General features: G+C 40.4%; 3 protein-coding genes across 8 annotated transcripts; all 3 read left to right on the forward strand.

Annotated features, from left to right (window-relative positions):
* The first annotated feature begins 306 nt into the window (after nucleotides 1-306).
* On the forward strand, nucleotides 307-4,833 carry tmem177 (transmembrane protein 177). Its single transcript, XM_086122912.1, has 3 exons — nucleotides 307-482; nucleotides 1,497-1,736; nucleotides 3,123-4,833. The coding sequence occupies exons 2-3, from the start codon at nucleotides 1,536-1,538 to the stop codon at nucleotides 3,852-3,854; spliced, it is 933 nt and encodes a 310-aa protein (XP_085979038.1). The 5' UTR covers nucleotides 307-482; nucleotides 1,497-1,535; the 3' UTR covers nucleotides 3,855-4,833.
* Nucleotides 4,834-5,602: 769 nt separating this feature from the next.
* Nucleotides 5,603-60,901, forward strand: ptpn4a (protein tyrosine phosphatase non-receptor type 4a). Of its 2 annotated transcripts, XR_015102236.1 has the most exons (28): nucleotides 5,603-6,116; nucleotides 23,625-23,779; nucleotides 31,054-31,161; nucleotides 32,089-32,131; nucleotides 33,335-33,413; nucleotides 34,162-34,206; nucleotides 34,526-34,578; nucleotides 37,941-38,061; nucleotides 38,508-38,595; nucleotides 40,967-41,055; nucleotides 45,868-45,931; nucleotides 47,081-47,253; nucleotides 47,644-47,712; nucleotides 47,824-47,958; nucleotides 48,556-48,717; nucleotides 49,898-50,057; nucleotides 50,708-50,791; nucleotides 50,973-51,029; nucleotides 51,150-51,306; nucleotides 53,353-53,519; nucleotides 53,634-53,724; nucleotides 53,868-53,929; nucleotides 54,140-54,286; nucleotides 54,631-54,759; nucleotides 56,543-56,691; nucleotides 56,991-57,126; nucleotides 57,200-57,834; nucleotides 58,137-60,901. XR_015102236.1 is itself a non-coding variant. In XM_086123488.1 (27 exons), exons 2-27 carry the CDS (start codon nucleotides 23,642-23,644, stop codon nucleotides 57,554-57,556), a joined length of 3,063 nt encoding a protein of 1,020 aa, XP_085979614.1. In that variant the 5' UTR covers nucleotides 5,603-6,116; nucleotides 23,625-23,641; the 3' UTR covers nucleotides 57,557-60,901. The 2 variants fall into 2 exon arrangements, 1 of the variants encoding a protein (XP_085979614.1); XM_086123488.1 differs by having other exon boundaries at nucleotides 57,200-60,901.
* Nucleotides 60,902-62,548: 1,647 nt separating this feature from the next.
* Nucleotides 62,549-91,708, forward strand: epb41l5 (erythrocyte membrane protein band 4.1 like 5). 5 transcript variants are annotated; one of them, XM_086123774.1, is made up of 26 exons: nucleotides 62,549-62,706; nucleotides 63,479-63,690; nucleotides 67,574-67,678; nucleotides 69,060-69,102; nucleotides 69,347-69,425; nucleotides 69,987-70,031; nucleotides 70,473-70,525; nucleotides 73,134-73,254; nucleotides 73,388-73,475; nucleotides 73,796-73,884; nucleotides 73,994-74,063; nucleotides 75,933-76,102; nucleotides 76,624-76,730; nucleotides 77,728-77,746; nucleotides 78,314-78,359; nucleotides 78,458-78,570; nucleotides 83,592-83,752; nucleotides 84,165-84,256; nucleotides 84,402-84,536; nucleotides 84,741-84,808; nucleotides 85,750-85,875; nucleotides 86,428-86,509; nucleotides 86,721-86,804; nucleotides 88,035-88,097; nucleotides 88,261-88,400; nucleotides 89,755-91,708. In XM_086123774.1, the coding sequence occupies exons 2-26, from the start codon at nucleotides 63,511-63,513 to the stop codon at nucleotides 89,822-89,824; spliced, it is 2,349 nt and encodes a 782-aa protein (XP_085979900.1). In that variant the 5' UTR covers nucleotides 62,549-62,706; nucleotides 63,479-63,510; the 3' UTR covers nucleotides 89,825-91,708. The 5 variants fall into 5 exon arrangements, with proteins under 5 accessions (XP_085979900.1, XP_085979901.1, XP_085979902.1 ...); XM_086123775.1 differs by having other exon boundaries at nucleotides 85,804-85,875; XM_086123776.1 differs by having other exon boundaries at nucleotides 85,807-85,875.
* The last annotated feature ends 34,110 nt before the right edge of the window (nucleotides 91,709-125,818 follow it).

Genomic DNA, 125,818 nt, shown 5'->3' on the forward strand with positions numbered 1-125,818 from the left:
GTTGATGGGCAATGCATCGTAACACTGAATTAGTGATACAGTGTATGCCTCTGTATTCGGACCAAGGTAACAGATAAGAAACGCTTTCCCATAGTAGGATGACGTTTAGCGCTACACAACACTACACAAAAACGCTGATTAACTTGTGCAAGACTATCTAAAGTTGTGGCTTGTCAATCCCGCGTAACTGCAAAGCACAAGGTACTATAAAAACGATATTTAGCACTTAGAAATGATGAAAGTTCTCGCTCACGCCAGACAACTGCTACTGTCGTCAAACTGTCGTGCCTCAGCCGTACGGCAGCGCTGTCGATTTACGACCAAGTTGTGTCGTGTTGTGTCATGGTTGTCATGTTACATGCGTACACACTGACAGCTGTCCTTGAAACGATCCGGGCAACACGATCGTTTTAAGGCGTCTCTAAACTCTAATTGCAGTAGTTTTTGCTGCTTGGTGTTCAATTTCTCCAGAGCGAAACAATGTAAGTAACAGCCCGTTAGCCACCGCTAACTATACAGTGCAGTGTTGTGTGTACAGTTTAAATCTTCATTGTTGCTGTCAGACGTTTTTCTTAATATCGTTATTGTGTAAAAGTGGACAAAATTAAGTAAGCTAAGTTTGTACGTAGGTCGAAATGTGGTGCAGCCCATCACTCGCTACACAGAGGCAGTGGTAAAGTCATAATTTCAGTCAATACTTGTATACAAAGACACTTCTAAGTCCATCCATCCGTCCATCAATTTTCCGATCCTTTTTATGCTCACAAGGGTCGTGGGGCACTAGGCGGGGGACACCCTGAACCGGTTGCCAGCCAATCGCAGGGCACACAGAGACGCACAACCATCCGCACGCACTCACACCTAGGAGCAATTTATAGTGTTCAATCAGCCTGTCATGCATGTTTTTAGAATGTGGGAGGAAACTCGAGTACCCGGAGAAATGAACAAGTCAAGTATGCTCCTCGCAAAAAGCCTTGACCAGGGTTCGAACCAGGATGGCTGCTGCCACAACGCGTGGCAATGACCACTATACAATCACGACTTCATTTCTACGTAATGAATATAAAATAAAATTAAAAGCCAAGTGTGGTGGTAACTGAGCGTGCATTATTGTGAATAACAACGCAGCCGCACAAAGGATCATTTTGCACCATTCGTAACCTTGAGATGTCAAACATTCATCCATCCATTATGCGGCCTTCAGGTGTGCAGTTTGCATGGCCTCAATGTGCCTGCATGGGTTTTTCTCCGGGTACTCTGGTTTCCTCCCACAGTCCAAAAACATGTGTGCCAGATTAATGGAACACTTTCAATTGTCCCAGGTGTGATTGTGAGCGCGGATGGTTGTTCGTCTCTGTGTGCCCTGCGAATTGCTGGCAACCAGTTCAGGGTGTACCTCATTTACTGCCCAAAGACAGCTGCAATAGGCTGCAGTCATATTAATGCTTTAATGATGTGCACAGTATGATTTCTATCCTTGCCATCTATCTTCTCAGATTGTTCCCCCGAAAGCGGACGTCAAAGAAAAGAAACACATGGCATCTAGCTTCCTCAAGTATGCGGTGCTTCTTCAGAAGTACAGAACTCCGTTGCTCGTGGCGAGCTGCGGTGGCGTCTTTGCGGCCAACATGTTCTACCACGTATTCCCTGACGTGTCGTACCGCCAGCTCTACCAGGCCTGGTACAAAGGGGAGCCAGTCACCCTTTCTGACAAGCTAGAGGACCTTTTCCAGCAGGTGCGTACTTAAATTACTCTTTTTTTGGGCATTTTCCAAGTTATACTTAATGTTGTCATACCGGCAGAAGGGGCAAATTTGCTGTATGCTGTGCTTAAGTTAGTGTGTTCTGAAATATGATATTAGACAAGATCTTAAAGGAATGTGCAAAAAAATACATGTTTTTAAGAGGACTTCAAATGCATTTATACTTGGTGCTGACTTCACTTCTGTTGGCAACTTCTTACATTGGCAAACAGCATAACGGCTACCGTAAATGCCATTTTGCCTTGCTTTGTTTTGAAACCTGGAATCCACTAATTGTAGATCGTGTAGAGGTCGTGTAGAGCTCTGTAATTTAATGTAATTAGTCCAAAGGTTATTTGTTTCATACAACCCCCCCATCTGTTTTCCCCAGCAGTGTGGAGTGACTAGCACAATTCCACTAGAGGACAAAATCTTCTTGTGAAACATTTCTTGGTTGTGAGCAGTGAGATTCTGCGAAATTTTGAACACGTTCAAAATGTGTTACCAACAAGAAAAACATCTAACGAACATCTTCACAACCCTTTGCAACCATTAATGAACCCTGACTAAAAACTACATTTTCTTCTACATTCGCTAAAACTTGCAGGCCTTCAAGGTGAACGGAATTATGAACATTTCAAAATACCTGTCAGTGGTCACATGAAATCTTTATGCTTCAGCTTGGAAGCAAAAAAAAAAAAAGTCAAGAAAAGCCTCCTAGAACAGCTCAAACGTATTTGTGCTTAATTAGAGGGACTTTGAATAGTGGCAGGCGTGCAGAGCCCCATTTAACATGGATTTGATATTGGACATGCATGACATTGGTTAATTCTGAACACAACGGCATCTAGACTTTTCCTCTAAAAATAAAATATCACTTGAGTTATACAGGATGTGCAGATTTTTATTTTATTTTATTTTTTTACTGTTTAGCGCTTTCTTTTAACTCATTCACTGCCAGCCCTCCCAGTTAAGATGCATCTTAATAGGATTGAGATCAAAAGATATTGGCCAGTATTTTTGGGCGGCATGGCTCAGTGGTAGAGTGACCTGTGACCCCCCCCCCCCCCTTCAATATCCAGAGCCGAAACAGCTTCGATGATATCTTTTGTATTGTGGGATTGTGTGAGAAATGATTTTACTGCAGAAGGCAGACAGTCAAGTTGTATCCAATCCAATCCAAAGGCACAGTTCTTCTTTTTATATCGTGACAGGAAATGGTCAGCCAGAAACTACGCATATTTTCCACAGGGCACTCTGACACTGTCAGACTCCCGAAATGAACTTCCCAAGATGTCATGAAGAGTGTACAATATAAGCAATAGAATAGATCCCAGTGACATTATACTAAAACCTGTGTGTTAATCTTGTCATTCATAGGTGCTAAAAGACTACAGCGGTAGCTCATCCAAGAACTTCTCTGCCTTCGCCTCCTTTGGTTTTCATCCAGTCAGTGCTGGTGTCCCATGGCTCCCTGCAGGGGCCCAAATTGGCATCCCAGCGAACTTTAACAGCACGGACGATGACCACAGTGGCATCACGAACCGGACTATTTTCATCAATGGCAAAACAGTCGAGTGGGACAGTGAGATGGGCACGGCTCTCAAGGACTCCCTGGTGTTCTCCCTCCAAGCACAGAAATTCGCCATAGCGCGAGAGGTGGCACGTTTGCAGTCAGGCGCACCCATTGTGAGTGCTGCAGTTGCCCCCTTTTGCCTGGGTGGGGTTTGGGTGTACAGCGTGGTGCTGAAGCAAGTGTTCAGCCTTCACGCTGGACCCGCTTTGTTGCGTGGAGCTGTGAATCTTGTGGCGCTGGGGCTTGGCGCTGTATCCTACTTCCTCACCTTGGACGCTGTCACCCAGTGGTCCGATTACAGGTCAGACCGGCAGGCCGCCGGGGTCTCCCGTGACTATGCGAACGGCGGGGTGGAGTTTTATGACAAGATTCTGTCCAGAAACAAAACCATGCGTGCACTCATGGGAAAAAAAGGAGAAGAGATGTATGCGCCCAGTGGGAACTTGTTTCCCGCCAACATCCTTCAACTGAAGCACACACCGTACACCTCAAGGAGAGAGGGCATCCTCGCGCTAATGAAAAGGGACAAGATTTAAAGTTACTGTACTTCTATAGTAGTGGCATTGGAAGCAACAACAAACCCCCCCCCCCCCCACACACATTTGACTTATTTTCTCATTTCATATTGTTTTAATAGGAATTATCTTATTAGGTTAACAAAAAGTGCATGAACCTACACAGATAATTTCCTTACAAATGTCAGCAATCAACTGAAAATGGCCAATTACTATACCTGCCGACTGCAGTGCTTATTTCCAATTTAAGGTTCGGCAGTGAAATGACAGCTTGTAAGTGCTGCAGTGCACACCACTCTCTTCAAACATGAATTAAACCTTGTACAAGAAAATAATAGGACTATGAGGAGCATATTTGCTGAAAGCAAGTGTGCCATACCTCATGGAAAAGAACACCAAGGCAATATATATGTTTTTTTTTCTTCACAGTGCAAGTCATTTATTTCCCCTGTGGTCTTTTTTCCCCCTCCAGCATGGTGTGTCTCCAGATGTTCTTTCCCCATCATAGCCCAGGAATACAGCCTTAACTGAGAAAAATGTGCTTAAGTATGCACACATTTGCATGACTGGCTAATTTGTTTGGCGATAATCATTTTAATATCCACCTCGGTGGGACCTTGGAACTCATCACACCACACTCCCTGAGGTCATCTGTCTGCATATTAACGAGGTTCCGATATGTGTTTTAATTACATTTCTAGTCAGGTACCCTGAGGATTCAACTAAATATAGCAGCTTGTCATGAATAATATTGCAGAATTGGCTGACTGGATAGCTTGTTTTTATTTGGATCTTGTCTTGGGTTTTTCTGAGCGGAATTTCACTGAAGCGAGTAAATTGTGTATAGGAGAATGTGAGCGTGAATGGTTGTTTGTCTAGATGTGCCCTCTGAGTGACTGGCAACCAGTTATTGCTGTAGCTACGAGTAAGGGGAACTGTGCATGGGAATCCCCAACATGTTGTCACTGAGGTCCCTAAAACAGTGCCTGTTCCAATGCCAGCTGTTATTTGGGATCCCTTTGTGCTCAGGTTGGAACATGGTTGGAGGAATTTAGGAGGCCAGAGACATTACTTAAAGTCACACTATTCTGTGTTTCATTATTGAGTGGAAATGCCACGTTATTAAGTATGAAACATGAAATGAGGCCTCAGCTTTGAATGCATGCAATGCAAAAATTAAGCAAAAGAACCCCCCCCCCCCCCCCCGAAAACTATCACTTCATTATTGTGGCTCAGTCCATCGTGTGTGAGTTGCTTTGGGATGTTCCCTTCAGCAACAGTGGGCTCACTGTCTCCTCTTGATCTTATACTTAATAGTGTGCCATTGATAGGGACAGTACAAAGGCCCATTGTCTTGCTGTTGTGCACTGGCTGCTATTACGCTGTACGCCACGTGAGGCCACTCCAGCCCACATCAGGACGTGTCCGCGTTACAAGAATTATGAATTACACGTCGGCTCGGGCAAAACATGCGAATGAATACACTTGAGGTATTTATTTATTCATAAAAATGTGTTTTAATGATATCCAATATTAAAAAAAACAAACAAAATAGACTCAACGGTCGAGGAAAATTATGTTACGCAGTAATGTAACGTCCCTTTGTAAAGAACAACAATGTAGTCTCAACATCCGGGTCTCGAGAGGAGCTCTACACATAAAAGGATAATGCCGATTTACCTGGGTGCGCTCCATAACTAATAGCGCACCTCCCGCTCGTGTTGCCCCGCCTCCGCGCGCTCCAATTGCGCCATTACGTCGCCACTCGCCGCTGTTGTGTCGCTCAGATGAGCAGCTGCAGTGAGACGGAGTGAGGCTGAAGTCAACTAGCGAGCGCCCGAAGTCAGAAACGCAACATTTTGGGGTTAAATTGACAAAGCCATTTACTTTTCATTTTTGTATGTGTTTTTTTTTTTTGCATTTGCATCCGTTTTATGTACTGAGCCTGAAGTGACTGATACTGGCCGCGTTTAGCCAATGCTTACCGCGGGGGCTCACAGCGCGTCTCGTGGATTATCATCCGTGGCTGCCGAGGCAGTGGTGGCATGGTCGCGGCCGGTGGAGGCCCCTCTCTGCCGGATGGATGTGTGTGAGGCAGCGGCAGACTGAGACCACTTGTGAAGACCGACCGTCCGTAGTAATGATGCCCAGGTCTCGTCGGCATCCGCGGGCGAACTCCTCTTGAATGTTCGGGCTTCGTCGCCCTACCCACAAAGACCATTTCCTCATACGGCGAATATTATATTCCTTGAAAACTGGACGCCCCCGGAGCAGTTTATGACGGTAAGAAAAAATCTATATAACTACATCTTTTTAAAAACATTTTAACCTTCTTTCCAGACAGCTGACGTTAGCTAGCGTAGCTGGCTAGCTCAGCGCTGTCACTTTACTCCAAGTTGCTTCACCAAGCGAAATAATTTCCATTGCGTTAACGATTCCTCGTATTGCCAAATGTAACATCAAATTGTTTTAATGAGTGGTATGTTTTAAATGTATATGGCGTCTTAATATACATCACTAGTATGTAGCACCCTTGTTTGCTAACGCTGCTTTGCCCATTCAACACATCGCAGTTACTTCTTATAGCCAACAAACACACCAAAATGATCAATTATCCGCATTGTTGTATCGCGTTTAGTGCCGTTTATGAAGCATTATATGCCTCAGCCTTCCGTGTGTCGACATAAATGTCCCACTTCGTTAATAGGTCATTCATTGTAACGTTACAAGTGTACAATAAGCCCCTTTAATGACAGCCCGGTTGGTGGTCAATAGAGCCAGTTCTATGGCGCACATTGATTTGAAGAGGAAGACAACGAATCAACAATTAACGAGAGCAACGTGCTTATTTGTGCGCTCTTCTAAAAGTACAATATGGCGAGGGAAGATCGTGACAATTAAACTATGCATTTTCCACCCCCATTCATGTCAACCATTGTCTTTGTCGTGCCTGTCATTAATTGCATAAAACAGTTGGTAATCAAACAGTGGTGCGGTGTTTAATAATGCCAGTGAAGCCTGCATGCGATTGAGGCGTCCTCCTTTCATTCTTTTTTTTTTTCTCGATGACGTAATCCTCCACCATCCGTGCCACATCTTTTGGGTCGCAGTCGGCCCCTCTGCTGCCTGCTGCGGCTCAGATATCATATTCACATTATATCTGCTCCTGTCCGTTTGTGTGCATACACAGCACTCGCTTTGTATTGCATTTGCGCAACCTTCAGTTTTTGGTCAGGGTTCATCCTTCAATGAAGGGTTGCTATATTATTGAGCAGTCATTTCTGGGATGTGTTTTCCTCCAAAGCAGCCACTGTGTGATTGGGGATCATCAGGGATCAGTAAAAGACTCCCATGCTGCTAAATACTTGATGAAATACTGTATAGACTAGAGCACACATTCCCAACCTTTTTCGCATCACAAACCAGTTTCACGTTCTGGTACATTTTGCTGACCCACCATAGAAACAAATACATAATCAAATATGCAACAGTTATACTGTTAGTTGTTATCAGTGGTGGTGCTGCTCATAGACTCATTATTTGTGACTCCAAGGGGAAATGTTGGCACCAATGGTTTGCGCTTGAACGTTTGGTGGCAAAATAGAAGAAGATGTGATTTGACAGAGTTAAACTAGGTTTCATCACAAGGTTAGGGTTAGGCATGTCGAAAGACATGCAGGCTGAATAAGAGCTCATACAGGATTGCCCCCTGGCTTCAGTGAAATGTTAACATTGCAGTTATAGTGACATTTTGGAAAATTTCACTGTTAAAAAAAATGTAAGGAGCTATTTGTTCAAGTTTTAAATTTCTAAGACAGACTGATGCACCTTTTGTTAAACTTTGAAAACAAAAATGTCTACTTCTCCAAGATAAAAAGAAAAAAAATTGTCAATGCCGTTATGCATGCTTGTTCAACAGCTTGGCATATTTGGAACTTGTTAATTTTTTTTTCTTTTTAGTGCTGAAGTTTGTATTCAAAATTTGTCCAGAAATATTTCCCTTTTTACTGTAAATGAATACTGGGTCCAAACATCGACCTGCTTAACTACTGCTAATCGGTATCGGCCGTGAGAAAAACATATCTGTTTCTCTCCATTGTCTGACTCATCGTTTGACCAATTCTCTTTTTCGAAGAAGCTGTCCAAGCTCTTTTTTTTGTAATCATTTTGCTTGCCTTCTCCCCCTCCCCCATCATGTGACAGAGATACACGTGTTGACAGAGGCACCAGCAGATGTATCTGATTTTCCAAATAACGTTTCTTTCAGACTCCAATTGTCAATAAAATATTATTTGTTCAGTCTGTTTGTGCGGAACAGTACCAAATGCCCCCTCCAATCGATTTGCCACTTGCAAATTTTTCTCTATAGAACCGAACAGCAACCACCATTCACTGAAAAACTCGCCTATTCGTGCTTTTTTTGCTCTTTTTGAAATGCTAAAAAAATGCCACTCAAAAATGTTAAAAGAGTAGTTGCTAGCATTGACCACCCGCTGATGGCCGACCGTCTTGACAGCAAAGATCCCATTAGCGGTCCGACAGGCAGACGAGGGTCCTTGTGGTGTTGACGACAGAGAGACCCGGGTGGTAAACTCGACAAGATGATTCAGAGAAAGGTCTGGATCACTGGTGGTAGTCGTGGAGGTTAACAATTGATCAGGAGGTAACTGCAAACTGCTCAATGTAAGGTCGAGTTAGTTTTCAATTAAAGATGAAGCATTGTTTTTAGCGTATTTATTCAAGAAATCTGCATATATGTATCACTGATTCAAAAATGGAATAAAACAACTAATAGGAAAGTAGTAATTGGTCCGTTTTGAGGTTGCAAAGCGGTGACACAAATCGGCATCCTTCAACTTCCAATGCATGTTTTAAAAAAAATCTGTGAGTCACTTAGTTTTTAAAGAGAATGGAAGATGAATTTGAATTCCACGATACAATTTACACACCTTGTTTCTTGTCTCGCTGAAAGTAGTCCTCATGCAAGTGAGTGACTGAACACCTTTCTGCATCCTGCTGGACAAATGGCAAGTCTGGCTTTTGTTACCATGACAACCAGGAAAGGAGCTTGTTCCTTGTGACTGGAGCACAGCCCACATTGTGTGACAGCAGCGATATAGTATACTCAATTAAACATCTTGACTACCTTTGACAGTGCATACTTACGAATATGGCAATAAGGCTTAGTCTTTAGTATTACACAAATTTAAGCCCCAAAGGGACCTTCAAGTTCCCAAGGGAAGAGTGTTTGCACATGAGGCATGTCTACAGTGCAGCACGTTTTAACGAGAATGGTGGTGTAAAAAAAGAAAAGGGGGGTTTGTTTGTTTCTTTTGGATTTTTAAAAAATGTCGCGTATAGAATTCAGTGTTATTAAAACAACCCCGTTTCTCACCCAGCTGCAGAAATGGCAAACACGCGATGTCCTGTGCTCTTTTGTTCATGAAAGGATGTTAGGTCCCGTTGCGCTGGAAGTCTCTCAGTGTCGCATCGGTTGGTTAACCCCCCCATTTTAGAGCAACTGGCCACTGTCATATGTGTCCTACGGGTGTGAGGATCTTCAAGGTGATTCATGTGAGATGACATACCTGCATTCTCACAGGTTCTGCCGCCTCACGTGCTTCGTATGACCCACATGCCTCAGATCAAATTTCCTGTGGTACTGACCCCACTTTTATTATCCTCGCATCCATGACCTTCACATGAGTAATGTGCATGTAGACATGTATTCGTAGTAAGATCTGGGAAGAAATGGATGATTTTTTTTTTCAATAGAGGGATGAAAAGATTCTTTGATTAAGTGGAAAAAAAGTCAATGTATTAAATTGTTGTAAACTGTTAATTGCAGCACTAATGAAATTCTTTATTCATTTTAATTTTGTAGTATTTATAAAATACAAACACTAAACTTACCGCCTGACATTGTTTGATTGACTGAAAAAACTAGATGGTACGTTGATGTGATAACCTTTTTCATATTTACTGATTAAGCCGTTCTTTCATTGTCCGTTTCTACTCATTCATACGTGTAACCTGCTTAGTTCGTAAGTCATACACTCCCAGGGTTGTGTATCTATTGAACACTTGATAATAAATGATCAGGTTCTGAATGATTCACTTTAGTTGGCCATCAGTGTCTTGCATCATAAACAATGGCCCTTTCTTTAAGTTTGCAGTAAGAGTTTAAAGCTAACCAACTAAGGCTTAGTTTGTTATTTGTTTCACAACTGGACTAATTTGAGATGGAGTGGTGTTTACCTTTTAGCGCCCTTCATTTATTTGACCGGGACCGGGCTTCTTTTGACTGTTGCCGTCTGCTGGTGACAGCCTTGTCAAAGAGGAGCCTGTTCATGTTTAACCAAGTGGACCAGCTGCCTGTCTATCCGACCGGAACCTCCTGGAAAGCTTGCAGTCCAGTCTGGAGTTGGGGGAGATCTTTGTTTGCAGACCCATCGATAGATCCGTTTTGCCAGATTTTCTCCGCAGTGGGCTGAACACCAATCGATCTTTTGGCAAGTTATTTGAACTTAGTTTCAGATTGATCCTTAAACACTGCACGTCTTACAACAGTAATGATATGAAACAGGGCTCGAGGCGGACACCAGTGTGGGTGCCCAGGCAACCTAAAATCGCAATGGAACAAGTGATTGCACCGGTTTAACCAGCCTATTGAGAGGTGGGGGGCGGGGGTAATATATATTTAATATTTGCTTAAGTGCAGTATTTGCGAACAGAGCCTGAGTCTGTTATACTTAAATTTGTTAACTGATCTAGGATACTTTTGTTGTTCCATTATTCAGTGGCAGTGTTCACTATTACTGTATACTATATACTAATTAAAAGTTATGCACACTTAAAAATGGATACACTTGATTTAAGATGCTCGATCATAATATTATCAGTGTAAAAAAAAACCCCATCAACAATATTATTTGTTATAATAGTTTTGGGGAGAATATATTGGTCCAAAAATGGCCATCAGATATAGACTGGAAATAATTGCCATTATTTGAAAAAATGATCAGAACGATTGCCAACTTCTTGAATCTTAAATGAAGTCCAAAGTAACACTGATGCAAATCAATTCATGCACCAATACTATTAAGTAAGTTTGCAGTCCTGTGGAGTTGTGATTCAAATAAACAACACAATACATGACCCTGATCAGTCAATATCCCCAAAAAAAGAAAGCTAGTAATCTTGTTTGAAAAGGAGTGAACCTATCCCAATTTCAGTGTTGAATGCTTTTGCACTGATGCACCCAGAATGAAAGTTGGGCACACCGGTGCAACCGGTGTAAAAAGTTAGTCTAGAGTCTTGTGAAATGTGGCCTTGCGTGGCAAACACCGATGGAGCTCTCGAGTCAATGCGCTTTCAATCTGGCCCACCAGCGCTGCTGAAATTAAACCAGACAAACAGCCATCACCAACTCATCAGCCAGATGCCTCAGAGAAAGTCGGTTGGTCTGTGGTCAGTCTTTCTGTTGGTCTGTTGATGAGGCCACACTGTGAAAATAGTATTTCAGTTGACACAACATGAGCACAATCTAAAACTGGCCCGTCACTTGAATGTTGTTTTGATTTACTCCATTTTTTTTCCTCCCCTGAAGAATGCATAAAACGTGTATATATAGCTAGACATGCTCGTGCTACATACGTTACATCATTTCACTGAGGTTTACCATATTCTGTTGTATAGCTTACAAAGGCAATAAATCTTTCCGGGTTTATAGTTACTTAAGGATCTTTTGCAGGGAACTTGATACGAATGCCTTTTTCCAGAGATTATATTAGGGCTGTAAACTGCCAGGTAGTACCAGAATCTCTGTAAAATTCTAACTACAGTGTATAGTCTTAAGGAAGTGTTCTTAAATTTCATATGCAAAATTTTGGACCGACTATCTGCGCAGTTGAGATTGCTGTCAAAAAGACTGCTGTACTGTCAGTTGAAATGAAAGTGAAACAAACATTTGTCATTTAATAATGGTCTGTTGATGACTAAGAAGGTGGCTGATGAAAAGGAATGGTGACACTGTGGACGGAGGAAGGCGGTGTACATGTATGTGTGGACTGTTTTGTCATAATATTTAAAGAAAATTACTATTGTACAACATCATGCAGCACTTGTACTCTGCTATTGTGCCAGATATGGATATATGTCTCTCCGTGTGTTTGTGGATTTGAATATTTTCTTATTTTGAATTGCACGTGCCACGTATGGTATGAACTATAATTGCTCTCTAAAACAAACCAATATTTGAAGTTGATCATGTTCCTCTCAGCTTAATGAATGTCTAGCAAGGTAAGGCAACATGCTTCCATATCCTTTATTTCCATGTTTTTATCGGTGGTAAACAATTGAATATACTGTACATACAGTATATATGAGACATCATATGAAGTCTTATGTGAAAAGACTTACAAACAGCGCAGAGTCACTAACAGCAGCCTTCTTTCTTCACGTTTGTCTCCCAGTCTGAGGGTGAAAATGGGGGTAGAGGTCAACCTTTTCTTGCTGAAACCCGTTCAGGAAAATATGTCCTCATATTAAAAACAACCACTGGATATACTGTAGTATCCCATGCAATTTATTATCCGGATGTTTAAAGCACAACCCCCACATGTGCACACCTCAGGTATGTAAGTACAGCCGGCTTCCAATTCTTTACTCAAGAGTTATACCCCAGTACTAGTTTTGACATGTCGTCTGCCAATTTTGCCCCGCAACATTTAGGAAGCGGAACACGGCAACATAGCTACGTTTAGGAGCACATGGATCAAGGCCCGCTTTCTCAGAAGTGTTGCACTTTGTCCAGCCCTATTTTGCTTCATTTACAAGCTGAGCTTAGTGTGTTCGGGTTTATTTATTTATTTATTTATTTATTTTGCTTTTGAAGCAGCTGTTATACTTGTAGTCGGAATACCAAGAGAGGTCAAAGCTCACAGTTGCTTCCGCACTGCTGGTCAGAGCCAGGAACAGTTTGCTATGTCCCCTTTTGAGGTTCACATGCTGCTACTCTTGGAGTTTGTGTTGACAGTCATATTTATTCGACATACGGTCAGACAGAATAAGATTTTGAGCAGGGACAGACAAAGAGAGAAGAGAGACCAGAGTGTGAGGACCAACAAAATAATGCCAGCATAAACCCACGTAACATTACTGCATAGGATTTTATTTTGTATCGATGTGGACGGGGAGGGTTGTGCTAAACAAACCCTGCAATGTGATCATGAGATAATAATCTTCTTTTGATGGTAAAGCCAATGAAACAAACAAAATAAATTGAGCGTGTCTGAATGACAAGAGCTTGTGTACATGGAACAGCCACCAGTTGTTAAGACAGTATTTTTATAAACTATGTACAGGTTTAGGCTTTCAGACATTTATGTTCTTTTTCAATTTTGTTCTTGTTGGAAAAAGTCAATTGTCCACAATGTTTCAAAAAATAGGGTACACACACATGCTGATAATTGGGCCAATTCCCTGTTGTGTGAACTGCGATTTTATTATTATTTTTTCCCCCTCTCCTACCTGTGGAGAAAATGGTCGGTGCCCACAACTTTAAATGTTAAATTTGTTCATTATTTACGATCACGTCACCATGTTTGTTAACCATATTTTTTCCAGTGCAGTCTCTTCAACTCTTCTTTAAAGGGATACTTTACTTATTTAGCATTTGTCACAGTAAAAAGTTCAATATTTCGTCTATAATGAAGTTGCAATTAATACCTTTAAGAAACTAATTTTGTTACTTGCCATCGACTGGAAATGACATCACATGTGACACCAAGTAGCTACATGTGTTTTTAAAGGTCTTAATTGAACATGAAAAGTAGTGACGTTATCAAATTCATTATAGATAAAATGTCAACTTTTTATTGCTGAAAATGGCTAAATTACTTAAGTATCCTTCTAAGTTAACAGACAGTAAAAGTTTGTGCTTTACAACCATAAATTAGAGAAACAGTTCCTCCTAAATGTTTACCCTTGTCTTGGCATTTTGGACCAGCTTTCAATTTGCAGCTGCATCTTGGCTCCGAACCTTTCTCCAGACACTTGCTATTGTCGGGACACATAACACAGTAAACCTATTCTTACTTGGCTCTATGTGTGGAATGAAGCAGAAAGAATTCCGCATCCAACTTGATTTACTGTCTAAAGAAACATAGGAGCTTCATCCATGCAGACCTCAATATAACACAGGCATCAGGGTCCAATATCAAGTCTTTTTGGATGGTGGCCCTACTGGGCCACCATGAGTCAGGTTATGGTGGTCCTGCAAGAACTAGCAGTTAACTTGATTTAAAACAACACTGATGATCATAATTCAAAATCACAAACATTAAGTAGACCTACCTGTGGATGAAATAGTGAAGCATTATTTTGCCAGTGGCCAAAATGCATGAAAGTGCAAGGAATCAAGGCAACCGCTTAAAAAAAAAATCACATTCTCCACTCTGCAATATGTGGATGTTTTGATTTGAAACAATACTTTCAAAACGTATAATTATACAGCATTTGTGTAGATGCAGTGGTCTAAATCCACACAAGTACGTGGCGCACAATGCGTCAGTGAATGAGGGCGATCAAATGTGCATAGTGAGGGTAAAAAGAGTACAGATGATTGATCAATTTAAGTGGATGAAACTCAAAATGTTGAATATTAGATTCGGGAAAAGACAGAATGTTTGTTATATTTTGTATTGGACAGTCTTGATGTTGGAGCCGCACACAATGGGAAATAAAATATGTGGCGTTGGTGTGATTCGGGTTGTATTTGTGTTTGTGTAAGCTGAGTGCTTGTGAATGTGTGAGAGAGAGATGAGAGTGAGTGAGAGAGAGAGCGATGTGAGTGAGAGAACAAGACAAGTAGGGGAAACAGGCAGCCTCACTGTGGGGCAAGCTATCAGGACTTGAGGCAGCAGGGAGGGATCATAACAGAAGCTGTTGCATTCTTGTGGTTTCTCTGATTTCAACGTGAGGCGGGGGGCTGTCTTTGGCTGACTCACGGCGGGTTCTGCCCGTTCGCGCTCAGCCTCAGTGCCATTAGAAAGCCGCTCAGGAAGAAGACAATGCATCACAGCTCTTGGGGCACATTTATACAGGACACATCATTGGGCCTGGGTCGTCTTTGCATATTTTAGCGCCACTTAAGCGTTAGCCTAGCAGCTGATTAACAGTGGCTAACCGATTTATAATTCTGCTTCGTAGTTTTGTAGGTCATGTCTTTTCCTAAGGCAGATTAAGGGACATTCTCAGATGTTGGAGAATGTTTTTCATCAGAATGTTTTTGTACAGTTGCACTCAGTTAGTTTTTGCTGGTGATAAATTGTACTAGCAGGAAGGAGATCAGCCTCATTGATATTAAATGGAACAGAAATCTTCTCGAAAGAAGATTCCCCATAATGTCAAATGTTAGACTTCAAATTATTATTTTGTGTCACATCAGCACATTTCACAGATGAAGGATTACCTCCAGATGTTTTGTTGTTGTTTTTTTTCTCTTAGAAGGATTACAGTGATGGGCAAAGGCCAAGGAGAAAAGTGTAATGACATAAAGCCAGAGATGAAACTGGCTGCCTGCACAGTACAATGTGAATAATACACCCCCCCCCCCCCCCCCCCCCCGCCCCACGAAGTACACTCTCAGCGTCAGGCATTTACAAAGAATGAATAGTTTTGCTTTTAGATTTACTTTCCAGTGGTGAACTTCAATTTATATTGTCAAGACTATGATTTGACTGCTTTTACGGAGTTTGGCAATGGTATCATTTCAGTATTGGAATTGAGGTATTTTATACATGTATAGTATGGAAGTCACAATATTGGTATCATGACAACCCAATTTGAATTCTTCATGATACATGCTAGTTAGGGATCATGATTTTCTGTCTGGCTTTTGGATCATGTCCTTGTGTCTGTTCTCAGCGTGTACGTTGGGCGTCTTTTTTCATCTTTGCATTATGTTGTCTATCAGTAGGTCTGGGTTTGCTTTGTTGGATTAAGATCACATTTTCTTGTGCAGTGTTTTTTTTTTTATCTGGAAGTGAATCCGTTTCGATGGTTCGCCGTCATTCAGGTCAGACGTTGCACTAATCTTGTGTAAAGTCAGATTAATCTGAAAGAGGCTCCTATACTTGACGATGTATAACGTATTTGTTATGGATGTGGAAGTATCTAATCTGTAATGCAGTTTTCTATGAATTACTGAACTGCATATATACCATGTGGACATCAGGTGCATATTAATTCCTGTAATGCCACGGGCTCGTCGAACTCAAACCTCAAGTATTTCGTAGCTCACATGACATATTTTGATGTTACGTCTCAATTCTGTCAACAAATCAATGAACATGAATTATCAACACGAGAATCAATGACAAAATGCCAGAATTTTACAATATTCTTGTGACCAGTCATTACTCTGGCCACAGTCAGACTATTGAGAATCAACGTTGGGTAAGCTCCTTAAATGCCACGCAGTATTTGATGTCAAAGCTGTGCCAGCTCTGATAAAATAAAGGCTGCACCTCTGAGTCAGGGTTTTCGGCCCGGTTGAATGATGCCAGCAGAAATAAAGCTTTGCTAAGAAAGCCCAATGCTGGGAGATTTGTATCAGTTGTTTTGAGTTTAACACGTTAAGATGTGCATGCACCTTTTAATTTGCATGCTGCAAGTCGTGGCCAAGAGTCAGGATTACTCCAGACACCATTTTATTTTGCATCTTTTCATCTTCAACTCTTCGTACAGCCAGTGGTACAAAGACAGGCCCTCCCACACAACTCTGTTTTATATGGGATAATACACGAACATAATGCTTAAAAAAATCCTCAGCCGAAATGTATACTGATTCTTTGTTTTGAATCCCACAAGCACAGTACAGAGTGGAACTAGTATAGCTAACAAAATGACTGCTATCCCCACTGACAGATACTCAAGAACCAAAATGCAATTTTTTTTCTGTCTGTAAAGCCCCTATGCCACTGAGCTGCGAACAATTGTGTTTTCAAAGGTAACGAATGTTGCATTCTCTTAGTTCAAGGTCGCAAGAGTTCCTCAAACGATCGCCAACAGTTTTAGTGTTTTTTTTTTTTTTTTTTTTTGTCGCAAAGAACTTTTGGGCATGTTAATTAAATCTCAATTGTGTAAACAAAACAATGAACATAAATGTCAACAACCAAAGTCCACTGAGAACACTATTGAGGAAATTGGTCCAAAAAATGGATGGATGAGTTTTCCTGTTTTGACAAAATAAACTGAACACACTCACAGAAGGCACTGAATGACCTGTGTGGCCTCAAAGGATAAGGCAGTTGATGAAAGCTGTTTCCTAGTATCCCCCACCCCCACCCATCTACTTTTTGAAGCTATGTCCGAACTTAATTCTCTTTCTCGGGAAAAAGCAAGATTAGACTATTCAGTTTCCAAGAAATAATGGGGGACAGTATAATGACTTTTGTCTCAGTCTGAAACAAAGTTTCATAACCACTGTAAGAGATGCACACAGGATGAAGAATATATGCATATGAGTATTGTTAAATTGTCTCTCTACATGTGTTGCTGCACTATTTATGTTCAAATATCCGTTGCTGAAAGCGTGATCAACACTACCACATTGATTCTATACATTATACTATGACTTGAAGGTAAAGGTATGGTTGTTGTTGTTTTAAATGTGCATTTCTCTTTGTTTTATGTTTAGTTTGACAGTAGCCATCAACTTGGAGTGGCAATAAACAGGTTGCAAACACCTCTTTTTGAAGAATTGTTCGCTATTTGTCGAAACATCGACTTTAAAGAGAGCTAAGTTGTCTGCCAACAAACAATGCTTACATTTCCAATTTTTGCCTGCAACGCAAAGTAAAAAAAAAAAAAAATCGTCCGATTGACAGCTCGTAATTTGTACCTGTATCTTGGGTCAGTCGTATCTCAAGGCACCGTTGACCATCCATGATGTGTTGTGGTCTTATTATTGAGCTGCAAATTTTGCTTAAAAGTCAAGTAGTTGGAGCTGTACCTTGAGGATTTAACTGTGACCATTAGAAGCATTAGTATAGCCATGTGACAAGGTGTAAATTTAGGTAAATGATGGTGGAAGCACAACCCCTGCTAACATTTGAATGTAAGAGTCAGCAGGAGAGAGAAAAAACAGGAGGAATGTGCTGCTTTCATCTACCCTGGATCTCTTTCTCTTATGTGTTTTGTGTTTCTACTTTACATACCATACGCATCTTGGTGTGCTTGCATGCTGTACTAGAAAGTAGTGATCTTGTTAATACATTGCAAGAAATGGTTTAATCTAGCCACATTGCTTGGCTTTTTGTCTGAACCATGTTGGCTGACCAATAAACAGCCAATAGTGGGTATACAGTATATCAGACCAAACAGCAATGGTATTTGCGGTATCTAGGGGCAACTTTACAAATGGCAGAAGCTTGACCCATATAATAGCATTCCTGTAAATGTTGGAGTAAGCTTGGTGAAAGCTGCAGCATCAGACGTGTGTTCTAATCAATGAATCCAGGTAGGCTGACGCATGCATTTCATTCAATGCATTTAGAGAGGGACATTCCATATGGGTGGCTGTTCAAGCTTGATGTTTTTGTAGCTGTGTAATGCATTTGAAACACAGAGCGGAAGCCCTAACATTACTTGTCTGCCTGCTTCCTTGCTTATCTTGCTTTTTTTCAACTTATGCACCAAAGGCCAAATGTGCGCTTGTGCACATTTATAATTATTTTGTACACATGCAAAGTTGCACACAAAGATTTTTAAGACCTTAACCAAAGAAGCTAGGCGAAGCTGTTATATTGTCCACTAACTGCATTGCAGTGCTTGTTGTGTAGCCTTAAGAAAAGCACTTGCCAGTGACAGGAACTAGAAAAGATTGTTGGCAAGAACCAAGAGTAGACGCTATCACACAATTATTATTTCATAAAACTACCAGTAAATATTTTTCCTCAAGGGTAAACTGTTGGCTTTGCCATGAAATTTGCTGACGCTGCAATAAACTTAAACAAAGGCAGAGGTGGTCAGCAGCGTCAGGTGAATGAGTTCAGTTGTCTGCAAGTGGATTGGCTGTCACAGTTTTGAATTAAACTCAACACAGAATCAAGGCAAAAAAAAAAAAAGATTGTTGATTGACAATGGGATAATCTTATTTAAGTCATAGCACTTTTAATGTAGTGTGACATTAAGTAGCTTACACATCGTGTAATATAGTCAAATCACATATGGGAATTTAGGAAAGTCCGCTAGCTTAACTCCCATGCAAAATTCTATAGATTGGCTAAGCAAGAGATAGCAGAACACAAATAGTGCAGCAACACAGGCAGACAGACAATAAAACAATACTCACATCAATACTGTATAGTCTGTGAAAAATTACTAACGGCCTACTTCTGTAGCTTACTGAGTCACTTAGTTGTGTATCATGTGTATCTGTACTATATTGCCTTGCGTTAGCCATAATTTGTTTTAGTTGTGAAAAAATGAATCCGTAATTTTATAAAATGAGAAAAATCGGCATTATTTCATATTTGTCTTCTGACTTTTAATCTGATCGTCAAGTGGCTTGAATCCCCACATATGCTATTGTTGTAGTCATTATGTATGTTGTTGGTTCAAGGCTTTAAAGCCCATATGCATACAAAAATGCAAACTATACAAATAATGCAAATCGAGCATCAAGAGTTAGGCGCAAACTCAGTTGAATATTATTGCTTCTATAATTATTGCTCGCACATTTGTTCTATCTTGGAATATTTCTAAAGCAAACTGCTGCCCCATCACATGATGTTTGAGTGAATCCCAACACGGTTCGTTTCACACATTTAGATTCAGTGGTTTGAGTTTTTGCACCTTTTTTGGTGAATTCTGAAGTGCTGACTACACTTAAATGATTTCACGTGCTTTTGCGATATTTTGGAGCACTGACGGCAGAGTCTATTCAGCTACGTGTTGGAGACCTCTGTACTCCAAGGTATACTGATCTCCATCACAACTTTTAGTGAGTTTTAGGGCCAGCTACCATGATTTTTGCTCGAGCTTTGAACAAAATCACTTAGTTTGGTGCACTTGGAATCTCTGCTTCTGCTTCCTGAGGAAATTATAAAAAGTATTATTGTTGGCTTCTGAGCTCCTCAGAGGAGTTATAGTCTTCCCACTAACCCTTCAAATTTTGACTGCTTGGCAGTTGCTTTTGGTGTGCGTGCCGGCGGCTTGTGTCATTGTCTATGTGGAAGTTTACAAGTTAAATGTGACTTTCTGGCGGATACAGACAAACCCACAATGCTGTGCCCAGACTGTCTGGAAAATCCAGAGAGGGAATTTTTCAGTCTGTATTTGGGTTGTTTTAATTAGATGTGTTGTTTAAAGAGCCTCATGGACATCTTTTTCATTTATTTATTGAGTAATTAAGAAAACTCAGTCATGTAAAAGGTCCCACACAAGTACTGTAGATGTGCAGTTAACCACCTGTTTGTCTGTGGCGTAGTTTGATTTCAATTGTTCCATAAACATTACAATTCATGGCTCATCTCTCGAATAAATTAGGATAAAAAAAACAAAACAAAACAAAAAAATGAATAGGGCAAATTCAGTTCAGCAATTGAAGGGAGTGTAACTTCTTTTGAAGATTGATTCTTCAGCAACGAGAGAATAGTTTGGTGCATCAGAGTTTGAGTCACACTCTTGCAATGTTCAGGTGTTTCACAGCGCTTCTGGGTTTGAATTGTTGGCACTAGGCCGTGGTTGATGTTTGTGTGAATGGTGATGTGTGACACTATGGGTGTTTTATGCATGTATTTAAATTAGTTTGTTCCCACAGACAGGAAAGGTTGCAGTTTGTGTTTACGATAAGCGGAGAGAGCGCTGGAGGAGCCCAGCAGAGAACAAGACTGTTGGGTCTTGTTACACACACACACAGTTTGTAAGCACTACTGCCTGCAGGAAGCAATAATGTTAGCGTGCTTCCGCAGCACCATATCCTTCTCTCAGGGGAGTGTGGATGTCCTGTCCAGCTCAGCAGGGCAAAGCCAAGACTACAGTACTGTACAAAGTTATAAAATGCTTTAAAACATTTGTGAATTAGTCTACATTACTCCAAAGCTTAGCGTGATTCAAGAGGTATATTTTTGTGGAAAATGTTCAAAATCTCAATTGTATGATGCTAAGACGCATTTAAATTTAGCACTGCCACTCTATTGAGTTTGTTCATTTTTTTTACAGCATACAGATTTGTTGTAGGAAAAGCAATGTAATTAAGTCCACACACTCTTCAGTTAATATCCTCCTCTCCTCTGTGTGTATGTGATGCATTTGTCTTCAGCTGGATGGCACAAAACTGTTCGGACACGAAGAGAGCAGTGGAAGGCAAGCCAGCCTGTGGGGATAGTCTGTGTGTCAGGCCTCATCATTTATGTATCCCACTGTGAGCCAATGATAGTAGAACGCTCGCTTGTCCCTTCCTTCAACATTCAGCAGTGTTTCAAACTCTTTCTTCCCTTCGTTTTGGTGTTTGGTGCTCTTGCAAGCTTTGTCTTTGTGTACATTGCATAACTGTCTGCGTGTGGCAACTTGATAGTATCGATCACTCAAAAAAGAATAATGTATGAAATAATTGCGGTTACATTGATTGATTCAGTATGTTAAGTCTTGGTGCCGCTTAATATGGGATTTTATTTCCTGTTCATCCGACTATCCTATTTGTATAGAACTTGTCCTCATAAGGTTTGTGGGTGAAGTGGTACCTCGACTGGTCACCAGCCAACTGCAGGGAGGTTATTGGCTTTTTTTGGATTCTCATGCTTCATGTACAGTGTTACCTTGACAAATGCCCCAAATTATTTTACGCCACCCCCCGCGCCGAGTAAAGGGCCGACTGTCACTTGATTGAATTTTGTTTTGCTTTGTGTTGAGCCAAAATTTCAGTTAATCGCAAGTTTCAGATATGCTGATCGGACAAGCAATTGTAAAACAAATACAAAATGAAAGCACTTGCAAGGAGCATGGAGCAGACATAAGATGGCCAACCCCCAGCTCCTGATGTCACTCATTGACCAGGCCTGAAAGGAACATCAATGAAAAGGTACTGCAGTGTGTGTGAGATTTAAATACAATGACAGGTACAATTACAAAACAGTTTGTTTGTTTACATTGTCTGAACATTGTGTACATGTCTTTATATCAGTACATATAATACAGCACAATTTTTCTACATTAACATGTTAGAAAAACATTGTGGGGGTGAAATTGTATTGCATTTCATATCAGTGGGGAAAATATGTTTAAAAATATAGAGTAAACACTAGTTATAAGCTCACTCCTGAAACAAACTCATAAGTCAAGATACCACTGTAACACCATCAATATTTTACTGCACTGTATTTTATTTTAGTTTTTTAAATGTAAGAAGGTGAGTTGTTGCTACTGGATACAGATTTATATAGTATAACATTTCTGCAAAGATGTTCACAACAAGCAACTCACACGATCAGAGAACCATTCAACATGCATAATTGCACACAAAACACAATGTGCTCACACAGCCCTTGAGACCAAAGAAAGCAGTGCCTGATGACAGGACCATAACTCTTAAGGGAATATCATACAATATGACTACCATTATGCTGGATCACGTGGGAGGAGACAAAAATAAATAAATAAATACAATTATATATAATGGAGGTGGCATGGTGGAGGACTGGTAAGCACGTCCGCCTCACAGTGCCAGAGGTCCAGGGTTTGATTCAGAGCTCAGTGCTTCCTATGTGGAGTTTGCATGTGTATATATATTGCATCCATTCAATATGGTGAATAACTGTTTTTTTTACATGTTTTCCAAAAATTCTTGACACAAAGGGAAGCTTAGAAATGGGGCAGTAGTTGCTAAGAGTCAAGCGGTCAAGATGGGCTTTTTTTGACACACGCACACACGCACACACTCACACACACACACATGCTGATTTATATAGCGCTTTCACAACAGCGGCAGCTGTAACAAAGCACTTAGCAAAACAGTTAACATAAAGTAAAATAATAAACACAACACGTAAGTGGTTGTACAATTGCTTGCTCGAAAGCAAATGTGACACAACCAGAAGCCAGTGAGTAATTGATCATCAAGAGCAAAAAAAAAGACAAATATAGCTGAATATAATTTTCAAAAGTTATCGGCAGGCTATCTATTGAAATGGAAGTGTTGTTGTCCGTGGCCCAAAGTCGGTTGGGATCGACTTTAAGGAAAGGGGATGGATGGCTCAATAGACTGCTATTCTGAGACAAGACTTGCTCAGTAAAGATGGTGTATTTATTGTTTTTTTTTTTTTTTTTTTTACATGGTTCTCTTGACTTAAACGTGCCTGAGATCATGAAGCAGAAGGAATAAAAAAAAAAAATTAAGTCAGCTTTGTTATTTAACTGTTTTTGGTTTTGTGGCATTCTGTCTGAAGTAGCCCTAAGTACTGTTGTCGCAATGTACTTTCCACGTTCGGTATCTGCTGCTTCTTTGGGACTTGTTGACATTCTTTCGACATGAAGCTTGTGCTGCAAGTCTTTGCTTGTACAATCTTTCTAGCCATGTTGCAGTGATGGGGGATGGAAGGCACATAATCATCATCCTTTGCTTTATCATAATGACGTGCTATCATGAACAATCATGTTTGTTCACAGATCACACACTGGCCCTGATAACGCTCCAATTTATAGTTCTACCTATTTTGCTGTGTTTTTCTTTCACGCATTACTGACATCCCGTTCCTGCTTTTTTTTTTTTTTTTTTTAACTTTACAGACCCTGGTAGGAGCGTGATGAGCGCGCGCTTCCGCTTGCCTGCTGGCAGATCCTACAATGTCCGGGCGACGGAGCTGGAGCGAGACAGGCACCACACACAGGTTGTGTGCAACGTACTGCTGCTGGACAACACCGTCCAGGCTTTTAAAGTCGGCGTAAGTACTTCAGTGGAGCTTGACTTTCAGCCTTGAGAAATAATACTCTGTGTTCTGCTCATCCCACATATACATGTTCCTTTTAAATGAAAGACAGAAACAGTAGGGATGTAACAACAAACAATTCCTAAAATCGGTTTTGAATTAGAAGATGCACGTTTAATGAATCGAGCCACATTCAATGAACTTTAAAATAGATCAAGTATCGAATGATCTTTTATTGAAGGGATATATCTTTGAAGGTATTCCCACATTAACAGTACTGATAAGTTCCTTCTCATGTATGTAAAATGGCAACTTACTGCATCAAAACTGAATCAAATCGTTCCACTTTAAAATCAAATCTGCCTTGAATTGCACCCCGTGTCAAGATACGTATTGAATTGTCTTTTAATGGTGAGATGCATGCCCCTAAAAACAGGCTTCATCCAAAATGTTTTGACAAGAAGCAAGAATAGATGCATCATGTAAAAATACCAACTCCAGTCAATTGAAGAACACAATGTCAAAAACACAAGTATTTTTCAGGAAGCCCATCGAAATACTAGATATACAAAAAGAATCCCCCCATTGAATTGTAAACATGTGCAATACAACCACTTCAGTTGAGTGAGTCTTCCAGACCCGTCGTCTATTTTGACTTGAGAAATGTACTGTGTGTTAGTACTTTAGGCGGCACTGATGCATCAAAGTGCTGATTTCTGTGGTTGATTAAAGACAGTCATCGAAGACAGTGACGATGTTGGGTCTTCTGCATGTCTCAGGGTGTTTTTCACATTTGCAGCCAGTGGAGCCTCACATAAAAGGAGGTGTCACGTTTGGTCCTGACTAATATTACAGCAGTCTGTTACCAGATGCGCAAACATATTCAATTCCCCCTTTGCATCTGTTTTAATACGCCTGCCGAGAATGACTTGCTCCTAAGTAAAATCCTCGTTGTGACTCACAAAACATGCACAATTCTTCCAACGACATTACTCCAGATACATCACTTCCTGTTGTAGACATTGTCCTGTGCATGTTTGAGTGCAGAACGCACACCTGCATGCTCATTGTAAAGCAAATATGCTCTGCTGAAGGGTGTGTCTTTGAATTTGACAATATAGAAGGATGTCCCCGCACTAGTTGTTGATGCAGGTGGTGCTTGGGTGTGTTGCTGAGACCAAGCCTACGCCTCTGGCTACTGAGCTACTTTCAGTGTCTTCAAAGCGGAATAGCTTGAGGAAGGGAATTTAAATATTTTTCAAAATGTCATGTCAAATGCCAAGCACATGAGATTTTTTATCCAAAAAATGCATCCAGCTTCATCCCACAATCACAAAGTAACGAAATGAAAATACATTATTTTGTCCACTCACCCTCTCTGCTTCCTGCTCACGATTCCCCACAATCCCCCTTTCCTGCGTGGAGCTGAATGAATGACTCGGTCTCTGTCAGCGTCATTGATCAGACCCCCGCAGCCGCAGTAACTTCCTGGAAAGACCAGCCATCCTGCGAGCCACAATACTTCTATTGATTCTAGCCTTGACCGGCCTTCATTCTAATGGCGAGTGAAAATCCAGAGGCACTTGTTTATTGTCATGGGAACAGAAACAATGCCGCACACGCATGTTGCTTACACGGAGTGATCTGTTGAACCTTGCATTAAGACGTAAAAGCTTCTTTCCACAATGGAGCCTCAAATTATGCCAGTTTGGAAGCACAGTCGGAACCAAAACCAAACCAATCTAAACGCCATGTTGTATCACATGAGCTTTCACAATAAAAAAATATGTTTCTGGGTTCCAAGTGAGATCTAGCTGGCCGTTGCCCAGCCATACCAGTACAGTATCTACAGCAGGGCTCACCAACCTTTTGAAGCTGAGAGCTACTTCTTGGCTGCTGAATAGTGCACTGCTATCAGTCTGAAATAATGTTAAACACGGCATTATTATGTGTTATTATTTGGGCTAGAAAAAAAGTCGGCAAATTTGACCACCAAAATGGGTTCATGCAATAATTTACAGACTATCCTTAAAAAAGTTGAATAATTGATAGGATAATCAATTTTAAAAAGATTAGTTAGTGGTAGCCCTATTAGTAATTGGCATTCATTTTTGCAGATCATGTTCATTAATTTTCACAATGATTATTTAGGAAACAGATAAGTACCCATATACAACACTATTTCTACAAATCTCTTCATTTGTTAACATTTTCAAGTGATCACTCATACAACATGCCTAGAAAATTGCAATTCCTCATCTTTGGTGAGCTACATTTGGAACAAGCTCATGGGCTACTTTTGGGGTCCTTGGAGACTACCTGGTGCCCGCATGCACTAACTTATCCGACAGTGTACATAGTTGAGTGCTAGGATTGTGATAGTGGTACATGCTGCCTTTCACACAGATTGTGTCGGGTTCCCGGATCAACTGCTGTTCCCAGGGACGGATAAAAATACGTGGGTTGCATCAGGAAGGGCATCTCGCATAAAAACTGCAAGTGACTTGTTGTGGCTACCCCTGAGAGGGAAAAGCCTAAAGTCACTTCTATAATACAGTATACATGGTGAGATCTAAAGCGTTTTCCATTAGTTGATTGTAATTGTAACTTAACATACAGTATCTATATAGTTTGCTTTGGGGGAAGGAGCAAAAGTTGAAGCATGGAGACTCTCTGTCACTGACATTGGAACCCCTAAAGTGTCAAAACTATGAAGTGGATGTGCTCACCTTTCCACTAAATTACAATGTTACACTATTTATATCACCTCACTGAAATAATTTGACTTTGGATAAATTCTATTTTCAGAAAGGAAGAGAAATCTGAACAAAATGATGACAAGAACAGTGATAGAATGGATTGTGTTTGATCTTAGTAGTTCCATTGTACGGTACTGAATAAGGTTCAGATTCAGAAAACTTTATTTAAGTAACTTAAAAGCGATTATAATGGAGGCATGCGGAGATTAATATTGACATTCAGAAGTTAAAGGAGGTTTCCAATGAATGAGGTGGTCACGTTTTCTTTAAAACTGTAAAAATACAGTTTGTGAACTTTTACACACATTTTATTTGGTTGAAATTCATCCATCCATGTATTCATCCATTCATTTTCTAATCCACTGCTCCTGACTAGGCTCCCAGGTGACCTTGAGCCCATCCTTTTGGTTGAAAGGTAGGGCCTAAACCGGGCACATTCTGGACAACTATTGACTCACATTGAAATCTACAGGAAGGACAATTTGTTACCTTCAATGAACATAACATACATGCTCGGTATGAACGTGAGGCGGATATGCTACCCGTTAGTTCACAGTTTGTGGAGATTATTTCTTGAGATTATCTAAATTCTCAAAAATGTGTATTTTTTTATGGTTAATGGAGGGGGGGGGCAGACTCTTTCTTCATCAGACAGTTGTAATCACCTCATCATGTGATGTCAATGGAAATTCCGGATTGGCTAATAAACAGATTTAGTGATTGAAGATTTTGCCCTGTTTTTTTTTTTTTTTTTGCCAAGAAGTGTGCGTGTGCGTGCTCGCATGTGTGTGTGTGTGTTTATTTCTTTTTAGTTCTGCGCAGAATAAAAAAGAAGCACTTGAAGCACAGCATTCAGTTGTTTTTATGAAGCATGTTATACAAATGTACTTGTATGTAAATTAATTCTCTCGCAAGTTGCATTTTGGCGTGGTTCAGTGAAGACGAGCCCTCTTGTGTCACAATCTTTTATTTCCCCTTGCAGTTCAGATGCCCTCTGTCACCGCGTATTTTGTCTGCGCCTCATCTCCTAACTTTCACGCACGGACACACTATTTGTGTCAGTGATTGTGGTAGGCCGATGAAGAGCACCACAAAAGAGCGTTTGTCTCATCCAGCAGAGTCGTCAGTCACTCCTTTTTTCTTGGCTGCTCTTTTTGTCTTTTTTTTTCTCTGTGACTCTCTGTCTTCATACTTTCTTCTTTCAGTCTATATGCTCCACACACACACACAAACTATCTTGCTTGTGTGTTTGTCTTGTGTTACTCTCGCCGTAGTTTCCGTTTGATATCATGCTTAGTTCCAGCCCGTCGTCCCTCCAGAACACCAAGTTTGCGCTCAAAGTTTGTTGTTAAAAAGAGCAGAAAGAATGCGCGGACATGCTCTCCCTTGTTCTTGCCTCGCTTTTCACAATGCACGACTGTTCGCTCCCTTTGCACATTTTCCTCTCATGCTTTTAAGAACTGCCACACTTGTTCCAACACACATACACTGAGCGGCAGAGGCTTCCCTGTGAAGAAAAAACAACAAGGAGCTCTGAGCGTGTGCACATCTGACTTTGTCAAGCTGCTTCAGACGATGTGGAAGCTGTAAGCACGCCTATGAATAGCCTTAAAAAGGGAAGGAAGCCCTTGTGGAAATATGTTTGATGCAAATAGTGTGCCATTTTATATCAGTATCTTTCAGTGTCAAATTGAAAGAGATTAAATACTTTGTATAAAAAATGCATTGAAAGAAAGTGTTATTCATGGCAAGTGTGTCAGTAGTTTGAATGGGTTCTGTGTGAATTCTCTGGTGAATCAAAATCTGAATCATACAAAATGTTAATAAGCACTATTTTAAGTAAAGTAAAGTAAACCCTATATTTTGCGTTGCTTTTTTAATATAGCGCCTGCCAATAGACCCGCACCTTGTGATGTCACACACAGCGCTTGCAGCATGAGGGCAAGCGGCCGAGTGAGATCAACGTCGAGAGGCAAAATAGTCGCGAGTTCCGTTGTGTGTTCATAAAAATCGGGAATACCTGTGCTGTTTATGGTCACTCTAATCGGACAACTAGAGATGAGAAATCTTATTTTGGGATAATGGCAGCGACTCTAAACCAGGGGTGTAAAAAGGAGGAAATTGTGTGTAAGACGACAAGCACGACGGCTATCAAATCTTTGACATGACCACGTTAGATCATCAAGGATATATGCTCTGATCACTTCATATCAGGTACTGATTTCTTTTTCATGTACAGTGAGTCGTCAGATTAACCTTTGGAACTTGCCTGTTTGCACACCCATTCAAGTTTTACTTTGCATTGTCATTCAACTTTAATCTGTTAACTCATTCAGTACCAGCCAATTCTAGACCAAGTCTGAAAAGACGTTTAAAAACGTATTTGGAAGTGAATGAGTTAATTATGTGGGATTGCAAATTTTGTATGTTGATGGAATATCATAGAACATCTTTCGTCAGTCTTGCACACATTTTCACTCGATAATCACCGCACTTTAAACACAGACTTGATGTCTACTCAGCGACAAATTTGATGAATGTCACACGAACGAAAAATCTGATGTATTACATTATATATATTCTGCCCCTTTTCAATTGCAGTCCCAGTGAAGTGATGCGACCTCTTTCCTAAATGATTCTTATCAGGTCCCACCGGTCATAATTTTCAATTGACCGAGAGCCGACTATCCTACATCAAACCAAGAACTTAATGCCTTTTTAATCATATTCTTTGGGACATGGCTATGAATCACATCAGTGCACGTTTGTGGATTACGGCTAACCATCACTCTGTAGTTTTGTTTTTTTTTGTTTTTTTTTTCTCCGGGTAACCTTGAATTACGTTAACTGCAACACATGATATCCTTTGGACACATACTTTTTGATGTGTTGTAAATTGGGAAGTGAAGTGAGCAGTCTGGAAAATATGAGCAGAACACAGACTGTGTTAGTCAGTGTCAGTTGACACACACACACACACACACACACACACACACACACACACACACACACACACACACACACACACACACACACACACACACACACACACACACACACACACACAGGGCTAATAGACGGCTGGGGATCCTTGAGGCCCGCCATAATCAACAAGCCAACTGTCAACTCTCCGCCCGCATGTGCCTTGCTTTGGCAAACTCGTGCATGTTCACGGTCACACACTGGGCTGCAAAAGTGTGTCACCAGGGAAGAGAGAGAGAGAGAGAGAGAGAGAGAGAGAGAGAGAGAGAGAGAGAGAGAGAGAGAGAGAGAGAGAGAGAGAGAGAGAGAGAGAGAGAGAGAGAGAGAGAGAGAGAGAGAGAGAGAGAGAGAGAGAGAGAGAGAGAGAGAGAGAGAGAGAGAGAGAGAGAGAGGTGGAAGAAAGCAGTAGGTTTGTGAACGTGTGCGTGTGTGTATTCTCCTGCGGGAGCTCTGATGGTGTAGTTGTTGTGACAGTGTGTAACTGTTACACACTCGCACCTGATTTGAGCAAATCAGATGTGAATTTTTGTTTCACATGTCGTTCCACAGTTTATCTCCTCAGTCTTACAACTCTTTCTTTGATTGTCAATCAATGAATACTGACAACTACATGGTGCCATAGTGACAAACAATGGGGTTGCATCTTATAATACAGATTTTTCTCCATATGAATGCCTCATTTTGCTTAACAAAAAAACCCAAAACAAAAAACTGTTACCTTTACTCTCGCTATGTACTTAAACACGCACATCTTGATTTGGTTCTGCCATTGATATTTAGCTGCTCATGACAAAAGACAGATGCATAAACAGTGTGGAATTAGACAGTGATGTACATTAATCTAAACAAATTGCCAAAAAGTGTCTTTAAATTTGTTATCCAAATAAACTGTGTTTTACTTTTAGCAATGTTTTGACGATAATGAATGTCTTGGCGGCTTACAATATTCATAACGTTTTGTCTTTAACCTCATAATGTTTCAACTCTCGTTCATATTCAAGTTTGATAAAAGACTGCCTTATAATTCATTACAATCTATCTCCAATTCTTGTCCAAAGTCTCAATAGATATGTTCAGAAAGCAGATTTCAAAGCACATTGCAATTAAGTGCAATTTTGACTGCACGCATCCGTTTACCCTCACCAGCTCTACAGTTACTATACTACAGCATCCCTCAGGCTGAGCTTCCCTCTTTGTACATTTCTCTTGCTAATTGTTGATGAATGAGTTTTTCCCCCTGAACTTTAATATCCCAGACAAGTATGGAGGGGAAATGCTCTTTCCAGCTCCATAGTTTGATACAACGTGGCACTTGCAGTGAAGTTCTACTGACTTAGATATGATTTAATTAGTTCCTCCCGCGTCTTCGTAGCCTCTTGTGATGTTTTACTTGAGGAATTCGGTAACGGCAACAGACAAGGGCATGCCTCAGAGATCTGCAAAGGAACGTGTGCCTTTTTTAAAAGGCAATTTTGTGTCCCAGTTGTACAAACAAGTTTTCAGATTCAGATTTTTAATGTATTTTCTGCATTGTGTCCCTATCTGCAGAAGTCTGATCATGGGCAGGTCTTGCAAGATGCTGTCTTCAAGCACCTGGAGCTGACTGAAAGAGACTACTTTGGCCTGCACTTGGCAGATGACTCTTCGGATGTTCCGGTCAGTATCATGTTTGGATAATCCAGGAGTGTGTGTTTATATGAACATGCGTGTGGTTCAGTTGGCTTGTTGGCCTTTTTTTTTTCTTTCAGAAATGCAGGCAGTGTTGAAATGAACATTCTTTAATTTCAGTGCACAATGCCTTAAGAAGTGTCTGTAAAACTCTTTCAGTTTGTATTCAAATTATTCTTATTAAGGTAGAGACAATAACTGCACTCAAAGAACATAACAAATAATAATTAATGTTTTTTACTAACGCATCGCAAATAAACCCTAATGAGGGAGCCCGAATGTGGCCCCTTAAGGGGCAAGTCAGAGAGCGCTTCCTTCAAGATGTGAGGTGGAACATGTTCGCAGAAGTGAGGCTGCATCGCTTGGCCCTCTGTGTTGCAAACATCTTCAAATTAAGTAAATCCAAATGACTTTTTTTTTTCTTTTCACTGTAACTTTTAGAATTAATTATATTCATCAGTGTAGTTTAAATGCTAAAACTCTCTTTACTTGGATAAGAATGGATGCTCTTTTTACTTATTATTTTTATCTACATGTTTTTTTATTATTGCGTTTTCAATTTCGGTTTGTCTTGTGTCATGACTCTGCAATAAATTAATAAAATTGTTACTATCCATTCACATGCCAACCTTATATCCATTCTGACCATACATGTCAAACATAAATTAATAAAATTGTTACTATCCATTCACATGCCAACCTTATATCCATTCTGACCATACATGTCAAACATTTATCAATTTCATTTATGCGGTATGCAAGTTTGTTTCTATCGTCGCTCACAGTGTTTGCATATTTCTAATTGTTGTGTAAGTGTGTGCATGTGTGGGGCCAGCGGTGAATAATTTAGGTGATGTAGTCATGCTGTGGAAGCGTTATGGTGTCTCTAAGTGTCTCTCAATCAATATTTTACAGCGCTGGCTGGATCCCAACAAGCCCATCAGGAAGCAGTTAAAAAGTAGGTGAAATCCACAACATAGCACTTTAACCAAGCACCTCAGACAGTTTTCCAAGCAGTCACTCATACCAGGTTCTCCCAAATTGCCCCGAAATTCAGACTTCATCAGCTGGTTGAAGCTGTAATCTGGCTAAAGGCGGACGCCTTTAGCCAGTGAATGTTGCAAATCTGCTCTTCACCTCCAGCAAAATTACCCAGTCCACATGATCTGTGTTTTCAAATCTTAAATCTGCCTTAAGCGATGATTAAACTCCATTTCAACTCTGCTCTTGTATTTGCTAGTGAGTAATTTAGATTTTGTAACGTCAAGCTTCGAAACAATCAAGCACACTTTTGATTTAGTACTATTTGAGATATGTAGTCCCGCAGCACTGCTTGAACTTTGTTTCAACTGTGGCTTTTTTATTGTCTCATCAAGGAGCGTTTTATTTGATACAGCACGTTGTCTGTAAGCACGCTTGTTTTATGCGTTTACCGATTTTGTCATCTTTTATCTTCATTATTGGATGGCAGCGTTGCGAAATTTAGAAATGTACAGTCCATAATGTCACTATTGCCCACTTACTCAGCATTAAGCCACTTTTACCATTTCTGCATTTCAAATTGTAAAAATAGATGCTACCATTTTTTCGAGTGTGGCTATTCTTGAATGAATTTTTACTATGTTCAATATAGCACGGTTTTGGCAGTGGTCCTATTTCGCAGCGAGGAAAAAAAAGCCAAATGCTATCATAGTACCATGCAGTCAAAAAAAAACAGTTTAGCATTGGCACTGGGCCCGAAATTATATCCAAATTGGATCAATTTAATGTTTTTTCACAAATTGTTAATTTTGGTCCTTGCGTGGGTACAGTCACGTTTGTTATTTTACAAATTATTGACTACTCTTTAAGTATTGATAATGGCCCAAGAAATATGCTTATTTTATGGGTAGGCTTCCTGAACAGTGATGGTTTTCGGAAGATGCGAAGATTCCGCCCAACGCCGGTGATACTGGCTTTTACTTCTCTTTGTCAGATTGAAACCTTGAATATTGCAGTACTGTGATATGTTAATTTGACCCCGCGATATAAATGTTCTACCCCGTGTCTTGTATTTAGCTGTTAGGTTAAATCAGTCAACTGCATTATACCATCTTAAGCATCTCTTTTAGTCTTTAAGATCAGCTCTCTCCTCCAACCCTTTTTTTCATGTTCTTCCCAGGAGGCTCACCTCACAACTTAAGCTTCAGAGTCAAATTTTTTGTGACTGATCCCAGCAAACTTCAGGAGGAATACACTCGGTAAGACCTTTTATTATTTTGTTCAGTTGTTATACAGACTAATGACATGGGTCCTTGGTTTATGGCTGAGTTAGATTCCAATGGCTCCGACATAACCTGTATTATTAAACTCACCAAAGGAATCATCAATCAAATATATTTTTTTGTCATATAAGTGCTGATTGTTTTAATAATTTGTGGCCCTATATGTCCTTGCTTCATGAATTTATACTCTCAATGTACAGTAAGTCCTAACAATTCCACACAAAGTCATATATTGCTTCTTTGGAACAATACAATGCGATATGATAAAGGTGATTTCAATACGATATTTTGATACGCTAACATAGCTTTTCTGTACATGAACAGACAAGAGCGAAGAATGAATGCAAGTTTATTTAAAAAAAAACATTCAAACTTAAAAAATAAACGGCCATTGGAAATTTTGTGTATTAAATTATTTCATGATTTATATTGATTAAATCATTCAATAACTTGTTTCCAGTGCTTATCAATGTAGTTCAATCGAGGCACAGACACATCATCAATACATCGATAAAATAGATATACCATTATTTCCATAGAAACTGATTTTATTCATCACAGCGAAGCAATCACATGAGATGGAGTGATATCACATCTGTGATTCAATTGTAGGCAGGAGGCTGTAGGTATTCTCGTGGTAATGATAATTTGATGAAACCTAGTGTCCTTCCTGTCGGGGCCATAATACTGTTCAATCAGTCATCTCAGGTCTTTTTGTCTTCAGGTACCAGTATTTTCTTCAGATCAAGCAGGACATATTAACTGGAAGGTGAGTTTGATGGCTTTGTGCAGGCTGATCAGTATGCTTCTGGTAAAAGTGCACATTGTGTGTGGTTGCATGTTCTAAAGCTAATTTCGGAACATTGGTATCATGAGCTCATCGTTTTTCGTTGCATCAATTTCTTTGAATGTTCACACCAGAATGATTTTTCTCACATTTCAATATCACGTTGAGAGGAATCTCCCTTGTGTAAAAATAAGTATGATCTTCTTTGGATGGCTCCAAAACTAAATTCTGGCTGTGAACAGTAACACGAGTGATTGTGTTTACGTGTACGCTTGGGTGCCTGTTCTCTTTCGTCCTCCAGATTGCCCTGTCCTCACAACACAGCTGCACTCTTGGCTTCCTATGCTGTTCAATGTAAGTAGTGCTCCCTGGATACACTCACTCTTCATTATGATTGAAATCCAATTCATTAAACCTCTCTTTATGTACACACAACATAATGGCTGTGGTTGGTCCAGTGCCCTTATGGCTGCTGCTCACAAGCCATTACTATTCAATTAAACTGCGGTCTGTTATTAATGGCACTGCACAGTTTTGAAATCCTCACTGATGCACATTTAACTCAGTGGCCATGAGAGGGAGGACTGACATTCACAGTCTGCTTATTATGTAATGAAATTGTGCCTTCTTTTTTTTTAAATCTGACTCTGCTTCAGTCAAAGTAGCAGTGTGTAAGTAGTGTAATTTTTGGTCTTCACCGGAGCTGCTTCGCTGTCCAACCGCGATGTAGTACATATTTCACAAAATAGTCCAAAGTATTAGGAATGGAGGACTACGTACTTACTTATCCTTGTAGTGGCGCTTTGTTTTTAAATTTTGCAATTAAGGAGACTCTTTGTTTTATGGCCATTACAAACAATTTTGCTCTTATATTTGAGTCTCACCTTGCATTTTATTGAACAACTTTATTTGGCTTCCAGGCAGACACCACTCTAAAGATACTATAAGCTTTCCCAATTTTTGTTTTCAAATAAATTAACTGCAAAAGGAAAATTTCTTTCCATGCTGACCGCAAAATGTATGTGCTTGCTGACAGGGTGGACAATGACAGTGTGGACATTTTTGGCTAATGTTAGAATGTTATGAGCACATAACGGACCTTCATTTTGCAACACAATTCAGAAACTAAGCTGACTTTGCCCTGTTTAACAAATACATTTGGAATTTCTCAAAGGTTTTTATATCAATTAATATTTCACTATGACAGGTCTGAAACTTTTTTTTATCAATTAAGATTTCACTATGACAGCGTGGACATATATGTAGGACTGGTTTCATGCTAAGTGTTCAGTATGATCTTAAAATAGAATACATCATTATACTGGTATGCATGCAAAATGTTTGACCATAGTTACACCTCAGTTTCATTATTCTTACAATTTCATAATGACTGATTGATTCTGATGAGAACGCCAAAGGCTCTTGATCGTGATATTTACCGATTTTCGATACACATTTTTTTTCAAAGCCAGCTACACTAATTTGTCAATCTTGCCTTATGCTTGGAAAGTACATAAATATTTCATTCTACAGTCATTAATCCGGCAGATACATGTATAATTAGATATTCTAGAAAAATATGTACGTAAGTATTGACTCCTGCATTTACAAACATTCACAGTAGACGTGTCTGTCTATTGAGTCATAATCTCAGATCAATCCTTATATACTACTTGCTTTTCTGTGGGCTGGTACAGATTGACATCTGTACACACATGCATTAAACTGGATTCAGGCAGATATGCTTATGCATTAGATACATAAGTAATGACACATTCATTTTGCTTGATCACCCAACATCTACAAATGAAAAAACTAAAGATTTCAATTTATACATATTTTCTCTTGTCTCTTTTTATTTGGCAATATACTGTACTTTTTCAGGTGAAAGCAAGATTTCATCCCCCCATTTATTGCGCAGCACCTATCACAGGGCACCTTAATTGCACTTTACTGCAGCATGTTTATCAGCCAGCTGTTTGTGATGCGCTGTAGCACAGGAAACTACCAGAGTCATCTGTTTGTGGCTCATACCCCCTCCCCACATGCTCTGATTTTGTGGGCTTTCACATTATATAGGTCAGAAAGGAGATTTGGCCTACTGCTCAGACATTGTGACACTACCGCTTTTTACACGGAACAACCCAAACACACTCCGTGGCTCAATTCTCACTTCACTCTGTGCCAGCCAGATTATGCAGATAAATGTTTGCCTTGGGAAGAAAAGGGCTGGAAGCAGCTGCATATGCTGCTAATTCAGCACGCTCAGTCCATGTGCCAGTCCTGATCAAGCTAAATCCCGCATTAAAGCCTCATTCTCATACGCTTGTTTACAATTTACAAAATGGTATCACAAATCCTGCGCATACCGTTAAAGCGGGGCATACTTGTTTTCATATTCAAAATCAGTAGCACGAGATTCGGACAACTGTGTAATATCCTTTGAATTTCTATTATCAACTGATATTTCACCATGATGAAATGTAAATCTCAACAACACCCAACTACACACGTAATATGATGAATATTACTTTTGCAGTGTAAATGCTGGGTTTATTCCATAGCTATATTATTTAACTGGAATAATTTAGTTCTAAAACTGGATAAATACAGTGTGTACATCCAGCACGTAAAGGCATCACGTGCCTGTAAAAGATGTTTGCAATATTTTGCTTTTTATCTTATTTTGCTACACAAAAAGCATGGTATCATTAGATTGGGTGCACCAAATGAAACATTGGTGGCATGAGTTTTGACAATAAAGGGGGAGTCAAAACATTGTCAGGATTTGTGTCAAAGGTGAACCGGGCACTAAATTACCATCAGCACATATAAATCCATCATCCGAAATGGAGAGCTTAACAGCTTGTTTACGCTTTGCTGCTCATTATTGAAAGCCTGAGCTGATGCTGGCTGAACTGAACCGTGTTGAAGTAATAAGTGCAACCAACACTGTTCCAAGACTTCAGCGATCGACTGTACATGGATTTCTCCCTGGAGTTATATGCACATCAATAAGCGGGAGGGCTGGAATGGATTTATTTGTCAATATGCTTAAGCTGCAGATGTGTAGGTTAGTCCAGGGACTACTTGAGCGAATTGATGCTTTTCAACTTCAAGTGTGAGCTATCGAGCTAATGGCTTTGGGAATTTGATCCAGGCCACCTTCCTCGGATGCCTATGAAAGAGAGAAAAGAGCGAGCAATTTCCCCCCTGACATTTCTCTTCCTGAAAAAATGAACACTTGGGTTCTTTATATTAAAAATTTCAATCGAAATCAAACAGTTAACATTGCTTTGTTGTTGGATAATATTAATTCAAAGACATTCACGATTGGACCTGCAGTCATTGTGCAGTCAGGATGATTATTACTATGTTTAGCTCAGTTAAAATTACACATGCAGGACCAAAAAAAAAGTGTCAACTGTTTTTGCCAAGTAAGATATGGTTTATTTTATGCCTGTATGTGATTAATGTATTATTTGCGGGCCGCTTATTTTGGGGGGTCTTTTTACAGGTCCATGATTGTCACTCGAACCATGCAGAGTTGAGCAGAATATACACTTCCAGTTAAATACAAGATGAATGCATCTGACATTATTATTGTTGGCCAAGGGAAAATAAAGTGTGGATGATGACATCATGCTATTTTTACAAAACATGCAAATTGCCGCTGAGAAATTGACATTGGATCCATGTCGCCCTCTGTGTTGTAGCTGAATTGGGGGACTACAATGAGACTGAGCATCCTCTGGGCTATCTGTCTGAGTATTGTTTCATCCCCAACCCACCTCAAGATTTCCATAAGGAGGTCGCCAAACATCACCATCAACACAGGTAAATGCAGAGGAGAGCAGTGGAAATTTGATTTGATTTTAGTCCTTGAAAATTCATCGTCGGAAGTGTTGTAATATACCTTTTCTTCTCCTTTCCTCATATTACAGTGTGTTATTCAATCTACAAGGCTATTTGTTACATTGTATTCATGAATTCTGCCATCAATTTGTGAACTACTTATGTGCGCACACGTTCACAGATGCTCTCGCTAGGCTAGCTCATGTTATACCACTGCTTTATGTGACGTTCCCCCAGCTACTTTTTTTGTTTTGTTTTCCTCTGGCTCTTCCTTTCCTTCACCATATGTCTTGTTCGTTAACACACCCACACACACACTTATCCTTCCTACAATGTCACCACGCCTCTCCCCTTGCTCCACCATCACTGATCCTTGCCTGTATTTTTACTCGACTTACTTTGCCCCCCCCCCCCTTTCTCTCTCCCAGTGGTCTATCTCCTGCCCAGTCGGAGTTTAATTATCTGAACACAGCACGCACGCTAGAGCTCTACGGGGTAGAGCTGCACTATGCAAGAGTAAGTAAAGTTTGATCTACTAATGCCTGTGTGTGTGCTTGTTTTTCTGTTTATCTAGGTCCCACCCCCTAAGCAAATGGCATATGGCCTGTGAGACAGTATGTCTGCACCTCATGCTCCGTTTCTTCATAAAGATCAGAGCAAGATAACTTTGCCTGCATGCTGTTGTGGTAATTTAGGTCTAAGTCTACTGGTTCGAGCAACATTACATATAACACGCCAGTTGCTGTATCAGCTGAGTAGTCAAGTGTCCAAGCAAAACTGAGGTTGGAGTTGCTGTTGGGATAGTCACGCAATACAGAATGTATTAACTCATTCACTGCCCTGGACGTTTATATTCAAGAGTCAACTTGAATCCAACCCGTTTATCTCTTCCATCCATCTTATCTGTGAAGTTGAGATTTGTAAACCACTGTCATGACTAACAAATTCTTATAAATTGTGACGTTGTATTACTTTAGATTTGAGATCAGCACAGGTTTTGAGTAGAAGAGAAAGACTAGTGGGTGAATTTCAATTGTGAGGGAGAGAAATGTCAACACGTTGGAAGTTGGATAAATCTAGGCCCCTCAGACTTAGAGTTCCTAAATGTATTCCATAAACATGAGTATAAATGTAACTGAATGTAACAAAATGTAATGTAAAATAAATAACTTTATTTTACATTTTATTTAAAATGAATGTTAAATGCTGTAGCTCTTACCTTATTACTTATTGAAGTTAATATCTATTTGCAGAGATGTACACAAAATGTTTGCTTTTTTTCCTATTGTATCGTAAATCTTTTTAATTTGTGAGGTTAAGACATTCACATTACTCCATAAATGAATGATCCAAGTGAATAAATAAAAATCATCAAACACCAGTTGTGACATTAACTTGAACGTGTTCAAAACTTATGTCACAGTTGAGAGGAACAGAATAATGATACAACCAACAATTGTGAGCTACTTGGAACATGAGACAGACGGAATATTTTACAAAAACAAATGGCTGCATACTGCATGTGTATGTTTTCGGGATGTACCTGTTCAAAGACCTTCAGTATGCACTGCTGAAAAAGACTGAGGTTTCGTGCAATCCCTTCAGCCACAATGCATTTAGCTTTCACTGCCTCATTGTTTTCAGTTGTGGCTTTTGTGAACACGTTCTGCTGCAATCGCAGGTTGCCTTTTAATTCGTAGACAATTGGTTGGTTTTCTTGAAGGCTTATTTTGGCTCAGTGTTTGGTGTCAAAATGCCAATGTCGATTGTACTCTGACAACTAATATTGCCTCATAACACAACAGCATACCTTTTAATTTTCTCGTTGAAGCACAAACATGTATGTTCATTCTTTCTTGAAACTGCCTTCCATCTGTATCCATTTTAGTCTTGTTGAACATTTTGCGATCATTGTTTGCATTTCTCAGTTCCACTTGTTTGGAAAATCGCATTGATGTGAATACCTACACTGCAATCTCATGGTGGCATGTTGCCACTTTGCAGGTATCAATTACCACGCTTTGTGTGAGATTTAGTTTTTGGTCAAAGCACGCTTGAGACTTACTTATTTGAAGACACTCAGGCCTTTTAAGCGATCACAGGCCACATTCAGTGACATGGCAGGGCAAATGTGGCCCTCGGGCCTTGAGTTTGACACCTGGCTTACATTGTCACAGGGCACTTGTCACAAGAAGGCATGCTCATTTATCACCATGTTTTTGTTTTACGGTTATTACGATTAGTGTTTTTCATCCACTCCGTTGTACATTGAGGAGCCCCAGTTTGTGCCTTGCGCTCGGCAAGCCACCAGTCCAACTTGTTCCATGTCTCTCGTCCAAAGTCAGCTGGAGTAGCCTCCAGCTCATCACCAACCCTGATGATGATGAGCACTGTAGTGAAAGGAGGGACGAATGGATGGATTCTGACTTAGACAAGTAATACTGCTCTATCCTTGGACTTACTTAGCTATGCAGCTGAACAGTGGTTGACTACAAGGATAAAATACTTTGTATCAAATGGAGGATCAGGACACAGCCTTTAAATTGTGGATAAGTTCTTCAGTGGGAAGATTAAAAAACGCCTCCATTTAGTTGTCAAAGAAGAGGCGATACTTGTCGGAGTAGCTTTCTCAGGGTTACTAAACCTGAACCCACTCAAGGTATCCGACTGTTTTCTCTCACAAGCATCCGCTCTTGTTTTGAGTCAGGTGTATTCACACAGAGGCGCCTCCGTTTCCACCACTGCATTGGTTGCTTTGAAACACTGCCCAAGAATGTCTCAAAAATGTATTTCCCTCCCATCCGCAGTCCTTCTCCGTATTTGTCTTTTCTGACGCTCGGTACTTGTGCCTCAAAATACAAACTTTGTTTTCCGTTTTTTTTTTCAGGATCAGAGTAACACAGAGATACTCATTGGGGTGATGTCTGCTGGCGTTATCATTTATAAGAACAGGGTACGGATCAACTATTTCCCATGGTAAGTGACACAAGCGCACGTACACACATGCAAACACACACAATTTATTTACCTAGGCAGCAACATTCTTTTTTCTGGTGACATCTGTGCTGAGCGTGGGGAGTAACTGTGTGACTGTTTGGCATGCCATATGTTCATATCCACAGATGATGGTCCAAGTCAAATTGAGTTTGAATCGTATAGATGCCAAACATGGACACTCACCATCGGCCTTGGACAGAAATTGCACTTTTTTGTAATCATGTCCCTTTGGAAAATCCTGAGGTATCGATCATATTGGAGAGCAGCTTCTCAAAGAGGCCCAAATGGGGCATGTTACTTAATTATTTTGTGTATGGTGATACAGTGTAAGACGTTGGGATATACCAAGGCGCAGGTTGTTATGAGCGTAAATATCCTGGAGAGATTTCGTTACCTTGGCAGTGACATTTATTCTTCTAGGGACTGTGATCATGAGGTAAGCAGACAACTGGGCTGGGCACAGGAGGAATAAAATCGCTAAACCGGATGGTTCGGCATTCCATATATTTTTATCCACGGCTGAAGTTCCAAGTCTTTAGAATTGTGTTCCTCCCACTACTTCTTTAAGAGTGTGAAATCAACTCTCTGAGAAAAATCCTCTGGTGTATATAGACGGTATGGGACGACAGCTTCTCACAAACCCACATGGGGCATGAACTTGAATAATTTGTGAATGTCAGCAAAGCCACGATGGACACACACTTTCCAGTGGCCAGTCTTGCTTGTCTGTGTCTGAGCCTCTCCGTTTATGACCCCGAGGACACACGGGGAACACTTGAGATGAGATGAGACACATTTGACCGGGGGCTGTAGCAACCTGTGTGTTAGCTGCGCTGTGAGTCACTTACGGTGTAATGGTTCAATTGCTTGACCGTCATGGCAGAATGAACGTGATTCCCTCAGTGACGGTATGAATATGAGTATGAAATGTTGTCCGTCTCTATTTGTTGCCCTGCGATTGAGAGGCACCCTGTCTTGTGGGTAGTCTGCCTTTTCCCCACTGTCAAGTGGGGTAGACACACTCAACAGAATAAATAAGTGCAATAGAAAAAGGATGGATGGGTGGTCACTAGGCAGGATTCCTTGATTGACACTTGTGCATGCTCCCGAACCTTACCTGGCCTAACCTGTCGGGACTTTGGCACTAGTTGTTGGTAGTCAGGCAAATAGATGTAGAACGTTGCACGTGGTAAGTGTTGTTTATACCAGAAGCTCCCTTATTTAGTGTGATAACTGCTCATATTCTTGCTTGATATACAGAAGAATTATGAACTGACGTCACAGCTGAAAGACATTCAAGCACGATGCTACGTGACTCAATGTGAAGCGTGATCAGCTAGCCAACAGATTCAATTACACTTTCTGGGTTAGTGGCTCTGCTCTGTTATACTCTGTGGCCAAGAGCAGAGAACCTGCCAACTCCAGAAGCGTGTGGATAAGGATCAGTACTTTGTTTGAAAAATCAAATTCCTTTGATTTATTCACACTGGGCACTCCTTATTGCCCAAGACCATTCCTGGCAACTCCTCCAGACCCGTTCACTCTTTTGTCTTTGCAATGTAGGCTTTTGTTTTAACGAGGGGGAAAAAAAAAATCATTTAACCCCCCCCCCCCCCCCCCCCCCCAGACAAAAATCTGCTAATTTGGGGAATCAAACGGTAGATATTGTTGCTACAACTCCACCTGAACTGCCTCCAAGAATCCTTGTTGCTAACAAATGTACTGTGGGATATTTTGATGACCTCTCACATAGTAGTTGAGGTCGCTGTTAGCATTTAACTCACCGTTACCACTTATTTTTTACCCCCTCCGAATTATGTTGCTGATTTTATCTGAGTTTTATCATCTTTCTGTGTTGTACCAAATTTCTTAGAAATATTGAAACATCTCACTGCCCTTCTCACTGTGTTCCATGTAGTATGTGTGTGCAGTTTCATAGCAAGTGACAAAAGCACAATCCGTCTACATTTAGAGTCCCTTTAGCCCTTTAGCATTCGCGGAGAGAAATTAGTCTCTCATTTCCATTGCATTTTTTGTTTTTGATTTGATCTCAATTGTGTTACAGAAGTTAGGGCTCCTTCGTTTGCCATGATCTTATCATTTCCTTTCCTCTTTGACAGATTGTTCAATTTCCTTATTCTGAATTGTATTAAAAAATTGGTTCAAAGATTTAGTCAGAAATTCAGAACTCTTTCAGTTTTTTACAATTTCTCTTAGAGAAAAGCCAAAGGCACACTTAGATGGGCATGACTCATGCTCAACCTCGGCATGCGTGTGTGCTTCTGCGTGTGCATGTGTGTGCATGTGATATATATTTAGCAGGGGGTGGTGAGTCAGAGTAGCAACAGAGCTCTAGGAAGGAATTATGTTACTCTGCTGCTTATCAGCGCACCTCCCATAGTGTGCACTCATCTGATTTGAACATAAGGTTATAACACATACATATTAATGTCACTGCATTGGGTTAATGTAATTATTCCTATTTTTACAAAGGCACCAAGTTAGCAAGAAGTTTCTAGTTGTAGTCTTGCTTCTTCTGAGAATGTCTTCTCCTGGAAAGTAAAATTGGTACTGCGCAAAATACTGAACTTAATTGAAAGTCAAAGTGAATTATGAATTGTAAATTGAATTGAATCGGGTCCAAGTGAATCGAATCAAATCAATTTTGGACAATTGAGTTGATACCCAGCCCTAAAAACGGTAGAATACGACGCTGGGCATTAGCTGTCCTCATTACAAGCTTCGCTGACACCAAGCTATCATATTCTGTTGTACAGCCAAACCAACAGAATAACACCCCAAAATTATGTTTACTCACCCATTCAGTATGTAAAAATCATTAAATTACCACCATAAATAATTGTTTGGTGGACCACCTCCTCTGAGACGCTGCAATGGAGATTTCCACATCGACTGAGCCAGGTTGCTGTCGCGCTTTCTTTATTTGAATGGCCTTTCACACGATTCTAACATTGCATAGCATCACATTATGTGTTAAATGTTGCCCACTCGACACACATTGCAGCCTGGTCATCCTGGAAGAGGGATTTCCCCATCTGCTGGCTCCCTCTCAAGCAGTGGTTCTTAACTTGGGTTTGATCGAACCCTAGGGGTTCGGTGAATCAGTCTCAGGGGTTCGACAGAGCCTCTGCCATGGAGGTTAAGACACACCCGACTCAACATGTCCATTAGTTATGACACACCCGCTTGGCCATCACCGTCACTGACTGGTTCATTTTGTGCACAATTACAAAAAACTATATACTTATACTAACTGTGCTTACTTTTTTCTGTTTTTAATATATATATTTTTATGTCTTGATTTTGTAAAAATTCATATTTTTATTTTTCATTAGTGAAAGGGTCAGTGAATGTACATATGAACTGGTTGGGTTCGCCACCTCTAACAAGGTTTGGAACCACTGCTCTCAAGGTTTCTTATTTTCCCCCATGTTTTTTTTTGTTGGTGGTGTTTTTCTTTTTTCTTCCCCATCTTGTGTATTCAGATCAGGCGGATGTCATATTAACATCAGTCAACTGTGGGCTTGTGAAGCCCTTTGAAATGCTTGTGTGATAGAAGGAGCCAGCTTACCACTCGAGCAGGGGTCGGCAACCCAAAATGTTGAAAGAGCCATATAGGACAAAAAAACAAAACAAAAAACAAATATGTCTGGAGCCGCAAAAAAATAAAAGCCTTCTATAAAACTTACAATGAAGGAAACACATGCTGTATGTATGTAGGAGACTTGACTGTCTCAGAATTGTTAGTTATATACTCCTTTGTTGTGTGTTCACAAACGCCCCCATAGTATTTCTTTTGTGATTTCCTCGCTTCATTTTCTGTTTTGGTGCATTATTTTCACTTTTCATAGTGTCAGTAAAGTGATCATTAATTTCCGTTTTTTGGAGGCCGTCTTTGAACGCCTCTCGAGTCGAACGAGAAGTGAGAAGGCACGCAGTCGGACGCAGACGTGTCTGTGTTTGTCGAGACTTAAAAGCATAAATATAGTGTACGTTTTTAAAAACTAACACCACAGCTCTCTTTTTTCGGAGCTGCAACGTGTATCTATAGCTATTTGAGCTATGTTAGCCTACTATCAAAATCTTTTTCCATTTTCAAACATTTTTTATAAAGCTTCAGGGAGCTCAGTGTGCGTGTGCGCCGCCTTAGTTAAAATTGCATTGCCTTTGCAAGGTGTTCTCTGTCTGATATGTATCAGACTGTAAAATAGATTGCTGAACTTTCCCTGGTAGACTACTAAGTGGTCTATGCCCCACCTGCTGTCTCTCATCTCTCATAGGCCTTGAATGTGCAACTGCAACGAACTGATGGCAATCCACACTACAGTATGATTCAGTCAGACAGTAGGACAAAAGGTCATTCAGCCATTGTGGCTTACAATGAAAGTTCTTATTTCTCTGCGGGATCTGTGCCCACTGTCATGCCCATTGGGGTCTCAGTCAGAACATTTAGTTTTTTTGCCCCTACCCCCTCCCAACCCCTCCTGCATTTTGCATTTAAAAAACAATCAGCTTGTGACTGTCTTATTTTAAGCGCTGTGAAACCTGATGTGGCGTGCCGTGTTGCACTGATCCAAATCTGCCACACTACTTAAATGCTTCTTCCTTGGCCCATGCTCCATTTTTTTTTCTGGGTAATCCTGCCCACAAATAAACAGTTCTTTTTGTATTTCAGTATAACCGACCTTAAAATAACAAATTCCAAAAGAAGTGTTTTCTTTTTACACTCAACAACAGAGACACTAAACTCTTGTCATTTCTTTCCTCCAGGTTAAAAATAGTGAAAATATCCTTCAAGTGCAAGCAGTTCTTCATACAGTTGAGGAGAGAGGCGGTAAGTGTTTAGAAACACTACACACAAAAATTGTTTCATTACTGATTTTGAATGTGGAATACAGGCTGCGGCCACCTTCTGGTATGGAACAGTATTGCATTGTACGTCATGAACGTTAGTCAATTTATGCTGCAGAGTAGTTTTGTAGAAAAACAATTACCGATTGTACTTGTTCTTTGCATCTGCGTAAAGTTCTCCAATGTTAACAAGTTACAGGTTGTCACAGCAACCTTGCTATGATTGTCTCATTATCAGAATTAATCTGCATTGTGCTATCTGTAAGCCACCTCCCCGTTTTATTCAAATTGTGACAAGCTTTCGCATGCCTCAATTCATGACTGTTGGGAACAGCCATGAATATGATAACCACATGCAAATGCAATTGCATAATATGATCAGGTGATTATTAGGATTCCCTCATAGAACATCTTAGGTAGGGGACAAGAAGTGTGACTACTTTTTGATCTAGCCACACATCTAGTCTGTAAATCAACATAATCTGTAATATACATAATTGCTATTATTATTATTATTCCATTGTGCAATTCAAATGTAACTTCCAGCTGCTTTTTAACAGTGTCTCCTAGGGTTTCAGATGTAAGTAAAAGTAATAACAAAGGCCATAGATGTTTTTTAATAGTTTTATATTTCTGACTGTTTGCCTTTTGTTCCCTTCATCTACTCAATGTCAACAGAATGTACTTAAAACCAGCGTATGTGATTTGTAATGTACCTTTGTCACCGCAGCGATTAAACATTTATGTGTTTTCACCATTCTAAGCTGCCCTCCGAGGGCAACAATTACTCTGATGTGGCCTGGATGAAAACAAGCTTTACACAAGTTGGAGCGGTTTCTTTTAGCTCATAGATTCTCTGTGACATCTAAGCAAGATGTCACATACTTCCCATTGTATCTTTCCAACAAAGGCATCTACACTCTCACACTGTACAGTATATTTCTTTTACCTTGAGAAACTGGCATTTTTCTTGTGCCAGAGACGTTAACTTCCTGTGTATCTGTTATGAAATGGTAACACTTTGTCTCTTTGTAATTGGCCAAATAGTGGGCATGGTCCTTTGTGTGAGTCAGCATCCGATATACTGTACATGTTATTCTTATGACTGTCTCCATCTTTTCCTTCCACTCAGATCGAGACCCGAGAGACGCTACTTGGTTTCAACATGGTGAACTACCGGGCCTGTAAGAACCTGTGGAAGGCCTGTGTGGAGCACCACACCTTCTTCCGCCTCGAACGACCCATCCCGCTACAGAAGAATTTCTTTTCCCATTACTTCACCCTGGGCTCAAAGTTTCGTTACTGGTACGAAGAGGCGTGAGACATTCAACACACGAATAGTCCCAAGCGTGTTGACTTCACAGCGGGATTTTGACAAATGGAGGTGTACATGTATTATTTGAGAGACACATAGTTGTTTCACTTCATTTTTATGGACTAAAACACTAGATGGCTCATGGGCACCTTGCATGCTACCTTCCCCCAAATATCTCTGCTAAATTATTCATGGCTCACCCGAAAAGGGATTTTCAACCTGCAGAATATGTTTGGTTTGATGTTTTGTCTATAAAATTCCATTTGAAATAATAACTGGTAAATAAATTTTTATGACTTCAAGGCTATCAAATACCCAGATTTTTAAAAAAAGTTCTTTTAGTTTGATGGCATTCTATTGTTTGTTATTGTTCCACGTAGCGGGAGAACGGAGGTGCAATCTGTACAGTACGGCAAGGAGAAATGCATCAAGGACAGAGTGTTTGCGAGGTAGTTACCCTGTCTTCCAAGTTTTGCTAATTCAAAGTCCACACAGTAGCTGTTCTATTTTTGTTCTTAGTTAGTTTATTTGCACCTGAATTTCTTGCTTGCTCTGTGCAGATCTCCTAGCAAACCTCTGGCCAGGAAGTTGTTGGGGGGAACTGACTGGGAGACGGTGAGCAGGAACAGCCTATCAGATGAAAGACTGGAGACCCAGAGCCTGCCAACTCGCTCGCCACCTGGGACGCCGAATCAGTGCGCACAAATTTTAGCCTTTATTTGAAACGCCCATAATATGTATTTTGTTGTTGATGGTTAATGTATGTTTTAAAATGAATATTTGGGTGCATCCCAAAACAGAACGGCATGGAATAGTTCACTTATGTCAGGAGATCTTTAAAAAGTGAAAATCATTTGACTGTATATAGAGTCAATGAACACATCAGGAAATAAGTTTGTATTTTTGTAATATGTACCCAATTTTCTGACCCAATTCTTTTTTAATTGAAACATTTCATTAACGATGATTTTCCCTTTTTAAATTGAACTCATTAAAATGTAAGTTCTCCTCCCTATTTTTCTTTATTAAGATGCACCTCTAAATAGCTAATGAATTCCAAGTCAATGCAAAAAATATATTCCAGTTGCAAATATTTCAAGGTTTTTTCCACGACACATACTCAGTCCGTTGCTATTCTAATGAATATGCTTATTTTATAATCAAAAGTAGAAAAGATGTCGTAACTCATTTGTCTACATTGTGAACACTCCACAATGGTAATGAATTTTTGGGCACAAAGACGGCCTTCATGTTGGAGTCTCAAAATCTTTGTGTTTGCGTGTGTTTCTTAGAAATTCCCTGTTCACGCAAGAGGGCACGCGGCTACGCCCTTCGTCTGTCGGCCACCTGGTTGATCATGTGATACACACGTCGCCTAGCTTGCCCGTCTTCTCTTCGAATCATAAGTCGGCCTCCTCCACGCAGGCCAACAGTATAAGCTTGGACTCCACGCCGTAAGTGTCCTACCGTCCTGCAAAAGTTAGGTCACTATTAAAGCTTTTTTCCCCACCTTTTGACGCACATTCCCTCACTAACTTGGATTTAGCAGCAATGCAACAGATTTCAGTTCTGTCTTCCATATAAAAATAGCGGCCCCTGTAATTTTGTGGTTGAATTCTACTCATCTTTTGTTAGTGCCACTCTGTCTGACTACTCTGCTGAGTTGACTTTTTTTTTTTTTTTGGGTCCGCTTGTATCTGTGGCCTCTCCCAGCAGTTCACACCCTCTTTGAGTGACACTTAGTTGAAACCTTTGGAAAGACAAAGGAATTTGCTCTTTTATCACAACTGTAATACATTTTCGTACTATTTATTTATTTATTTATTTATTCATTCATTCATTCATTCATTTATTCACGCATTCATTCATTCATTCGCCGAAGCTTCGGAAAGCTTTTGTGAAAACAAGTTGGCTTTGATGAATGCCACCATTTTTAATAATGTCCCATATTATTCTTGGCCTGTCGCCTGCTCATTTTACTTGGCCGAAAGAGTAAAAGGCAGTTTTTCATATGGATTAGGGCTTCATAGGTCTCTGTAGCTCTTATGCTTGACTCTAAAGGTTTGGATGTAATTTTATCAATCTGCTGCCAGAAGTATATCCATGTGTGTGTGTGTGTTTGCGCGTGTGTGTGTGTGTGTGTGTGTGTGTGTGTGTGCATGCGCGCGCGTATGTGTGTGTGTGAGAAAGACACAAAGTGGCACCTATAACACCAGTCAAAACAAAGGCAATAATGTTTGACTGCTGCGCCCATCCCGAAGGAAGATCATGCTCCCTCCCCCCACCTCAACACGCGCGCGCGCACACACACACTTAACAGTGTGCGATGCCTGGCTTTTACCCTTGCCATCTTGCTGTTTTAGCATTACCTGATGAACCTTCTGCATTCATGTCTGTCATTGCCACAGTGTTGTCCTCTGGGATGAAAGCACATTTCATTGAAATAAATTCATTGTGACATAGACAATGCTACCAGCCCTCTCTGACTCTTGGGACCTTTTTCCTCTCACTTGATCTTTTCTTGTTTTACTTTTTGTATGTGGTTTTAATTTAATGCTTGCTTCACTTTGTACAGCAGTAGTAAAATTTTAATATACTATATCCACAGAATAAAGTCTCATTCTCTCTTCACAGTTCTCCTGACGGGGTGGACAGCCAGCCTCCAGCTCTGCCCCCAAAGCAGTTGAGCAGGAAAACCTTAAACCAGATTATCCAGGCCCACTCGCAGCAGAGCCTATTGGACAACCACCTCAACGAGATGTACGATGTTCCCGCCAACACTGACAAGACCACGGTCAGTCAAGGGACTGGATGATACAAAACACACATGCTAGTTAATTAAAAGAACTAAATTGCCCCACAGGGGAGAATGTGAATCTGAATGGCTGGCTGTCTCTGTTGGCTCTGTGATTAACTGGCAACCAGTCCAGAGCACCCTGCACTTTCGTTTCGTAGTTTTGATGTGTGTCATTGCACGTTGTCCACACCTGACATTGTCAACTGTCTGTAAATATAGAAACCCTTCAGAAATGTGATATTATCTATTTGCTAAACAGTACCCAGTCAGCTTGCTAACTCAATCATGCTAAATGAAGCTTCATGTGTTCATAAAATGCGAACACCAGCCAAAAATGTCCACCCTGTTAGCAAGTTTACATATTTGCTGTCTTCCTTAAAATTGTCCGCTTGCACTTAATTATTATTATTTTTTTAAAGTTTCAAGGGGGTTTTGAAGCTTGACCATTATGCATTTCTCAAAGGCATCCTATTGTGATATTGACTCCGCAGTTTAAGTTTAATGAGCCTATTAATCATGAATGATATCTGACTGGAGATGGTCAGCAGAGACAAAATGTTCCTTTTCTCAGCACTCTGTAATTGTACTCAGTTGTCAGAAAACAGAAGATAAATTAGGTTTAATGTATTTTTTACTTGTTCCTTCAGCTAAATGGAGTTGTCCCTCATGATAATCTGGTCTTGATCAAGATGAGACCTGATGAACATGGACGTTTTGGCTTCAATGTTAAGGTAAAAAAAAGAAAATTCTCAATGGGACGTTTTATTTACTGTCCTATGCTTTTGTATTGGTTCATTGTCTTGAATTCTTTGCATGGCAGAGTTCTATTTTCACAGTATTTATAGAATTGTAAGAATGATTTCAGAAGTTGACCAAATTTCCCTGAGCGTCTGTGTGTATGTGTGCTTCCAGGGTGGAGCCGACCAGAAGATGCCAATCATAGTGTCCAGAGTTGCTCCTGGAACATCAGTAAGTGAACATCCACTGCTTTGTAGTTATACAGTCAGGACCTTGTTTCAGCATATGGTAAAACAAAATGTATCTCCACAAAGCTGCCATTTGACTCTTTTGATCTTGTTTGTGCTTCAGGCCGACCTATGTGTGCCCCGGCTGAATGAGGGTGACCAGGTAGTCTTGATTAATGGACGGGACATCTCGGACCACACCCATGACCAGGTTGTCATGTTCATCAAGGCTAGTTGTGAGAGCCACTCTGGAGAGCTCATCCTACTGGTCCGGCCAAATGGTAAGATGTTGATGTTGTCGATCCCACAGCGGGTAAATTCACTGGTGACAGGATCCAAAGACTGTCAAGTAGATTTAAAAGCCAGTTGGTAAGAAGGGGGGCGGGAAAGTGTACAGGTATTCCAACTACAGAGAGATCACACTCCTCAGCCTCCCTGGTAAGGTCTCTTCAGGGGTGCTGGAGAGCAGGGTTCGTCGGGAAGTCGAGTCTCAGATTCAGGAGGAGCAGTGTGCTTTTTCCCGGCCGTGGAACAGTGGACCAGCTCTATACCCTCGGCAGGGTCCTCGAGGGTGCATGGAAGTTCATCCAACCAGTCTGCATGTGCTTTGTTTACTTGGGGAAGGTGTTCAGTCGTGTCCCTCCGGGAGTTCTGTGGAGAGTGCTTTGGGAGTTTCAGGTACCGAACCCAATGATACGGGCTGTTCAGTTCGCATTGCCGGCAGTAAGTAAGTAAGGTTCCCCGGGAAGCGCTGGAAGAAGAGAGGGAAATCTGGGCTTCCCTGCTAAAGCTGTTGCCCCCGCGACCCCACCCCAGATAAGCATTTGTGAATGGATGGATGGATACATAGATACTGTAGATGGATGGATGGATGGAGTTAGTAATTCAATTATTTTATTAAAAAAAAATCCAGAGCAGTTTTCAAAAAACATTTGAAATGATTAGAATGGCCAGGTAACGTGCAGAAACGTCAGTATTAATTGCACTTAAACGGACGATGAGCGGTTTATCGTGCACTTCAAATAGTATCTAGTTTTCAATCTAACAATAAATTTCAGCCGGTAGTTGTAAAAAAAAGATGATTGTCAGCATCCTGATTACTGTCAAGGTGCCCTCAAGCAAGACGTGCATGTGATGTGCGTGCAAGCGCAAAATAGTTAAAGTGGCAATATCCATTTATCCGGCACAACATGTATGATAACCGGTTCAAAGATAAATGCATTGACTCCAACATTACCTGTACTGTAATACCATAATATTTGTTTGTTTGGTTTAATTTTAAATGATGAAAAGCTTCCTTTGCTTCATACGTAACCAGATGAAAAAGAAGCTAATGGAAATAAACGCAAATTCATCTGGTTTCTGCGTTTGAATGTTCATTATTATGCATGTTTCATACATTTGTCTTCAGATACATTTGTCGTCATAGACTGACATCTAAGCTATTTATATTCAGCTCATCAAAGAGTTCCTCCACCACCTTCAGGGAGTCTTTGAAGATGATGAATCATTGGAATGCTTGGCGTTAAGTGGGCCAAATGGGGATTTACATCCAGTCATACATCAAAGCCGATACATATCATTTAATTTATTCTGCTGCTGTGTCATTTTAAATATCGTCATTGCCTTGGTAATGACATCATCTCGACTGTCGATGTACGGACAGGAGTGGTCAGATGTTTACACTTATTTTGGTGATGAATATAATAATTTTGGAATGTTAATTTTGTCCTGGTTTCTTCCATGAATTACATATTGTGCATCTGCAAAGAATTGAGTGCACAAGTTAGACTTTCAGGTACGATTTTTTTTTCTGACCCACAGAATCAAAATTATACAAATTACTCTAAGTTTTTTACTTCTTCCTACTCCCTTGAACATAATAATTGTGTTGAATGATGACTGATTCTCTTTCCTTTTTACCATTTTACTTACCTTACTTTCTGTGAAATTATTACTGTATATGTTTTATGTTCAATAAACAAACGAAACGAAACGAAAAAATAGAAATATTTACTTGAATCTTTTAGTAAGAGGTGCGCAGGAACGCATGCAGCTTTGTCTTTGCCGCCTTGACAAGCGTTTTCATGAAGCACCGTTGGCTTGACCAGTACTCTGAACAATGGGTAACTCCATGGCATTTAGTGACGCTCTAATGATGACAAGTGTAGATTTACACAGTTTAAAAATAAATTAATAAAACCCGCAATGTCATTCATGCCCACGAAGTGTGTGTGTGTGTGTGTGTGTGTGTGTGTGTGTGAACACACAACTGTATGCATTGATGAAAGAATCTATATAAACATTTGTTTCTTTTTGCTGTCCAGCCATCTATGATGTGGTGGAGGAAAAGGTGGATTCAGAACCCGATTTTCAGTACATCCCAGAGAAGTCCCCTCAGGACCCCAGCCAGCTTGATCAGCATGCCCTGAGGGACTCTATGATTGTCCTGAAGGATGGTCTGAGCAGTGGAGCCATACTAGCCCAGTTTGACGTGAGTTGAAATGCACAAATAATAATTCTCACAGATGTAGTATTTTTATAAAAAATTTCAAGTGATTTGATGAATTATCAGTCAAGTGACCTCAACTTACCTCTGTTCTTACAGCAACTGTACAGGAAGAGGCCGGGGATGAGCATGCTGTGTGCCAAATTACCTCAGAACGTTTCCAAAAATCGCTACAGAGACATCTCACCCTGTATGTGATTGCCACATAAGATTTAAACCTAAATACTCAGCAACATATGTTCTGTTATGTATGACACACTTGCTGTCATTATTCATTCCGCCTTCTGTTGGTTTTGGTCTTTTCCTTGTCTGGTACGATTGGTCCTTCTGAAGATGATGCCACGCGGGTCATTCTGAAAAGCACAGATGACTACATTAATGCAAATTACATCAATGTAAGTTTTGATTGTCCTTCCTCTGATTTATTTGCAGATTCACATTTATTCATTGTGTCAAAAAGTTCACTATGTCTTATTATTTTTTATTTTTTTAAAGCAAACAAAGCATCCATCAAGCATGACCTAACAATTTATTTGTGTCCTGCATGCTGAAAACACATATTCCAGACAAGTAAGTTCTCTGTATTTCAATCCCTGTGTGTGCAGATGGAGATTCCCGCCTCCAGTCTCATAAATCGATACATAGCTTGCCAGGGTCCTTTGCCCAACACCTGCCCTGACTTCTGGCAAATGACCTGGGAGCAGGGTTCCTCTATGGTGGTTATGCTCACAACGCAGGTCGAGAGGGGACGGGTATGTTAAGAGTTTTCATTGAAAATCAGCAGTCATTGATTTCCTTTCTTGATATGATGAGAATTACAGTTGTCGCTCCTGAGTATTTTTAGTATTTTTTTTTCGCCATTTGATTCTTCCTGAGTCATCCGTCTACCTTCCTCATTTGGGAACTTGGAGTTGTACTCTTTCAGCCCTTAAGAAGCTTCAGTAATCATAATTCATTCAATCCGGCAACACCTGAATGAATGTTATTGATTTTCTTCAACTGTGTGTATAACTCAGGAACAGGAGAATTCCATCAGCAAAGACCAGGTAACTTCCATGTGCCTCTCTATTTACAACGTCCTACTTGTTGGTTATAGGTGAAGTGCCACCAGTACTGGCCCAATCCAGACAGCAGCGCTCCCTACGGAGACTTCACCGTTACATGCCACAACGAGGAGGGCAATTCAGCCTTCCTAGTCCGGGAAATGACCCTCATGCATTTACAGGTGAGACAAGATGCAAAGATGAAGCCCTCTGAACATTTCACGTCAGTCACCAATATTAACACAGTTATCCGTATCCTCTTGGTATTGCTGACAGGAATGTAAAATACTATTGCACTAGTGTAGGTTAATAATAGACGATATTACCTTCCTGACTCATGTGCAAATTGGGATTATGTCTTTGCCGTAGCAATGGAACTCCGCCCTAAACTGACAACCTCTTGTACCTCTCTCAAAAGGCGCTAATTATGGCATTAAAGATAAATTAACTCTGAAACAGTTATAATTATCATTCAAAATTCTACCATTTTTAACGGAATGGTTCATCCTGAGCAGGATGTGGCATTCATGTTTATGCACCCAATACAGCCCATTGAGGAACAAAAGAGGGAGAGGATGAAAAACAGCAGGGGAGATTAGAGAGAAAACATGGCGCAAGAGAGCGGGCAGTGTTTCGGGAAGAATGAACAGCCGAGGATCCAGAGGAGGTGTGTTGCCATAGTGAGCGGTGTGGGCTGTTCTTTTTCTGGCTCCCGCATGTGGACCACGTATTGAGATCTGGTTACCACGACAACCCAACCACCCCTCCGTCAGTCAGATTCTTGTAAAAGAACAAAAACACAGAAGAGTAGTCAAAAGCAGAAAGGGAGACAACAAGTTTGCTCTAGTTTGCTGTTTATGGTCATGGTGGTTATTTTGCATTCTTTTAAATTAGAGACTACTCTATAGTCATTGTCTTTGCCGCAGGAGATGAAACAATAATAACAGAGTTCCTTTTTTATGAGTCGATGTTGTTTGTGTTTAGATCTGCAATTCTTTCTTTGTGTGCACGTCTGTGTCTAGTTGACCTCCTTGACCATTTCCTACATAGCATAGCCTTTCAAAATGTATTGGTCTCGAAAGCAGCGTGACTGCCAAATGGTTGCCATAGTGAGCATGTTGCCGTGTTGAGGCAGCACAAGAAGTCTGCACTGAATCAGTGTTTGCGATAGGAAAAGATAAACAGTTTGGTAATTGATTTCACATCATGAGTATCAGGACCAAAATGATCACAACTACTGTACTGGTGTTCTCATGACAACAAATGTAAACAAAACTGTTTCATTTTGAATTTGTAAAAAATATACATCATACATAAAATCAGGAAACAAAAGAGAGAGTCTTTTTCTCTTATGCAAGACCCCACAAAATCTACACCCTGGGCTGGTTGTCACCCAATCGCAGGGCACATACCATTCATATTCACAATCACACTTATGGATGAATTTAGAATCTTCAATAAAGCTAACTTGCATGTTTTTGGAAGGTGGGAGGAAGCCGGATTAGCAACAAAATTAACAATGGAAGCCCAGGGGGCGAACAAGCAAACTCCAACCGCAAACCTCCGAACTGTGAGGCAGAAGTGCCAAGCACTCCATCTTACTGCACAAACATCCACCCTTCAAAGATGCTTTAATTTCTCTCAACACTGAGGCTGACATTCTAATTATGTTCTTGTCATGGTCAGATCACATATGAAGAATTAGTGTTTGTATGTATAGATTTTACACCCATTTAGTTTCAGCCAGGCATCATGCAACCTGTTCATGACTGACAGTGTGAGCCCTTGGCAATAAGGTTTCAAATAGTTGGTGTTTTTTATCTGTCCCAGTAAAACTGACCACAAATCCCCAATCGTGTTTCTCTCTGATATTGTGGAGGCCGTATATTTTAGGCTAGAGGATGAATCCAATACATTTTTCAGCAAGTCATATTGGTGGCACTGTGTCTTTGTATGCATTTTCAGAGTGAGGAGCAGAGAGAGCTGACCCAAATCCAGTACCTGGCTTGGCCCGACCATGGCGTCCCTGATGACTCCACTGATTTCTTGGACTTTGTTGCTTTGGTTCGGAGCAAAAGGACCGGGCAGGACCAGCCAGTGGTGGTACACTGCAGGTACGAAGGATCATATAATATGTCAGATTAGAGCAACTGACACAAGATTTGTTGCTCATACACTAATTGGCACATAAATACCTGATCTTCCCGGCAGAGATCAGTCATCCGTGTTCTTAATGCTCAAACAAGTGATTGGCAAATTCTTACCATCATTGCAGAGTCAATGCATTGACTCGTCGATTCAACATATACAAGTTCAATTTGAGTTTGCTACTTGGACATACAGTTTAAGTCCAGCCTCTGTTTCACTTCTGTAACTTTTAACATAAATCCTTTTACCTCCTGCTTTTTCCCAGTGCTGGAATTGGTCGGACAGGTGTTCTGATCACCATGGAAACTGCGTTGTGTCTCATGGAGTGCGGCCAGCCGGTTTACCCTCTGGAAATCGTCCGGACCATGAGAGACCAGAGAGCCATGATGATCCAGACACCTGTACGTCAACCCACCCGTTTTTAGGTCTTGCTTCACCCATCGACTTGAACTCATCTGTCTCCGTCTCCACCAGAGTCAATACCGCTTTGTGTGCGAGGCCATTCTGAAGGTCTACGACGAGGGACTAGTCCGACCGCTGTCGCTTGCCGCCTATCAGCTCCCAGAGAAGGTGGATGGCATCCGAGAAGAGGAGGAAGAGAATATAGAGGAGAGAGAAGTCAAAGCGGAGATAGGGGAGGAGGCGGCAGCTGTGGTAGACCTGCTGGAAGGAGGTTTGGATGAGGAGGAGGAGGAGGACGACGACGACGACGAAGAGGTGGAGGTGCTTGACGTGGGGGAAGTGACAGAGGATGAAGTGGAGGAGCCCAGCATCGCCAGTGCCACCAGCGAGACCAGCGTCAACCCTGAACCCGATCCTGATGATCCGTGACACTTTATCAGAGGAAGCGGGAACAGGAGACGAGAACAAACGCACTGTTGCACTTTATAATAACAAAGATGGGAAGAACAAATAGACAACAAACAGGAAACGCATTGACAGGTTCCAATTCAAGAAGCAATTCTGCGATGTTGATAAGGTACCATTAGAGGCGGTTGTGTGTTCAGGGTACACACAAAGACATGTGGATGCGGAGTTGCTTGTGCCATACGTACCGAGGGGATGGGCTGTCCCATGGATGGAAGGCTTCCAGTCACCCTGTCCCCTTTGTGAGTGAGTCTGCCAGACAGACCTGCCTTTTTTTTTAACTTGATACAGAGATAAACCTTTTATCTTTTGTCCCTCCCGAAAGAGTATTTATTGTGTTTTATTTTGTGTCAAACCTCGTCAACTGAACAAAATGAGTTGTATGTTTTGTACCGGTCTAGAACATCATGCTTTCTCAGTCCACTTTAAGTAGTCCAGCAGTCTTATCCCTCTTAACTGCTTTGTTAATCGTTTGATTTGTGAGGATGGAAAAGCGATGTGATTTAATTTATTGTTTTGATCTTTCTCACCTTTCTTGTTTCAGACTGACAGATGGACATTGGGAGGAAAATTTAGCACGATGACTTCGGTTCATTGCTTTGCGTTGGCAGACATCACACGGCATAGAGAAGAACAAAACAGTTTTACAATTTTCACCCATTTTTTGAACTTGGGTGCATTAATCGCTTAATCGCTTAGTGTCGGTCAATTAAATTGGATCTCACACCACTTTATTTCACCCCCAAGATGATCAAACTTTGACAACATTTTCCACACTAAATGGATGGCATTGAAAATGTTTTTGTGTTGGTGGAGCTTCTTCCAACTGGGACTCATTTGGGCAAATTCCCCAATAGGAGTTTAAGTCCTGAAATGTGCCCAAAATGGCTGCTTTAAACCCAAAAGGCCAATTTCGAACATGGATCCTGGAGTTCTGTTATTGAAATCTCTCATTCTAGGCATTTCTACAAGTCAAACATTTTTACGAGATCATGTTGAGGACCCCTGGAATATATGGATTGCTCACAGGAGTCCCCTCTTCCCCCACTAATTGGAAACCATTTGGTGAGTCCATACAGATATGAAGCCTGAAAAACAAACATGTCACACTATTGGAAAAAATACCCCAAAATCTTAACATTGAGTTGTATTATTCGTAACATGCAGCACTTTAAAAAAAATAAAATAAAAATCTTATTTTCGGGTATCAAGTGGTACACCATAATTTCAAGGTACTTGATTTTTAAGCTTATTTGAATGTCAGTTTGAGTGTTCACCTTCCCAAGTGATCAATTCCAGCCTGAAATTTTAACTTATTTAACACGTCATTGTTTTTCATTAGTTTTTTTTTTTTTTTTAATTGATGAATTTAACATTGTCCATAGCTGTATGGTGTGTAAGTTTTCATTGCCTTCGTCGACGACTGGATGAGATTTGTTTCAAAAATTCTCTTTTCAGTCCTTCTCTACGGTTGCATCTCAATAAATTAGAATCTGTGGAGAATGTGATTTTTCTTATGGTTCTATTTAAAAAGTCAAGCTTGTCAAATATATAGATTCATTACATACAAGGAGACATACGTAATGCTTTACTTTTTGGTTGTTGTAATTGGGGGTGTTCCAATCAGGGTTTTATGCTGCCACTTTCAATAAAGATGATCCATGAGTGAGCGTGCCCGATACCGATTGCGGTATTGATCACTGGATTAGCTGCAGATTTTTCAGTTTTACAGCTGCTCAGTAATGACTTTTTTTTTTAACAATCGATTAATGTCATTTACACTGGCCAACAGCAAATTTTAATCAGAAATGTCTATGTGTATTTTTGACACCGATTTAATAAATCTCTTTACTTTTTTCCTAGCACATTGGGTTTTTGAGATATTTTCATTTTTTGTTTTTACAAGTTTGACCTTCACAGACGTCATCATTTTAACAGAAATTAGCGAAAGTATTTTCCCTTGTGTTCCTAGATTCGTGACAATACAGTATAATATCAGCTTCACTTTTTGAATTGAGCTATGGAAATAACTGAATTTATTCACCATATTCTAGTTTATTGTGATGCAGCTGTATAACTTCTCCTTGTTCTCTTCTGAATATTTGGAGCTGTCTGTTCTAAGCCTGCTTGTCTCTTAACTGGAATGAAACATGGTGCCATAAAAGCTTTTCCCTCTTTGACATGATTATTTTTTTAGTCTTTCCTGAGAAAACCAGCTTATGTTCAAATTGTCCTTAGCCCACCCTTTTATGCCGAATTTAGTTTGTCCCCGATCAAGAAGTTTAGTCCTCCGAAACTCATTTGGCTTTCATAGCACATCTCGTCCATCCTCCTCCATGCTTTGTATTGTTCCCTCCACGTTGTGTTGGAACAGTGTAACCGTGCGTTTGTTTCTCCACAGCACATCCTCAAGCTTTTTTTTCTTTTCTTCAAAAGAACAACACTACAATCACTCTGTCCCTTACAGCTAACTTTGCATTCAGTTGATCATTATTTAAATTTTATTTAGTTTAAAACTAACACTTTTTAAAGTTCTTTGAGTGCCGCTTTGGCAAGACAAACAGGAATAAAACTTTAATGACATTTTACCAAGATAAAATCCTTGCAATTGTGTGCAACTCTACCAGACATCTAGCTAGGAGCTGTATAACTGAAATGTTTTGTTAATGACCCATAATTGATGAATTTGGGGTACTGAACAATGTTAGTTTTAGAGAGGTCTCAAAATGGGAAGGGCCAACTTTAACTGTATTTTTTTGCAAAGATAAAACCTGTTTTAGATGGCTCGGCAAAGGATAGCACTTTGTAGAATGCTGAGTAGCAAATAGTGCTACTGAAAAGGAAAAAGTTCCTTTTTTTATGTTTAGAATTTATTATTATTTCTTTTTTTAAGACATGAGTAGGGGAAAAAAAGAAAAGAACTTCTGACTACACAGTGCCACTTGTTAATTTTGTGTAAATAATGCTAGACCCTGTAAATACAATGTTGTATATTAAAAAAAATCTTTAAAATAAAAGGGAAAATCAATTGTGAGCACAAGTATTTTGTTGTTGTTTTCCTCTGGATGATTCAATTGTTCCACAACTGGTGTTTACTTCCAAACTTCTTGATTTGACTTGACACAATCTCTACCGGCGAGTATATATGCTAAAACTCCGAGACGGTGTTTTTCCTTATATTTTAAATGAAGCTTTTTTGTGTGTCGTACCAATGTCTTGTTTCTTTCTGACTGGATTCCTGGTTTTACTGGTGCTTTGAACGTGTCTATAAGCTTGATTGTGAACAATTAAAGCTTGTCTGTCAAAGCATGGCAATGTCGCTTCAGATTTACACACTGCAAAAGGGAGGTAAAGAGGATTCAAAGAGCACTTTCTATTTTGATAGCCATTGCTGATCTTTTTTCATATCTACAGCGGTCAAATGTCATATTTTTGTGATATGAAAAATGAAAATCATTAAAATATTTTTCCAGCACTATAATAATAATAATAATAATAATAATGCATTTTATTTAAGAGCGCCTTTCATGCCACCCAAGGACACTGTACAGACAATAAGAAAATACAATGTAAAAATTTGTAAACGAGATATTATATAAAAACAGGACATAAAATCATAAAATCATAAAAACATAGGAAATGGAAGAGCTATGTGTTGTAGGCGATCCTGAACAGGTGACCTATAACCTGTACATCACAATTGAAAAAAAAAATAGAGATAAAAACAAATGTCGGTAATGTGATTGCACAAATGTGCACATCCTCTTACAAGCGGAGGGCGTGGCTTAGTTCTAAACGAACCAATCACATTCAAACTCATGTTAAATCAAAGTTAGCACGCACCTGACACCATTTGAAGTGCCTCTGATAAACCTCAAGTCAAGTTCAGCTGTTCTAAAAGGCTTTTCCTGCCATTGGTTTGCTTTCTCGCAGAAACCTGAAAGTCTGGTGCTAACACGGACTGGTATTTGGAATGGTTTATAATTCTTTCCACGGTACCTTAAATAAGGCTGATCTGTAATTGTCAGCAAAAGCTTACTAGAGCAACTGGAGTTCATGTGGGTGTGCAGAGGCCCTTTAAATGGTAGCAGCTGAGTGGTGACTCCCATTTTACATTAATTTAAATTTGATTGGTTGATTCTGAGCACAGCCACAACCCCAATAATATGAAGGTGTGCACACTTGTGCAACCACATGATCTCATGAGTTAAATTTTTTTAATGCCCTTTTAAAGGCTTTTTAAAAACTCTCGCACACCCCTTGTGAGAATAAGCGGATTTGAAAATGGATAGATGGATGGATGGTACAAATAATGTATTTCAATAAGTTGGACATTTGAAACATTTGGGAAAGTCAAGCTAGGTTATGGTGCATTTTAGGTTAATCTTCAAATTTCACCCATGGCCGAATATCCCTAATTTTGGGAAATTGAAAAACACTGTTCTAAATTATCCAGGAGAGGGCGCTTATGATTATTGAAAAACATCTACTATTTGTTCACGACTGAGTTAAATGTTGCACGTAAGTCGGAACACACTAATGCGTACATACAGTAAATATGTGTATGAAAATCACCTTGGCGTCATACAAATAAAACAGTCAAATGAAAAACATTAAGTTAGACGGTAATTGAGTGGGCTATTTTTTGGTAACCTCGAAATGTCATGTGAGGCTGTCGTAAATTATGAATTACTTCATTCATACCAGGAGGTGTTGAATGACTAAATGTATCTGTGCCATTGTTCTGTTATTTCAATTTTACTACCAAATTGACTTCAAAACAAATTACTTCAGTTCCTGTATGAACTCGAAGCAAATGTGCGGATATAATGGCAGGCCTCCAAAGTTGTGAGAATCAAAATGAGTCCGTGTCTCTTTAAAAAATACTAATCACGTTGTTGTTTGGGTTTATCGTGGCGTCACTTCCGGGGGAAAGCTTTGCCTCCTACTTTTTTTTTTAGTTGGGACCTGGGAGAGAAAAAATCTCGCAAGGGTCGTGGGGCGGAATGAAATAGCAAGCAGAGTTCGAACGCTTAAAATGCTTCATGTTGCTCTTCGGTCATCTAAAATGCAAGTGGGCGTGCTTTCGCACTGGATTTAACGCAGGCGATTCAGTAAGTATCTCTCGCTTCTCCATTCGAACCCTTCTCCGCATTCACAAGTGTCTCCCACAGCCGGACAAGTGTATCTTGCGTCCAGCCAAAGAAAGCACCAGGCGGCGCTTGTTTTAAGTCACCGTACAGTCAAGTAGAAATGGTACGCCCGCAGTACAGTTGCAGGCATGTTTACGGCTTGGCTAGTGCTTGAAATCAAGCGCACACCTGTTGCTTCGCTTCCTACAGGTACTTTTCACCCCCTGGCTGAGCTAATACAGCAGTCACGTCACGGTTCGTTTCTCTGTGTTCTTCATTTGAATGAAGTATCTGATTAAATCAAAAGCCATAACCTAAATAGCAGCAACTTAATTGCCTTGCCCGCGACTGACTTTTAGTGTCATTGCCCACTTTTCCCCCCCGAAACGACGTCATTTTCTGAGCATCATTTAACGTGGATCAATTTTTGGCCATAAATGCTTCTTTAAGGACCATGATAGGAAGATATAAATCTTTGAATTATCCGTCAAGTAGTGAAGCACTGCACTATCAGTGACATACAGTATATAGATTATATGTTCCTGTATGTGTTAACATCATAGTCCAAATTTTAAACACATTCTAAATACACTTTACGAATCCATCTAAAGTAGTTAACCATTGTACTTTCAGTAAAATTTATACATAAACAGTTGGCCATCTATGTACACCTATGTCACTTTACACATTATACATCATTTCATGTATGTTTCATCATCATAGCCTATGTTATAAACACTTTTGTGTGATACAGGTGGTGTAGTGTGACCCTCCATCACTCCCAGCATGCTGAGTTTCCTGCGCAGGACATTGGGGCGACGCTCCATCCGCAAACATGCTGAAAAAACGCGGCTACGGGAGGCCCAGCGTGCTACAACGCACATCCCAGCTGCTGGAGATGCCAAGTCCATCATCACTTGCCGAGTCTCCTTGTTGGACGGGACAGATGTCAGCGTCGACCTGCCGGTAAGAGCAATCCTAATGAGTTCAAGTGATGTCAAAAATGGAATGAAAAGCAGTATAAAACTACAAATTTGAACACTACGCCAATGTAATAAGCCATTTAAGTGAATACCTCTCACTTATATATAATGTGTGCAATGGACAACTACTGATAACTACAGCACATGTTTGTGCAGCTTCTGCTTTCAGATCTTCTAAGTAGGAGAATGATTATATGTTTAAGTGAGGGAAACCAGTTAATATAGAAAATATTTCATTTATCTCGCGTGTGGTTTGTCTGAGGCTGTGGCTTTAAGGCAAGTGTGAATAAAGTTAAATGACTGGTGTGTGATTGAAGCGCAACACGAATCTTCGTCACTCAGAGCTCAGTTACTCACAAAGTTATGATGATTTTATTTTTAAAATCGATAACTTAAATACACACAAATGAACCGCTACATGAGCTTTTTTAAATGCTCTGAAACATACTTTATAATTTATCATTCTGTACATCGAGATGATGAATGTATCTTTGATTTTTATTTGATTTTTTTAAAATTGTGTGAATGTGGCTCATTGCAAATTAAAAGTAGTTGTATTAGTGGGAATGTTACACTGTTGACGGCGATGTTGTTGTGTCAGTAGCACAGCCTCTTTAAGCTTATTCACATGTGGGTGTGCACACTTCAGTAGCTGATCACCTGTAATTCCATGATCCTCTCTGGACAACACGCTTAATCACATGACCGCATCACATGACATGTGCGGCACCTCACTCTTGACTTCTCTTTGAAATGAGAGGTTTTCCTTGTTTCCCCTTTTGCCCCTCTCAATTCACAACAAAGGCTTTCTTCCTCCCTGCCGCAGGCTTCTTCTATTGTTCACTGATTGCTTTCCAAACTTTGACCCACAATTAAGCTGGGAGAGAAAAAAAATCTATTATACCATCAGTGCTGCTGTCGCGCATTGTATTGATAATGAGATTGATTAGCAACATTTGTGAAGACGATGGTGTACCTTTTCATATTTATGACAGTATAGTGTTGCGTTGATATTTGCCTTCCCCTAAAGTACATTATGCCTTGAAACGTAAACGTGCAGTGTATGCTTATTAACTTTGCATTGTTATTGGATCATACCTTCCATTGGCATTAAATGTGTGTAATAATTGACATATTTTTGCACCAGTGGACTGATTTTCAAAACTTTCTGATATTTCCAGGTGCATTTTAAAATTTGGACTGTAATAGGAAGTTAGTTTATTTTGTCCAGAAATTCAAATCAAAAAGTGATTAAAATATTAATCAAACACAGACCGGCAGGCCACCCCGACCTAATTTTGATTTTAAGAATATTTTTTATGATGAAATACTCTTAATTTCTTCATCATTATTTTATTGTTATCTGTAAGCAATCATCATCCAAAGAATTTTTCCAAAAAATCATGACATTTGTCACCCTCTGTGTAATCTCGCTTTTTAAATTGAACTATTGAAGCAAATGATGTTTTCCCTCAATATTCTCATTTGTTGAGATGCACCTGTAGGGATTAATTTCATGAGTGGGTTACACACTAAATTGCTAACCAGTCAGTCAAAGGAGTGAGCTGTAAAGCTGTATTCACACTTTTAAGGTTTGGATTATTTGGTCATGTCAGGAATGTATCATCTGAAACCTGCCTGGTGCATATCAAAAGAGTGAACCGAGAGCAGTTGTAGAATTAGTCAAGGACCTGCAGCAGGGCTATATGATGGAGCAAAAAAACCCCCCAAAAAATCATTATTTTATTCGAATTTATTTATTTTTTTAAAATCATTTAGCCATTTCACCAAAATATGTCTTTACTTGAAAGTGGTCTGTAGTGCAAAAAAGTTTGGGAACCACTGTACTGTCACTGCACTAAAAAATACCGTCATTAGTTAATTGCTTTCGACTGGACTTTCAATTACTTTACAGTCAAATCTAGATTTTTTTTTTCAACCCTACTTCCTTGTTTTAGTTCACACTTAATGGCTGGACAGACACTCCAGAGACCCAACTATTTGTATACTAGCAATTATAAAGTAAAGTTTCCATTCTACCATCCCCTTTAAGTAGGTTTAGTGTCGAACTATTGCAGTTACCCTCTTCATGATCCTTATTATTGTATATGTACAGATTTCCTCACGTTGACTACACTTAAGTCCCCTGTCTGGGCAGAACAAGCATACGATATACAAAACGCAATTCAGACAAAATAACGTGTGTGCAGGCAGGTTTTCTTGCATCAGTCCCCCTCTGCGCCTCACAGGGCAAACGGTTTCATAATGCCATGCCTGCTTTATTTTTCTTCCAAATATTTGTAGCAGGACTCCCAAAATGTAGTTACATTAGAACCTTAAAGGTCTACTGAAATCCGATTGACGTTATTAGTTAAGCTCCAATTTGCTTCTTCTTCGTAGGCAAAATCACCTTTTAACATTCCTAACTTTTGTCCTATTAATACTGGTGTCTTAATGACACGGCGATATTAATAGGTGAGAACAATAAGCCACTCTTTTCAACACTCTTCACTTTTATGATAAATGAGAAAGGGGCTTTACTGATTCACTTGCATCTAGTGGCTAACCAGTTGGCGGTTAGCGCGTGTGGCTAATATCGGCAGTCAATCCAACTGCCTGTTTGTGTCGTGCCATGCCATCTCAAATGAGTTGTCTTGACCTGCCAAAAGCATATCGGCAAGCTATGATGTCTGACATATTTTAAAGATACGAATATTGTACTATTTGCACCCAGTAACTATTTACGATCGGTTATTTTTCACTGAATTGCATACTTTTTGAGATGTGCATCAGCAGCAGACTGGAGCCCTACTTATAGTCATGCAAATCAGTTTGTATTTCCTCATTTTAGTTGGATTGTCGGTTCATTGACTGAACATATGCGCAAATCTTTTTCAGATAATATGTACCCTTCTTACTCAGTGGTTGAGACACATTTGTGTGATCACATGCCGAGAGACCGCAAAAGAACAAAACAAAAAATTTGAATCACTGTAACAAAGCATGGCACACATGCTCACACACAAACACGCATGGACAATGAGGCCTTTGTATGCCGTCTCTCTCCCTCCGGAGGGTACTCCAGGGGTACGCTATGCCTGCTCAGAGATGCCAACTAGTATGGGGCCTGCACACTATTAGCGGTGTGTGCGGGAACAAACTTCTGTCACTGATGATGGGTCATGTCCTTAAATTTATTACATAGTTGTATCCAGGGCAGTTGGGAAACAAATACAAGTAGGATTTGCTGTACAGTTAATGCATGAAAAAAGGGGTGCTTACAAAACGCTATAGCTGCAACAGTGACTTTATGACATGACAGATTTTTTTTTTCTTCTTTGCAAAGCACAAAGACCAAAATGGTCACAAAACGTCAGGTGATCACATGGTGTGTTCAGCTTCCCCACTTCCCTCAGCTCCATGGTGTCTGGGGCACTTAAACCCCCATTGCCATGGCAACACTGTCACCATGCCTCAAGTTGAGGTTTGGGAGACAAATGAGTCTGCGTGCGTGTGTGCGTGTGCGCGTGTGCGCGTGTGTGTGGGTGTGGGTGTGCGTGTGTGTGTGTGTCTGCATGTGAGGGAGAGATCTTCCAGTCCCAGGCAGAACACAGGCAGTAACTGGTACAGCCTTGCTGGAAACAGCAACTCCTATTCAGGCTATTTAGATTTACTCATACCGGTACTCAGTGAAAATACACAAATTAAAACACAGTAATCACAAAACGAACATGAAAGAAAGACACATCGCAATTTTTGTGCTTGTGTTGCTTGTTTACAATATGTCGGTTTTCCAATCAAGAAGCTATTCAGCACTGAGAAACCTAACTGCTCTTTTTCTTTCTTTTCATGGGTACCCTCATTAGAAAAAAGCCAAAGGTGAGGAGCTGTTTGACCAGATCATGTATCATCTGGACATAGTAGAAAAGGACTACTTTGGACTACGCTTCATGGACTCTGCACAAGTTCCGGTGAGACAGATTTTCTTTTGAGCAGTTCCCAGGTGATTTAATACCTTGTCTGTGATATCCTTTCCTCTGAAATAGAATCTGCATGTATGTTGGGCATGGACTGGTGCTTGAAGAACACGAATAATTAGATTACCAAAAAAAAGCTGAAACAAAATCAATGCCTGAAAGCTTCACAGTAAGCCTTTTCCACATGGACTAATGTTACTGCTGACACACGCACCACTGCATGTACAATAATTCGCCATGATGCTTGTGAGCCAGGAGGAAGCCGTGCGTAAAAGATAAAGAAGACGATAAAGTGCAATGCAAAACTAATGTAACTCAACACAAAGTATTGATATTTGCTGAATTAATGTAGCCTACCACCGCTAGTTATGATGTATTGGATTGTTCTCTAAGACATGCACTCATGCACTTTCAATTGTTTTACTGGACAAACAATTGACAAAAAAACAAAAAACTTAGAAGCAAATTCATACTCAAGCTGCTACAACCACGACCGAGGACCAGGCACTCATTTAACTGGCTAGTGTTTAGCCATTTAGCAGCCAGCAGCTAATCTGAGCTCACAACAGCCAACTCTCTAACTCTCATTTGCTAACTCACGCTAACGGAAATCATTGCCTGCAACAAAACTTTGTGCGCCTCTGCTTAACCTGCATGAATATGCAAACTCACCCCACTGTTATGGATGGACGTATGGACACATTTTGAGAAACGGACTGATACATTTTTTTTTTTTGGTCACCTCAGGCATTCCAGAGACTCAATTATTTGTATGCGAGCAATGAAGTATGTTTTCCATAGAATGTCCTGTTTCACATTTTGCTGTTTGGAATCCACCCGAAAAATCAAACTGACATCAACATCTCGTCGTCATTGGCTCGACTAAAAGGATTGGTTCTGGCACTCTTGTCGGCTTAGAGAGTCTGCTGGTGCTCGGACTAAGACTTTCATTTCTTGGTGTGCCAGTAACCCCGGCTCTTTGCACCAACTCCCTGCGAATGCTGTAAAAACTGACGCTGGGGAAGATTTAGCAGAGAGGAAGGGCACATGATTGAGGGCTGGAGGTAGTCAGTGAAAAGTGGGAGAGAATGCTACAAGGAGGAATGCGGGGGAGAAGACGCCACGGTGCTCTGAGTTCCTCGCTCGTTCACTCACTACCACGTGCTCAATCACAGTCACCAGCTTTTGCTCTCCTGACTTCCTTCATGTCTCATCGAGCCTGCATGTTTCTCGTAGAAGAAAGCTCTGGGTCAAGTTTAAGATATACATTCTCATAAGATCCATGAGAACTTGTGAAGTCAGCAAGTATGTGTACTGCACAGTACCTTTTATTACGTGTAACAGTGTTGAATGGATTGTGCTTTTTTTGTTTCAGCACTGGCTTGATGTTACAAAAAGTATAAAAAAGCAAGTGAAAAGTAAGTACACGGGGCCCTCTTCCCTTTTTCCTTAACGTCAAAAGTTACTTTTTTTTCTGAACGCGTTTATGAGCAAGAGCAGAAAATGTTTTTATGGGAATAACAAATCTGTGGGCACATTATGCATCTGGCTTTGCTGTTTCATTTCATATTTCCCTGATGGTACCTTGGGTCTTATTATGCGCAGTAAACAGTTCTCATGCTTGACAACTTTGACATCCTGCTGTAATTTCACATCTTTTAGTTGGCCCGCCATACTGCCTTCACTTGAGAGTTAAGTTCTACTCCTCCGAGCCAAACAACCTGCACGAGGAGCTTACCAGGTGAGCTAACATATAAACTAGAACTATTCGAATTTAACAAAAACGCCTTATGAACAGAGGTTCTGATTTTAAGTTCTTTTTGAATCAGTTGTCATAAACAATTTGTCAGATAAGCACAAATTGAATGTGAGAAAAGGGCTATTGTGCCTCCTCTGACTGCGAGTCGTGCACTGTCCTTTCTTCCCTTGTTTCTGCCATGCTTCATGTGAATGAGTCACTCTGAAAGCATTGTTTCAGCCTCAGACACTTTGAGTGCAGTCATCTGACTTTCTGGCTAATCTTATTGAAGTGATAGAGCCAGACGTTGTTCATCGTTACGTTGGCTTGCTAGAACAGTCATGTGACAACTATTTTTTGATGACCCAAAGTAGATAGATAAATAAATACAAGTTAAAAAGTATGTTGCATTACAACTACTCAGACGAGCGCAATTTATCTGTTACTTAAGTATTTGTAACTGACTAGACCTAGCTTGTTCCTACCCACCCCTGCTTGTAACATAATAATTGAAACAAATGAATCATCACCATGTTTCACAAGAGAAGTTTGTTTTTCTCCCAGATACCTTTTTGTGTTGCAGTTGAAACAAGATATCCTCAGTGGAAAGTAAGTCATTTTCCTGCATCTACGTCAGGGGTGTCAAACTCGATTCACATTGTGGGCCACATACGGCCTCGGTAGATGTCAAGTGGGCCGGACCATTAAAATTATACCATACTCTGCTATAAATAACCAAAATATCATGTCTTTCCTTTGTTCTGATCAAAACAGTGTGTCCCTTTGCGGATACTCCATGAAGTGCACCTGATTAAAAATAGTCATTCCGTGTCTTTTATGCATTTTTTTTCACTTTTAAATTATCCCGCGGGCCTGATCGAACCTCCTTGGGGGGGGGGGGGGTTCCGGCCCGCGGGCCGTACGTTTGACACCCCTGATCTATATTAACGCATAAAGATATTTTCTCCTTCCTCTGACTGTGAAGTTGTATCTGGATAATTGATTTTGGCTCATTTTTCTGCATCTTACCAAACCTGTCGACAATTTCAGGCTAGAATGCCCATTTGAGACAGCAGTGGAATTGGCTGCCTTCTCACTACAGGGTAAGTCAGCTAAGCGGGAGTAAAAAAATGGTTTGGTCCATCAGCATCTTATGTGGTTTAGGCTTTTAGACATAAAAGCCATTCATTGTTTACTACTTCCAGTAGGATGATGTTGGCCCACATTCCATCTTGCTTTTTCACAGAGGTTAAATCTTTTCACCCTTCTGCATGTCGTCTAAAGATTGTTACTAATCCGGTTGGTATTTGCAAACTGGAGAGCCTTTAAAAAAAATCAACCTATCTGTCATTTCGAAAGTGCTCTTGCCAAGGCCGACCTGACGGCACAATGCCTTTTCAAGTGGGTCACTGCTGGCTCTTTATGTGACTGGCCCGGTGTTGTGTAAATCACCAAATCCCCCCTTTTTTGTGACATGGTCAGGAAAATACAGAAATTATCATGCTTTGGTTCGTTTTCAAAAGCTTTATGTTCTCCCTGTAACTTACTTTTTATAATTGCAATTAAGATTTCACCTCCAACATTTACAATGTCAGGTTGACATTGTATTCTAACTTCGCAATCTTGACTTGATTGGTTACAATTTAATTTTTTAGGACACATCTATCCACACACTCACAGTGAATGTTTTGAACGTTACATGACCAAATTCAGAAAACAGGCAAGCCATGGTCGTTACGTGGGCCCTTAGGCACTGTGATGTCATTTTCAGTCGACAGTAAGTGGCAAAATGGCTGCCACCTGAGATGGATCAAAACAGATGGATTTTGCAGCTTAATTCATATTGTACAAATGGAATACTAAGCAGAATGCCATTTTTAGACGTGTGGTGCCACATACAACATTTTTGCCTCGAGTTCCCCTTTGACTCGGCCTTTCACTTGTGTGTATGAAGTTGATGCCAAACTAGACTGATGCTGCGATTGTGGTTTCCCATTGCTTAGAGCTACCTGAGCAAACAGACCTTGATTAACGGTTTCAAAATTGACTTGTTTGCGTTTTCGCTGCCTTTGCCAGATCAATTCACACCAGAATCCATTAGGTTCTGATCTTCTAGTAATCTTTTACTGACATGTTTGTCGTCTCATCTTGCTCCAGAAGGCATCGTGCACACAGATTCTGTGGAATCTCATTTGTCAAATGTATTAGTGTGGAGAAGGGCACCAAATAACTTCCAAGGTAGTAACTATACCATGGGACTTACTAAAGTCATCAAGTGGAGAAAATATGCCAACAATGGTGGCATTTCCATGAACTGGATGTCAATTTAAAATTGTGAAAAAAATGGTTAAAAAGACGACAGGGTTGATGCCAAGAGTGCAACATCGAAGTTGTTTCAAGCAAGCACTAAATGTTTCGTACATGTGACAGCATTGTCCTGTCTTATTTCATACTGTATGTCCGTGCTGTTGGGTAGGGTGACAGGACGGAGGCCTCATCTCATAAAGAAAAACACAATACATCAGACAAACATGTCAAGGTGAACCTTATGGCCCTAATTCTAAAACACATCTTAAGACTAAAACAACACCATATCCACAGTGGTGGCAGCAGCATCATGCTCAGCTGAAACGGAGGCCTTAGGTGGAGGAATGACTACTGGAGCAGCTCAACCTTAGTTGTGGTTATTCAGAGGCACTTTAACTGGTGGTAGGTGCGTGCTGACTCATTTGATGTTGAGTTTACGTGGTAAATTCTGAACACATCCTCATTCCCATTTATACGGGGGTGTGCACACTTGTTCAATCACACTAAATGCTTTGTTTTTATTTTCCCCTTTCAACGAGTGGTTGAAATTATTCATCTTTGTCCTATTTGTTAACATCACAAAAATCGTTATTTATTTTTCTATATCCACTCTATTGTTCAGTGTTTTGTGGAACTTTGTAACCAACATGCACGCGTGCGCACACGCACTCACGCTCACGCACACGCACTCACGCTCACGCACACACTTCCATAGTCATTGTAGGGTAAATGCCAGCTCATTAGTGCTCCATCCTCTTCAGTGGCCTCCTAATCCAGCACCTTATCTGTCTTTGCTTTTTCTCCCCTGTTGAGCTTCCTCCTTTTCACAATCTCTTAAAAGAAAAAATATTTTTTTCCCTCCCCCCACCATCTATACGCTAAGCCTTCACTCACTGTCAGGGAAGCACTTTCAAGATTCAAAGGTCAACATCCTTTCTTCCACAACAGATAATAAGCTTTAATTGCACTTTGTCTTGCTCTGACTACACTTCATAGTTTATCATCACATGGTTTCTTCTCAAATTGGTGCTCACCCGTCTTGTTGAAGATCACAATACTCCCGCATAATTTGTGAATGGAACGACATGATGTGCAGTGCCTGGCAGGTTTAGTCGTTTCCTTGGTTCTCAATGTTTCTGGGATGGTTTGGCTGAGACTGACATTGACTATTGTGTGATTTTGTTTGTGACACTGACTAGAGTATAAACCTCCTCAAGCACATCTTTTAAAGTTTTGAAAATGTTAATTTACTGAAACGTTAGCGCCTTTGTGTGATGTATGGCCCCTTTCTTATGAACTGATGACCAAAAATCTTGCCAGTTTGTGCGTATTTTAATTTTTTTTACAAACATTCACTCATAATAAAAACAAGATTATCATGGTTTTTATGTTTTTCTTCCCCAGCGGAACTAGGTGATTGTGACCCACTAGAACACAGTCTGGACCTTGTATCAGAATTCAGATTTATCCCCGAACAGACTGAGGATGTGGAACTGGCTATATACAACATGTGGAAGGAGTGCAGGTTGGTTTGTTTTTCACGACAGAACCACAGCATTTGACTGTTTTTCATTCTGCACACAGTGTAGACTAGCTGTTTGTTTCTGGAGCTAATACATCATTCAAATTATTATTTTTTTTTTACTTTACACCTTCAGAGGTCAAACACCGGCACAGGCTGAGATCAACTACTTGAATAAAGCAAAATGGCTGGAAATGTATGGTGTGGACATGCATATGGTTCAGGTAAGTGACACACTAACACACCCACCCTTTTCATCAATAGAATGAAATTGCTTCCCACTGGTGAAAGCATTTATCGCGATTCATAGTCAACGACTTGCTGCAGGTCATGAATATGTTTGACCAGTTCAAATTGTGTCTTTTCAAATTCATTGAAGATCTGTACACGGACAAAATTTTGTTCTTCAATTGTATTAATTTTTATGTATTGTTTTGGGATACTTTTGGATGTACGCGTTTGTACTTTTAATTTGCTGTTGAGGTGTGTTGTCCAAAAGGTGTCAGTAATGCTGTAAATTCTCCTCTCCTCTTTCAATGCACAGGCACGAGATGGTAATGAGTACAGTCTGGGTTTGACACCCACTGGTGTTTTGGTGTTTGAGGGACAAACCAAGATTGGCCTCTTTTTCTGGTATGCTTGACTACGAGCCAATTTGTTGGCCCATTTAAATGCCTCGGATGTGATCTACCATTTTTTTTGTTCTGTCTTGAGTATTGTGTTTGTGTGTTCCTGTTTGTAGGCCAAAGATCACTCGCCTGGATTTCAAAAAGAGCAAGCTGACTCTGGTGGTTGTGGAGGATGATGACCAGGTGAACATGCACGCCAAATAATTCAACAACAACAACAACAACAACAGTATTTATAGAGCACTTTCAAACAGCCATCGCTGCATACAAAGTGCTGTACATGGAGCAATTTAACATGCACAATAAACAGTAAGACAAATCGGTAATAAAGGCGGTAGAAAGCACCAAACCGTAAAACCAAGAACAAATCTAAGTCATGCTGAGTCGAATGCCAAAGAATACAAGTTTTGAGGAGGGTTTTGAAGATGGGCAGCGAGGAGGCTTGCCGAATGTTCAGTGGGAGGTCATTCCAGAGAGAGGGACCAGCAATTCAGATATATAAGACCTAATTGCGAAAAAAGAAAAAGCGTTAAAAGGCAAAAGGGACCAAGAAGGTGCAAAGTGTAGCATGTGGAATGGTGCTTCGAAGTGTGCTCCGCAGTTTTCATCTGCTCTTGAATTCTGCAATATCAATCTCACATACTGCACCAAATTATAATCGTTCTACTGTCAACACTTGGTCGTTTCATATTCAGGGCCATGTGGAATAATACTTTTTACATCTTATCGGTGGCTAATATTTTTCCTCAACTCGACATTGCTCTTTAAAAGCACATAAATCTGTTGGCAGTTGCTTCACAGGAAAAATACAGAGCTTTGTTTCCTAATAAAAGAATAATAATATAGTGTTCCTTTGGCCCCCTGTCCCAAAATAAAAATGAAAGTGGACTTGTTGGGTTGCCCAGAGGCAAGTGTATATGTGGGAGCAGCAGAGCTTGCTTATGTCCATCTTGGAGGTCCGTGTGGGAGGTTAATAAAGAAGCCTCCTCTCTGGTATTTCTGGTATGCATTATCCACGCTCCCCACCACCACACACACATACACTGTACACACAGCTCTGCCCTTCTTGCTCGGCTCCCTCCTGACAGTTAAATAATGTATCATTTACTGGTCAGTTCATGTATTAAGCTTTGATACTTCATCATCACACATATGACACACAGTATTATAACTTCTGCGGTGACACTCATAAGTGTAAAGGCTGGCTGGCAATTGTCTCTGGAGATGTGAATTTATACTTGAGTATACAGAGTAAATCGTGCCATCATCTCTGCAACACTGGTCATGTCTTATTGTATAACATATAACTACTGTGTCTGGGTTATCTGCAGGTAGATGTTTATTTCTTGGTATAATTCTTTGAATTCTTTAACAAAGACCTCCTTCACACCAGAGAATGCAACTGTAATCATGTCTGATGTCTTGTGCTGAACAAAGCGAATGGCTTCTTCCGAAAGTAAAGTGTGCAATTTGACCCAGAAGTCAATGAAGTGCTGATAAGGTTGAGTAATGAATGCATGGCCTCTTTTATCAGTCAAACAGTAAATAGGCAACTCAATACAGAGTGCACGATGACTCGGCTGAGTTGGAGAGTACCTATTTCCTGAAAAGCTTTATGACGTCAATTGCTAATGTTGAAGCAAATAAGCGACACATATGTTGTGCACATCATTAAGTAAGATAATTATTGACGCTACTACAGTGGAGTAATGTTACGGTTAGTTATCCTCATTTAAATCAATGCAGTTAGCAAACTAAATGCTATGTAATGTTTTATGTATGTTATTGTTTACGTCCATGTTGCCACTACCTGCCTTCCTTTTGGAGAGTTGTTTACTTGCAATTTGGGAATCTGGATGGGGATTTCTTTTTCACTTGTTCATTTTGTGTAAACAGAGACGATGACTATATGTTACTAGAAACATACAGTCAAAAAAATGCAAGATTTGGCACTTGAATGTGCAGGGTAAATCCAATAGCATGGCCCATTTGGTTGTTGGTGCTGATAATCTTCATCTTCGTTACCACTGAAATGTAATCCATCCTCTTTAGGGCAAAGAGCAGGAGCACACCTTTGTCTTCAGAATGGAGCACCCGAAGGCCTGTAAGCACCTCTGGAAGTGTGCTGTGGAACATCATGCCTTCTTCCGGCTGAGGGGGCCAGTACAAAAGAATTCTGCACGCTCTGGCTTCATCCGCATGGGATCACGCTTCAGATACAGGTAACACGCTGTGCACAAGTTTCCATGGTTTTTTCCAAAACAGACTTGCAAGTTCAGTGCCTGTAAATTGCCATTTCCAATTCACACTACCAAAAGACCACTGAACTGTTGCTGTTTGAACAATCAACCTTGATTTATTTGTATGCCATTAAAAAAAAAATTCGAAATGCTCACATTGGTAGAGACGGTTGACAACGAACAGTGTCATCTTACTGGCACTGTACTGGGTGCGTGTGTGTGTGCGTGCGTGCGTGCGAGTGTGTGTGTGTGTGTTTAAATATTACCCAGTTAGATAAACACTGGCAGTCATGTTTGCTTTAGTGGGGGGGTTGACGGGTTTGTTGGTACTAGACAGTTATCGCTCAAATGCTTTCAGAGTTCAACCGGGGTCATTTGTGTATGTATGACAATGAACTGTTTTCAGAAAACTGTATTCTTGTTTTAGTTTGACGATTGAGTCTAAGTGGACAGTTGCACTTTTCTGCTCTGTTAAGTTAAAATGTGTTTTTTTCTGTGACCAGTGGAAACACAGAGTACCAGACAACAAAGTCCAATAAAGCCCGCCGCTCAGCCTCCTTTGAGAGGCGGCCTAGTCGACGCTACTCTAGAAGAACAATGCACAACAGAGGTGAGTGCCACAATCAAGTGCTGTGTTGTGTTACGGACTAAAACAAATTTGTAGACCAGTGAACACAACAAGCGTCTACCCACACTTAACTGAGCAAGACTCAATTGCACTGAAACACGGTCAACTTTATAAGCGCAGAAGTAGTTAGAAGTTAACATGTCCTCATCGTGGGTAGAAATGTCAACATGGGACTGTTAATGATTGACAGTATTTCAACTGCTGTTTTTTCTAAGATGGAATGACTGTACAGTTGGCATCTTGAGGTATTTTTGAAAAAAAGATTGCATGCTTCAGCTTTAATTTACGATTCAGGATTTCTGAATTATACATTCAGTCTCATTCTTTCGCCTACATCACCTAAAGAGGTGAATTGTGGATTTATACCGGCGGGGAAAGTCATTAGAAGTCACTACTATGTCACAGATTCCAAGATAATCAATTCAAACAAGTGTCGTTCCCAAAACTCTGACTTTAATCCCTTAAACATGAGTAGATTGCTTGAAAGACAGCCGCAGCCAGGAACCAAATTGATTTAGATGAATTGATTGTTAACTGCTTTGAAAAGTGTCTGATTGAGGTAGGACATTTTAACCAAACATTAATGCACATTTGTTTAAATTTATTTATCATTTTTATCCTGTGTGGATTGAAAGGGGAAGTTAACCCCCCCAATGTTCTTGACAATAATAAGTTCTATGCAGCTCTATTGGTCGTTACCTGAGCCCTAAGCAACTGTGACGTCTATTTCAGTTGACAGAAAGTGGGACTTCCCGAGATGGCGAGAAATTGATGTATTTTGCTGCTTAACTCGATATTAATCAGAATGCCATATTTAGATTAGTGGGGGGCGTATAGGACATATTACTGTTAAAAAATGTTGGGGTTGACTTGCCCTTTAAGAAAAAAAAATCTTGTTTTTCTTGTTTTCCGTTACCCTGCATCACTTTCAGACTTAACCTGGACACAAGGTTTACAATCTTTTCTTTTTGTTTTGCAGGACCCTTCCACCCTCAGGAGTGAGTGCTCTATCTTTTTAAACATTGTGATTGTGACCAAAATTGAAGAAATAGCTGTTATAATTATAATGTGCTAATTTGTGTAACTTTCAGTGGGAAAAGCATAAATGTGTCAAAATAGATACATTTTGCCATCAGTTACTCAGAGTAGTGACTCACATTGAGTCACATTGTCAGGCCTGATTATAACTCAAGTCACATTTTTGTTTCAGAATTTACATGTGGGCTGAAGACATGATGTCACCTACATAAGCTATTTAATTACTTGTTGAGTCAGAGTTCTTGTGACTTAAATGTCATTAGAGTTATTGGGTTTTGATAACTCCACACTGCAACAGTTTGTGATCTAATTGGCCACTGTAGTATGTAAATGCTAAATATAGTTAGGTTTAGGATTGTAGTTCATGTGCGCTAATATAGCCATCTCGTCAGCTTGCCTTGAAATGATCCTCATGATATCTTTGAAGTTCTTTAGTGGTTGAAGAGGTTGTAAATATTGGAGGTGGATCTCAAGGGTTGGCTGAATTATTGATGTAGATTGGAATGTAAATGTGTCTCTTTGCTCAGGGTTCTTTCATCGGGCAATGGAGTCAACTCCAGCAAAGACAAGCATGTGAGGGTCACAACTTCACTTTTTCAAATCACTCGATTGTTCATGCAAAATCAAACCAGCACTTTTGAAAATATGTTTTTGTTGCACTACCTCATTAGGTCAGTCGAGGCGCCTGGTCGGGTGCACCGGTTGTGACCGTTGCGCCTGCTTCTGTTTGTGGTCCGTTGGAGATAGAGCCTCTTCCCAGAAGTCCTGGAGGGGAAAAGAGAAGGTGGGTTCTCTTTTTTTTTTGTTGTTGCAAAGCTGGCTTGAGTGAACCTGTCCAAGGGCCGTACCTTCTAGGGCCGAAAGACACAACAAGAGAGGCAGAAAGTTTCTGCTTGTCTGTCTTTATTTATTTTAACGAATAAAAAACAGGTGAACAGTGTGCATGTGCCAAAGCAGTGATTGGGCAGGTGAAGGGCCGCAGGGTGTTGGTATGCTGTGTACTCTCCATGCTGCAAGTCACTTCTGTGATCTGGAGAGCAAGACAGTAGGACCATGCAGATCTTCTTGCATGCCGTTATTGTTTGTATTAGACTGTATTTGCACTGCTTGTTTAAAGGTGAACCCAAAATGTTCTTTACACTAATGTTCAATGCAGCCCTGATAGTCTAAACGTTGTGATTAATATTTCATTTGCGGAAAATGAGTTACGCAGGAAAATCCAGCCATTTTTCGCCATCTTAGAGGGTGGCCATTTTGACACTTTCTTGCAACTGAAAATGACATCACAGTTGCTCAGGGCTCCCTCAGGTAATGACCAGTCACTTGTTTTCTGAAGCCGAGCAATGATTGGTTGTTACCTGAGGCCTGAGCAACTGTGATGTCATTTTCAGTGGACGGCAAGTGGCAAAAGGGCCACCCCCTGAGATGGACAAAAACAGGTGGATTTTACTGCTTTGCTCACATTCCACATATACAATATTAATCGGAATGTCGATTTTAGAGTAGTAGGCTTGCATATAACTTCTTACTGTAAAAAAAACATTTGGGTTGACTTCCCCTTTAAGTTTCCCAATTCAGATACAAATCTAAGACGTGTCGGGCGTCTGCCAACCCAATGGGCATCTTCATTTTAAAATATACCGAGATTCATATTGAGTGATCTGAAACTATCCCGGCTGACTTTGGGGAGTATGCGGGGTGCACCCTGAAACTGGTTGACAGTCTTTGTAGGAAATGCCACATTGAGACTACTGACAAGGTCAATAAGAAACTCATTGCATCATGTCCTCTTGAGCTGGAACCTATCTAATCGAATTGTATTGTTCCACTTAAAAATCGTACCATCATTGAATCGTATCACACCCCATGTAGGGAGATACAGTACAGATCGAATCATCTTTGATTGGAGAGATGCACAGCCATACTTGACATGTACATGGATATCAAATTGTGTACTTGGACCTGCAGCGTCAAGTGTCGTCTGCATTTTTGTGATCTGTGAAGCTGGTATTTCCGAAAGCAAGCAAATGCATGTGTTCCCTTGTGTGTTCCAGTATTTACATGTACTGAGGAAAGGCCTGTTGGAAGGTCAGGTAGGTATGATGGCATATTGAGCTTCTTCTTTTTTGTCGTGGCTGCGACTCTCATTATAATCAATTAGTAGCTGCATTGCGTGGGGGCTTTTAATGATTTTTTTTTTTTTACCTTTGAAAAATGTCTCTCTAAAGGTGGAATTGTCTCTTTTGATTTGCTGCTTGTATTCTTTTGATTAGCATGTAATGGTAACCCATTAACTGCAGGTGACTCTTGGTGCTTCATGGGAGTCTTTTTCTCTTGCCATCAATTAAGTGACTAGAAACAGCCACTGCCACATAGTCAATGGATAACTACAGTGTGCATATCACGATATGCGATGACGCTTCAGAGAATATTTTCCATTCAAGGAATCTGCTGCTTCCTATTAACCGGCTGTCGCTCTCTTTGGATGAGTTATATGCAACGCTGACACACATGACATATGATTTCCTTCTCCTTTATCCCATTTTCATTGTTTTCTATTGCTTCCTGTCCATTGTTAAATCCATCTACACGCCATTACCTCACCTCTCATTATTCCCTTCCTGTGTGCCCCCTCCCATTTATCCTTGTCACCCACCTCCCACCTCAATCTCCTCAGGTGTCCTCTCCCCTGCATCCTACTCGTTCATATCTCATCAAAGCTCCTAACAAGGAGCCTGGCAGAACTGAGCAGCAGACAGTCATCTCACCGTGGCATGAATTGGACGGCGCGCTCATGCCTCAGCAGTGATTTAGACATAAATAATGCGGCAGAGAATGTGCCTCACGCCCATGATTGCATGTATGCCTCGAAGTTAGAAATGGAAACATTTCACATAGCGTTTGAGGTTTTTTGTTGTTGTCTTTTTTTTAATGTGGTAAACTCCCTAAAGTGGCAATCATATCTCATACCTCATTTGACTGTTGTTTCCTCAGCTAGAGGTGCACCGGCTGCCTTACTCCTGACTGAGTTCATATTTTTGTATTCATTTTGAAGTCTCATTCTGAATACTCAGAATCAGTTCATATATTCAGACATTTTTCTTCACGCTTTCCATAAGCCCCAAATTTCAAAAGTGCACAACAGACTAAAACATTACACGCCTATATCTACTTTCACTATGTTAAAGGTCTCATGTTGTTGTTGTTGTTGTCGTCTCCCCACCCCCCCCCCCCCCCCCTCCACCCCAACCGTTGATGTCCTTTACTGGATTTGGAGGTTAATTTGGATTTGAATTGCCAAGGATACCCTTTTGAAAGCTACCAGTATTCTAATTGGTCCAAAACGCCTGGCAGATGAGACAGCTGGATTTCTCATTAATGTTTGATATTTAATTAAGTTTTGTTGTGATTGGCTCCATCTTCTCCTTCATTTGAATGTGGAAAACAGCTTTGCTCTGATTTGTGGTACGCTATATTTCTCAAGTGTTATGACGGCGTGAGTGTGTGAATAATCGGAGGCTAAAGCTTTGACTGGGTTGGTTCACATTAAAATAGAAACAAGAGCTGGAGACAAGTACTTACCGGATATGTAACTATCTCGCTGACCACTCTCCAGGCCTGCTCTTTTTTTCGTATGGTCACGGTCTTTGGAGCAGGAGTTACTGTATCTAAAGGCTCCATGTGCCTCGTGCCTGCAAACAACAACCATCTTTTAACCGCAGGGCATCATACACTGTATTTTTTCAATGCCAATTGGCTGTCATGACGCAGCGTGACACAAATATCTGTTGGATGCGTGTTTACTTGAATAATGAGTAGCGTACTGAGGTCACGACATCACCAAATTCTGATCTGCTCATTTTCCATTCCTCTTGCCTTTTTGATCGGCTATTGCATGTAATTGACAAACAGTATTGATGCCCAATTTAAACCATCTCACAGACAGACTTATTTTGAGCCATGTTATGGATTAAAAGGTGGTTGGTAGCAATTGGATTTTGACTGCATGGGACCTTTAACATTAGGAGACATTCAGATGAATTACAAATGAAATAATTGAGAGATTTATGAACTCCATGATTTTGCCTGCAACGGCTTTAGCCTGGGCGTCATGGTAGCTTGCTTCACAGCTCTGAAGTTCAGGATTTAAATCATGACTCTGGCCTTCCTCTGTAGAGTTTGCAGAACAGTATCCTCAAAGTGCTTAGATGTTTTTTTTTGCCACATACTCGAACGTCCTCCCATTCCACCCCAAATTGTCTAAATTGTCCGTAGGTGTGGTTATGTGATCATAATGTAAGTTGTGTCTTTTAAAAATACTGTGACAGCTTCGAAACTAGCTTGTCACCTTGGTGAACAACAAAACAGGTTTGTAATTTCCTGAATACAGTATGTCTTGTCTGGTACGTCTGCACCCTTTCTGTAGGGCTTTCTTGATGCAAAGAATGTGTTTACTTGTTTGTTTGTTTGGTTTTTCTCAAAACGATGTGTGACTGACATATCTGACTTTTCCAATCACCTTTGTGATTTGAAGTGAGATTTTTCTTTTTTTGCATATGGTCTGTGCCTTCTTCAAAACATTTTTACAAGCCTTCCTCAGATGAATTTGTGAAATCAAATGTTTTGGATTTCGGAGGCTTCTGAAAGATGAAACGTTGCCGCTTACTGAAATGTTACCGTCTTAGTTGCTTACATATATCGGCATGCTTTGCACGATTAACAAATACCATAGTGGCATGACTGATTTTATGAAGTGGATAAATTGATCACTGAATTAAACAGATTGGGTGTTTCTAGTCTAATCCACTTGCGGCATCTTGTCTTTTCCTTCACCTAGGTGATGAAAAGAAATACATAGTCAGGTTTTTCCTGTGTTAGTTTTTCCATGATCGCTCAACTGATCTGGTATCAGTGTCAATCTGTCACCTTGGTGAACAACAATACAGGTTCAAGTTGAGAATGTACTAAGCACATAGGTCACAAAATGTGATGTTCTTCACCAAAAAGGATGTACTTGTATCCAGATACCCATTTAATTAATATGTTCCTTGTGGTATCTGAAGTCTCTTTTAGTCCCGCTATGAGCTGACTACCAAAATGTTTGAAGACTTTTTTTTTACCTGCACTTTTTTTTTAAACTTAAACCCTCATTCAATTAACCATGTAATTTAGATGCATAATCATATCCCCAACCTGATTACTGTATTTAAATATAGTCCATTTACACCTACCTTATGACAGAAGGTCGTTGCCGTCCTAGCAGACTTCAAGAAGAAAATTTAACTAGCATAATTTATTTGCAAAACTTCTAAATGTGATTGTATTCTTTAATCTCCAGTTTATTTAAAGTTGCTGCTGTTGTAGTTGTTGTGAATGTTGATTTTCTCTTGAAACACACTAATACAACTGATTGTAAAATTGATTTTATCTGTATTGTTGCCGAGTTAAAAGTGAATACTTACAACTATGACCAGAGGTGTTTATCCTTCTGAATAACATGCATATGATTTAAAGAGAATAAAAACTGTTTCTCTTTGACATGTCATGACCACATGTCACCATGTATTTGATTCTTTCTGCTTTTTTAAAAAACATTTTAAGTTATAACACACCATGAATTTGTTTGCATTTTTTATTCATTTTTTTGCGGATATCGCTGGTAAGTTGTATGAAACCTGAATCACGATTTTGCTTTTGGCTGTATTTAAGTTAACAAGTACCAATTTATTGCACGTTTTGTGCTTTCAAAGGGCTCCATGTTTCATTCGGACTATTTCTCCCTCCTCCCATTTGCTTTGTCTGTAGTTTGCCCCTGGCTGATGACCTGATCGAGATGTGCATTGATGATGTCCTCAGGACTCCTGCACCTCCCGCCGCTCCCACTGCAAAGGCTGTTGAGGACGCGGGTCCAAGTATGGTCTATTCCCCTTCTGGTGCCACTGGCGAAGAATTACTCAGCCTCACCGGTCAGTCAATGCAGAAACAAGCAAACATACTGTTAAAAAAATAATAATAATAATTACCTGTTTGTATGGCATACAAAGCATGCAAATTTCAATGGATTGTATTGGATTCACTGTATTAGACCATCTAAATGAGAAATGATTAAGCGTCATAAATATATTGTGCTGGTGAGACGTTCCCATTGCTGACACTAGACTTGAGTTTACATACCATAATGTGATGACCTCATCTGCACTGTTCAGCTTTATGGAGACATGGCTGAAGGCTACAGGGTTGGCCGTGGGTGAGATAATGTCACTTCCTAGGTCAACCATGTGGATACGAATTATTTCCGGTTCATACTTTTCAGTATTGTTTCATTTGAGTGCATAGCAGTTGGCTATACAATTTAATGTTGGTTATCCACCCATGAAGAAACAGCAGCACGTCTCAAGCAGCTGGAGTTGGAGAGCAGTCCGCGTTTGACCAGGAATAATGTCAACATCAATATGGTCATGAATAATCAGGTGGGTGATGATTCTTGGAAGTAGTTCCGTTATCTTAAGCACAGAAAGCAGAAAATTAATTGAAGTCAATGATTATCTCTGTTTTTCTCTATTTGTTTCTCTCTCTTTCGCTTTCTTTTTCCTTCTACCCAACCGACATCCAAAGGAGGACATTGTGAAGCTCAGAGAGAAATGCTGTCTGAACAGTGCAGGAAGTAGTCCTGTTGTCACACCACTGCGAACTCCAGGCGACCTGAAGAGTAACATCCTCAAAGCGCAAGCTGAGGCCGCAACGCTCAAGGTGAAAAAGAAATAGGGAGAGAAAGTCACTGGGAGAGAAATCCAGCCATATCATCCGTTTTCTCGAGGGATTGTCCGCTTAAGCCTAATCAATATTAATTTCAGGACAAGTACAGTATTCCCTGGACAGGTCGTCGGCCAGTCACAGGGCACATATACTGTTCTTTCTTTTTTTCTTTTCATTTGTTTTCTGTCTGTTTCATAGGTTGGTTTGGAGGAACATGTCACAATGATGGGAGATAAGAACTGCAATCTGCAGGAAACCTCCTTCAGGTGTGAAAGGCTTTGATTGAACTGTAACTCTTTTTTTTTTTTTTGTGAGCTGTTTTCAGACAGTGTATTTTGTCATTAGCTTGCTTACTTACATTGGAGAATGCTTGATTACCTCCAAATAATCTCTCCCGCATCGTGCATCTTAATCTCTCCATATCCATACCAATGGACAATGCATTATCTTAGCCAAATCCGATATTCTTTTCATTTACGCTTTGAATATGTATGAGGATCATTTGCATTTCAAACACTGCATTACCAGTTATTTTTATCCGTCTCAACAAGGCTCAAATCGCAAATGTTTTCAGAGCATGAAAATAAGTTATTGTGTAACATTTCTTTTTCTTTCAGTTGTAACGGACACATATTATGCAACTGTTTTCACAAGTTAAAACAATTCCCAGATATCGTCATCACTAAACAGTTATGGAAAACGTTACTCACTCAGATTTGGGCTCATTGAAATAAGGCCGTTTTAAGGGGCCTTTCATGCCAGTGAGTGACTCTATGCACCGTTCCTTGTACTGCTCGGCGAATGGCAAGTCAGACTTGTATTACTTTGATAACCGAAGCTGACCCTGAGGGTTGCTACTTGAACGTCCGCTGAGGATTTGGAAAGTGTATTTACTTATGAATGGGCACGTCATGAAACACAAATACATCCCATCTCATCGTCGAGAACTTCACCAAGCAGTCAATTATGTGCCGGGTTCCAGTTAACACTCTCTTGTCATGGGCAGAGAAACTTAACGTGAGATGATTGTGTAAATTAACTGCAAGTCCAGAATGACATGCTCACGGTCACGTTTTCAGAATTGGTAAAGTTGTATAACTGTAACCCAACCTCGCTTGAAGACAGCTTTATTCAACTCAGTCATATATCTCTAATGTTGTGCCAGAAACAAAGAGGAGGGTATCTAATGTGTCCCATCTGTTGCCAGGTTGAAGTCACGCACCAGCCGAATGGGCAGTAGTAACTCATCTCTGTCTGTTAGCAGTCGCCCTGACATTCAAGACTCATGGGAGCTGCTCAAGTCTTCTTCGATGGTGTCATCAGCAGGCACCAGGTTAGTGTCCGTCTTTGACAGGTGAAGTACAGAAGAGGTTGATTAGCCTCCTTAAAATAATCTGTGAAAAATGTTTTTTTGGGGAAAAAAAACTAGGCAGTTACAGGCCAGCAGGCCACTCTCAAGTTTTGCAGACATCTGTGTCCATCTGTCTGATTGGGTGTGTTAAGTCACATGAGCAGAGTTCTGCCTGGATACTGTGGGCATCCTTGCTCCAGAGACTTTACAGTCGGTTGACACTACAGACAGACATGGTGTAGCTTGAGTGGACAATTCACAAGGCTGATATGTCTGCAGGCCCACTGATGTAGAAAATGCTCAGATAGTCTTCCTAATGTTTGTCTAGTGGAAAAATACTTAGTGTTGTGTGTGTGTGTGTGTGTGTGTGTGTGTGTGTGTGTGTGTGTGTGTGTGTGTGTGTGTGTGTGTGCGCGCGCGTGCGTGCGTGTTAAAGACGAGCCTTCACAATGGTTCGTGAAAATATCAAGGCAAAAAGACATTTTACCCCAAGGATGTTTTCTCATTGCATTTTTCATTTCTCCTTTTCATCAGCGCTGAGAGGTTAGCTGAAGATTTAAACCCTCTTCCACTCAAGTTGTCCTCAGATCCCGTTGTTGAAGGCACCACACTCAAGGTAATTCATCCATCGGCTTTTCGAGACTGTCCCCTGCCCCATGAGAGCGCAGCGTTATGTGGAATTCAGTCATTTGTACAAGTCTCGTGTGTGTGTGTGTGTGTGTGTGTGTGTGTGTGTGTGTGTGTGCGCGCGTGTGTGTGTGTGTGTGTCTTCTCATCGGCCTAGTGCAGCTTTTGTCTGATTTAAGTGTCTTCATGTTACATTACAGGTTAAGGGAGAGGAAGTTGATGTTCCAAACACGACCTCACCTCTGCCTGATAATTTGATTGACTTCACTGACCCAATCCCTACTGTAAGATTTTTTTTTTATTACTGTGATAATTGATGTATGTGCTTATGGGAGAAGGCCACAGTTCCCATGCAAGTACAGAGAAGTTGCAAACTGCACACAGGAAGGGCGAAACGCATTTAAGGCCAGATGAGCACTAACCACTGGGCTCCCCCTTAACTAAAAGGACATCTGGACCTTATCTTCAAACAACTTTTCTGTGTGTGATGTTCTTTTGAACTCATATCTAGGCCTCTGATGCTATCATTGGATCATAGTTTCATAGGACTGGCTTTAACATGCCACCTCGAGGGATCTCCAACAGCAGTCCAGGGGAGACCTTCTCCAAGGACTCACTTCTGTGAATTATTGGAAGAGCAAAAGGATAAGAGGAGGAAAATAATATCCTGTGTTGAAATTCTTTCTGATCCTCCCACAAAACAGTTGCATAAAGAAATGCTTAGATCAGAGGTTGCTTGGAAGTCCTAAATGAATATCTGGATTAGATTATGTATGCTCTTGAAATATAGCATCCACTATTTATGTACCATATCAAGAAATTGTAATAGGTTATGAATTCCAATTAGATGTGGACAAATTCATGATGAACCTCCATCCATCTGTTTTGCATAATATGTCTCCTAATTCGGGACCAAGGTGACGGATGAAATGCAGGGTACGCCCAGACAATCGCAGGGCACATATGGATGAACAAGGATTCACATTGACTCCTCGGAGTAAATGAGGAAAATGTTGTCTTTTGAACCTAGTGTGTATGTTTTTGGAGTGTGGAAAGGTGCAGCTGAAGAAAATGCAGCTACGGAAGGTCGCAAATAAGATTCCAACGTGAAACCGTGAGGCAAATATGCTGTCCGCCAGCTCACTGTGCCGCCCTTGAGGCATAAAAATACATAAAGTACTGAATATGAAATACTGGACTGATTATCAGATGTTAGCAGGAACCCCCCCAAAGATCTTTTATGAAGCAGTAGATTTCCAGCCGGAAACGATGAACCCTTTTCTCCTGAAACTTTCTTCACTCCGAGGCTTGTTGGTTCAACTCTGAAGGGGGTGACGTTCATTTCCCATGCTAACTATGTAGCCAGACTCTTCTTCCTCATGCTTGGACTGTCCTGACGGCAATGCAATTGTAGTCACACCTCATCAAATCTTTGTGCGTGTTTACAGAATATCAATCCAGCATTTGATATTTGTTCCTAAACGGAGAAAGAGTTTGTTGTTGTTGTTTTCCAGTTGCCACCTGTGCAGTCACCAAAAGCTTCTATCACCCCTCGCTGGATCATTCCTACAGCTGCTGTGAGCAAACATAATTTTTCTTTTTTTCTCCTGTCTGCCAATTAGGTGCGCTTCTTGTTTGTCCAAATTGTCTTTTAGAACGCTTTGACTTGTTGGATGACTTGTTAGATGCTGACCGCCTTCCTTCTCCCTTCCCCCACCCCACGATCCCCTTCTAATGCAGCCTCCTGGTATCTTTACTAACGGCCTGCTCGACCTTGAGCCCCCTACTAAGGTCGACACTTTTCCCCCCGCGGATGGGGGTGCCGCTCTCACCTCAGCCCTCCCTTACGCCGCTCACACATTTCACAGCAACTCAGTGAGGTAAAGTCAAGTCTTTTCAGATCGACACAAACAATATTTGCTGAGCTATTTTTTTAAGGGCGCTTTTTGATCCGTTGCTGCCCCCTGTTGACGGAGCTGGAATTTCATTCACATGAGACGACTTCTGCTATGATAGCAAAATAGCAGTGCTATCATTTAACATTTCTCGACCATTTCAAAGCATTCCAAAACTCAAAAGATTCATTCAAAATTTACAATTTTCCAACAATTCAAATCATCCAGGTAAAAAATGTTGCAACAAATGGAGAAAATTGGTAAATGCACCTCAAATTTGCAATTTATCAACGATTTACAACCATTTGTAGCTTTAAAAAAGGTTTTGAATAATTACATTAAATTAAATCCCAAATATAACATATTATATTACTATAACTGAACATTTTTCATTTGAATTTTTTTATTCACTTTTTTTATGTCCATAACATCCAAATTATTTCTCACACTCCCAGTTTGACTGACTGATTAAAAAATGTTTCCCAACGGTTAAGTCCTCACAGTGCAACTCAAATTTAGAAGTACTTTAGCTTTAATTTGTTTCATATACAAGCCTGTAACTAAGGCCGAACAAAGAATCCAAATCAAATCCACATTGCAGTGTTGTAGAATGCGATTTTGTAGTTGCAAAGGCTGCAATTTGGGGGTTGGAGTGGTGGTGGAGAAACCCTTTTGCTTTGTTCTAGTTGTCTAGTAGGCTTGATATCTATAGATGCGCATACGCGGATATGTATATGTCTGCTTTTTTAAAAAAAAAATTTAAATGAGAAACTGAACATTTATGTGTAATAAATCTGATATTGTTCATCATAATACAGATTAATTCATTGCTTGAGTGTTAAAAAATGGGGATGGGAAGGGAAAGGTTGCACTTTGATAAATGAAAACATGATAAACATACTAAAAATGAATCAATTGGTGGTATGAGGTGTAATTACTTTAGTATTAGTGTGTTGGATGCCTGCCTTTAAGTGGCATAGCCTAGTGAGTGACATCAGAAGCTGGAGAAGACTAGTCTGTGAGTGAATTCTGGCCAACAGCTACTCCTTGTGAGTGTTCTGTTTTTCTATTTGTGTGTTTGACAATTTGTTTTCCCCTTAAAGTGCATTTGCAACTGTGGCTCTCCTTGCCCACAGCACCTTCATTTCACCCCCACTCCCACCCTACTTGAGCGGCAACGTAAAAAAATAAATCAACCAGGCCACTGCCCAACTCATCAATTAGTATTTGTTTTTTTACCAATTCATCAAGTAATTGATCCCTTTTAGTTTTGAGGGATGAATGCCTTGAATGTGTATCTTTGAGTAAAAAAAATATATATATTTTGTTCCCCTTGCAGCATTATGGGTCAGCAGGCAGCCTCGGAGGATGGAGTCACACCCAGAGGTCTCTTGACCACTGAGCTCTAACAGCCACAAAGGAGCTTGGCCAGCAACACAGCATGCAGTTTCAAGTAACAACACACTCACATTAACAAACTATCAGACTGGATTAGGAGAAAAAGTGTTTTCATCATAACCGCACATAAGGCTTAGTTTGAGTTAAAAACCCCCCCACTGTGGTCCATCATCCGAGTAACGGTTGGTTCCATCCATTTTGATCCGACAAGCATCAAACGGTCTGACTTTTTTTCTTTTCTTTTTTTTTTTTTTTGTGCGACATCTTTATTTTCACGTAATGCATTCCACTGGACTGAAGTTGCACTGACTGTTGGAGTATACGTTGGACTGTAAATGGAAGAAAGACAATCAGCATGTTATTTGAAGCGAGAACAACTGGACTTTTTGATATCTGAAAATAGGATTCTATACATTCCTTGAGCTGCCATTTGGATTTTTTTTTTTTCTCAAGTGTCACTGGATTACTTTTGCGCTACTGGAGCATTTGACACGGGCATGGATGAGGATCATGCTTACAGAATTTTTTATTTTTTTAAATAACTTTTTTTGATTTTGGTTTTTAATATGCTTTATCACACTGTTTGTACATCGTGGTATCAACATTGCGCTCTCGTTTGACCCTGAATGATGAACCCAACCAACCCAATAATGTGAGGTTTTATTGTTTTGACTGAATGTGATACTGTCCATGATTTCCCCTTGGATTTCCATTTTTTGTTGTCAATTAATTCTTAATTTTATTTTTCTTAATTGAGGAATGTAATTTGTCAGTCGCGTTGAGCTGTAAAATGTCAACCCTGCTCTCCGAAGGACATGTTGGAGTTTCACAGAGCAAATTGCAGATATGCGTGAAAATGTAGTTGGGGAAAAAAATAGTGCTATATTAGTGTCTCAATTTGAAACTGTTCTACATTTCACCAAAAATAATAATTTTCAAAAGACTGCTCAGTTTTTCTTGCTTTGTTAAACAGGGTTCCCACGGGTCCTTGAAGCTAACAAAAATCCATTTAAAAAGTTGTAAAATTATGTTATTAATTGTCCTTAATTTTCAGAGAAAGCTTCTAAAATCCTTAAAAAGTAACCTGTGGTGTTCATTTAATTTGTGTATGTCATTTCCCCCACCCTTCCAATGAATAGTTTTGTCGGAAAATGCACCTGGCGCCCTTCCCCTCAAACCCCGCTGTTGGGCTACATGCCTTCCAGGTTCCCGCACTGCTTCTCCCGCCATCTCCGATCAGTTCCGATGATGATCACGTGATCACTTCGGGTCATTTCGGGCCAATTTTACATACAGTATGTCAAATAAAAGGTTAGCTGATTGCCCCTAAAAATAAAGATGCGCCCTTCCTTTGGCAACAATGATTTGAACACCAGCTCAGTGATATGTGGCTTTCTGTTCATTAAATCCACCATGAATCCCCTGCTGAATGGAGAAAAAGTCCTTTAAAAAATTGCTAAATTAGCCCTCAAAAGTCCTTCAAAGGTCCAGAAATAAAAAGCAAGTGGAAGAGTGGGAACCCTGTCTAATTGGAGTGGATATTTTGCTCTGGCTTGTTCATGTTGTCTTGTTCACTTTGCCCTCTTGTGGAAACTCAAACGATCTGTTCTGAAAATGTGCACGAAGCCCCGCCCCTCCATTGCTGATCGTTTTACGTGACAAATCTCTTAAGTGTTATATTGTACTTGTGAATTGAAGATTTAATTCTATATTTTTGGACTATATTAATGGCACATTGATTCTTAAATAGTGATTTTTTTTTTTTAGGTTTTTATTTACGACCCCTCCCATCATTGTGATGGTGTCATTTATAATGGAAGCTGACTGTTGTCCCAATCAGTGCTGTTATTTATGCGACCGTTCAGTGTTCACATAATACATGTCCATGCGTGTGATTAGGTCACAGTTGTGTGAAGTATTCAGCTGGCTGTTAATGCAGGATGATACGTTTATCATTTGACCGTGGAAGTATTGTTAGCGTGCTCACAAAGGACAATAACAGCATTAAAGTCATTAAAAATGTACGAAACAAAATGAATAACAATGCCTGCTGTGATGCTATTCTTAGGAACTTGATCACGGTTCAGTAAAGCTTTCCTAAAGGGCAGTAATTACTTATCTATTTGTTATCTATTTATATTTATTTATATTTATATTTACTTATCTAAGTATCTTGAAACATTTCGGAAGTGGTTAAATGTGATTTAAAATGGTTAACTCCTGTCTCATGAAACAGTGAATCAGTACAACTGTATGTGTCAGGGAGAGGTGGGGCGAAGAATACATTGGTGCCTTAAGATATGAGTGCGCTCTGTGACCACACTTGTATCTCAAATAAACTTTAGCCATTAAAATGAATGAAAAATGCAATGCAATGCAAGCCGCCCCCCAACAAAAGCCCAACAAAAATGTTTTCAAGTAATTTTTAAGAAGAAAAATAGTACTCTATGAAATTGCACTTAAAAATGTATTTAAAAAAAACAATCATGGCATCATTAAATATGCAAGGCAGATTTATTTCTATAGGGCGTTTCAAGCACAGGATAACTGAATGTGCTTTATATCATTAAAAGTGAAATATTTCCAAGCATTTACAAACGAAAGAGGCCTTTTCCCTAAAATCTTCCAAATTCAACCCTAGCCCCTCCCCCTGGGCACCACATGGTACAATTGAACAAACATCAATATGCTGGTTAACATAGGCCCTTTCTAGCAGATGTACATTTCAATAAATATGCACATTGTAGAAATAGAAACATTCCATCACAGGTTTAAATTAACCCAGTTTGCCACCAGAGGGCAGCAAAGTCCAGCTCTTTTGTTAAAGCGCTGATCAGGTGCACATTTCTAACCAGTTTCATTGGTACTTGATGCGTATAGCTTGATCTCCAAGCAACACCCGTTGGGTGTAGTGTTGCTGCATGGCGAACAGTGAACTTAGTGATGTCAGCATGATAATTTCAGCCGTGACAACGAGCTAAAAAGTCTCAAGCTCTGCTCATGTCTATAAACGGCTGGCCAACGTATCCAACCTTCAAGATGGGTTGTCTCTGCAACATCTTGTCGATAGGCCGCTCACAAAGTTGGATTCAGGAGATTCCATTACAAATGACAGACGTGTTGCTTTAGATAGTGCTTCACTTTGCTGGCTGATGAAACTCAGAAGAGAGGCTGTGATTTGTGAACTGCTGTCACGTTGCCTCCCGTACGGACGGAAGTGATTGCAACTTGACTGATCGCCCCACGCAAGTTGGGGCCATTATTAAGCAGAGCCACAGCCCACTGTGGCTCAATAAGTCAGACAGGCCTGCTCTCCTCAGCATATTGGTGACACACACACACACACACACACCCTCTTAAATGAATAATGGATTGCCGTACAAGGACCTTGTGCCAGTTCGTGATTGCGTTGGCATGTTCACAGCTTCCGTGGATAGCGTTGATGTCTCGATCATAGTCAGGCTGTTTCATTCGCTTCGTCATGGCACAGTTCAAATTTGCTTAAAGCAGATAAAAATCGACAGCGCTGAGCGTCACTACTTAAACTAAATCTTCCAAAATATGAGTTAATGTAAATGTATGAACAGAAGCGCGGCTCGTTCTGTTAAATATTTTTTCAATCTTTAAGTGAAATGTTGACGTTCAAACTCTGCGTAATGTTCCAGTTGATCGTAATATTAAATATACATTTGCAGGAATAAAAACGCTGCTTGGTATTTGATGAGCAGAATATGCCTACTACGCTGTTGTTGGTTATTATGCGGATGCTTCAAAAGCAATGTATTTTTACATGTAGTACTCTGTTTAAAAGTTTTGACAACACGTAGTTTAATTACAAGTTGGTCCGCAGAGTAAAGCTGGGTTCACAAATGTAGATAATGGGGACAAATTTGTGCATGCCCCCAATACGCCCTACCCTCCTTCTGATCAAATAATAAAGGCGTCATCATGCCGAAAGCTGTTTGGAATATTTCCTTTGCTTCATTTATCAGCACGAGAGGAGGAAGAGATGAGTTTACATAAAGGTGACAAATGAATTCTTCAATGTGCCCCGGGTCAAGCACGTTGCTTCTCCACGGCAGCATTAATGAGTTCATCGTTCATCACGCTGAGCGTAATCAAACATTGCGTGTCCCGTCCTGGCGACTGTCTCCTTGCTCCTGTCACGGATGCTGTTTTTAGTCTCAATCATTTTAGTACAATCATCGCTCCTGCTCACCTACATTATATGAAGCGTGAACATCTTTTTAATGAGACACACCTATTGTGATCAGTACAAACGTATCTCTGTCATCCTTTTAAATTAGAATTGTTGTTTTTACCCTCTTTAGCGTGTGTGTATTTAACCAATGCAATTTTTGCTCCAATTTGTGTTTGTTTTGCTTTAGTCACATATCACTTGCTAATTTGTACAGCAACTTTGTAAGTGTAAAATGTTGATATGGTTGCTGATATTATTTTCCCATTCAGAATAAGGCATGTTGCAATTATTTCAAAGCATGTCAAATTCAAACTTCGTCGCATTTGGCCAGAGCACACGTTCCACATATGCAAAATTCTGGAACAAAATTTGAACTTTTTGGCCATAATTCCAAAAGGTATGTTTGGCGTGACCGGAAAAAAATCCCAGCATTCCTGCAGTGAAACATGGTGGTGGCAACATCATGCTTTATGGGTCTTTTTTTCAGCTTGAACTGCGGACTGGGTGGAAGGAATCACAAATAGTTCGAAGCAACAGTCAGTTTGAGCACCAAATCTTTAGGCTTCTGCTTGAAAGAAAAATATATCAGGAAAAGACGACGAAAACAGCTGAACTTTATTTTGTGTTAATCAAAGGCCCTGGTTGATTCCGAAAACAACAAAAGGTTGTTCAAGCTGGTTTCAAAATTGTAGCTGTCTCTCAAAAATGGGCATGTTGCATTTTTTTTTTTAAATTACAAAACACGGAATTTGAACATGGGTGTGTAGACTTTTCATAACCGCCAGGGGGGTAATCAGGAAAAAAAAAAAAAGAGCCCCACAATTCTTGTTTGGTGTCGCGCTACAGCAGCTCATATCACGTCGATTCAGAAATGTCGTGGTAAACTGTGATTGTCATTACCTTCAAAGCTATTGTGCCGTCCGGCTCGCTGTTGTCGGAGATAACGTTCTCTGACAAGTCGCTTTGAAAAGGAGCTTTAGAGACCTCAACCCCCCCCCCCCCCCCAAAAAAGCCGTTTATATATCCAACGCATGCGTGTGTATTTGTGCGTGCATGCGTGTGTCAGAGGATGCATTCATAATCAAAGCCTTGAGATGATAGAAATGTGAGTGAGAGGTAATTGATCCCTAAAGGGCTGCATTGTAGCACGGAGTGTGTATGTCGTCATGCTCGCGTGTGCGTGTGTCGGTGCCAGGTGAGATGCTGATGTGCCAGGTTCAATAAAAAGCCTCATTAATCAGAGGAGAATTTACACACGGCAACCACGATTGCTAATTGGCAATTTTCATGTCGGCATTGTGTCCATCTTTAGCAGCAAGTCCTAATTTCATCTGTCATATATTTGTACAGCCACCCCGATGATCCCTCCCTCGTGTGCCAACATACCTGGCACTTGGAAACAGACAGAAGCAGGCGCACTCATTTTGAGAACCAAGACAAATGTAGATGAAGTTTGAAATTGTTGTCTTGTCTTCATAGGCGGTCACTTTTTTCGCCCACTGAAATTTGTTTAGGTGGGGGGGGGGGGGGTCAAAAGCATCCAAAACTCAAAGGTGGGTTGCTTATCCCAGCCACTAAAGCCGATTGAGTTTCGAAGTTTCAAAATGAATCGATTATCAAATTTACTTAAAAATATATTAATAATCCAATAATTGCTCAGATCAGAGCCATTGTTTAACTTGAAATTGTCCAAATTATTTCTGCCTCTCAACAGTCTGTAATCTCAGATTTCTGTTATCCTTCATGAAAGGCGACAGATTATCATGATGTGTTTCATCAAAATAAGACATTTGAAAACATTCGAATTTACTTACAGAATCAGTAACTGTTTCAAAAAGATTGATAAGTACAACATCAAACATTCTGGTGTGATATTGCCGAATTGTTGATTCGATGTTTTTTTATTACTAGACAATATTAAATAAAAAACAATTATTTAACTTCTTGACTGCAGTCAACCTTTGTAGTTTGTTGGTAATCACCAGAAGAGCATCTGTTATATTTACTCAAATCACTTCGTTTAAACCCCCCCCCCCCCAAAATGCAGAAAACAAGCTTTTTATGAAAATATATATTGAATGCCCAACACGGCTTTTATGCTTAATAATTTTTACTTTTGTGATGCATCTGTTTTCCTCTATTAAAATACCACCAATAACAAGGAAAATGCACTTTTGATGGCAAAATCATATTTTTGCAAATATTCACCCGTGTAACAATTTTACATTTGACAAACAAAACATTTGCCCACTATAAGCAGTGGCACTATTCAGTAGTGTGTGTGTGTGTGTGTGTGTGTGTGTGTGTGTGTGTGTGTGTGTGTGTGTGTGTGTGTGTGTGTGTGTTGTAAACAGTCAAAAATGTCATCCATCAACCATATTTACAAACATCAAGAATTGTTTCGATACCGGGCGATGTCATCCAAAAGAGACGCCACGCTATCTACTGGCGATAGCCAGTGTTTTGTTGTTGTTGGTTGTTGGACTTTTCTCCTCCCATTCCCATAAAAACGAAGGTAACGGCAATTGACGTCGCAGATGCTTCCCTTTAGGATTTCCATTGATCACATTTCACGTCAGCGGTGCTCCAAGAGTTAAGTGTTAGCATTAGCATTCAGCTTGCGTATTTCCGGCTAAGCTCTGCGGTTGCTTTAAATACAAAATGTTTCATTCTCTTTGTTTTATGTTTAGTTTGACCGCAAACTGGTACTGAGAGTGGCAATCAATGTTCTGAATCCTCTTTTTTTGAATGGCTCTCAGATTTTTGCTGCCAAACTGCTGCGTTTCGTTCAGTGAGTTGTGTTGAGTTCAGTGCCACCACACAGCCGTCGTGTCTCTGTCGGTGTGTGAGACAGCTCCACAGTGGCAGTTGCCCTCCTATTTGTTATTAACATCACACAAATGCTTGCTGCCAATCATTCTCCACATTTACCTGCCACACATGCGCACACACGGAGCACAGAGATCACGTTGGTTGAGTGTTTCTGTAGCAGTAGTGTTCCCCATTACTTCCGTACAGTGTTTTGAAAAACAATGCAGAGTATCCGACGGCTTTATTGCGGTGATTTTTTCAGATACGGCTTTTGCATCATAAAGTGTCACCCGAAGAAAACGCTTCCAGCATTTGTAAGCCCATCTTCTTTGCGACTTTGCCGGTATTTACTCATCTCTCGTAAACATCCCAAAGCACTCTAATACGGTGGGAAGCTTTTGTCATGCTCTGAATTTTAATTCATCACAATGGGGAGCGCTCAGTTGATATCATGACATTTATCTTTAATTAAGTCTCTTTCTCCAAAAGCATTAGAATGACAATGCTGCTCAAAACATTTTGGGGCGGGGGACAATTAAGACATTAAATCCCTCCTTTTTGTTTCGATGAATGTGTTCACTGGCTGTGTACATTCGAACGCTTTTTTTCCCCATTGTGTTTTATTCACTTATCGAACGCGCTGACAATTCCAGCATATCCGTGTGTCCCCTGTGCTTTTTTGTCCTAGCCTGATTACCACCAACACATCTGTCGCCGCAAACGTCGTTACCATAACAACCGTTATTTTGACGGGCAAGTGCATCTTGCGCGGAGACTCAATTCCCCAGAAAGGCAAACACGCACACCCGCAGACGCACACCCCTTCCATACAAATTCCGCATGCATCTCAATGTTTCCGTGACAGTGGAGGTCAACTGAATGTCGCTTTACAATTCAGACATAAAGTAGTGTGAAGTCAACTCATTTCCATGCCTCTTTTCCTCTCTCAAACACGCAAACACTGTTCAATGATGGCAGTCCATCACAAAGCGTGTCAAGAGAAGGGTCTCGGAATCTGCCACAGAGACCATCTGCTCCGAAGACAGCTAATTAGGGAAATATATCGTGTTTATGTCTTCTTCTAAGTTTTATCCTGCAGGAAAACAGGGCATCATTAGAACTTTCAGAGTGAAATCACTCACCAAAGATGGAACTTTGTCCAAGCGGGCTTTGACATTTTGAGGTCTGAAAGTAAGACCCAATTGTGAGTCAGTATGTGATACCGCCATCAAGGTAACAAAGTAATAAAAGGCACCCCAAAGTCATGAGCAAGTAGCGCTTCATTTGTTCCATCCGCTATATAGAGCTTTTTTATTTCCCATTCGGGTTATCCTGGCTGACTTTGGGTGAGAGGCGGGGCCAACGGCTCCACATACATCCTGTGATATACCACCCTCACACCTAGTTTCTCTGCTCATGATTTGGGGGCTGGCCTCGGTGAAGATCCAGAGCCGTTTTCAAGTAATACAGTAATGCCTTGTTTATCGCGGTTAATGGGGACCAAAACCACCCGCGATAAATGAAAATCCGCGAAGTAGCAACCCCCCCCCCCCCTCCTCCATATAGGTACCTCTACATAATATTTATAACGCCAAATTTAATGGTATACATGCATGTAGAAGTAAATTTTGAAGTAATTAACGTGACTTAATGCTGTATACTAATAGATTTAAACATGTATAAGTTAGGTTAGTTTATGAATAACAAAACAACAGCGAGTCACATAGAGCGACATATACAGTACTGTACTGTTTTTTTTTTATTTTTATGAATATGTTTGAAAAAATCCGCAATGCACTGAAGCCGTGATAAACGAACCGCGAAATACTACAATACTAGATTTTTTGGTGAAGTTGTGTAGATATTTGCTTTCGACATCCGCTGCTGTAAGTCCTGAGAACCTCGTGACAATCAAGTAATCAATTTAGAAATCTAACCATTTTCAAATTCTAATTTATTTTCCACCGTAGCCTCTCCACAAATCTTGAATATTTGACCTGAAAAGTTAAACGCCCATCTGCCAGGCTGAATGGAATTTCTTGAGTTATATTGTTTTTGTTTTCTTTTGGTTTCAAGACACATTGGTTGTGCTTGTCACAGGTTTGTATTTGGCTCTAATGCGACAGTCAGGAAGCCTTGGAAGTCTTAAAACGACAAACTTTAGTGTGTCTTGAGATTATATTGCCAATGTCTGCGAGCATCAAACAGCTTGCTCCAAAGCACATAAGCAATACGCAGTACATGGTAGACATGAAACCCTCCACATAACTCACATTAGTGATTTGTTTTTGGGGTTTTTTCTATTTCCCAGAGGGGTTCGCATGCACGGCAGACTTCTCCTGATACAATGACCCCTTTGTTGTTAATTTGGCACAGCAAACATGCACTCCGGCTACATTTGGTACCATTTCCTTAATCAAATCAACAAGTAAACACGAGTTCAGTCTGCCTACCTCCTAAAACCAATTGCAAGTTGATCTTACGACTCAGTAAACAACACTTTTTGCTGTTTGAGGTTGTTGAATAATTACAGGCTTGATTATGATTTGCTATTTGTTTTTTCTTTTTTTTTTCGATACATTTGTTCCCACAAATGCAGCGGTGGCTGCTCATATTGCAGTGAAGTCCATGCTTCGTGCATTACATTCCATCCTGTGAAATGATTGCACTTCCAAGGCTTCTGATGAATGCGGCTATTAGGAATTTCATGAATATTACCGCGCAAAAAAAAAGCAGTGCAATGAGCTCAAGTCAATCTTTTTTTAATATACCACTCAGCGTGTACTCAGTGGTGAAGGGCCATGCAGATGTGACCGATGACAATTGCACAAAAGGGTATGCAAACTTTTATAACCTCCAGACTGTTACTGGCCAAAAGGGGGAAATTAGCAAAAACATTTTTGCACTGTACATACTATCTGCTCACGGGGCCTGACTTTGGGTCAAGTTGCACAATCAACTGAGATTGAAAATAAGAGCGATGTGTCGCAATATTTAGCCTCATGAGATTTGGGCCTAATTTGAGCATCTCAAGTATATTCAAAATGATCTTGGGCCATTATCATGTGGTGTGGGCTGTGGTAAGAGTGACTTTTTTTTTGTCCCCAATCTTCTGGGAAAACAGTTTGGGGCCCATAAAACTGGTCAATACATTTTTAATCATTGACATGGTAAAATGTTTATTTTGTGCGCTTTTATGGGTCTAACTTAAATAAACAAATAAATCTCAAAAACCTGTGCTAAAAAAAAAAACATGGCTCAGCGTGAAAAATACATTTAGCGTCACATAAAGCCATCTCCGGTTCAAGTTTTCTGTTGACCATTGTAATCAAATGTTAAAGTTTGATTTATGATCATGGACATATTTTTACTTAAAAAAAAATTGATGAAAGGGAAAAACGGCTCTCCTAATCTTCCCAAACAACCAAGGCTAAACCAAGCTCTTCTCCGATTTAAAACAAACCTTGTATATCAGCCAAGATGTACTGTATTTCACTCTAAATCATCCAGCTTACTTCCAGCTGTTTGTCACTCTCAGCTGGGAGGTTTATTGTGAAACGGACCCATCGCACAAAAGAGAACTGAACCTTCTGTATTTCAAAACCAGTGTTCAACTTAACCATATCATTTTGCCTATAACGAAAGTCTGCTAGCTTAATGCTAACATATAATGCGAAACGGTAACGGTAAACCTTCAAACAACAGATATTTTAACACAAATGGAGCAGCATCACATACAGAGCATACAACAATAGTCACAGACGTTTTAGGTGACTTTGTGAAAAGTAACAAGCGAATATGCGGGTGATTACTGTACCCAGCAAGACAACAGGTGTTGTGTTGTCATACATGCGCACGCTACGGCAACACGAGTTTTGGATATCAAACGAGGAGCCGAAAGCAGACGGTCACTAAATCCTGATCTTGACGCTCTTTGCACACCCGCCCACATGCATTTTGAAGCATCTATTCATGCAGTCAGCCTTGTGTTGTGTGGTGTTGCGAGCCAAAAGCTAGCGAGAACAATATCAATTCGCCATGGGAAACTAATGAGTGTCGGACTTGCCCGCGGCCATCAAGGGTTGCCATCCATTCCCGCGCACAAACTTGTGTCTGTCTTCTGTCTCCTTGCGCGGAACCGCCCGCTCAATGCCATGCCATATGGCCTTTGCGCGGGACCCCTTCGGGACTTTTTGAAACGGTCCCCCTGTGGTCCTGACATTGTGTGAGCAGATCGGGCTCAATCGGGCAAGGCCAAAGAGAGTCTGACTGATATTGAAGGAAGTAGCAATGTTGATCCTTAAAAGAGAAAAAAAAACAAAAAAAGATCAAGATCAACTGGACTCTTGTTTGTTGAACATTTCACCTTGGGCCTGAAAGGCTTCGGCAGTTTTATTTATGTAGTACATTTCGTACACAAGGCATCTCAGTGTGCTTCACACGAGCAAAAGCACACCACTAAAAAGTTACAGTCACAGCTAAAGACATTCAAAAGGCAAAGCAAATAGAACAAAAGTAGCTTGCCGAGAATTATTCAAAGAAAGAACAGCACACTGGCCTAGTGGTAAATATGTCAGCCTCACGGTTCTGGATTTGAATACTGGCTTCATCCTGTGTGAAGTTTGTGTGGGTTTTCTCCAGATACTCCAGCTTTTGTACATGGGTATGAACGAGTGTTTGTCTATACGTGTTCTGTGAATAGCTGGCAACCGGTCCAGGGTCGACCCCTTTTCTCTCGCCTAGCATGAAGCAGGATAGGCTCCATCTCACGCACAACCCAAATAAGGTTGAGCGCTATAAAACGTGAATGGATGGACCGCAACAAGAAAGGAAAATGAAAAGAGCAAGTAGGGATGGAATCTGTCGGAAAAGCGAGAGGAAGCAGATTGAGGAGAGAAAGACCTATTCACATGCAGAAAATGAGCAGGAGATGAGCCAATAGAGAAGGAAGAGGAATTATGAGCGGGAAGGGGGGGGGGGTAAAAGAGGGGAAATGGAGTGAGAGAAAGTGAAGAGGCCAGCTGCAGTGACGGCGCAGATGGAGAGAATGGAGGATGTCTGGTCTCGGCTGTTGTGTGATGGGGCGTGTCTGCTCCACTGCCAGACTTCTTTCTGCCTCTTGTCCTTCTCCCTCTGTGCTCTTTGTGCCGCGCTCTATTCACCAACTCGACTCTGTGCCGTTGACAAACGTTCACCCAAAGAGGAAAAAAGTAAGTTTCGTGTTCAGACAGTCAACCCGTTTATAGACAGAACCAGTCTTCCTGAGAGATACTTCGCACACGGTAACCCTGTCAACAACTAAACATCCTGGTAGTAACACACAGACAAATTTCTAACATTTTAAGCATTTCTTAAAATGTGAGCGACCATGACAAGGAAAAAATATTGTTCTTATTACTCAGGTCGTTTGCGGTGTGCTCGAGACGACCAAGCCACCACACCACACACGTATTGACATCTCCACTTGGCCCACTGTTTCATGAAAAAGTCATACCATCTTGTCATTGAATTAGCAAAGCCTATTTGCTTTATTATTTTTTTGGAAAAGGCCTAATATCAGCCAACATAGTCAGATGAAGAAAAAGCCCCCCCCAAAAAAAACGTGACCTGTTAATGCTCTGAGGAATCTCTCCTCTCAGGTCACTGGAGCGCCATGATGAACCTAAACATCGTAATCCCCTCTGCATGGACAGGACACCCATATATGGAAGTGAGGCAAAAGGGAGGCGTGGCAGCCCATTTCAAACTTGACATGCAGAGGCCGCTCGTTTACATCAAGTCTGAGAACAAGACAGGATCCAGACGGTTGCCGGCAGCGTGTTATTCACACACACACACACACACACACACACACACACACACACACACACACACACACACACACACACACACACACGCGCGCGCGCAATCGAAATGGTGTAATGATTTTCACAGGAGGTCCACATCTTGCTGCAAGATCAATATTTTCCATTATGTAGCGATCCGTTTTAATAACTGTATAAAATACACGTAATTGTATGGGGATAAAGTACTTCCATCAGGGAATCCAATGTAATATTGATTATCTACTATACATATTCTTGTGAAAAAGTAAAAAAATAAATGAGACATAAAGTAAGCCCTATAATTCTTGCATCGTGTGGCCTACTGCAAAAAAAAAAAAAACCCAAACCCTCCAATATGTCATACAAATAAAACTATTGTTTTCATGCCTTTATACTACTGAGTAATAATATGAAGAATATTTTTTTTAATTCCAGAATGTTTTCCCATTTTGGCATTTATCACTATTGTTTAGCTTTTCAAACTGGACAATTTGACCTCCAACACAATTTTGAAGGTTAAACCCACATCTTGCATAGACCAGTCTGATTAACGCTTCTCCTTTGTGGGAGGAGGGACAAAAAATCAATCCCTCCTCATCTAGAAATATAAGTCATCAAAATGTGTTAGTTAAATGAGCACAATTTGTTCAGTTTTTGATAAAATGGGATTTGAAAACTTAAGGCAACTTGAACTTAAACACAGACGGTTGAAACATATGCAGACAGATCATTCAAAATTAATCATCACAGGCATGCATTCTTTATCTTCCTCATGAAAAATGATGAATGTGACTGAAACTTTGTGTCATCACCAAATCAATGTAGTGTGTGTATGTTTTATACTGCCCCTGGTGGCCAAAGCATGCACACCAGCCACAATTCCCGCTGAATTCAAGCATAAAATCACGATGCACAAACTGTTGAATTTCTTGTCTTTCTACTTAAATTTCACAGAGAGGTAGAAATTGACATGTTCATTATTGTGTTTGGAGCTGGCAGTTGTGCATGACTGCTCGGCATCATACTGAGAGTTGTTCCTAAGATTTTGATTGAGGAGTTTCACGTGAGAGTCCAAAATATTAAGCGCAGCACTGAGTGTGATGCAGAATGTTGACTGTCGGGATCTTAGACATGTCGGCATTCTTCTCAACGTGTGTGCTGAAAGATTGTAAAGGTTTCAAGAACTCATGTGATCAACATCAGGCACACTGACACATGATTATTGGAAACCACCGTACTAGCTCGGTCATTACATTGCGTTACTAAACACCTAATGGACAGCCTTTAAGCACTAGTCTGTCACACACACGCTCGCGCGCGCACACACACACACACACTACACTTTCAATCAGTAGAACTCATTAGCCTTCACATTCACTTCATCAATCTCTCACTCTGCTTATTTTCCTCCACTCACATTTGCCTTTGCTTCCGTTTTGTCATTCCCTAAAACAACTTCCCCCCCCCCCCCCTTCACACATCCACCCTGCTTTCGTTTCTAACCATGGTCTCACTTTTGCCTTTCTGTCATCATTCATCCATCCGTCTGGGTCTCCATCTTCCTGCTGCACACCCAAGTAAATTTAGTTTGGTGTCCATTGAGCTAGATGCCGCCTGCAGCTGTGTGCGCGGTGACAAATGACACAATATTGAGCCTCCGTCGCGCTGCCAGCGAGATGGAGGCGGCTCATAAAAGAGCGACGGAAGGGCCGGCTTAGCCTATAGGGAGACAATGACAGGGACCAATACAGAAAGACAAATCATTTCTACAGAAGATGATGACAATCGACACTGACTGGCAGAGGACTATTAATGGTGTCTATTAGGCGGGAGGCTGCTATTTGCATATTTTTAGGAGTAATATGAAAAAGTATTTCCATCCATCCATTTTCATCCTCATTATTAATCAACGATGAGCCGGAGCCTATCCTGGCTGACATTAGGCGAGAGACAGGGGTGCACCCAAGATTGATTACGAGTCAATTGTAAGGCACATTTAAAGAAACAGCCACTCATATTGACAGCTATAGACATTTTTAGAGTTTTGAATGAATGTGGATGGCTTTGGAATGAGAGCGGAGGTCAAAGAAGCTGAGACCGAAAGACAGAAAATTTTGACTGTGAGGCAGATGTGCTTTCCAATAGACCGCTGTGCTGCCGCTACTTATTTTCATTCATCCATTTACAAATACAGTACAGTGAAAAAAATGTGCTGCATTTACTCAATCTTATGTCATCAATGGTTGCACAACATGAAATGATCTGAATCCAGATATTTTTGTTCAATAGACTATACATCTACCTAAAAAAATGTATTTGAATGCAGGTGATTTCATTTTGTGCAACTATTTGACAAAATAAAATGGAGAAAATTCAACCACCATTTGTTTTTCCAGTGTATCAATCACGAAGCACATACTGTATAGAAAACCAACCAGCTCCACATCATTGATGCCAAGGGCAATTTACAGTCTTAAGGAACTGAACATGAATGATTTGGGAGGAATTATCCCTACAAGGAGAAACTCCCCACAGAGCGACCTGAGCTGAGATTTGACCCTAGAACTTTTGTGAGGCATATCAGCTAACCGATGCTGCAAAAGTGGATTCCCAAGCAAAATAAAAAGGACTTTTGCAGAGTAATGGTGAAAGCAGAGACAGACTGGGCACCACTAATAAGGCACACACTGCGGCTTTCCGAGAACATAGACACTGCGGAGCGATTGCATGAGTGTCTCGTGGAAGGCTAATTATTGGAAAAGATGCTGTCGCCACTTAGGGTTAGCTTTTCTTTAATTGTGTTCAGGTTAAAAAAATAGCACCTCACATTGTCAGAGTGAGGAAAAAGAGCATGCATTATTATGTCAACACTCGCGCATTGCCTTGATTATTTTTTTGGAAATGGAAGTGTCAATTCACACTCATGCACTCATGAAGGAAGTCATCTGTCACTGCCCGTCAGCTCATGAATAATATAGCCTGCCAGTCACCAAGGTAATGTGCCCCGCTTCGCCCTGAGCAGCATTGCAAAAAACATAACAAAACAACCCCCCCCCCCCCCCAAAAAAAAACACCAACAATAAAAAACTCTCCCTTAGAGTGCAAGACACACACAGGAAACCAAACAAAAAAGTTAGCCGGGAGCAACGGGATGCATTTTGGGCTAACCATCATTTGGTGCTGTTCTCGCGTCCAAAGCAATGGCAACCATTACAGTTGATGATGATGATGTATTTTCATCATTTCATGAAACACTTGTGTAGGGATGTTCGATATCACTTTTTATATTCATTCTTGAGTCCTCACCTGTATAGAGTAGCGATACCACTCATGTTTTTAACACCTACAGTACATGTCGAAACGCTGCCTTGTAGTGCCACCTACTGTCCAAGTCAAGTCAAGTCAAGTCAACAGTATTTATAGAGCACTTTCAAACAGCCATCGCTGCATACAAAGTGCTGTACATGGAGCAATTTAACATGCACAATAAACAGTAAGACAAATCGGTAATAAAGGCGGTAGAAAGCACCAAACAGTAAAACCAAGAACAAATCTAAGTCATGCTGAGTCGAATGCCAAAGAATACAAGTGAGTTTTGAGGAGGGTTTTGAAGATGGGCAGCGAGGAGGCTTGCCGAATGTTTAGTGGGAGGTCATTCCAGAGAGAGGGACCAGCAACAGAAAAGGCTCGATCCCCTCTGAGCCTCAGTTTAGTTCTTGGTACTTCTAATAAAGTCTGGTCCACAGACCTGAGGCGCCGGGCAGGTGTGTAGGGGCGGATGAGCTCAGAGAGGTAAGGTGGCGCGAGATTATTCAGAGATTTGAAAACAAATAAGAGGATCTTGAAAATAACTCTAAAATGAATGGGGAGCCAGTGAAGGGATGCCAGAGTAGGAGTTATGTGCTCCCTCTTACGAGTACCAGTCAAGAGGCGAGCGGCGGCATTCTGGACCAGCTGAAGGCGCTTAATGGAGGACTGGCTGACTCCAAAGTAAAGGGCATTGCAGTAATCGAGCCGGGATGTGACAAAGGCATGAATTACCATCTCAAAGTGTTCATGTGAGAGGAGAGGTTTTATTTTGGCCAGCTGTCTAAGGTGAAAGAAGCTGGATTTAACAACGGCACCAATTTGCCGATCGAGTTTGAAATCACTGTCCAGTTTAAGGCCCAAGTTTGAGACTGTTGACTTAAGATAAGGAGACAGGGGGCCCAAGTCTACAGGATGGAATGTACAAGGGCCACTGGGACCAAACAATATCACCTCTGTCTTCTTTTCATTGAATCTCAAGAAATTTTGTGCCATCCAGGTTTTGATTTCTTCCAGACAGGATAGGAGTGGCCTTAATGAGAAGGCGTCTTTCTTGCTCAGTGGGACATAGATCTGGCAGTCATCTGCATAGCAGTGGAAGGGAATACCATGTTTCCTTAAGATGGAACCCAATGGGAGCAGATACAGCGAGAACAGCAGAGGCCCCAGAATTGAGCCCTGTGGAACACCACATGACAGGGGAGCAGTGCGTGACTCAGAGCAGCCAAGGCTGACACAGAAGGTTCTGTCAGCTAAATAGGACCTAAACCACTCAAGAGCACTGCCGCCAATGCCCACCAAGTGCTGCAAACGAGTCCAGGAGGACTTAGTCTTTTTTTTCCCCTTTTGTATCGGTGCCTAGTATCGGCAGCCTTCGCAAGGTCCTGATACCTTGAAATGTGGCCAGTATCAGCCCGATACGGATACCTGATTTAAGTACTTGCCCCAACCCTCTTTTATGGCAGCAGTGAAAACGTTTGTACACTGTATGTCAGGCACATTGTATATATGACAAAAAGTCCTTCACAAAAGAGTTGTGGAAATCAAGCGTTGAGATGAGATTGAAGAGATATACGACAAAAAGGTTGGGGTTTTTTTTTTGTTATTTTGTGCCAATCTGCAACATGTTGGTTTTCGACAAAACATTGTATTCAGAGCAAATTAAATACTCTGTACTTTGTTCAAATTGTTTCTTCATATTGTTGTATTTAAATGACTGAACACACAGAGCTGTGTGTAATGGATAAAAAGAAAATAGCTAATTAATTTTTAATCAATGGTCGAATGGCAGATAATTGTATTGTACCGTTCTGTACCCGTTCTGCTTTTAAGCATCTTTAATGTTTTTTTTCCTCTCCAATTTTAGCAAGTAAACATGTTCAAGGCTCTTTTAGCATCATGGTCAATGAACTGTGGCACTTTAGAAGTTGAACAGAGACGCTCGTCGGCGTTTGCAAAACATAGCGAATAGCGCAGGTTCACTGTACCTGCTAACGCGCGATCAAATGATGTTGCTCTTTGAACTTAACCGGCTCACAATCTTCACTCTGCTCACACTTGGCTAATGGCTGCAAAAGATGCAAGAAAGCAAGAAAAAAAGAAGTGAGAAAGGACAAAAACACACCAATTGAAACATTCTTAAAGAAAATAATTCCCATGACATGGAGCTTCATATGCTCGTTACACGATTTTTGATTGGTGTTTGAATTATGGGGTGGGGGGGGGGTCTTTTGAAAAAAAATAAATCTCCCCTGACCTAGAGTGTTTGGACAGTTATCGTTCAAAGGGAATGGTGCGTATGTGCATGCATGTGTGTGCTCAGTTATTAGTGCTTACCAGTCGAGTTAAAATTGGCATTAGTAGGTTACACTTTCAGGCAAAAGCCAACCTCAAGAGACTGTCATTGGAATGTTTCCTTCCGGTTCAAGGAGTGTATGTCCAGTGTGTGTGTGTGTGTGTGTGTGTGTGTGTGTGTGTGTGTGTGTGTGTGTGTGTGTGATTTTGAACACCTCAGTGTAGATTAGTGTGTTTTACAGTCAGGGGAAGCGTGAGAATGAGGCCAGTCACCTAAGAGGAGGAAATGGAGAAATGAAGAAGTGATGAATAATTAAGGAATGATGAAATGATGATGCAGAAGAAGAAGAAGAAAGAGGAGTATGAAATGCTGATGCAGTGAGAAAACAGTGATAATGGCCTTGAAAGCTAATTAGCGGGCTTGAACCAAACTTTGACACAAACACACACTCGCACAGACTGAGTGCAGTTGAAGCCAGTTAATTACAAAACATGCAAAAAAAAAAATGGGACAGTTGATTGGGGACATACTGTACATTGCGTCGATATTGGAAAATAAACAATCCCTTTTGGAGTTCTGCAACAATGTGTAATGATTGTGCCTTGAAGTAAAAGCTTCAAAATCATTTGCTTACTCGTCATGAGCTGATAAATGCAGAGCGGGCGTCCCTGCTGTTGCCGTGGCAACCCCACAGCATCTCCGACAGTTGTCCTGAATGTGAATGGAAAATGAACTCAACCCTGGACTAATTTCGGTGGGGTTTTATGTGGGTGTTTGTGGAAGACAAATGATGGAGTTATTGCAAATATATTGTTCACTGTTATAATTTGGGGGATGACAGGAACTGAATAAAAGCCCCTTTTTTTAATGAAGTGATTCTGAGTGCCTGGAATAACTCTCCACAGTCGCCGAAACCCCAATCGCCCTAACACCAATCGCCCAAACCCCAAACGCCCAAAGCCCAATCGCCTTAACCCCAATCGTCCAAACCCCAAATGCCCTAACCCCGATCAGTTACGATGATGATCACGTTATATCTTCGGGTCATTTCATTTTTGGTTGCCTTACTAAATGACCATGTACAGTAAGGCATTTTTAGCCCCCCCACCGCCCCAAAAATAACGACCATGTACAGTAAGACGTTTTAAACGGAAAAAAACCGACCTATTATAGGAAGGCGTTTTGGGCCGAAAAAAAAGACCATGTATAGTAAGGCGTTTTTGGCCCAAAAAAAAGCCCATGTATAGTGAGGCTTTATGGGCTGAAAAAAATGACCATGTATAGTAAGGCGTTTTGGGCCGAAAAAAACGACCGTGTTTAGTCAGGCGTTTTGGGCCGAAAAAATGGCCATGTACAGGTATAGTAAGGCGTTTTGGGCCGGAACAAACGACCATGTATAGTCAGGCGTTTTTGTCCGAAAAAAAACAATGATGTATAGCAAGGCGTTTTTGGCCGGAAAAAAAACGACCACGGATAGTAAGGCATTTTGGGCCGAAAAAAACGACCATGTATAGTCAGGCGTTTTGGGCCCAAAAAAACGACCATGTATAGTAAGGCGTTTTGGGCTGAAAAAAACCGACCATGTTAGTAAGGCGTTTTGGGCTGAAAAAAACGACTATGTATAGTAAGGCGTTTTGGGCTGAAAAAAACAATCGTGTATAGTAAGGCATTTTGGACGGAAAAAAACAACTGTGTATAGTAAGGCGTTTAGGGCCGAAAAAAAAGACCATGTATAGTAAGGCGTTTTTGGCCGAAAAAAACGACCACGTTTAGTCAGGCGTTTTGGGCTGACAAAAACGACCATGTATAGTAAGGTGTTTTGGGCCGAAAAAACGACCATGTATAGTAAGGCGTTTTGGGCTGAAAAAAAACGACCTGTATAGTAAGGCGTTTTGGGCTGAAAAAAACGACCATGTATAGTAAGGCGTTTTGGGCTGAAAAAAACGACCATGTATATATAGTAAGGCATTTTGGGCCGAAAAAAACAACCGTGTATTGTAAGGCGTTTTGGCCGGAAAAAAAAGACCATGTATAGTAAGGCGTTTTTGGCCGAAAAAAACGCCCATGTATAGTGAGGCTTTTTGGGCTGAAAAAAATGACCATGTATATATATATGTATATATGACCTGTGCAGGGACAGGTCGAACATGCGACCAGACACCAAATGGCCGGAGCGAGAATAAAACCCTGCACCTCCACAGCGCACTACCCATTCAACTCCCAGGGAGTGAATGAATGCTCTATATTGTTCCTTGGTGTGAGAGTGAGCGCGAATAGTTGCGCGGGGAAGAGGATCAGAAAAGGGATAGCCATGCATGTTTTTGAGAACACACAGTAAGGTTGGAGAGGGAATCAAACCCTCCACCTCCGCAGTACAACGTCAACGCATTCACCATTCGACAACCTATCAGGTGATGAACAAACACTACATTGTCCGTAGGTGTGAGTGTGAGCCTGAATAGTTCAGAATAGCAGATAAGAGGATCAGAAAACATTTGAAGGAGAAGAACACAGATGAAGGAGAGAGCTGGATTCGAATGCTGCATCTCCACAGTGCAACACCGACGCGCTAACCATTCAACTACTAGGTAGGTCATGAACACCTTACATTGTACCTATATAAGACCATTTTTTAGAGATGTGAGCGCATGGATAGTAAGGCTTTTTTATGTAAAGTATTTTTTTAAGTATAGGGAGGCATTTTTCACACCAACAAACAAATGACCATTAATACTGGACTTAAATTATCCTCAGAAGAGGATAGTTCGAGCGTGTTTTTTTTTTCCCTCTCCCTACCCAGCGTTTTCCTTTCTGAAGTCTGATTGTAATTTCCCCATTGCGGGACAAATAAAGGATATCTTAATTAATAGAAGGGCATTTTTACAGCAAAAAAACAATCATGTATACTAAGGCGCTTTGGGCTGAAAAAAAAGGCCATGTTAGTAAGGCGTTTAGGGCTGAAAAAACACAACCATGTATAGTAAGGCGTTTGGGCCGAAAAAAAACAACCATGTATTGGAAAGGCGTTTTGGGCTGAAAAAAAAACGACCATGTTAGTAAGGTGTTTTGGGCTGAAAAAAATGACCATGTTTAGTCAGGCGTTTTGGGCTGATGAAAAAGGACGATGTATAGTAAGGCGTTTTGGACTGAAAAAAACGACCATGTAACAAGGCGTTTTGGGCTGAAAAAAACGACCATGCATAGTAAGGCGTTTTTGTCCGAAAAAAAACGACCATGTATTGTAAGGCGTTTTTGGCCAAAAAAAATGACTGTGTATATATAGCAAGGCGTTTTGGGCCGGAAAAAACAACCATGTATAGTTAGGCGTTTTGGGCTGAACAAAAGAAAACGAGCATGTATAGTAAGGCGTTTTTGCCAAAAAAAACCCCAACCATGTGTAGCAATGCGTTTTGGGCTGAAAATAACGACCATGCATAGTAAGGAGTTTTTGTCCGAAAAAAACCCCACCAAGTATTGTAAGGCGTTTTTGGCCGAAAAAAATGACCATATATATATATATATATATATATATATATATGGTCATATATATATATATAGCAAGGCGTTTAAGGCCGGAAAAAAAAGACAGTGTAGAGTAAGGCGTTTTGTACTGAAAAAAAAAAAACGAGCATGTTAGTAATGCGTTTTGGGCTCAAAAAAACGACCATGTATAGTAAGGCGTTTTGGGCTCAAAAAAACGACCATGTTTAGCAAGGCGTTTTGGGCTCAAAAAAACGACCATGCATAGTAAGGTGTTTTGGGCTAAATAAAATGACCATGTTTAGTCAGGCGTTTTGGGCTGATGAAAAACGACCATGTATATATAGTAAGGCGTTTTGGGCCGAAGAAAATGTCCATGTATAGTAAGGCGTTTTGGACTGAAAAAAATGTCCATGTATAGTAAGGCGTTTTGGGCCGAAAAAAAAAGACCATGTATAGAAAGGCGTTTTGGGCTGAAAAAAACGACCATGTATAGTAAGATGTTTTGGACTGAAAAAAACGACCATGTATAGTAAGGCGTTTTGGGCTGAAAAAAAAAAAACTAGCATGTATAGTAAGGCATTTTGGGACGAAAAAAAACGACCATGCATAGTAAGGCGTTTTTGGCCGGAAAAAAACGACCATGTATAGTAAGGCGTTTTGGACTGAAAAAAACTACCATGTATAGTAAGGCGTTTTGGGCTGAAAAAAAACAACCATGCATAGTAAGGCGTTTTGGGACGAAAAAAACGACCATGTAAAGTAAGGCGTTTTTGCCCCAAAAAAAACAACCATGTATAGCAATGCATTTTGGGCTGAAAATAACGACCATGGATAGCAAGGCGTTTTTGGCTGGAAAAAAATGACCATTAATAGTACGGCGTTTTGTACCGAAAAAAAAAAAGACCATGTATAGTAAGGCGTTTTGGGCCGAAAAAAACGACCATGTACTGTATACTCAGGCGTTTTGGGCCCAAAAAAACGACCATGTATAGTAAGGCGTTTTGGGCTCAAAAAAACGACCATGTTTAGTCAGGCGTTTGGGCCGAAAAAAACGACCATGTTAGTAATGCGTTTTGGGCTCAAAAAAACGACCAGGCATAGTAAGGTGTTTTGGGCTGAAAAAAATGACCATGTTTAGTCAGGCGTTTTGGGCTGATGAAAAACGACCATGTTATAGTAAGGCGTTTTGGGCCGAAAAAAAAGACCATGTATAGTAAGGCGTTTTTGGGCCGAAAAAAACGACGATGTATAGTAAGGCGTTTTGTGCCGAAAAAAAAAGACCATTTATAGTAAGGCGTTTTGGACTGAAAAAAACTACCATGTATAGTAAGGCGTTTTGGGCTGAAAAAAAACAACCATGCATAGTAAGGCGTTTTGGGACGAAAAAAACGACCATGTAAAGTAAGGCGTTTTTGCCCCAAAAAAAACAACCATGTATAGCAATGCATTTTGGGCTGAAAATAACGACCATGGATAGCAAGGCGTTTTTGGCTGGAAAAAAATGACCATTAATAGTACGGCGTTTTGTACCGAAAAAAAAAAAGACCATGTATAGTAAGGCGTTTTGGGCCGAAAAAAACGACCATGTACTGTATACTCAGGCGTTTTGGGCCCAAAAAAACGACCATGTATAGTAAGGCGTTTTGGGCTCAAAAAAACGACCATGTTTAGTCAGGCGTTTGGGCCGAAAAAAACGACCATGTTAGTAATGCGTTTTGGGCTCAAAAAAACGACCAGGCATAGTAAGGTGTTTTGGGCTGAAAAAAATGACCATGTTTAGTCAGGCGTTTTGGGCTGATGAAAAACGACCATGTTATAGTAAGGCGTTTTGGGCCGAAAAAAAAAGACCATGTATAGTAAGGCGTTTTTGGGCCGAAAAAAACGACGATGTATAGTAAGGCGTTTTGTGCCGAAAAAAAAAGACCATTTATAGTACGGCGTTTTGGGCCGAAAAAAAAGACCATGTATAATAAGGCATTATGGACTGAAAAGACGACCATGTATAGTACGGCGTTTTGGGCTGAAAAAAACGACCATATTCAGTAAGGCCTTTTGTGCCGATAAAAAACAACCATGTATAGTAAAGTGTTTTCTGCCGAAAAAAAAAGACCGTGTATAGTACGGCGTTTTGGGCCGAAAAAAAAGACCATGTATAATAAGGCATTATGGACTGAAAAGACGACCATGTATAGTAAGGCGTTTTGGGCCGAAAAAACGACCATGTATACTCAGGCGTTTTGGAACCAAAAATGACGACCATGTATAGTAAGGCGTTTTGAGCTGAAAAAAAACGACCATGTTAGTAAGGCGTTTTGGGCTGAAAAAAAACGACCATGTATAAATATAGTAAGGCGTTTTGGGCTGAAAAAAATGACCATGTAAAGTACGGCGTTTTGGGCTGAAAAAAAAAGACCATATTCAGTTAGGCGTTTTGGGCCGAAAAAAACAACCATGTATAGTAAGGCCTTTTGGGCTGAAAAAAGCGACCATGTATAGTAAGGCGTTTTGGGCTGAAAAAAAACGACCATGTTTAGTCAAGCGTTTTGGGCCGAAAAAAACGAACATGTATAGTTAGTGCCTTTTGTGCCGATAAAAAACAACCATGTATAGTAAAGCGTTTTCTGCCTAAAAAAAACGACCATGTATAATAAGGCATTATGGACTGAAAAGACGACCAGGTATAGTAAGGCGTTTTGGGCCGAAAAAACGACCATGTATACTCAGGCGTTTTGGAACGAAGAATGACGACCATGCATAGTAAGGCGTTTTGGGCTGAAAAAAAAAGACCATGTATAGATAGTAAGGCGTTTTGGGCTGAAAAAAAACAACCATGTTTAGTCAAGCGTTTTGGGCCGAAAAAAACGACCATGTATAGTAAGGCCTTTTGTGCCGATAAAAAACAACCATGTATAATAAAGCGTTTTCTGCCTAAAAAAAAACGACCATGTATAGTAAGGCGTTATGGGCTGAAAAAAACGACCTTGTATAGTAAGGCATTTTTGGATGAAATTTTTAGCCGAAAAAAACGACCATGTATAGTAAGGCGTTTTGGGCCGAAAAAAAAAGACCATGTATAGTAAGGCGTTTTTGGGCCGAAAAAAACGACCATGTATAGTAAGGCGTTTTGTGCCGGAAAAAAAAGACCATTTATAGTACGGCGTTTTGGGCCGAAAAAAAAGACCATGTATAATAAGGCATTATGGACTGAAAAGACGACCATGTATAGTACGGCGTTTTGGGCTGAAAAAAACGACCATATTCAGTAAGGCCTTTTGTGCCGATAAAAAACAACCATGTATAGTAAAGTGTTTTCTGCCGAAAAAAAAAGACCGTGTATAGTACGGCGTTTTGGGCCGAAAAAAAAGACCATGTATAATAAGGCATTATGGACTGAAAAGACGACCATGTATAGTAAGGCGTTTTGGGCCGAAAAAACGACCATGTATACTCAGGCGTTTTGGAACCAAAAATGACGACCATGTATAGTAAGGCGTTTTGAGCTGAAAAAAAACGACCATGTTAGTAAGGCGTTTTGGGCTGAAAAAAATGACCATGTAAAGTACGGCGTTTTGGGCTGAAAAAAAAAGACCATGTTCAGTAAGGCGTTTTGGGCCGAAAAAAACAACCATGTATAGTAAGGCCTTTTGGGCTGAAAAAAGCGACCATGTATAGTAAGGCGTTTTGGGCTGAAAAAAAACGACCATGTTTAGTCAAGCGTTTTGGGCCGAAAAAAACGAACATGTATAGTTAGTGCCTTTTGTGCCGATAAAAAACAACCATGTATAGTAAAGCGTTTTCTGCCTAAAAAAAACGACCATGTATAATAAGGCATTATGGACTGAAAAGACGACCAGGTATAGTAAGGCGTTTTGGGCCGAAAAAACGACCATGTATACTCAGGCGTTTTGGAACGAAGAATGACGACCATGTATAGTAAGGCGTTTTGGGCTGAAAAAAAAAGACCATGTATAGATAGTAAGGCGTTTTGGGCTGAAAAAAAACAACCATGTTTAGTCAAGCGTTTTGGGCCGAAAAAAACGACCATGTATAGTAAGGCCTTTTGTGCCGATAAAAAACAACCATGTATAATAAAGCGTTTTCTGCCTAAAAAAAACGACCATGTATAGTAAGGCGTTATGGGCTGAAAAAAACGACCTTGTATAGTAAGGCATTTTTGGATGAAATTTTTAGCCGAAAAAAACGACCATGTATAGTAAGACGTTTTTAGCCGAAAAAAACCACCATGTATAGTAAGTCGTTTTTGGACGAAAAAACCCCGACAATGTATATATAGTAAGGCATTTTTGGATTAAATTTTTTAGCCGAAAAAAAAAGACCATGTATAGTAAGACGTTTTTAGCCGAAAAAAACGACCATGTATAGTAAGTCGTTTTTGGACGAAAAAAAACCCGACAATGTATAGTAAGGCATTTTTGGATTAAATTTTTAGCCGAAAAAAACGACCATGTATAGTAAGGTGTTTTTGGACGAAAAAAAAACATGTATTGTAAGACATTTTTGGACGAAAAAAACGACCATGTATAGTAAGGCATTTATGGACGAAATTTTTAGCCGAAAAAAAACGACCATGTATAGTAAGGCGTTTTTGGACGAAAAAAACGACCATGTATAAAGGCGTTTTTAGCCGAAAAAAACGGCCATATATAGTAAGGCATTTTCGGACGAAAAAAAAAGACCACGTTTAGTCAGGCGTTTTGGGCCGACAAAAACGACCATGTATAGTAAGGTGTTTTGGGCCGAAAAAACGACCATGTATAGTAAGGCGTTTTTAGCCGGAAAAAAAACGACCATGTATAGTAAGGCGTTTTTGGACGAAAAAAACGACCATGTATAAAGGCGTTTTTAGCCGAAAAAAACGACCATGTATAGTAAGGCATTTTTGGTGAAATTTTTAGCCGAAAAAAACGACCATGTATAGTAAGGCGTTTTTGGATGAAAAAAATGACCATGTATAGTAAGGCGTTTTGGGCTGAAAAAAAACGACCATGTTTAGTCAAGCGTTTTGGGCCGAAAAAAACGACCATGTATAGTAAGGCCTTTTGTGCCGATAAAAAACAACCATGTATAATAAAGCGTTTTCTGCCTTTAAAAAACGACCATGTATAGTAAGGCGTTATGGGCTGAAAAAAATGACCTTGTATAGTAAGGCATTTTTGGATGAAATTTTTAGCCGAAAAAAACGACCATGTATAGTAAGGCGTTTTTGGACGAAAAAAACCCACCATGTATAGCAAGACATTTTTAGACGAAAAAAACGACCATGTATAGTAAGGCATTTTTGGACGAAATTTTTAGCCGAAAAAAAACGACCATGTATAGTAAGGCGTTTTTGGACGAAAAAAACGACCATGTATAAAGGCGTTTTTAGCCGAAAAAAACGACCATATATAGTAAGGCATTTTCGGACGAAAAAAAACGACCACGTTTAGTCAGGCGTTTTGGGCCGACAAAAACGACCATGTATAGTAAGGTGTTTTGGGCCGAAAAAACGAGCATGTATAGTAAGGCGTTTTTAGCCGGAAAAAAAATGACCATGTATAGTAAGGCGTTTTTGGACGAAATTTTTAGCCGAAAAAAACGACCATGTATAGTAATGCGTTTTTGGATGAAAAAAACGACCAAGGCGTTTTTGGATGAAATTTTTAGCCGAAAAAAAAAGACCATGTATGGAAAGGCATTTTTAGCCGAAAAAAACCCGACCATGTATAGTAAGGCTTTTTTGGACGAAATTTTTAGCCGAAAAAAACGACCATGTATAGTAAGGCGTTTTTGGACGAAAAAAACAACCATGTATGGTAAGGCGTTTTTAGCCGAAAAAAACGACCATGTATAGTAAGGCGTTTTTGGACAAAAAAAAAAACGACCATGTATAGTAGGGCATTTTTGGATGAAATTTTTAGCCAAAAAAAACGACCATGTACAGTAAGGCGTTTTTAGCCGAAAAAAAAAAGACCATGTATAGTAAGGCGTTTTTGGACGAAAAAACGACCATGTATCGTAAGGCATTTTTGGATGAAAAAAACGACCATGTATAGTAAGGCATTTTTGGATGAAATTTTAGCCCAAAAAAACGACCATGTACAGTAAGGCATTTTTAGCCGAAAAAAAAAAGACCATGTATAGTAAGGCGTTTTTGGACGAAAAAACGACCATGTATCGTAAGGCATTTTTGGATGAAAAAAACGACCATGTATATATAGTAAGGCATTTTTGGATGAAATTTTTAGCCGAAAAAAACGACCATGTATAGTAAGGCGTTTTTAGCCGAAACCCCCCCCCGACAATGTATAGTGAGGCGTTTTTGGGCGAAAAAAACGACCATGTATAGTAAGGCATTTTTGGACGAAATTTTTAGCCGAAAGAAACGACCATGTATAGTAAGGCGTTTTTAGCCGAAAAAAACCCCGACCATGTATAGTAAGGCATTTTTGGATGAAATTTTTAGCCGAAAAAAACGACATTGTATAGTAAGGCGTTTTTAGCAAAAAACCCCCCACCATGTATAGTAAGGCGTTTTTAGGCCGAAAAAAACGACATAGTATAGTAAGGCGTTTTTGAGCCGAAAAAAACGACATAGTATAGTAAGGCGTTTTGGGCCCGAAAAAAAGGACATAGTATAGGAAGGCGTTTTTGAGTAGAAAAAAACGACATAGTATATAGTAAGGCGTTTTTGAGTAGAAAAAAACGACATAGTATATAGTAAGGCGTTTTTGAGCCGAAAAAAACGACATAGTATAGTAAGGCGTTTTTGGATGAAATTTTTAGCCGAAAAAAACGACCATGTATAGTAATGCGTTTTTGGACGAAAAAACCCCACCATGTATAGTAAGGCTTTTTTGGACAAAATTTTTAGCCGAAAAAAAATGACCATGCATAGTAAGGCGTTTTTAGCCGAAAAAAAAAGGCCATGTATAGTAAGGCGTTTTTAGACGAAAAAAACGACCATGTACAGTAAGGCGTTTTTGGACGAAAATTTTAGCCGAAAAAAACAACCATGTATGGAAAGGCATTTTTAGCCGAAAAAAACCGGACCATGTATAGTAAGGCTTTTTTGGACGAAATTTTTAGCCGAAAAAAAATGACCATGTATAGTAAGGCATTTTTGGACGAAATTTTTAGCCGAAAAAAAAAGGCCATGTATAGTAAGGCGTTTTTAGACGAAAAAAACGACCATGTATAGTAAGGCGTTTTTAGACGAAAAAAACGACCATGTATAGTAAGGCATTTTTGGACGAAAATTTTAGCCGAAAAAAACAACCATGTATGGAAAGGCATTTTTAGCCGAAAAAAACCCCACCATGTATAGTAAGGCTTTTTTGGACAAAATTTTTAGCCGAAAAAAAATGACCATGTATAGTAAGGCATTTTTGGACGAAATTTTTAGCCGAAAAAAAAAGGCCATGTATAGTAAGGCGTTTTTAGACGAAAAAAACGACCATGTATAGTAAGGCGTTTTTAGACGAAAAAAACGACCATGTATAGTAAGGCATTTTTGGACGAAAATTTTAGCCGAAAAAAACAACCATGTATGGAAAGGCATTTTTAGCCGAAAAAAACCGGACCATGTATAGTAAGGCTTTTTTGGACGAAATTTTTAGCCGAAAAAAACGACATTGTATAGTAAGAAGTTTTTAGCAAAAAAACCCCCACCATGTATAGTAAGGCGTTTTTAGCCGAAAAAAACGACATAGTATAGTAAGCCTTTTTTAGCCCAAAAAAAAGGACATAGTATAGTAAGGCGTTTTTGAGCCGAAAAAAATACACAGTATAGTAAGGCGTTTTTTGCCCGAAATAAACGACATAGGATCGTAAGGCCTTTTTGAGCCGAAAAAAAACGGTCAGTTGAACCGGGGTTGCCTGGACCAAACACCTGCATGCGTACCTCTACACTGCCAGTGACTGTGACTTCACCTGAACAATAGTTGTATTTGGCATGCACTATGGAGGGTTGCCAGTTAAAAAAAAGTGTTTGGTGTTGTATTTTCACACATCACCAAGCGGGTTTCGAACTGGGGTTGTCTGGACCAAACACCTGCATGTATACCTCTACACTGCCAGTGACTGTGACTTGACCTGAACAATAGGTGTATTTGGCATGCACTATGGAGGGTTGCCAGTTAAAAAGAAAAAGTGTTTGGTGTTGTATTTTCACACATCACCAAGCGGGGTTCGAACCAGGGTTGTCTGGACCGAACACCTGCATGTGTACCCCTACACCACCAGTGACTGTGACTAGCCCTGCACTATTGGCCTATTTGGCATTCACGAGGGAGAGCTTACAGTTAAAAAGAATTAATAAAAAAAAAATAATAAAGCAAAGTGTTTGGTGTATTTTATTTTTAAACATGTGACTGAGGGGGTTTGAACCCAGGGAGCCTGGACCGAAAGCCGGCGCGTGTGCCTCTACACTGCGACATATTGTCGAAAAAAACGACATAGTATAGTAAGGCGTTTTTAGCCCGAAAAAAACGACACAGTATAGTAAGGCGTTTTTAGCCCGAAAAAAACGACCATGTATAGTAAGGTGTTTTTTGCCCGAAATAAACGACATAGTATAGTATGGCGTTTTTGGCCCGAAAAAAACGACAGTATAGTAAGGCGTTTTTGGCCCGAAAAAACAACATAGTATAGTAAGGCGTTTTTGAGCCGAAAAAAACGACATAGTATATAGTATGGCGTTTTTAGCCCGAAAAAAACGACATAGTAAATTAAGGCGTTTTTAGCCCAAAAAAACGACATAGTAAATTAAGGCGTTTTTAGCCCAAAAAAACGACATAGTATAGTAAGGCGTTTTTCCCCGAAAAAAACGACATAGTATAGTAAGGCGTTTTTGAGCCCGAAAAAAAGACATAGTATAGTAAGGCGTTTTTGAGCCCAAAAAAAAGGACATAGTATAGTAAGGCGTTTTTAGCCGAAAAAAACGACATAGTATAGTAAGGCATTTTTAGCCCGAAAAAAACGACAGTATATATAGTAAGGCGTTTTTAGCCGATAAAAAAACGACATCGTATAGTAAGGCGTTTTTTCCCCGAAAAAAACGACAGTATAGTAAGGCGTTTTTGGCCCGAAAAAACGACATAGTATAGTAAGGCGTTTTTGAGCCGAAAAAACCCGACATAGTATAGTAAGGCGTTTTTGAGCCTAAAAAAAAGACATAGTATAGTAAGGCGTTTTTAGCCCGAGAAAAACGACAGTATAGTAAGGCGTTTTTAGCCGAAAAAAACGACATAGTATAGTAAGGCGTTTTTAGCCCGAAAAAAACGACATAATATAGTAAGGCGTTTTTAGCCCGAAAAAAACGACCATGTATAGTAAGGCGTTTTTAGCCGAAAAAAACGACATAGTATAGTAAGGCGTTTTTCCCCGAAAAAAACGACATAGTATAGTAAGGCGTTTTTGGCCCGAAAAAAAGACATAGTATAGTAAGGCGTTTTTGAGCCCAAAAAAAAGGACAGTATAGTAAGGCGTTTTTAGCCGAAAAAAACGACATAGTATAGTAAGGCGTTTTTAGCCCGAGAAAAACGACAGTATAGTAAGGCGTTTTTAGCCGAAAAAAACGACATAGTATAGTAAGGCGTTTTTGAGCCAAAAAAAAAAGGACATAGTATAGTAAGGCGTTTTTAGCTGAAAAAAACGACATAGTATAGTAAGGCGTTTTTAGCCCGAAAAAAACGACCATGTATAGTAAGGCGTTTTTTGCCCGAAATAAACGACATAGGATCGTAAGGCGTTTTTGGCCCGAAAAAAACGACAGTATAGTAAGGCGTTTTTGGCCCGAAAAAACAACATAGTATAGTAAGGCGTTTTTGAGCCGAAAAAAACGACATAGTATAGTATGGCGTTTTTAGCCCGAAAAAAACGACATAGTATAGTAAGGCGTTTTTAGCCGATAAAAACGACATAGTATAGTAAGGCGTTTTTAGCCGAAAAAAACGACATCGTATAGTAAGGCGTTTTTCCCCCGAAAAAAACGACATAGTATAGTAAGGCGTTTTTGGCCAGAAAAAACGACATAGTATAGTAAGGCGTTTTTAGCCCGAAAAAAACGACATAGTATAGTAAGGCGTTTTTGGCCAGAAAAAACGACATAGTATAGTAAGGCGTTTTTGAGCCTAAAAAAACGACATAGTATAGTAAGGCGTTTGTAGCCGAAAAAAACGACGTAGTATAGTAAGGCGTTTTTAGCCCGAAAAAACGAAATAGTATAGTAAGGCGTTTTTAGCCAAAACAAAACACATAGTATAGTAAGGCGTTTTTAGCCCGAAAAAAACGACAGTATAGTAAGGCGTTTTTAGCCGAAAAAAACGACATAGTATAGTTAGGCGTTTTTAGCCCGAAAAAAATGACATAGTATATATAGTAAGGCGTTTTTAGCCGATAAAAACGACATAGTATAGTAAGCCTTTTTTAGCCCGAAAAAAACGACATAGTATAGTAAGGCGTTTTTAGCCGATAAAAACGACATAGTATAGTAAGGCGTTTTTAGCCGAAAAAAACGACATCGTATAGTAAGGCGTTTTTTCCCCGAAAAAAACGACATAGTATAGTAAGGCGTTTTTAGCCGAAAAAAACGACATAGTATATCCATCCATCCATCCATTTTCCGAACCGCTTGATCCTCACTAGGGTCGCGGGGGGTGCTGGAGCCTATCCCAGCCATCTTCGGGCAGTAGGCGGGGGACACCCTGAATCAGTTGCCAGCCAATCGCAGGGCACACAGAGACGAACAACCATCCACGCCCACACTCACACCGAGGGACAATTTAGAGCGCCCAATCAGCCTGCCATACATGTTTTTGGAATGTGGGAGGAAACCGGAGCACCCGGAGAAAACCCACGCAGGCCCGGGGAGAACATGCAAACTCCACACAGGGAGGCCGGAGCTGGAATCGAACCCGGTACCTCCGCACTGTGAAGCCGACGTGCTAACCACTGGACTGCCGGGCCGCCCCGACATAGTATAGTAAGGCGTTTTTGGCCAGAAAAAACGACATAGTATAGTAAGGCGTTTTTGAGCCGAAAAAAACCGACATAGTATAGTAAGGCGTTTTTGAGCCTAAAAAAAAGACATAGTATAGTAAGGCGTTTTTATTCCGAAAAAAACGACATAGTATAGTAAGGCGTTTGTAGCCGAAAAAAACGACGTAGTATAGTAAGGCGTTTTTAGCCGAAAAAAACGACATAGTATAGTAAGGCGTTTTTAGCCCGAAAAAAACGACATAGTATATATAGTAAGGCGTTTTTAGCCGATAAAAACGACATAGTATAGTAAGCCTTTTTTAGCCCGAAAAAAACGACATAGTATCGTAAGGCGTTTTTGAGCCTAAAAAAAAGACATAGTATAGTAAGGCGTTTTTATTCCGAAAAAAAACGACAGTATAGTAAGGCGTTTGTAGCCGAAAAAAACGACGTAGTATAGTAAGGCGTTTTTAGCCCGAAAAAACGACATAGTATAGTAAGGCGTTTTAGCCCAAAAAAACGACAGTATAGTAAGGCGTTTTTAGCCGAAAAAAACGACATAGTATAGTAAGGCGTTTTTAGCCCGAAAAAAACGACATAGTATATATAGTAAGGCGTTTTTAGCCGATAAAAACGACATAGTATAGTAAGCCTTTTTTAGCCTGAAAAAAACGACATAGTATCGTAAGGCGTTTTTGAGCCTAAAAAAAAGACATAGTATAGTAAGGCGTTTTTATTCCGAAAAAAAACGACAGTATAGTAAGGCGTTTGTAGCCGAAAAAAACGACGTAGTATAGTAAGGCGTTTTTAGCCCGAAAAAACGACATAGTATAGTAAGGCGTTTTTAGCCAAAAAAAAACACATAGTATAGTAAGGCGTTTTTAGCCCGAAAAAACCGACAGTATAGTAAGGCGTTTTTAGCCGAAAAAAACGACATAGTATAGTTAGGCGTTTTTAGCCCGAAAAAAATGACATAGTATATATAGTAAGGCGTTTTTAGCCGATAAAAACGACATAGTATAGTAAGCCTTTTTTAGCCCGAAAAAAACGACATAGTATCTATCGTAAGGCCTTTTTGCCGGAAATAACGACCATGGTCGTTTCATCGTTTTGGGCTGAAAAAACGACCATGTGTAGGAAGGCGTTTTGGGAGAAGTTGTGCGGAGAAGAGGATCAGAAAATGGATAGCCATGCAAAGTTCCAAAAGAAGTTGTAAAATGATGTTCTTAATTGCCCTTTTTTTTTCAGGGAAAGCATCTAAAATCAATAAAAATCCTTTAAAATTAACCTCTGGTGTTCATTTTATTCGTGTATGTCATTTTTCCCCACACTTCCAATTCATAGTTTTGTCGGAAAATGCGCCTGGCTTAAACCCCGTTATAAAGATGTGACCTTCCTTTGGCAGCAATGATTTGAACACCAGCTCAGTGATATGTGGCTTTCTGTTCATTAAACCCACCGTGAATCCCCTGCTGAATGGAGAAAGGGTCCTTAAAAATGGCTAAATTACCCCCAAAAGTCCTTAGAAGGTCCATAAATAAAAAGCAAGCGGAAGAGTGGGAACCCTGCACACGGAAATGCAGGTGAAATTTTGGTCATAAGCAGTGTTGCCCCAGTGACTCCAGTTCCTTCCTGGTTGCTTGACTTGAAAAGTGACTGAGTGAATTTACCAATTGATTGATTGATTGATTGATTCATTTTCCGAACCGCTTTCAACTCACTGCAGCCTAGCCCAGCTGTCTTCGGGCAGTAGGCGGGGGACACCCTGAGCCAATTGCAGGGCACACAGAAACGAACAACCATTCGCGCTCACACTCACACTCACACTTAGGCACAATTTTGAGTGTCTAATCAGCCTGCCATGCATGTTTTTGGAATGTGGGAGGAAACCGGCGGACCCGGAGAAAACCCACGCAGGCCCGCGGAGAACATGCACACTCCACACAGGACGTCCAGAGCTGGAATTGAGCCCGGTACCTCTGCACTGTGAAGTCAACGTGCTAACCACGCGAGTACCGGGCCAACTTCCCGATTGATTGATTTTACAAATAACAAAGTTAGTTGACAAGTTACTATATAAACTACATTCAGCAGAGGCAGACAACCCCGCTTCACAGAAAGTTGATGACAATTTGGCATCGGCTGCAGCTCACCCAAGACCCTAAGACAAGCACAATCGTAAATGGATGGATGTTTAGCTTAGCTTACTTAGCTTTTGACATTGCGTTTGCTCATCAGGGAAACATTTTGCGTAGATTCCTGGCAAGACAATATCACCACATTTTCAGCCACCAAACGCATTATCATCACCGTCCCAGTAATCCGATCACACTTCCAAACTAATCAGCATCCGTTTGTTTGTGTGTGTGCGTGTGCGTGCGCACGTGTGCCTGTGTGTGTGTGTGTGTGTGTGTGCGTGCGTGCGTGCGTGTGTGTCATGGCCATGTGTTAACGAGCAGCTAAGCTTTTACGCCGGCTCCATTAAATCATGACAACGTTTGAGCCTTGGCCATTTCAGGGCCACAAATATCACAGCAACATTGACAGCGACTCCAGACAACAAGCAGGCACCAGTGAAGAATTCTCCCTGGAAGCTATTTTAAACAATACATATGTTTTTTTAAATTTAGAAGATCTTACATAATAAATACAAAATAATAATTTATCCAAATCATATAAAGACAACTTATGTCAGAATTTGCAGACAGTTTCATTCTTGCAGAAATTAGCCAGTTTAACGGGGGCAGCCAGTCTCATATCCCTCATCCTGCTGCAGCAAAGAGTACAGCTTTTGTTACCCTGGCGACCAAAGGCGCAGCTAGGGACAACTGCACTTGGGAGCCTCAAATTTCAAAGTGACTGTGAAGCCACACGAAGAAAGCACCGATTCTAATTTCCCCTCCTGGAGGCAATGCTTTGTCATTAATCTACACTTGTCAAGTTGTGTGCAGTTTCGTGTATGTGGTGCATGAAGCATACATAAATACCTCCCACCGCATCTGTGACTGAGCATCAACAATGTGCAACTTATCAGAGGCATACACTCTTCGCAAATGCTATTTTGTGCGATCAAGAAAATTCAATGCAGCTCTACTTACGTTTT

The sequence above is a fragment of the Hippocampus guttulatus genome, chromosome 11 (genome assembly GCF_054856545.1).
Source record: "Hippocampus guttulatus isolate MCC_2025c chromosome 11, RoL_Hgut_1.0, whole genome shotgun sequence".
Lineage (NCBI taxonomy): Eukaryota > Metazoa > Chordata > Actinopteri > Syngnathiformes > Syngnathidae > Hippocampus > Hippocampus guttulatus.

Excerpts from the sequence above, each read along its gene's own strand:
- epb41l5 (XM_086123774.1), top strand. The coding sequence starts at position 63,511 with ATGCTGAGTTTCCTGCGCAGGACATTGGGGCGACGCTCCATCCGCAAA. Across the intron at positions 74,064-75,932 it reads TTGTGGAGGATGATGACCAG|GGCAAAGAGCAGGAGCACAC; the intron begins GTGAACATGCAC and ends CATCCTCTTTAG. Across the intron at positions 85,876-86,427 it reads GTGTCATCAGCAGGCACCAG|CGCTGAGAGGTTAGCTGAAG; the intron begins GTTAGTGTCCGT and ends CCTTTTCATCAG.
- tmem177 (XM_086122912.1), top strand. The coding sequence starts at position 1,536 with ATGGCATCTAGCTTCCTCAAGTATGCGGTGCTTCTTCAGAAGTACAGA. Across the intron at positions 1,737-3,122 it reads TAGAGGACCTTTTCCAGCAG|GTGCTAAAAGACTACAGCGG; the intron begins GTGCGTACTTAA and ends TGTCATTCATAG.
- ptpn4a (XM_086123488.1), top strand. The coding sequence starts at position 23,642 with ATGAGCGCGCGCTTCCGCTTGCCTGCTGGCAGATCCTACAATGTCCGG. Across the intron at positions 45,932-47,080 it reads TACAGTTGAGGAGAGAGGCG|ATCGAGACCCGAGAGACGCT; the intron begins GTAAGTGTTTAG and ends CCTTCCACTCAG. Across the intron at positions 53,520-53,633 it reads CCATACTAGCCCAGTTTGAC|CAACTGTACAGGAAGAGGCC; the intron begins GTGAGTTGAAAT and ends CTGTTCTTACAG.